At 40.9% G+C, this 144179-nt stretch overlaps 2 protein-coding genes and 1 long non-coding RNA gene across 6 annotated transcripts in view; 1 reads left to right on the top strand and 2 right to left on the bottom strand.

Moving 5' to 3' along the window:
- si:ch211-210g13.5 (inactive phospholipase C-like protein 2) overlaps positions 1-62266 on the bottom strand; it is a 78058-nt gene extending 15792 nt beyond the window's left edge. Inside the window, exons 1-5 of one of the 2 annotated variants that reach the window (XM_037791518.1) lie at positions 27927-27947; positions 22663-22668; positions 13927-16413; positions 5998-6201; positions 1853-1928 (exon numbers count right to left, since the gene is read on the bottom strand). In XM_037791518.1, coding sequence (XP_037647446.1) covers positions 1853-1928; positions 5998-6201; positions 13927-16413; positions 22663-22668 — 2773 coding nt within the window. In that variant the 5' untranslated portion in view covers positions 27927-27947. Of the gene's footprint in view, positions 1-1852; positions 1929-5997; positions 6202-13926; positions 16414-22662; positions 22669-27926; positions 27948-61512 lie in introns of those variants that run through there. The other variant, XM_037791517.1, reaches the window with a different exon arrangement.
- A 12321-nt stretch (positions 62267-74587) lies between these two features.
- Positions 74588-142398, bottom strand: stat5a (signal transducer and activator of transcription 5a). 3 transcript variants are annotated; one of them, XM_037792845.1, is made up of 20 exons: positions 142230-142382; positions 98837-98900; positions 94317-94454; positions 93929-94085; positions 92042-92131; positions 90979-91153; positions 88908-89038; positions 88663-88814; positions 88205-88360; positions 85418-85597; positions 84029-84116; positions 82396-82518; positions 82006-82098; positions 80673-80879; positions 79440-79534; positions 79006-79148; positions 77550-77705; positions 77340-77391; positions 76812-76922; positions 74588-76654 (listed from the first exon to the last, which is right to left on the bottom strand). In XM_037792845.1, the coding sequence occupies exons 3-20, from the start codon at positions 94442-94444 to the stop codon at positions 76531-76533; spliced, it is 2361 nt and encodes a 786-aa protein (XP_037648773.1). In that variant the 5' UTR covers positions 94445-94454; positions 98837-98900; positions 142230-142382; the 3' UTR covers positions 74588-76530. The 3 variants fall into 3 exon arrangements, with proteins under 3 accessions (XP_037648773.1, XP_037648774.1, XP_037648772.1); XM_037792846.1 differs by lacking the exon at positions 98837-98900 and having other exon boundaries at positions 74588-76697; positions 142230-142398; XM_037792844.1 differs by lacking the exon at positions 98837-98900 and having other exon boundaries at positions 142230-142397.
- LOC119502022 lies at positions 93271-94868 on the top strand. Its single transcript, XR_005209994.1, has 3 exons — positions 93271-93537; positions 94307-94460; positions 94721-94868. It is a non-coding gene; the product is annotated as an uncharacterized LOC119502022 (long non-coding RNA).
- Positions 142399-144179: the final 1781 nt, after the last annotated feature.

Below are 144179 nucleotides of genomic sequence, written 5' to 3'. Positions count from 1 at the left end.
TATGCATCTCTTCTCCCGCGCCCTGTTTCCAGGCATTCACCCTTGGCGTGGGCTATGATGTTGATGAACGTGACCCGCAAGCACGGCTGCTGGACGCTCATTTGAAGAGCACGAGAGATAGCTTTGAATGCACCAGTCAGCCCAGTTATTTATTTAATTAGTTTATGGCCTTAGCTGTTTTCATGCAGAATATGAACTGGCTTCCAGTCGTGCTGTCTTGTAATTTAATTTTGTCATAGCAGGCTAATACCTAAATTGTCAGACTGATGGAGTTATGGACACATACCCCCTTCCACACATAGCTACGTCAACTTGCTTAAAAAATAACAACAAAACAAAACAATGTGGGTAGATTTGTAGGTGTGTCAAAAAGCTGTTTAAATACATGTTTTGTAAACTTACTAGGGCTGTCAATCGACTAAAATATTGAATCGCAATTGATCGCATGATTGTCCATAGTTAATCACGATTAATCGCAAATTAATTGCACATTTTTTATCTGTTCAAAATGTACCTTAAAGGGAGATTTATCAAGTATTTATTACTCTTATCAACATGGGAGTGGGCAAATATGCTTGTTATTTAGCCTCCTTCTCAACAAGCTGGTATGACATGGTTGGTATCAATGGATTCCTTAGATTTTCTAGTTTCATATGATGCCATCTTCACTCTAGCTTTAAAAGCCCACTATAACCTAAAAATCGTATGTCGCATTAATGTGTTTAAGAAATTAGTGGCGTTAAAAAAAATTGCATTAACATTAACAGTCCTAAAACTTACACATTTACATCTGTTTGTTGTTGTGGTTAAGACTCGCGTACGATAAATTTCCTCAAAATATGAAAATGTTAAGCCTTTGCTGCGATTTAACATCTCCCATCTGGCAACGCTGTGTAGGTTTCACATTTGTCTCTTGGTTGCCTACAGCAGGAACGTGAGGTATAAACATGCAAAGTGAAGATGTCAGTATGTAAACTATGTGCTCCCATTTGAGGAGCTCTTCAGCAGAGGCACTGCTGCGTAGTAGGGAAGCTCAGCAAATGAGGAACAATTAGTGCTAAATGGAAAAGAGGCTGCAGGATTTCTTGATTTGAAGTCGTTTCTCTCTTAATGATCTTATTATGGTGAATTTTATCCTCACCCATAAAAGGCCAAACCTCTTATGGCATCCTTTTTAAAAACGCTTCTTTAATTCCATCCTTTTGCCGTCCCTCCCCCTCTCACCCCACTCTCTCCTCCTCTCAAAGGATGTTTATGTTCTCCTCCTCCTCCTGTAGCCCTTTTGTTTGTGTGGCTGGCTGATTGTTTTCACCTGCCCACTGACATGATAACTACTGGGTGCTGACTCACTGATGATGGCCTGTTCTATCGACAGCAGCCGATGCTGTAGCGGCGGATACACTACGCTCATTCTATTAGGCAGGAGGACACGACACATAATACGTTTGAAGGTTGCAGATGCGCGTTCTCACAGTGCTCGATTCAGCTGGACCGAAAGAGCAGAGCAGCTGAAACCATTCATCTTCTCAAATGAATTCATGTTGCTTTGCGTTGTATGATCTTATTTTTCTTAATAAAATTAAAGAAGTATACCGGTACGGTAATTTAATTTGTGTCTGATACAGTCATTTCCCTCACAGTAGCAGACTTATCATGCTTTGTTTAATGGGCCTGCTGCTGGATTTTTTAAATGACATGAATTAAGAGAATCTTCATTTTATCATCTCATCAAAAACTATTTTTGCAGGCAAACAAAATAAAAAAAGGATTTACGCATCCAGTTGTGATCAATATGCTCTGCAGTGTAGAAGATGTGGAGGATGGACTCTGCTCATCCCTTAATGCAGCGTACCTGCTCGTTGTGCTTGTGTGAGTTTGGAGTAGACGACGTCAGCCGACTCGATCAGCGTTCTGCTGGTTTGGATCATCTAGAAGACAAAGAAGACATGTAGTTAATTTACATCACATCATAGCAAGGTCATACCTGAAAACCCTTGAGCACAGGCCCAGCCTGGCATCGTACTGTAAATAAGAAGCAAAGAGAAATACCAAGAGGGAAAGACTTCCTATAAATTACTGAGACTTGTCTATATGGACACCTTGTTATGCAACAGATTTGATCCCCTCAACAGCAAGTATTTGGGCAATTAGCTGCCATGTTTACAGGCTACTGTACACTAACAATTCAGCTTTAACCCAATTAACGCAACGTAGCTGTCATGTAAATGTCTTTATTTGATTACTTTAATTGGGGTAAGATTGTAATCAGAGGAAGCAGATTCTTTCCAATTTAATTGGGCGTGGAAACAACATGGTTCAGATTTATTTCGCCTTGTGTGCAAGTACAACAGAAAGTTAGATAAAGTTCATGTGAAAAGTAAAATTAGAAGCAGTCTGTTTAGTATTACAGCTAGAGCTGTCAAAGTTAACACGAAAAGAGTATTAAATACTCAACAATTTCCCTTTAAGGAACATTTTTAACAGCTAAAAGATGTGTGATTAATTTGCGATTAGTCACGATTAACTATGGACAATCATGCGATTAATCTCGATTAAATATTTTAATCGATTGACAGCCCTATTCACAGCCTTGTTTAACTCTATAGGCTTGCAAAAAGAAAAGTAGGTCTTAAAGAGACAGTTCCCCCCAAAATAAAAAAATACATATTTTTCCACTTACTGTACCTGTAGTGGTATTTATCAATCTGGATTGTTTTGGTGTGAGTTGCCGAATATTCAAGATATCAGCGATAGAGATGTTTGCTTTCTCTCGAATATAATGGAACTAGATGGCACCCGACTTGTGATGCTCAAAGAGCCCAAAAAATACATTTGAAAAACTCGACAGCATTTTGGTGAGAACTGTCCCTTTCAGATTTACTTTCCAAACAACCAAAAACACATCGCAGAGAATGTATGCATGTAAAGTAACTTATTATTCATTAGAGCTGCTATGAATAATCGATTAATCCATCAAAAGAAAAGTACATTGATAGCTACTCAGATTCAAATTCCTTATCTGTCAACATACTTGGCACATATAGTTGATTCTGACTCTGAATATCTGTATTGAAATCACACATGTATTGGTACCACTGAAAGCAAGAGTGGCAGAGATGTAACTTCCTATTTTCACCTCTACTTATGCATCTTACCAACAACAACAACACTAAACATCGTCCCAGAGGCCGAGGAGGAGCAGCTGGATTGGCCCAGCAGCACCGAGGAGGAAGCTAATGAAGTTTCACACTCCTTGTTAACAGGGAGACAGGAAGTGGACTCGACTCATACTGTGTGTGTGCATGCCTTTTCTTGTTTGACTATCCTTTTGAGAACTGGTTTGAGTGCAAACAGTTTTGTAAAGTGAGATCATTTTGGACAATCCCTTCTTTAAAGCTCGGGTTGGGAATCTTCTAAATACATATATTTTTGTTATTTTTGTTGAAATTCTCTTTACATCCTGACATCCTGTTTTTCGGCTGGATCATTTTTAAAATCTAGCTAACTCTTGCTAGTTTCTCAAGATTACCAACCAGCTAACTAGCTTTAAGGGGATGGTTTAAGATAAGAATCTTTGATGGCTAATACATTAAGTATTCGATGAACCCACATTTCCAATCATTTCTTCACCAACCCAAAATGGATGCGAGTTGTATGCGTAGGTGAGAGTTGTAACAATAGTGAAAGTAAGACAGAGAGCCAATCTTTCCAACAGCGGCAAGGAAGAGTCTTGAATGCAACGTGTCTTGAAGCTGCACTGCATTGTGGTCTTGAAAGTAGCACCTCTGCCTCTACGGTAGTGGATTTCTTCCTGTGTGACCTGTGTTGGTGCACAAAACTCTGAATCTCAATAAACTGTCGTTAGCTTTTGAGTGAAACAATTTGTTTTTCCTCTGCCATTTTAGCTGCATGTAAATATATCAACACAATGTTACCCACATTGTCATTTGGCCAATTATCCATGAAAAATAATAATAAAAAAGCACACCATCAGTACGTACACAAATGAATGAATGAACTAATGAATGTATACAATGGCTGCTTTGTGTTCGAGAACCTTGGGTACTTTTTTTCTAAATGGTTCGGAGATGAATGGAAAGAATTGCGTCTGTGTGCATATAAATAAACGTACAGATATGGGTGTATATGAGCTGTAAACAGAGTTCCAGTGTGCTGACGCTTTGTTCAGCTCAGGGTCACAACGCTGGCTGGCTGCAGCCCACATGGGGGTGACCGAGGACATGCAGCGCACACTGATATCTTACAGTAAATGGCCATGAAGTCACATGCATTTACACACATGCCCACACACACGTACAGTACACACATTGGGTCCTCTGTTCTTGAGCGGGGAGTGTGCCAACAGGCCAATATCTGGGAGGTTAACACAGCTGACCAGGCCCAAGTCTCAGGACAAGACCATAGGTTAATGTATGTACATCATTTCATTAACTCAACTTTGAAAACTGTGAACCACGAAAACAGTTCATCAAACAGGAATATTTGTATGATCTGGGCATTTAACAGGTCAGGAAAAGTGATGGGACCTGTCATTATAGACCCCTTTTCTGTTAGCAAACATGATGACGTGTTTCTGTGGGTGGAGCGTAGGTGAAGGCAGAATAATTCTCTGGACACGTTAGTTAACGCTGGCCAGCAAGTTTTGTTGGCTTGTCTTTTTAACACTGGCTGTAGATTTTTGAATATGTACAGCCACTCATTCTCATGGACCGTGAGTGTCAGAAAGAGTCATACAATATCGGCGAAGCGTTTCAGAGATGGAGAGAACATGTTGCTAATAGTTTAGTTACTGTTAACTGCAGACAAAGGCTCATGGCTGCGGCTACGGTTAGTAGAAGGCTAAACTATTAGCAACGTTTTTTCTCAATCTCTGAAATGCTTCACCGATATTGTAGCTCGCTAGAGCCTTGAATCAGTTTGTTATCTCAAATGTATGCAATATCAATTCTGGCACAACAATACAGCAAGATGATATTTTCGATGTGTAACTTTAGCCTACTACTCTGAGGTGATTTTTGTTTGCCTCCAGCTAAAACTGTGACATAATCATGGCGTCGGCTGTAAAAGGGTCTACAGGGTGATGACAAACATTTTTGGAGTTAAAGGCCTGATAATGGATGTTCTAATCTCTAAAATATTCTTTTATTCTGGGTCTGCTTTTCAGCCTGTCCCCAGAAAGTTTTTTTTGTGGACTGGAGCGTGAGAGTTGCTCTGACAGTGCCAAACCCCCCGCCTGGCGCGAGGCCTCATAAAAGCCCAAGCAGATTCTATTTGGAGCCGCTCGCTGCGTCGCTCCTGATGTCAGAGCACTCCTGTAGGTGTCAGCAGCAAGGAGCGCCGACGACCTGAGCAGCGTGGCGGAGTGGACGCAAACAACCTTGTTCCTCGCTCGTGACCCACTTCGCCAGCTCCCACCAAGCCCTCGCAGGAGGGGAGAGGAAGCAGCGGGTGAGAACTAATTACAGACAGAGTCCTCCAACCCTCCCTTTGGGCCATGCCAATGTCAAGTGGTGGAAAATGCAGTGTTCTTGTAAGAGAGGAGGCAGGATGGAGAGGGACTTGTGAAATTATACAACGAGTAGCTGCAGCTTGACAATCTGAGTGGTCAAATAGGTGGTTTTAGCAAACTGGTTATAAGCAAACTAGCATTAAGGCAGGAAGCAAGCTAACACTATTCTTTGTTTATTTTTTTTGTAAACGCAGCACCTATAAAGATCTGCACAGAGCAGGAAGTGCCTCTGTTATCATACTAAAATGCCTGAGTGCTCTGACATTTCATCTTTACCTGAAGTAGATATTTAGTGGGATGTTACACACTTTAATAAGAATGTTATTGTCTCACATGATCACTGTATAAGATGCATATACAGTACATTTGCGCTTCAATATTGATTTTCTAAAAGGATTTCTGACAACAACACATTTGTTCAAAAGACAGCTGATATGTGTAAAAGCATATTCGTGCAGGTTATTTACCATGTCATAGGCGTTGAGCACTTTGCGCAGCAGCTCAGGCACAGGACCCTGAGCCTCCATGGTGGGGTAAGTCTCGCTCAGGTCCACTGTTACCCTCAGTGACCGCTCGCTGTTCATCAGCCAGGTAGACACCGTCAGGATGCACTGCTTCATGTTGGCCGCCGGTGTCAGGCCACAGAGCTCCTTGAAGGACACCAGGGCATTCTGGGGGGAAAAAAACATCCACAATGAAGGAAAAAATTGGGGTATGAACACATAAAGAAAGGCACAAATAAAAATAAACAACTCTGTATGCCTCATTTGTGTCGATTTTGTTTTTGTTTAATGGATGTTCACTCATTTTAAGTTGCTCTGGGAAGTAGCATGAATTAAAAGTAGGGGACGGCCGGTACAAAAGTAATGCGGGGATTTTCTCAGAGCCCATACGAGTCTGATACTCTTTACTACGTCAGCATGTACAGCACGCAACACATACCAGAACTGCAATGTCGCAATGCAGTGTCGTACTGTTGTAGTGTTTTACATGAAAAGACGTTTTGAATCACGGAAAGTAAATTCAATCAAGCGGTCATTTTGTTTTGTCTTTGAGAGTTTTTGTTTGTCCGTTCTGAGCTACTGTTGAAACATGGCGAACTCCGTGGAGAGGACCCGCTCCATATGTAGGTATAAACGGCTCATTCTAAGCTAATGATTCTTATTTTCAGGTGATTATACACTAAAGAAAGCATACTTATTAACATTATATTCAAATTCTGCCAATAGATCCCCCTAATAGTTACACACTGGTCTTTTAAAATGACGATTATCTGAAAAGTGTTACTTTCTTACCGGCTCTCCCGGGTGTTAAACATACCTGTATAATTAAATAAATAAAAACACACAAAGATTCTGCATGTCCTCGTGCTCTGAACCTCTTAACTGTCACTACTTAAGTAACCGGAGCAACCAAGGCAAGGCAAATTCCTGTAGAGTTATTGTGCTTGGCAAATGAAGTGCTTGTGGTCCTAATGGAATGGCAAATATTGCTACCACTTCTTGCATATGACCTTGAGTGAGGAGATTTAACGAGAGGGATTGCGATACTCCCCTCAGACCAGAAATGAGATAAGATAGCAGCGAGTGTTTGTCTTGGTGACAGTAAAACTATCGGGTTCCCATAACGTCAGTCTGCACATTCAACAGCCCAGAGGCTCCGGAGCCAAACTCTGACCGCAGCCTAATGGTGCTAAGTACAATCAGTCACTTGTTCCTCCCTTTCTCCTTCTCTTTTCTCACCCTTTTCTAAACTTATCTTTGTATTTACATTTCTTCTCACTGCAAATATCTATCTTAAAACTACAAAAAATTAAGTAATTCCTTATGTTCCTGTTTCTACACGGACCACTGACCATTCCAGCTCTCTGCTGCTAGACAAATAAAGACATCCATCTCAACATGTGCTGTTTATTTAATCTATAGCAAATCTTATTTTTCATCAGGGGCAGCTGTAGCTCAGTTAGAGCAGGTCTGCCATCAATCACAAAGTTAGTGGTTCGAACCTTGTGCTCCTCCCCTCCACATGTGTCCTTGAGCAAGACACTCAACCCCGAATTGCTCCCAATGTACGTGTCAAAAGCATCCAGCAAATGAATGTAATGTGTCGTCAAAGAAAGTGATAAAATCTGAAAGCACTGTGAGCTGATTTCACTTGCTTTCAGTCAAACCTGTCAGAAAAATTTGTTTCTTACACCTTCAGTGTCCAAACTAAAATCTAACTTGTCATGTTCTAAGATAAGATTTGGAACCAAAAAAGAACATCTTTTTTAATTTACTGTTGGTTAACAGTGTGTTTTCATTTCTTCTAACTGCACAACTCTCACAACAGAGCAGATGCAATGTTTTTGAGCAGCCAGTCGGCTTTCTAGTCCACCAACGTTTCTGCACGTCTGGTTTCAGGGGCTTTGCAGCCCCAGCAACTAGGCAACTGCCTCTCACAGCGTTTCATTCTTCTGCCAGCATGGGAATTCAAGCACCCAAACCAGGCCCACTGTTTTTCACACGGCACCACGTCAGTTAGCTTGGTTAAAAGACAGCCAAATAGGGGAGCGTGACAGAGTGAGGTGAGAGAAGAGAAAGGAACAGTGAAACGGAAGGAGTGCAAAAGAGCAGTCTAGGCCGAGGCATAAAGAACTGCAAAGAGAGAGGGTGATGAAAACTGAAGAACTTGTTCTTTCATGTGAGACGTGTTATGCTGCCGTCTTGGCCAAGAATCCCTCGAAAGACAGATTCAGAATCTCACTGGGAAATATTTCTGGTAAAATCAACAACAAGACTCAAAACAGAGTATATGTTACACAAATAGTCAGTGGTCTTGTCTATAATGTTAAATCCAGCAGTAAATGTCCACCAGGACATTAGGAGCAAAGAACGTATATTTCCAAGAAGTGAAAGTCAATTGTTTGTTCCATTGCAACATCAGCGCCCAGCAGTAAAGTTACGCTTCCGCCATTTTGGACTGAAAGCGACTACCAGACGCCTGTGAACGTCCGCCTACAAAGTGCCTTACAAAAGTAAAACAAAATAATATCTATTCCATCATATTCTACCGAAATGGCCTGTGTTGAACATTAAATAAATATAAATATAATAAGCATTTTCCGAAATCGTGGCAGCTGCTATTGTAAAAAAAAGTTTTGTCTCTTTGCTTCAATACTCTGCTAGGGGACGAACTAGATCGTCTAGTTTGACAGCTGGGTAAAAATTTCAGTCACTCTATGACAGACTTTTGCGTTTGCAGGGCTGGCCCTCTGCGGTCCAGCTAAAAAATGATGAGAAGCATTAGAAACACAAGGCAGGTAAGAGAGCGTGAGAGAGAATAGGAATGTCAGCGTTGGTACTTGAGAATCCGTCCACACACTCTGCAGTGTGGGAACCGGCCGTCTCCCTGGGCTAGACCTCCAGGCCTGCAGAAAAAACCCACCCCACCTCCCCCCACCCCAGAGGACGTGCTGTCACTGCGGGGCCCGACCTTCCCGTAGACGGAGAGGGTAGCCAGGGGACGCAGTCGGCATCTGTATGCTGAGCCTCGGCCACAGTTAACACCTCTCGGGGCGTTGCAGCACGGCCACGAGAAGAAACACAATGGTGGAAGCGGGACAGCGCCGGGGCTCTGGATTAAAACCTGGTGCGTGTGTGAGAACTATGAGTGTGTGACTGCATGTGTTTATGTCTCAGTGTGGTCTGAGCCGAAGCTATTAGCATTCATCATGCTTTGTATAATTCCACGGGACCACATGCGTGAATGTTTATTGATAATTGTTTTGCAGTAAAAGCCATACCGTCTCTACGCCATGGCGTTAAAAAACACCAATGGGAGGCTTGTGTTTTTAATTACTACCCTCCCCCACTTTACCCCCTAACATTCCCCAAATGAGAGCTACGTGTCTGGTTACAACACTGCTTTTGTTTCTGTTTGCTCCTCTCTCTCTCTCTCTCTCTCTCTCTCTCTGCTTCAATCTGTGCATCTCGCTTTTCTGTTCTCTCTGGCCCACAGTACTGAGTGCTGGTGAATGTGTAGCACACACTGTTCAGCAAATAAAAAGAAACTCCAGGCTGGCAGCTCTCCTCCACCTCCATCAACACTTAGGGTTCATGGGCAGCAGCACTCCGGAAAGGACTTCATTCAAGTCTCCCACAGAAATAATTGATTTGCTGCCTAGATCCACATATAAAACATGGCAACCCATCATATCTGCCCACTGGTCAACGTTCATAGAGCTCCTCAGTCTTTTTAATAGCCAAACACACTTTCTGTTATTATTCAAAGCAGGCCACCTGGACGCTTTGCTGTTTGAGGGTAAAAGGAGCCTTAAAAGAGCTTAGTGAGGTGACATAACACTTTTGACTGAGACATCTATAGTGTGTGTGTGTGTGTGTGTGTGCTGCTTCATGGTCAAGGTTGTATGCCATGATATCTGGGATTTTTGTGAGTACAAAAGGTATTTCTTTCTCGCGTTAACATCTAATCTTGGCTTAAAGTCAGGCGTGGCGAAGCTTCCAGCTTGCCTGGTTGTTGCCTTGTGGGTTGTTGGCCACAGGCCCCACGTCTGCTCTCCAGCTCCCTCCAGATTAAAGGCACCAGGCGCCACACAGCTGGTCTCTAGAGAGCTTTCATAAAGGCCTTATTCTTCATTTGTCCTCTTTAAAGCCTTCCTCTCAACCTCACCTCTTTCATTTATTCTATCAACTTTTATCTCTTCATTTCAAAAAGAAAAATTTACATTTCAAACCTGAGGTCATTGTGGTTTGGGGAGCGGCGGTGGTGCCAGTGTTGTTTGATCACATTAAAAGACACCAATTCACATCCAGTCGCATACTGCTATTTTTTATATAAGCCTATAGATCAGTTTCCGAAGCCATTAATTATGAGAGACGATTCAAAAGAACAGATGTGACACATGACATGCCTGTCATTATTTCATATGTAGCATAAATTAATTGATTTAAGTTTTACAACAGTAAGCACATGTTTGATAAGTCTGTGTCAGATTTACAGGGCTGACTTCAGTGAGCCATATTTCACGTCTTATTTGTGAAATGTTCCCATGCTGACTCACAGCCGAGCATAGCTTAGGACCTAATCATGTTGAGGTATCCGTTTGTCACAAATTTTGATTATTCAAACAAGCAACACTTTGATTGGGCCAAATATTATAATCTTTTGCCTCGTGAGAAACACTTTCTGATCAGGATTGTTCATTATTTGTTTGTAATCACACTTTTATTTCCACTGATTTTCCTGAAATGATCTTCCTACTGGGGGGCCGTACACATGCAAGTCGTGACGCTTTCATTTTTTTATCCAAGGTACTTACTTGGGATGTTGTGCTCCTGTCGCACCTGCCGTTACTAAGCAATCAAAACCTGCGTGCTGCCAAGTTGATGATGATGAAGTTGCAGTAATTTAGCAGGAAGCCTCACTTACTAAACTAAACTCAGTCAAAACAAAGAAATGGATTTCCAGCAACGTCAATCCCTCACAGTAGCTTTACTGCTTGATTTATCTGTATCAGTTTAGCAGACCTTTCAACCGGATGTTAACTGGATCATAAAGCTCTGGGTAGACCTGCACTAAAATGATTAATTTATCCTCCATATATTTACCATAGACTGATATTTATGTAAGAAAGAAAATATATCTGCGGGCTGTGATTGGTTGCTCCTCGTCTCATGACATGCAGTGCGTGCTGCAGCGTTCCAGAAGTTGAACGGCAACAGCGTCATGCTCGCTTTTGAACGCGCCTGCTGCGTGTCTACATTGACAACTATGGATTTGATGGCGCAAAAAAACGCGGCATGTGAACGGCCCTTTAGGTTGTAATGTTGCTATCTCTAAAATTACAGGATCAATTTCACCTTCTGAACACAAACCTATTTCTCTCTGTCTTACAGAGGAAAATAATGTCCTCTTTCAGATCATCGCCTATTTCCACAACTGAAAAATGCATGACAGCATGCCACAGGATCTCTAATCGTATCTCTGCTTATTTAGTTTGGTCTGGTCTTTTGTTTGCTGTGCTATTAGACTGAGGTTACTGCTCACTGAAGACAGATGGACAGACCTTGGTATTTATAACCTGGATACACTAAAGGGAGTGTGCTACATTAACTTCTGGAGGAACACACATGAGTCCACCTAATTGTATGTTTTCAACAAACAACATTATATATTTGATTTTTATAAAACTGGGATCCTTCCGGCATTGGCTACTGGCAGAAGACACCAGGTCACAGCAGGAAGTTACACAAGATAATCAGTAATCAGATTTATTAACAACCTACTACCATATATTTAAAGTGAGACAGGTATATTTATGTACATTATTAATATATGATGAAGAGCCAGACAACTTTTTTGCTATTTTTTGCCCCCTTCTTTTTTTCTTTTTTGGAAAATTTACACAGAAATAATCTTGTATCGTTACTTGATTGCCACCTTCACATACATTTTAAGAAGCACAGTAAAAATACATTGCATGTGTTTACTTGTCAGTTTTTACTACTTAACACAATTCTGTTAACACCTTTTTTCCTTGGTTAACAAAGCATTGTTGATGGAGTCGTGTCATCAACAGTTAAAAGGGTGCAGCAAGATTATTTTAATGTTGTTAGCTGTCAGAGAAGACAAGAGCCTGGCACTATAAACAACACACACCGTGGCATTTAAAAGACTCACCGGCTCTCCCTGTGTTGTAATTTGTGGACTGAGCAAATGAGACAAGCTTCGTATCACACCCTTCAGTCATCACAAACAAAATGATACATGCATTGAGAGGCTTCTGCTACTGGTCATCAGCCAAATATACACCATGGTTACTAATCTTCATTTGCTCATCTCGAGGAGTTTTAAAGTAGTGCACTAAGTGCCTAGCAACTTGTCCCTCATTAATGATTACACTATTCATAAACCTCATAATTGTACAGCAATGACACTTTATTACCGTTCTCTTATGCAACATTAATAGAGCACAATTAGCGACAAGCTTTTATCCACAACAGCAAGCGAAATGAGTCCAACCAGGAACTCTTACATCAGTTTGGACCTGCTGAATCAATAAAAAGCTATGCAGTTTCATTTGGTGGAAACTACTTGTCTGTCTTTTCATTTCTTAACTTAAAAAAACAATATTCAGATAACCATTAATGTTAGTGAATCTACTCTAACATAACATATAATGTTCAAAATATCATGTATCGTGCAATTCATGCATGAACATGAATGATTTTGATGATCCCGCTATCTTTATTCTATAGCCCCTTTTTCATACACATGTGCTGGCTTGGCTTAACTCGGCCGCATCAGCCCAGATTGGCAGGGATTTGATGGGGACTTCACAGGAAAAATCCCCCGTTATTTTTGCTGCTTGTACTCTTCCTCCCTGTATTATTAGTAGACTTGTTTTTATTGGAGAATAGCCACTAACAAAGCTAAAGCTGGTAATGGATACGCAAATCAGCATGGCATGGTTTGAATCGGCGCAGCCAAAAGTGCCAATGGAAAAGCCCCATAGCACTGCATTTAACACCAAAACATCTACTGCATGTGCAGAGAGTTGGAAATGTTAGATTTAGACCTGTAAGAGTCTCCAGCAAAGCCTCAGCAGTTGAAGATGTTATCCAGTTAAAAAAAAGTATTGTGACATTTCTTTTGTCATCGTCATGTTTTCTTAAGGACAGATCTGCAATATTGCCATACCTAAGTAGGGCTGCACAATTAATCGAAATATTATCAAAGTCGCAATATGGCCTGCTGCAATTTGTGGTGAAATGTGTCAAAACAGCATTTTAAATTAAATATTGTGGTGCTGTAGAGATGTCCTGGCATACATATCATATTCTACAGACTTAAGAAAAAGGTTTTTTTTGTTTTGTACAGATCCCAGCAACAATCACACCATCATCATTGGTCATTCCCTCTAATATCGCAATCGCAATATCAGTCAAAATAATTGCAATTAGATATCTTTTAAAAAATCGTTCAGCCCTATACCTAAACCCTTTACAGACTGAGTGCCCAATCTACCTGGATCAAGTGCTGAGTGCTAAAAAAAAGTGTCGCTGATTATAGATTGAAGTAACTGGTGGGGAACGAAATCATCAAACTGAAGGCAATTAGTGCAACCAAATGTTGCCATTGTTTACAAAATGAATGTCATTGCTCTATAGAATCAAAATTATTTCGTTGAACTTTGGACTACAAACGCACTAATCAAAGAGTGATCTATGACGTTAATGACTTTTTCTGCAAGATCAATATCATAAACACTCCACCAGAATGTAAAAAGACGTTCAAACAAAACCCCTCCTCTACACAGCCCAATGTGCCACTCGTATTATCGTGATGGTTTTGGGATTATGTTTCATAAATACTTTATGTATGTAGTTTCTTACCTGCACATTTTCTCTGAGGTCTGTGGCCTCCCTGAGGGGCTGGGTGGAAGCTCTGAAGAGCTCGTCCACTACTTTGATCCCTGTGGTCTTGGTGGTTGTGTACTCCCGGGCCTTCCTACCCTTCCTGACAGACAGACCCCTCTTATGTGCCTTTCCTCCACCCCGTCTGTTGGTGATGGCTACATGGACAAACAGGGTGGTGTTGGGTAGGAACTCTCCTGTCAGAGATTGGAGGGGGACATGTCTATAGCCTGGCTGTAGGCACTCAAACGGGATGGTGTACTGGCCAATGAACTCATCTCCAATGTAGTCGTCATCCAGCACCACAAAGCGGAGCACCGCAAGTTCTGGTAAATTGATCTGGAATTCGAAACTCTCATCAAAAATAGGGTTGTCGCCATTCTGGGACACGGTCTTGGTTCTTTGCTCAGCACAGTCAGCTGGGATGCCGTGGATCTCCACATATATGTAGGGCTCCACCACATCACCCTTAGCTGCAGAGCCACGGGGTTTTGGTAGATTCTGCCCACTGATGACCTTGATGTGAAGAAGCTGAGCCGAGACCCCTGGCAGCGAGTCCCGAGCATTGGCACTGAAGTAGGACACCTCCTCCCTCATGATGGCTGGCCGCAAAACATACCCACAGTTGCCATTCTGCCTGAACCAGCCTAGGTTGAGGTCCATCATCAGGCCTGGCGTCTGGTAGTTCATGGCCACAATCTGGCAGCCACACTTCCAGAAATCCTGGGGGTTCATGTTGCTGGCATCAATTCTCATAGGTGTGGGATACACCCGGGAGAGAAAGCGCTTGTTATAACAGACAAACTCCTCTGGGAACTCATTGGCAAACCTGTTTGCATCGACCTCATTGAAGGAGCAAATCTCCCAGTATTTTTGGTCTCTCTTAGAGATCTCAAAGTCCCTAAACTGGACTGACTTGCAAAGAGATACAATATCAGAGAGCTCCCTGCACAGTCTGAGTCTCTTGTAGCCTAAGCCATTTAGATGGTCCTTCTCATTAGCTCCCACTCTTCGAGACATTTCCAGACCCTCCTCCTCATCCGTCACATCACCCTCAGCGTCAGGGCAGTTTGGCGGTAGCCTCTTTCCCTTGATGAGGATTTTACCTTTGATTTTCTCAGGGGAGGGTAGGTAGATTTCTTCCTTGTTGGGGGGTTCAATGTACAGCTTGTCCCCAAGAATCTTCTTCGTATGCTGTGCCATGACCCTCTGCTGGGGAATGCAGCAGTGGGTCACTAAGCAGAGAATCAGGGGATACTCAGAGCTCTCAAAAGCATATTGGTTTATGATGTCCAGGACTTTAGAGAAAGCTAGATGTGAGGCTACAGAACTACCCACATACACCACTGGTTCATTATCAGGGCCATCCCATACAATGACCTCAATGCTGCGGCAGCCCATTCTTAGAGCTCGGATGTAGCTGCTGATGTCTGACGAACCCCAGCAGTGGTCTTCCAGAAGTGAGGCATTATGTGACGAGTTGATGTAGTAGTGGGAAAGAGGCTGGGTCATGTCCTGGCACACACGTTTGTGCTGGGGGTCAAAGATGTGGCATTCGGAGGAGAGGAGGTAGTGTGTAAAACCATCAATGGTGAGGTAAGCCCTCTCCCTACCTTCGGCGGATGGCTCAAATTTCTGAACGATATCCCTGCACATGTCCTCCGTTACACCTTCCACTCCCTGCTCCACATCCACAAACAGCATCAGATCTTTACTGTCCAGATACTCCTTGTTACTGGAGAACTGCACCAGTAGGAAGAAGATCTCTGGTCGCGTGCAGAGCTCACAGTAGGCCTCCACAAAGGTGTCCATGTTAATTGCCTCTCCATATTGGTCTTTAGCTTTCTGAAGTTCCTTGAACTTCAGCTCTATCCTTGACTCTTTCATTCCAGGGTTGAGCCCCTTGATTATCTGGGTGGCTCTGAACAGGTCTATGTGTCCATCCTTTTCCATATCTGCTAACTCAAACACTGAGCCAATCCAAGACGTTCGTAGACTCGGTTGGCTGGGTTCCATCATGTCCACGGTGTGACGGCCATAAGACACCAGATACCTCAGGCCCATCACCCAGGTGCTGACAACATCTGCTGTACTAGCTACCAAATCTAAGGATTCATAGTTATCCCCATAGATGATTGAGAAGGCGCATTCATCGGGGAACTGATCTGAGAGACCATTGCTGCGCAGAACTGGAGTTTTCTTTCCCAAACGGACCTCCTTAATGCCTTTGATCTCCAGTTTTGCCTTCTCTGAATCTTTCTTGGATGGTTCCCAACGGAGCCAGTGCATGTCTGGATCCAGCAGGAAGTAACGGTTGTACATGCGCGAGTTGGAGCGCACCTTCTTCATCTCACAACCCTCCATCATGAAGGCCATGCAGGCAGCTGTGCTGTTGATCTTGCGGTCATTTGGCATTGAACTGAAGGACACCGTTTTCTTCCTCGCCTGCCTCTGTTTGGAGCAATCCTGGAAACAGAACGGGGTTGGGGAGGATTGGGGTAGAGAAGGATTTCTTGGTTACACTTTGTATCTGAATTCAGTAAACAACAGTGAACACTGCAGTGAGATTATACTGTATAGAAGAGGAGGAAAAGACAAAAGGCTGAGTTAGCTTTTTCATCACAGATATTTACACCTAGATGGATATATGCACAAAAAATCCTAAATCTAAACACAAGCTGTTAAGATGCTAAAATGTAGATGAACATAATATACCATTCCCATCAGTAAACGGTGTTCAGCTGCTGAATGCATAAACATGACAGATTATATTAACGGGGTGCCAATAAAACACACAGTTATCAACTGCTTAATGGAAATCTTTTTTTATTCTCCCCAGCAGTGAGCCAACATGATGGAGCCCATCTTATGGAGATGGGACACAGTGGTGGATGGGCATGATGGGGGTCTTCTTTGACATTTGAATGTTAAAATGGCAAAAAAAAACAATCAGCACATTTTATAATATATTTATGACAGGCCAATAGCCTCAGAGATAATTATATGCTCATCTAAAATGCACATCTCCCTGTCTAATTATTCTGCTCTTGTTTTAATATGCAGAACCTTCATGTGAAAGCAGACTAACTTCTGGGGTTTTCCCTTGAGACAAATCGTAACATACTGTAATGCATGAGGTCTGTTTCTTTTTAAAACAGGACTGCTTGCTGTAATGATAGGGTACAAAACTGGAGATACGATTTTGGCTTGGCTCAAGTCAATGGTTTCATCTCTCAAACAAAGTTAAGGGCTCTCAAATCAGTTTCAAGTTACCTTATAACTGCAAACGAGATGTGGTTAATTATTCATCCTGTGGGCAACCTCTCATAAATACATTTCTTGCCAACCGATTCCAAAGACAAGGAAACTATCTCTCTGCAACCAAGGCAAAAGCCAAACTTGTAAAAGTAGATGCGCCACAAACCACCTGCCATGACATGGCTGAACTTTTGCAGCTTTTAGGTCGTGAGCCTAGCTGGCAGAAAGCAGACAGACAGCACTGCCCTATTTCCACACAAGGCTGTGGTTAGTTAGATAGCCTGAATGCAGATGGCCTGGTTAAGGGCTTGGAAAATAGGCTTGTTGAATAATGCATACCACATAGAACAGTACATCCAAAATCAAAACTAAATCAATCCACAAATTACTGTTACATATTAAATATGCTAGACTCAAAGCCTTTGAGACTGTCATTGTTGAAACTCAGACAGGAGGACAAATTATCTTTAAAAAGAATCGTTACCACAGTCACGTGTCAGTGGTGATGCTTGATTACTTCCAAGTAGGAAGTAATGATACCAGAAATGTAGTAGTCGAAACCAATACCAGTGAAATTCCATGATTCTCGATACCAAAATCATCATAACAAAAGTTAAAAAAATAAATCCCATGTACTTCAACATACAGACATCCCTTTATTACGGTTTAATACTGTTTTTTGTTAGGAAGTTAAACAAGTCATAATACCCTCTCTAATATCTATTTTATATTGCTGATTTCAACACAGATTTATTGTTCGCAATAGGGATGCACCGATACCAATACCAGATCGGATATCGGGCCGATACTAACTCAAATAGTTGGATCGGGTATCTGTGACAATGGGGCAGATCTATGCAATTTAGATCCATATTCATATACTATATACATTATACATTGTAATTTGTATTCCTGTTTAAGTTTTTTGACCAATTTGTTGCCGCAATAAAAAGGTTTACACTCGAATTGTAATTCCTGTTAATTGTAATTCCCATTTATTACCAAGTTGTTGGTGTACAATTTATTATTTTAATAATAGCAATTAAGTAAATTTATATCTATGTATTGTTTATTACAAAGTTAGGAAAGCAATGTTTAAGTCAAGGCTGATGGCCTTAGACATACATGAATGATCCCGGTCACTTCCACACAGCGAGGCATACAGCTTATTAATTAAACACTGGTATCGGATCGGTATCGAGACTGACAAAGTCGCACTGGTGCATCCCTAGTTTGCAATGCAGCATTATAAGGGACGAGTCGATAGTGAGATCCCAAACACATTTTCTATCGTCCCCGGGACGATGGGACTCCATGTGTCTCGTCATGAGTACCGTCACGTTTTCAGAATTTCTAAGTATGGGTTCTCGTGACATCCCTACTTGCAACACCTCCAATATGAAATAAATGTAACCAAAGCCACCTAATCTCAGTTTTCCTCCTTGTTCCATGTCTGTTGATCATTTTTAGTTTGAAGAAAGAACACTAGAAACGGGAGAGGACCTCAGGGCTACAGAGGAGTATGTCTGTCTCTCCCCCCCCCCCCCCCCAAGACAGTGACTGCCTGTACAGGCCTGATGGATCTCCACTGAGCATGGTTCAACTGCAGTCACAGTGAAATCCCTCAGGACCATCCATCTTCCACCTGACGGTCAGAGGCAGATGACAGCCGGCACCTCATCGCGATTAATGAGCACCACTTGATGCAAAGCTGGAGATATGACATGATCATCTCTCTTGTTTTACGACCTCTATCTCTTTACCCGACACTTAAATATAATCATTTACAAATCTGTAATCTGTAATAAAGATACAAATAATTCTTTAATGTGGATGAAAAAACCTTTTGGACATTCTAGTCAGTGGCTTCACTGGACTCACACCAGATGGTGTGCTGTGGCCTTATGATGATGGGACCACCCAGGTCAAAAGGGTTGCTCACTATGTGTTAAAATAGAGTTATTCAAGCATTTATTCCCCCCCTCGATAAAGTACTTGCATGCAACTGTTGTGAGAGGTAGTGCCAAGACCCACAGGCACATGGTAATGCATGTACCCTTGCCAAGACTGTGAGGGTAAAGAAGGGGGTTGTTGGTTCAGCTGGAGGATAATACAATTCCAGCTCTTTCACAGAGGGGTAACCTTGGAGTGAAAAGAACTTATCAACCAATTCTCATGAGAGGCGGACCAACCACAGCATTGATGCTAACTCTATCTTTGTCTCATTCTGTCACGCTCTCCAATCCTCCAACAAATCATCCGCCCCCCAACCCATCATAGTGCTTGTAGAGGGAGATAAATCTGGAGGCCGCAATCAAGAGATCACATTTCAACCTAAATGTCGTGCTCTTTATTTCACCAGCCTGCTCTTTTCGCCTCATGAGAGAGAAAACTAACAACTCTAGCCTATTTTTAAAACAGTGGGTCTCGCATCTGGTTTGCAAAAAGTCAACCAGATGGACGTCTACATTGAGGCGGTGTTGGGGATATTTGAAGAAAGCTCTGTGAGACAGAAAGCAGACTGTGCAAGTGGCAAGAGGGGGAGATCTGTTCATGTCTGATTGTTTCCAGGCCTCCTTTAGGGAAGTGCTGTAGCCACAGAGGGTCAAAGAGCACGAGGGTGATCCCGTGTCTCATTAACATGCTGTTACAATTAGCTGGACTGCCAGGTAGGACGACAGGCTGCTCAGCTCTAGCCTCTCAATCAAAACCACCAAAGAAAAATGTGTCTGTCGAGGGTCATTTCACACATGAATGAAACTGAATTATTGAATTTAAAAGCAAAATCATAAGCCTGGTCATTAGGGATGCATTTCTCAGCTGGACATCAGAATCTGCCAATATTTTCCTTGTTGACTGATGTTTATGTGTTGTGTTGCATCAACTCTCCACCGGCTAATGTTGTGTTGGGTATTTGTGGTCGATATCTGACAACAGTAACCAGCTACTGATTCGGAATAGAAGCTACTGGCTGGACATGTATGTACAGTGTATGCTTAAAAAACAAAGGTCAGGATCATAAAAGAGAAACAAAAACAAATTCAATTACCTTTTAACAATTATTTTTTAACCTTTATGTTTTCCTTTACTTTCCTACTTGGAGCCGTGTTCTTCCCTTGATCGGCCACACTTCTGCTGCACTCTCTCACCACTTTTTCACAGCCCCTGGGGTCTTTCCTGGTAGAGCTGTCAGTATTTCTGTTTATGTGTGTGTGCTGGAGTGCTTCTGGCTTGGCTGCCTGTTGCTGCAGTGATGTGGGGGTATTTCAGTAGTCCTCCACACCCCCCCCACATCCCCTTTCCTGTGGTGACGCCGGCCGCCCCGGGCTGGGTCAAACACTCCCTGATGGAAGGGTGAAGCTGCTGGGGACGGGGCAGGCTGTGAGACGAGTCCCTCAACATCATCTGAAGGGCAGTGGCATGTCACACTTGCTCTACCTCCCGTCACTGTTGTCACACCCTGACAATGGGCGCCATAAGCAGTACGACATGGGGAACTCCACTCCAGGGAGCCAATTAATGCAACACGATCTCTCAGGTTGCCTGTTACACGGCATTGCCCCGCTGAGTGAAGTATGCCAAAACAATAACTCTTTCAAATGGTACTGCAGGGCACAATGGACAAGCTATTTTCACAGACTTCCTATCTTTGTATAATTTTATAATCATCATATTTCAATTTTATGGTTATATCACCTCTAAAACTAATATACATTTGGTTGGCTTTCCTGCTCCCCCGGTCTGCTTTATGTCTCCTGGAATACAGCACTATCAGAAAAACTAATGCGTGCTTCATCTCCTGAGAGTGTTGTGTGTGGGTGCAACACAAGCACCCCAACAATAAAACCCCCAAGGGCTTCCTCTGCTGCCTGATCTCTTGTTATGTCAGAGAGCATCTCGCTCAGACTGAAAAACCCAATATCATACTGTAGCTCAACATTTGAAGGCTTAAAAGAGTACGAGTCTCAGCTGTACTGTCAAATGTCCATGTGAGTAGAGAGCTGAGCTACTCAACCTGTTTTTGAACACACGGAGGATGGATCTCTCCCCTAAAGGTCTTCCTGTGGGACATACTGCCTCTTTCACTACCCACTGGCCCATTTCCTCCCCATCCCACCAGACCTCAAACCATCCCACCTCCTCGTCACGGCTCGGCTGGCTAGCTGCCACTCGCTACTCCTCGCTCCCATCATATCTCAAGTCTAAAAAAGGGGTTCTGCACAGAGTAGTCAGGCACGGCTCAGTTCCTCTCGCCCACAGAGCTACTGTGTCATTTGTGTGCGTGCAATGTGAATCGGTGAATAAGGCAACAGGGGAGCATGGGTAATGGGGAATGCAGACAGAACAGAGCGGAGCAGAGCCCTCTTGATGACGTGCTCTCCAAGATTGAGTCACACAGTATGTGTGTTGTGTTTGCCTGCATGTGTGCTGGGGGATCATAGGATCAGTGTCTACACACATATAGAACACCCTGACAGTCACAGCTATGCCACATTACACATCAAATGCACATATTGACATGTCAAACACAGAGAAATCAAACACACACAGACGCCACAAAGACACATGCTTACTGCGTTTTGATGGTAAAGCGTAACATTAAAGCGCCCAGTGGTAATTTGTGTAACTAATTACTTTTTCAATCTCTGATAAACAGTCAAGGCAAAAATATCTTCCCCTCTAATTATCAGATTAATGATTTTCATCATAGTAACTGTTGTTCTTCTAAGTGTTGCCTGTCTGGATGAAAAGTGAAGCAATAATTCACTGTCTCCCAGTTGAAATATTTTCACTATTTAAATGTTTATACAAGTACAAATATTATGCATTTTTTTATTTAAAGGAGCTATGAGGTACTTATCCATAGTCAGTTTATTACCTACAGTAGATGGAGGTCGGCACGCCCCCAGTTTGGAGAAACAGACCACAGTTACCACACGGGAGCAAAGCAATGTACTGCTGTGGACGGGGCCGACAACAAAACGTATTTTAGCCACCTAAAAGAAAGGCTCACCTAAAAAACTCAGTATCAGTTTAAGTGTACGCTATATTTAGAATATTTTCGCCCGTTTACCTTCCTGAGAGATAGCTATACAGTCTATGTTTCTGACGGGGAACTGAAGCTGTTATGCTCTCGCAAAAGCACCCAGACTCCATTGAAAGAAAAAAGTAATTTGACATTGCAGAACACAGGGGTTGCTGGTCTACTGCTGCCTCCATCGGTTAGTTTGTTTGTGTTATTGTGTGACTTTGGTGAATCCAAACTAACCAACTCCCGTGTTCTGCGAAGTAAAATTACAGTTTTTTTCAATGGAGTCTGGCGGAAACTTTTTAAAGGTGGGCCTTTCTGTTAGATGGCTAAAATATGTTTTGCTGCTGCCTCTGTCCACAGCATTACATTGCTTTAGTTCCTTGCGGTAACGCTTGTCTGCTTCTCCGAACTGGAGGCGTCCCGACCGTCATCTACTGTAGGTAATACACTGACTATGGATAAGTACATCATACAACCCCATTTCAAAACACCCAAACTATTCCTTTAAATCTATTTTCCTTGAATCCTCTCAAAAATGTAGTTTTTCCCAAATTTTACATTCAACAAAAGAGACAAAAAGTGCAACAAGTGATTAATGAGGAATGAATTACTGCACAAACTAAATCAACAAATAGAGGTGATCTGATAATTATGTGTATTGTCTTTTTTTGGAGCAAGCCCAACGCCGTTCCCTGCACAAGCACTAGACACGAAGAGCCAAAGAGTTCTTGCCCTGAAGGATTACACAGCTCAGTAAGCCCCAGTGTGCTTGGATGAGGTAGGTGGGAGGTCATCATGAGAACAACCCCCCTCCCTTCCCCTCCTCAAGTCTGGGCTGCCCACCACTACCCCAAGGCACCACACTTCCAACATCCAAGATGGTTACACAAACTGACATCTGAATCTTGCCACACAGAGCTTAGAGGGCAGACATAATTCAGCCTCTAACAGACTCTACTGCCTAAATCTGGAAGGACAGAGGCATCCATAGAGAGAGAGAGGTAAAGATTTTGTATGCAAGAAAGAGAGATAGGAAGGAGAAGAAGCTATTGACACAAATTGAGAAAGAGAGCCAGTTTAATGAGCTTAATGTTAGCTTAATTTGTTTAGATGTTTTGGCGATGCTGTGCAACCTCAATGCCAATAAAGCAAATTAAATCAAATTGAAAAACTAAATTCTCATAGGGGGGAAAGAGAGAAGGAGAGGGATGGAGAGATAAATACAATGTCAGTAACGTTTTGCCTTGGCAACAAGGCATTGTTATCTGTGATGCCCATAAAGCGTCTTCGAATTGAATACAGATTTTGGAAATAGGAGAGGCGAGGGAGGGATGGAGAGAATAAAGAGAGACAGATGAGGGAAAGAGAGTCAGGGGGAAGAGAGAAGTCAGGCCTGTCACCGTTTGTCACTGTAATCTCTCATGTGGGCGACTGCTTTAATTCTCACAGCGGTACTCTCAGCCGCACATCATGCAACTCATCGCACCATCTTTGTGCAAGTCTTGCAGAACACGAACGTAATGTGTGAATAGGCGAGAAAATCGAAGGTCTGAGAGGAGACGTGAGACGCGTGAATCAAGCGCTCATCCAGGTGGCCTATTGTGCACGCTGTTACCTTGAATGTAAAGCCAAGGTTCTGCTGTTAACACTCTTTCCGTGCTCTGATAATAAGTAGAAATCCCCCAGAGAACTCTGAACAAGCTAAAGAGCACCAAACAGTCTCATAATTACTGGCCCACAGAGAGAGAGTGGAGGTCAATGCTATCGAGCTGTGGAACCACAGAAAAAAAGTGCTGCTGTACAGCTTAGATAATTCTGTCACAAAGCATGCATGTTTAAGAGTCCATTTGTTTCCACTATCAGTCATGAAACCACTCAATACATCCAGTATGGCACGTCTACGGGTTTGGTCATAAATCTTATCGCACCTTTCGGCGCTCAACGCACATTTGAATGCACACATGCAAGCCAATGTCAGGCTCTCCTGTGGCTTCTCCATCACACCGCCCTCGTTATCCCCAGCTGCTTTCCTCACGCTTTCCATCGCCTGCCATCACCAATGGGGCCAATTATTTTCTGCAGAACCTATTTCATGAGCTCAGTTCAGGTGAGTGTTCATGTGTGCATGCTTATTGCTAAGCATGAGGGAGAGAGACAGACAGGGAGAGACACAAAGAAAGAGTCTCTTTGCTTTTGCAGGGTCAAGTCACATCCAGTTCGAGATTTCCTCACGGTCAGCTTCCTGTCAGTCTGTGGTCGTCCTCTTCTGTAGGCAAGGTGTCCGCTGTCAATCTCAGCTCTCACTCACTCTAAGTGATTGTGTCTGTCAGGTCATGTTGGTAATTCTCTAGAAGCTGTGTTAAATAATAACAGAATAATCCTTGAGGGGGGGGGGGAGACACAGAAAGGGGTTGTTTCTCCCTGGATTCCCTCACAATCTCCTGCCAAATGTGCACTCCACTGTTTTCCCTGTTTAGCGGAGGATGTTTGAAGGTTGTTTTATCAGCTCATATTTATGATTTCTACCTCACACCGCCTCCCATTGACAATGCCAACTCTGTACAAGCTCTGTGCCCCCATTCAACTAATGTGTCTGAGTGTCCCAGAACAGAGTCTGCCAAGTTTACAGGGTTCAATTCTCACTGGGGCCACCCATACATCTAAAAATGCAACACTCCTGGCACTGTCAGGTACTTTGGATAAAACTATTCAGAAAATGGCACACTGTTGCTGTCAGATGAAAATCTATATCTCCTAAAGCACCCAAAGGTTTTTACTGCTTAAAGCTGCACTTGGGACCTTTGCACATTGGTGCTTTAATCTCCAAATGACTACGTTTATATGCACATGGTTTTTGACCCTTATTCTTACGAAACTGTTTACATGGCTAATGAAAATGAGTATTTACTCGTGATTAATTGCATGATTGCCGATAGTTAATCACGATTAATTGCAAATTAATCAAATTTTTTTATCTGTTCAAAATGTACCCTAAAGGGCGATGTGACAAGTATTTAATACTCTTATCAACATGGGAGTGGGCAAATAGGCTGCTTTATGCATATGTATGTATGTATTTATTACTGAAAATCAATTAACACAAAACAATTACAAATATTGTCCAGAAACCCTCACAGGTCAACCCACACAATCATAACATGGCAAACTGCAGCCCAACAGGCAACAACAGCTGTCAGTGTGTCAGTGTGCTGACTTGACTATGACTTGCCCAAAACTGCATGTGATTATCATAAAGTGGGCATGTCTGAAAAGGGGAGACTCGTGGGTACCCATAGGACCCATTTTCATTCACATATCTTGAGGTCAGACGTCAAGGGACCCCTTTGAAAATGGCCATGCTAGTTTTTCCTCACCAAAATTTTGCGTACATTTGGAGCGTTATTTAACCTCTTATGCAACGAGCTAGTATGACATGGTACCAATGGATTCCTTAAGTTTTCTAGTTTCATATGATACCAGTATATTCACTCTAGCTTTAAAAACCGAGCCCACTACAACCTCGCAAGTTGCATTAATGCGTTAAAGAAATTATTGGTGTTAAAATCCATTTACGTTAACGTTATTATTATCGCATTAACTTTGACAGCCCTAGTTTAAAAGTAGTATAATGTCAGCCAGTTGGTTTGTGTACAACGCACAGAGCTGGCCGTAACCAGGCAAGAGGCTGTGTGTCGCAAATTGCCAAAAAACACCAATTGAGACACATATTCTGAATGTGCTGTATACATGTCCAAAGAATGCTCCTAAAACCTGAATAATATCGGCATATACCACATGTCTTAATCTAAAAATGCTTAATTTGGAATAGGGCCTAATTCAGAATATCCAAATGGAACATGCTGTTTACATGACCCGTATCAAATTCAGAATATTGTCATATTCGGAATAATAGTGGATTATTAGTGTGCGTGTAAACATAGTCAATAATAATAAGAAGTGGTTTGAAAGTTTTGAAATAACGTTATTTATTTATTTATTTTTAGAATGTGCTCAGCTTCTGTGTAGGAATTAGTTTAATATTTTTTTTTTATGTGTGGATTAGTTACTTCCTGTGCACGAAAAATACTTTACCAGAATACTTTGTTTTTAGGCAAACAAACGGAGACCATGTCGTCTCAGTTAGGAATAGGATGTGCTGACCGGACTGTTTGCTGCATGTCGTTCCCCTTCTCTCTTTTCCTGCCACGGTCAAATAAAGCCACAAAACGCCCCAAAAACAATCATAAAAAACATCTCTTGCAGCACTTCTTTAGACGAGTGTGTCCAGTTGTTAATTTGAGCATCCTTTTTAATTTTGATTAATTAATTTTTCCATGAGCCAAAGCCTAATTGAATTTCACAGCACACGGAAAACTGCATCTCCTCCCAACTCCAATAAAATCATGAGAGTCAATAAAACTGGAGTTGCAGGGTTTTTATCTGACAACAGCGCTTGCCAAGTCCCTCACAGCTACTGGAGGCACTCATCGTCTCTGATCAGATATAACTATGTTTAATACTCCCTCGTGGTCTGCATTGCTTTAATTAAACAGTGTTGTCAGATCTCAAAGCATTCCTCTCATTACATTCATTACCAGCGTGTTTTCTCATTTCCCCACCGGATCTGTGGCTGTGTTTGCCAAAGATGTGGAGAGTGTGGAGTGCGACACAAAAGTGTGTTTGCCCGACACCCGATGATGACCAATGAAAGGATAATAGTTGACACTGGAGCGTTGACACCTGGGTCTCCTCACCAGTCCTCTCCTTTCTCTCTACTGCTTGTCATTTCACTGTTTGCTCTCCCACTTTGTCTTTCTCTCTGCCACTCAATCTTTGCGTCTCTTGGTTCCTAAATTCATTTCTTTTTTCCCCGTCTCACACTCTCTGTCTCTTTCTTTACATATATCCCTTTTTATATAGCTCCAGTAAAGAGTTGAGATTGATACTGGGAAACAATTAAGGTCAGACTAGCGGTGTGCTGAATGTTTCCACCCTGTGGAAAATGATCTATCACTTCCTCAATAACATCTGACAGAGGCAGCTGTTTTGAAAGCGCTCACAATGAAATCGTCTGCCTGAGCTTCGGGCGCAACAAAAAGGGAAGCCAGAGGAATTCTTATGGGTATATGCACACACACAAACACAGGATGTGGAAATGTGGCTGTTTCTTCTCTGTGTCTATCTATGTAAGACTACAGCTCACTTTGAACAGGAAGTGAGAATGTTACAGTGGCTCTTATGTGCAACGCTACCAGATGTTGCCTCTCTCTGATCCACGTCCAATGAAACTTTGCACAGGACCTCTCTGAAGTACTGGCCACATACAGTCTGCGGTCCTCAGAGTTGCAGCGTGACTGAGACTGGCATGTTTATCACAGCCAGACAGCGGAAGATGAGGATGAGCAGGAGGCTGATTAACAACAAATTTCACCCTGCCAGTCCATGTGCCACACATCTCCGCTGCATCTACCCTCCACCTCAGACACACAATGCTCGTATGAAATGACAGCCTGCCGAAAGATGACAGGCAACTCTGCAAGAAAATAAGAGAGATGTTGTCTGTGCAGAAGCAAAATGCGTTTTTTTAAAGCCCCGGAAACATCAAGTGCAATTGAAGGAGTCGATATGGGATTTGCAAGTCTGAGCATGAAGGTTTCTACGGCTATAAATAAAACCATTACAGGACAACGAGGCCACAAGTTTCCCGAAGCTCAATCGCTGTCTCTCGGACTGCGTGCCCCGGCATCCTCAATACTCCGGTCTGTCAATGCGGCCGCACAGGCATAACCTTGACTGCCGTCTGCAATGCAGCGAATGGCGGGGAGAGGAAAGTGCCCCCGCCTGCCACCAGAGAGCTGTACTGCTGCTGCAGTACAGGACACCTCTGCTACACTGTCCTCCCCTCCTCCACCCTCCCTACATCTCACCTCTCCTCTACTCCCTGAATGGGACCAAAGAGTGGGGGAGATAAAGGACGAGAAGCATCCTGCACTGTCCTCTGACAGATGTGCCTCGTGGTGTTAATAGACCATCACACAAACATACACACACATCGTCACCACCACCACCACCACAGCCTGTCCTGGATAGCGGTTCTGTTTGAGGTGCATTGAAGAGAAATTCACAAAGGGACAAACCACGGGATTCGTAATCGATGCCTCCATTTCTTGCGACACAATCCTAAAAGAGGTTCTGTTTTCCCTTCAACACCTCCTCATCTACACCTACACACACACACACACACACCTACACAGCCTCATTGTAAAACCCACACATTATTGTGGAGGTACACACCTGCCTCCAGGTGCAGCACACTCGCTCTCCAAACGCCCACCATGGATGTATTTTAAACATCCAGAGCTGTAGCGAGTAGAGAAAGAGGCTAAAATTGGCAAGTGTTCAGAGAAGTCCAGTCACCTGTGTAGGTGCAGAGGACTCCGTGTGGGTAGAGGAGCAGGCGAGATTACTATAGCGCAACACACATAGAGCCTTTGGTAAGGCTATTGTTTTCTCCCAAACCCCCGTCTCTGCTCAGCGTTTGGCAAAAATAAGACTACATCTCTTTGCAGGCTTTGATCAATGATGCATTTTCTCTCTGACACATTCCACGCCTGCGTCCGTGAAGCCCACTCAACTCTATAAATAATCCCCGTGAGCCTGATCCTTGGCTGAGCTCCTTCTGTCTCGTCAAGAAGCTGGCAAACCAACTCATGGACTGTTCCAGCGGAAAAAACAAACAAACTCTGGTTTGGTATTTGCACCCGCTTCTCTTTGATCTGCAGGATGATGAGCCGTCTTACGCAGCTCCCTCCTTCTCCTTTTCTATTAGATAATCATTCTCCATTGCACTTAATTGGTTAATAAGCATACTTGGACCATGCCTTGAATATTTTACATTGCCTCTAAAATGTTATCATACCAGTTAATGGAAGGCAACAGAGCACATTTGCTCTGCACTTAAGTACAATTCTGAGGTACATGTACTGTGGCGGACTCAAGCTGTCTGAGGAGCAACTGAGAAAAAATAAAAAGAGCACCAGCTACATGCTGTGGGGCACAAGCACACATTAAGTTTTGTAACATGTAGGATTAGGCCTATATGGCACTTCATCATGTTTTCTCTACTGGAAGGGCACCCTAGAGGGCACTTTATCACATGTTCTCCACTGTAAGGGCACCCTGAATGGCACTTCATCACGTTTTCTCCACTGGAATGACATCCTAGATGGCACTTTATCATGTTTTATCCACCATAGGAGCGTCAAAGAGGACTCTTTTGCTGTGGTTTGTTCAAACATGGTGACATGCACTTTTTACTCGATTGTATTTATTTTGATAACAATATTTATTCTACATACAAATTAAGATATAACAACCCAACCCACAATGAGCCTGTAAAATATGATACATATAGAAAATAGTTGCTCCACCTCAACCCACTACACTAAAATACTGCTTACAAATTAACAGATCAGTAACAATAATCCAATTATGTAATATGTAATAATACGGTTAACACTGCCAAGGGGACATTCTGCACAGTGAGTCATTTGAAGGCAGGATTTTAATAATGTATTTTTGTGATGTGTAATTACTACTTTTGCTTAAGTAGAGGATACTTGTTCCACCACTGGTTGGGGCAGACTAGTGATAACTGGTAAGAGCTGGGAGCTGCTGAGATGAATAACAGTTTCATTAGCTTTTTCTCCCAGTGGTGGAGACAAATGTAGGACATGGGAGGAAGAGGGTGTGTTTGTGTGAATGCACAGAGAAGGGAGGGTGGAGGACACGGGACCAGAGTGGTTCAATGTTCCCACTTTGCAGAAGAGCTCTGGGTGAAGGTCACCTTTGTGTTTGCCCGGAAACACAACTGACAGGAGTGCAGTGTGGAGGACTATCCTGCACTGACTGGGTTTGGCGGATTGATACTAGTGGTGGATCAGCAGAGGAAAGACATGGGTGCAAAACAGGGTGACTCTTCAGGAAGAAAGAAGGCGGTTGATGTGCAAGGGAAGAACAGGTAGAACAACGGTTCCTATTTTTAGGTCTGGCCTCACTCCTCTACTGCGAAGAGGGGGAGTTAGGATTCCCTGAACAGCAGGAGGGGAGGTGAATCTGATGACGATGCGTAAGAAAGCCACGCTGATATCCAGGCCTCGATACAAGCTGACCCAGTTTCCCTAAAAGCCCTAGTCGCCACATCAAACTGAACTCATCTCTCCTAGCAAGGACATGCTCTTGTTGCTAGAGGTCATGTGAAGATGACGGAGAGAAGGAGAATCAGTGCTAAATCTCCTACGGTATCTCATGCTGTCCCTTTTTCTTAGGCAAGATTGATACTTCAAAACAATCAACGCATTGTATGTAATCGTGTGCAACATGATCTTCAGGAGTTCTTTGGTATAAAAACTGCCGTTTGAGGGGAGGGGTGCTGCATTATTGTAAAAAGGAACAACTAGTGGAAAGATGAGTGCCTCTTAGCCGCAATCCTGGGCTTCATGGAGACCAGACCACCAAGAGTCAGAAAAAACTCTAGGTTTACTTTACTTAATCACAAAGTCTCTGTCTTTTGGAAGAGAAGTATCGACTTTCAGCCGCTCTCAAATGGAGTCAAATACACTTTGAGATTATGTGTAACCCCTTTGTGTTTGCATGAATTCTGGCTTGTAACGCAGCCTTAAAAAAGATAATCTTAGCACTACTACACTAACCTATGTAGATCTACTTGGATCCCAACTGCACACATATACACACTCCCACAAAGCTTCAAGGAGAAACCGTATCAAATGGAGGAAGCACCAAAATGAGTTTGATAAGCGAGTGAAGCACTGTTGCTGCTATTTTAGTCCTCTGTTGTGTTATCTCTTCATGTGGTTGACTTTACAGCTCCCTGTGGAGTACAAAAAAAAACCTTGTAAGCCTTCAACCAGCAGCTACAGAAGCAGTAGGTCTGCCAGCAGAACCACATCAGTGTTTAAGGGAGGACCTGGCAGGGCTGGGTCCACAGCCCCTGTCATTAAACCTCTCTGTGGGGAGCTATGAGGCCTGGTTCCTGGAAGACAACTTTGGTCCTAACCAGCATCACCTCGGCGAACACTTCCCAGCTTCACTGCACCCTTCTCCTATTCTCTAACCAACAAGGCTCTTTAGAGATGGAATATTAAAACCGAAATAGCACACATAGATGGGGGCCTCATTTCAATGGTAGAAACGATGCCCAAAGTCACATTATTACTCACATCTCTCCAAGGACAACAAAGGCTTTTGTTGGGCATTTGCTTAATTATGGAGAGAGAAAAGTGCAGAGCGTGGTACTCGATGTCCTTTAAAAAGGAAAAATACAAATCCCACTGCGGAGTGGCTGCTTTGACATACCAGGCTGGAGTGTGTGGGTGTTACAAGGGCATGTAGGGGGGGAACCAGGGTCAGAACAGCTGTTGGGGGCTTCAAGGGGGGGCGGTGGGCGCAACGGGAGAGAAAAACACAACAAAAGCTCCATTAATTCAAATAAACAATTTCCCCCTGCAGTGATAAATCCAGCTCTACCACAATAAAGTTTCTGCATTTAACAATAGAAGACCTAGTTATCTTTCTACCCTGAGAATATATATATAGTCTCTGGAAGAGAGTCTATAACATATATGCATATGTATAGTCTCTGGAAGAGAGTCTATATATATATGGGCTTTATGCTATCACATAGAGTGAAAGAAATTTCTATGTGAGCTTAAAAAATCAATACTCTTACAGCATAGATGGTTTTGGCGTTGACAGTCTCTCTGTGAAATGAAAGATCTTCTCCAGCTTAGTGAACTCAGCAGCATTTGAGGCCGGTACACCGGATGGTCAAATGCATTTGGGATCCTACAGGGCGCTCCTCTCCTCATCCATCTGCTGCTCCCCCCGACCCCTCCCTCACTTCCTTCCTCTCCTCCTATTGGCATCTCTTCTCCAGGTCTAAACAGACTCATCTGCAGGAAGCGCCATCCTCACCGGAGCTTAATATGACCATCATTTGTATAGCGTCTTTGTTATTTCCCTCCGCCTGTGCTGTTTACCAGAAGTTGTTCAATCACTGGGCTCTGCAAGTGGAAGCTCCTTTGTCACTTCCTGTACAAAGAGCTTATTGTGATTTAACATGCTGCATCTCTGAGCATCCTGGCTGATTTACTACACTCATTAAGGACAAGAGCAACGCCAGCTCTGCATCGCTCCACTGTACCAGCTTAGTGAGCGGGAGGGATTTAACAGTATTGCAACACTGCAGCAAGGTGATAATGATACCGCTGAAAGTTTTAGGTTGCAGTGGATGTTAGGAAGAAGTATGCGATGCCTTCCTCCACTGCTTTTATCTCTATGTTATGTTCTCTGCATACATGTTAATATCTTCCCTTTAGATCTGTTTGTATAGCAAGGGCACCTGAAGGACAAGAAATGTCACACGCACATGCACAGACAACATAATGCAAATTCGCAGCTGCTAATCTGATCAAACATAAAGGCGACAGAAAAACAACCCGGCGATGCATAATGCTATAAGATTGTCATCTGTGAATAAACCTGTTGTGTCCCTCGTCTCTTCTTCTAAGAAGAAGTTTCAAGAAAAACAGGAAGCAAAACACCACATACATACATATAATACACATACATTCATATTGTTTTTCCATCAGAGTAGCAGAGGGTTCCTACTCACAAAACACTTAATCATAGCTCTGCATTCTATTGATTTCACAAATGCCTCCTGAGCGGTGCCCACACCCTAACAGCTCCATCTGCATCCATCCTTCACACATAGAATTTTTTCCTCACGAGCTACGAGTGAGCAGCGTTGTCAATCAAAATGCAGTTGACTACGTTTTTGAACCGAGATTACGATCGACTGCCAATTTCTGGTGTACAACGAGTAATTGAAATTCATCAGCGGTGACCTTTCTTCAGGGGAACTAGGCAAAGCTGCATCCGGCATTTTTATTTTATTCACAAACCTGTCTGTGACAGATAACGGTGAAATTATGAGCAGGAAAAGGAAATGCAGAGAGTTCTCTCTCTTTTTTGCATATTGTCAACACATTAATTAAATGATAATCCATGGATAGATTCTGACATGATTTGTCAGGCTAATGGGAGTTCAGAAGAGGTTTAGCAGATAGCCGAACTCATCAGGTGATGAATGAAGCCTTGTTAAGACATGACAACGCAGGTATGTTGGCAGGCAGTGCGTTGAAATGATGAGTTTTCATTTACATCTAATTGCAAAGTGAAATGACAGATGAGAGCATCACACCGTATGGGTGCCTTTCCTCTGGCTGTAGCTGCTGCTGTACCAGTACTCCCCAGATTACAAGGTCATGCAAACAGATATGAACATTGATTTGGGGAATCCCTGCATGTTGCTCAACCCATCAAAGCCCATATTCAGGCATTTTCAAGATTAAATAAAGGGGTGAACAGAGCGCCAAAGTGGCCTGATCTGCTTTCCTCTGTCATAAGAGAGAAGCCCTCTGAGATAAAGCGTTTTGTTGTTTCTCTCTTGAAGAAGCTTAGCCTATTGGCATTTATACAACTAGTCAATGTAACAGCTTAAGAGCTTACATGTTTTTTGCAGACTAAGACGCCTGCATAGCCACCCCCATCCCTCCCCAATATCGTGAAACTGGACTAAAAACATTTTTTCCCCCCACCTAGAGTACATTATTTTTCTCTCAGGGAACACCTTTCTCACAGCAGATATTTTGACTTACCGGTGTAACTAATAACATTAATGAATAATAACATTAATATTGTCTCTGTTACGTTTAGGTACAGAGACATAAACTACAGCAGCAGATAGCATTAAGAAAATAATGTGCCTCAGCATTGGTTTTCCACGTTTTAGCCAGTATAGCAAAAGGAATGGCTAGTGAAAAACCAATTTGCTATATATTACATTCTGCATAGCAAGCAGTCTTGTATTAGATTGTCCCACAGAATTAATTAGACTGCTTATCAAGATAAGGAGAGTTGAGGCATGAAGTTGCTGAGCTGAAGTAGAGGACGGCAGAACCTGTAAAATATACTTTGCTGCTTTACAATCCTTAATCTAAAGAATCTGCTAAGAAGAACTAAAAACACTGATGTCACTCACAGCAAGGCCGAAGGTTTTAATTAGAAAGGCTTGTTGTTCAAACTGATGGCTTTTCTGCCGAGGGAAACATAAAAAACGATTGAGCAGTAATGTAGTGGTTGATGGTGTCCTCTCCTCAGGTAATAATTAAAAACAGATCTAATAAAAACTAGAGACCATCTTGTGATGGGATCACACCAGTAGCGACTCCAAATCGGGGGGGCCAAAGACCCATTCACTCCCCTTGCGCGGACCACGTCCATCTTCTAACTCGACCTTCATTTTGATCTCAATTACACACCTGGCATAATACCCAAGTATGGCCTGGTGATGATTTAGCCTCTGGGGGCAATGGCCAATATATTTGGGGTTCCGGTGTAGCCAGCGGATATCCAGATAACGGATCTGGGCCAAGACTTCCTCTTCTGTTCGCCGGAAATCGTCTAAAACGTCGTCAGACAATAGTGAATGGGTTCTGAGATTGAATTTCGGCCAAAGTGTTCTGCATTTTTTTTTTCTCCACACGGACTGTTTACCTGCATGCAACCAAAGCCTGCTCAAACGTGAATGGTCAATACCACTCAAAATACTAACGGACTACAAACGGAAACCAGAACGCTTCCAATACCAAAATCTTGTCCAGTTGCCCACCGATTCTGCATCCTTATGCAGATATCTGTTTATAGAGATTAGAAGAGCTGTAACAAGTTCCTCATCTAACTAACTATCTATCAAAAAACAAAATAAGTGTATTTAACAAAATGTCAAACTATTCCTTTAAGTGACGAGTAAATACAAATGTTGATCTTTCACTGATGATTCTTTGTTTCTTCCTGGCATGATGCACTTTATAACTAATCTGAAAGCTAGTCTATACTTTTGTGAAACCTTGTTACTGTACGAATTAATTTCAGTACTGTACCTTTGAGGTCTAACTGTCATGATATCTCTGTAATAACTATAATTGAGTTTGTTGTCCAATACTGTTGCTTCCAGTAAAAACTTCAAGCTCCATCTTTTAAACCTTAATTGGAAGTGTGTTCAGCTTACTGCATAGCTGTGCACCTAAATGCATAATGAGAGGAGAAGAGAGGTGCTGATTCAACTTCATGGTCACTTTGGAGATTCTGGTGCCGTTGAATTCTATTGCGTAATATACTGTACATACTCTAATCTGTATACTATACACAATATACAGTAATATGTTTGTGTTCATCCAGCATTCCTGCTATAATTCATTAATTTCAGATGTAGAGAAAAATGTACAAAGAGGTTAATAGAGTGGCCTGGTTGCGTAGCAACTCAGCGCTGCCTTTCATGTGTTAATTTACACTCAAAGAAGGTCAGAGACTCAAGGGCCAGCAGAAGAAGAGACGTCTGGAAACGATGAAACATATAGTCAGTTAGAAAGAAGCATTCGCTACCTCAGCCTGTTATGAACTCTTTATATGTGACCTTATAGTGCCTATAATCTATATTCAAATATATAATTCTTATGTAACCTTTATTTAACCAGGTTAAAGAGTAGGGGTGTGACGAAAAATATCAAGCCATGAAATATCGCGATATAAAAATGTGACGATATGCATTGTCGAGACAAAAAACTGAATCACGATATCAGGGCATAATACGTACATACGGGCTCTGGAGCTAAAGCTGCAGCCTCTTCCTGCTGCTCTGCAAGGCATATGGAAGGAGGCTGAGTACGTGTCATATCTGTGGGGTACAACACATGCGCAGTAAAATCTAGTCTGCCCTCGCCAAAATTAAACCAATCGCAACGCACGGCCACTGCTTCAGTTACACTGCGCATGTGTCATACACCCAAGAGCTATGTCCGCCCGTGACCCAGCCTCCTTTCCATGTCTGTGTCGGAGCTCCACACACATCAACACCCACAGGCGCAGTCAGTGAACAGCTGATCAGAGAGGCCGCGGTGGAGACGAGTTGACGCTGCGCTCGTTGCTGTAAGTCAGTGCAATAAAACTCTGCAAGCGTAAAGCCAAGATACGTTATTACACCTGTTCAGCAAGCATAAACATGATGAAACGGTAGGAAAACAACGTTTCAATCTGCTCTGTCCGCAGTCTCACATCCATCGCTGCTGTTTACACATAAACATATAAAATCGTATCGAGATCGTGAACCCAATATCGTGTATTGTATCGTATCATGAGCTGAGTGAATCGTCACACCCCTATAAAAGAGTCATTGAGATTAAAATCTCCTCAGGCAGCATAAAGAAACGTTACACCATAACAAGGCTGTGAAACTTATTATTGAATGGAATATTTGCTGCAGATTGCGTCATGTTTCCATGCATCATCTGATTCAACAGGGGACTAAAAATGATTCTGTGGGGACATATAGCTGTGGATGATGAGCATCAGCCAGGAAAAAAAGATGTGGGTGAGAAAGAAGCCCGGTGGGGGGAGAGAGCTGAAAGCTGCTGTGCACCACTCACTGAGCCTATAGTACATCCAGTTCCTGAGCTGTGCAGAGGTGGTCTGAAGGACACCAATCTAAGTGTATACCGCCGGTGCAGGAGGAAAACAATGGACATGGAGAAATGAGTCATCCTGTTTTAACTCTGTCCAAACAGTGTGAAAATGCAGAGGGGAATCAATACACAGGTTGATGGGAGTGTGAGAGAAGGTGAGTGAAGCTGTGGGTGTAATTCTAACAGTGTCAAAGGACGGATTACTGAAAAAGTAAAGGGCAGCGTAGATAGAGCTCTGTTTGGAAGCAAAAAAAAAATCGAAATGAAATCACACTTTATTTCCTCACTCTCTTGATGTTCTCATCAATCTGTCAAGATTAATTTCATTTTGCACGTTGTGTTACATCAGTGAGGATGCAGGGAGGAAGGGGTGATGGAAAGCTGTCTTTAGAAGGGCAGCAAGGACATTAGTGTGCTTATAGACTCTCTACTCTCTGTTTCTTTCTCTCTGAGTGCTGAGTCAGCATGATGCAAGCCTGCACAATATCCCATCAGTCGACCACTAGCCTCAGAGCATGCAAAAGTTTCACATTCTTTGCCTTTGGGTCACTGTTAGGGATGTCCCGATACCAGAAATTTAGTAGTCGATATGACTTGCCGTAGTAGTCGTGTTACTAGTGTTACGCGGTGTTCGGGCATACACCGATTACATTACTTGCCCACCGCTGTTTTGCTTTTTTTTATACTAATAAAACCATTTAGTTCATTTTTGCATCCCAGGGGTCAGATTTCACACGGGGCGAGAGATAGTTGACAGACAAGACGATGGCGGAGGATTTGGTGTCAAAGCGAAAAGCAAATAAAGTGCCTACTGTATTTGGCAATATTCCAGATTAATGCTATAAGGGAACCATAACGTTAATAGGGAATCACCGTTCGGAGGATGGAGCGGTCAACGCTGGCCAGTGCCAGGTGGAAACCTACTGTCGATACCAATACCAGTGAAATTCCACGATTCTTTTGTAAAAAAAACAAAAGAAAAACAATAAATCCCATGTACTTCAACATCCACTCCTTTATTACTGTTTGCATACTGGTTTTTGTTAGGAAGTTAAACAGGTCATAATTCCCTCTCTATTATCTATTTTATATCGCTGTGAAAACATCTTTCAAACAACTGGATTTATTCAAGTTCCTTACCAAAAACTACATTATATAAGATTACATTTGAACACATCATGGTAAAGTTGACCTTCATCCAATACTCATCTTTACTGAATAGAGCCTGAATGCATTATCATTGATGTAAATCAATGGCATCTCCCTAACGTTAACTAGCTCTCTTCCTGCTGATTTCAACACAGATTTGTTGTTAGCAATGTAGCATTATCAGGGGAAAAAAAATAGGTGAACAGGTCGATAGCGAGTTTACTGCGTCCCAAACACATTTTGTATCGTCCTGACAGGGCGTTGACTTGGTAACGAAGTATCGGTTCTCGTGACATCCTTAGTCACTGTTTGTCATTTCAATTCAGGTCCAGCTGTTTTGTGTGTCTCTTTCCCAGCAGACCCCCCCCCCCCCCCACAACGTCCCTCAAAAACAAAGCCAGACGTACATAGAAAACCCTATGAGGCATTACCTCACAGATGTCTCTGTCTCTCTCTCTCTCTCTCTCTCTCTCACAGCCACATACAGCCGACTCACCACTTTTTCCGGCTGATTGTTCAGCTTTCAGCTTCTGCTTTTTTAAAGTGAAGAGAAAACAATTCCAGTGGCACATCCTCTTTCACTTTCTGCCATGCTCTTAAACCAGACAAAGCTGTAACTAGACACACAAATAAACAGCCGAAAATAAGCCTGAACTGAAAACACAGAACTCACATCAAGATTCAATGTGATCAATGTTGTGTGAGAGTTTTAGCTCTTCTTTAACATTTAATAAAAACATATCACTATTACAAAACACGATAACCTTAGTTTGCCCTAGTTCCAATAGTGCCTTACAGCATAGAGATATTTTTAATCAAACGGCCTGCTTCCCGTCATAAAGAGCGTGTAGGAGTTGTACTGCTAACATGACTGGCTGAGGCCTGACGAGGCTTATGGGTATCGTTACAGGCTGGTTTTTCACCACATCATTGATGATACAATAGCTCACACCGTAGCCTGCTTGATACACATGAGCTTTAATCAACAGCAGAATGAATTCTGATGGATGACTAAAGTGGAAAATCACTGGTTGAGCCAGTCAGGTGGCACTGCCAGTCTTCCATCAAGGAATAAATCAAATTTTCGGGGGGAGTTGATGATGAACATTGACACACAATGGATGTTTGACTAGAGGCGTGAAATTATGCATCTCCTCCATCAAACATCTTGCAAACGTGAGGGAATTTAGGAGACATTTCTCATTGGTATGCAACCAGCACTCTCAGAGAGGTGACGAGGCTAGGACTTGAATGGTTTGGGAAGTTCACCTTTATTTGTCATTCAGAGGAGCGCATAGGCAATATATCCAGCTGCTTTCTCACCACTACTATACTCTACTTTTACAAGACGAGTCAGCTGGAAACGTTAAAAAAAAATCAGCCGGAGTCAGCAATCCAACTATTATCCAAGGAATCTGTCTGTCTGTCTGTATGTGTGCAAGATTGTATGTGTGTCCTTCGCATATCTCCAGAACCGTTCATCTGATCCACTTCACACTTGGTGGGTGTAATACTGGGGACCCATGGGAGTGCGGTGTAATTTGGACACGCGCCACATGAAAGAAACCCTTAAACTCTATTGGATTCGTCATATACTGTATATTAGGGCTGGGTGATATTGAGAAAAATCAATGAGCAGTTCTCCACAATGCTGCAAGCAGCACTTCTGGGGTCCGAACAATCGGCCCGTTCTGAACGGCTACGTCCCGAACAGGCACTGCAATAGTTTTAACCAAAGACTGCATATAAGAAGTGGACGTCGTCACCGTTACGTCACCAATTGGTTTGTGGACTGCCGTTTTGAAGCCTCAAGATCAGCATTTTGGCCGTCGCCATGTCGTTTTTTTGCAACCAGAAGTGACACAAGAGGGTGGAGCTAAGTACAAGCAAACAATGAATGAGATGTTTTTAGGCGACCAAAAAGGTTATAATTAACATTCATGAACTGAAAACACACTGAAAGGGTTAAAGTTGTAAGACGAAAAACACAACTCCCAGATCGAACAACGCCGTGGTAGCAACCTGTCAATCACAAGGTAGCCACGCCCTAAAGCATCCCCTGCTTTATGGTCTATCTGATTCTAAATGGGACCATAATTTACTAAATGAACATCATGCTGTATTGAAGAAGACTTGAAACTAGCGATTGAGACCATAAACTCATGTTTACAATGTTTACTGAGGTAATAAATCAAGAGAGAAGTAGGGTCATATTCTCATAGACTTCTATACAATCAGACTTCTTTTTGCAACCAGAGGAGTCGCCCCCTGCTGGCTATTAGAAATAATGCAAGTTTATGTCACTTCAGCATTGGCTTCACTTTTCAGACCCGGAGGTTGCCCACTGGTTTTAACAAACTCATGGTGCCAACGTTAGTGCAATTAGAGCTAATAAAATCTGCACCACAACAGTTCTGCCTGCAAAATCAACGGTTGTTGGCTAGAAATGACAAACCTACTTTTGTCTACCTCTGTCTGAAATCAAGGACCCATGTCTTCAAAACTTATAACAAAGTTTGTGGTATGTCTGCCACCATTATCATTGCAAAATGCATTATGAGTCATGTGAGAACAGGAAGCTGACAGATGTAGCATCCATAACCAAGGGGAGCAAACGGTACAGCTGTTGGAGAGCTGTGTGCGGATCTTTTTTTGTTTTTAAGATGTAAAGAGTAAGGACTCATTCTTAGCAGCAGGAACTGTGACTGAAACTGTCTGAAAGCTTCTGGATCACAACAAGACAACGCTGCACTGAGAACTTCACTGATCTAAACTAATTTTAGGTTCAGCTGTCAGTGGGCTATTAAGCTAATAGTTACCTGCTTTCTGTGATGGGCTGCAATTTTCACAGCTGACAGGGCGTGCGGTTCCAAACGCTGATGTTACTTTAGCAAGTTTGGCAGTAAATTCTGCTGTTTCTTGTGTCATTTCTGGATACCACTCTGGTATTTCCTTTTCATCTTGGTTGTCTCTATACTGTCATCAGTTGCCAACATACACAACATTACAAATTCTGCTGCCTGCTGTGTCACTGAAGAAATACATTTAAATATATTAAATATTATGAAGTGTGTACCCTATTTAATCTTAATAAAATTCATAAAGGGTCTGTGGCCCTCTTATTTTGAATTGCTGGCCTTGTAGGCGTGCGTGGCCCCTCAGCCTCATGGGGGCTGCAGGGATACACTTTACTTTACAGCCCAGGCTGCGTCAATAACACATTTCCACAGTGCAGACCTCTATTTCAATTTCCAGTCAAGAGCTCCATCAATACGGGACGTAGCAATTGACCTGATATGACAAGCACGCTAATGGCCTTACATACATGACAGCCATAACATACAGGCAGGGCAGGCAAACACGCCGCGACATCTACGCTGGCGATCACACATCCCGTCAGTCTGAAATCAATACTTCTGAGTGGGGGAGGAGATTGTGAAGGTGCTTGGCACGGGCCGGGCTGGAAGATTCTTATGACTGATAGCTGGCTGCCAGGTTCCTATATCACCTATGCAGCGTTGACTCTGGGAAATGTGATCCTCCTTCCTCTCCTCCTCTATCTCTCCCTCGTCTGGCAGTGAGTCGGGACATGGGAGGGAGGGAACGAGCGGGAGAGGAGGGAGGAGTAGCACATCCTCTTACAAGGACAAGCTCCTGCGCGGACAGGAAAGCATTTAACAACATTAGCAAACAGCGCACGTGTGTGTATGTGTGGTTGGATGTATGCTTGTGCTTGTAGTCTGGAGTCGCCCTGGGATGTGCAGTTTGGCCTTCACCTGTGTTCCACTCCAGCGCTCCTAACATCACTGTTTGATAATCGGATTGCTGCGCGGTTATCTGCTAATCTAATGCCGTCTGGCCGGCCTCAAGATTTAGCTGACCGTCAACCCCCCCCACTCCACCCCGAACTTCTTCTCCGCCTCCTTCCCATTTGTCTTCCTCTGCTATCCAACTGTTTAGTTCTCTTGTAAACACTCCCTCCAGCTTTCACCTTGACCTCTCCAGACTCATGCCAACTCGCTCTCTATCTTCGCCACGATACACCTGTCTCCCGATTCGATATTATCACAATACTTGGGTGCCGATTCGATATGTATTGTGATTTTTAAGTATTGCGATTCTACAAGTATTGCGATTCCATATTATCATTTATTAAGATTTTTTTTAACACTAGACCATGGGAAAAAGATGAATCATACATTTCTAGGGACTTTTAATTAGAAAAGAATATCTGAATTGAAACATTACAATGTTATGATACAGAACAGATATGACGTCACGTTACTCAGACTACAACAATAAAAGCGGTAACGTCCATATACCTAGGCAGAGACTCAAATGAAGCAAATATATCAATTCTGGCATTAAAAAAAATATTTCAAAATCGTAAAAAAAAAAAAAAAAACGTGAAACGTAGGTGAATTTTTCCCCCACACCTATTGTTTTCCATTCCCTCATTTGACGAATATGAAAATACACTCCTCCACCACCAAAACATTGCTGTTTATCTTTCTCCCTTGCTTTCCCTGCATCCTTAACCAGACCTTCGTTTCTCATCCTTTCATCTCCTCCCCTCCCCGCCCCTCTCCCTCGGCTCTGTGATAGCAGGCGGCTCCATTGTGTTGGTCGGTAGTGGTGTTTTGAAGCGACACAAACACACACACACACACACACACACACACATCATATGGGTCTATGGGTCTCTGGAGTCTGCAGTGTAAGTGGCAGGTAGGAGAGAGGCTGCACCACAGGGGCTGGCACTGTCGCCAGCACCATGGATGCTTCTTCCCCAGTATAAACAATAACAACACACACACACACACACACACACACACACACACACACACACACACACACACACACACACACACACACACACACACACACACACACACACACACACACACACACACACACACACACACACACACTGTACCCTCCTAACAGCCACAAGCAATGTAAACAAACGAGGAAATGCGCACCTGTTTCCAACACTTAAACACACACGCACATATGCAAGACCTGAGGGAGTTTTATCAATCTCAGCGTGAGGTGTCTGTGAATACAGTGTGAATACTAATTACCTGAGGTGATGGAGATGACTGACATGAATTGGATGCGTCTGCTCTGTTTTTTTTTTCATTCACTAGAGTTCCATATTTTCTATCTGCTCTCTTCCCTTGCCCGTATACTACCTCTCTTGTCATTTCACATCCTGCCACTCCCTCCTGACCTGCAGTTAGCCCCGTCACCTGACCTCCCACGCCCACCTGCACACTTGCTTCCACTTCTCCATTAGCGTTGCAGTGTACTGTATATACCGGCCCACTCCCATTCATTCTCAGCTAGATAGTCCTATTAGTCCAGCCTGCTTTTTGGACTTCTGCCTCTTTCTCTGAGCACTAACTGGATGAAGTTGCGAGTAAAACTGAACTTTTACGTTTATCTCCCTGGTCTCTGGGTTGTGCGTTTTGGTGCAAACCTGGCAAAACTGAGCCGTAACAGATTCAGCTATTTCCTACGTTTCTCAGAGGTCAAAGTTAGCTCATCTGCAGTCACACCCCTGAAAACACACACACTGGACCTGAGAAAAAGAAATGTTATCAGATAAAATTGAATTTAAGAAACTATTCTCTCATTCATTCTTAGTAAATGGCTGATTTAGAGAGACGAGGCTGCTCTATTTGGCTTCAGTAGGCAGGCACAGTCTACTTTGCTTGCTTTGTCCAGTTCTCTGCCTATGATGTCCTCAATGAGTCACTCATGATTCAAAGCTTTATTGTCATGTGGGGAACAAGTTGCACTGCACAATTCAATTCTTAATTTGCTGTCCACTTTCATTACCGTGCATTGAAAAAAATAAATGTAATTTAAAAAAGATAAAGTTATAAGATAAAACTGTACAATCACAGTTGATTATAAAAATGCAGAATATGTTTGCATGTGTATTTATACTCAGCTGAGAGAAGGGGGCTTCTGCTGATTTGGTTTCTAATTGGTTGTGGAGGATATTCACTCTGCATGTTGGGTAAACAATTAGGGTAAAGCGTGTGACTTGAATAAAACTGTGAAAACTAAATGAGGAAAAAAAGAGAAGTGATATTTGGCTGAGAAATAAGATTCCTAAAAGCACAAGCAGACAGTCAACCGCCATCCGGTTCCTTCATCAGCAAGTCCTTCAAATATGAAAGTAAGAAAAACAAAGAAGAAAAAGAAATAAAACTGCTATTGCTCTGTAGATTTGATGTCAAATAAATCTGATTTTGTTTCTATTTTTGCATATTTGTAAACAGATCATTGGTTTTCTGATTCAAACTCAACTACTTTGATAACATTGTTTTCAGTATTTTTTTTCAAGCAAAAATGTCAAATATTGTCCGCTTCCAGCTTTTCAAATGGGAATATCTTCTGTCTTTACTTGTAGTAAATGAAATGTCTTTGGGGTTTTTGACAGTTGGTAAACAAGAAGCAGTTTCTTGGAACTTGTGATGGGCAAATAATTGATTAATCAAGAAAATAATTGACAGATGAATTGGTAATAAAAAATAATGTTGGATGTAGCCTTAAACTAAATTCATTTGACTACACCCACGGTGTTAACTTATATATTGTGTGGTGGTTGTAACTCAGTCAAGAAAATAAAATTAGTCATCTCTCAGAACAGAGGGATAATAATCCAGGAATAAATCATCTATTAATTGTTTCAGCACTGGTTTATATATTGAATTGAGCACACATACATACACACACACGTATGGTTAGAAATGATCCCTGTGATTGAGAATCTCCGTCTGCTGGACACACACTTTGTTTTGTCTGACAAACCAGTTATTACACTTCAAAATGGCGCCTCACAACCGCCAAACAACACACACGTGTGAGAGTCTGTCGAGGCGAACAGAGTCCTCACACAAGCAGCATTTTTCTGTTTGAAATAACTGGTGAGAAAGCTGCCTTTGCCTTTTCAAACCTCTTGAGAGACAAGGCCTACACCAGACAGTAATGGTTACCATTAGTTGAGAAGTTGGCAACAAATTCTTGGCCTTACTTTTTAAAATATAAAAAAATAGGGACAGTCAACAGCTAAACATGCACCCAAAATAAATTTGTTGCATTAGTGATATTTAAATTGAGGCAGTGGCGTTACAGTGGGATCATCCTCCATGCTGTGCAGCCCGTGCAGCAGTCCATCCCCCATAACCAGGATCCAGTCCCGGGTGAGCAGAGTGCAGAAGCACATCGGACAACCAAAACAAACACCAACCAAATGCTGAAGCCTGATTGCCTTCTAAAAGTTAGTGCTGAGCCTTGTTGACACTATACTCAGCTTAAATGAGGACAGAAAGACAGGAGGAGCACCCTTGCGGCTTCACTGAAGGATACATGTAAAATGTATGGCTTGGTACCTTCACTCTCTCCCTTCATGTGTGTTTCACTTCCCTGTCTCTGTCTGCATCCTGCTGCTTCGTGACTGGGCTGCCGGGAGAAGACTGCAGCCCTCGCTGTTCAGGATAATTGCCAACTGAAGGTGCTAATGGCCTATAGCTGTAGAACAGACAGTGCCCTCTCAGTTCTTCCATTTCTTCATTTCCATCCCTCTGCCTTTTAATACTTCTCACCATCTCTGACTGACTCTCTTCCTCCCTGTTAATTTCTCTCCATTGGTGAGCATCATTCAACAGAGCAGTCTGGCCATAGATCTGTACGTTATTCCCTCACTGCTGAGCTAGCATTAACATCCAACAAAGTGTTACCTTTGCACAGAGCAGGCTGGTGGTTTCCCTGTGTTTAGTCTTTATGCTACGGTAAGCTTACCGACTGTAGGCGGTAGCTTCGTATATAGCTCTCAGACATGAGAGTGGTATCAATCTTCTCATCTAACTCGCTGCAAAAAAAGCGCATTTCGGATACCCTCCATACTTCATTTCTCTTATACTTTAAAGTGTTCCTATCCACTAAATGGTTTAACCTTCAGAATAATCAATGGAATGCTTGATTGTGAATATAATGTATGGTTGTTGCCCATTTTTACTGTAAATCGTGGTGAACAGCATCTTCTTGCAGCAGGAGACACAACAATGATCTTCTCCTTTTCAAAGATTTCCAACATTCACATCTTTCAAATCCAAAATGATGATCCTTACTCATAAACAAAAATATGCCAGCATGAAGTTGATTATTGTCATTCAAAGTTTCCATTCATGTACAACACTTTTATTTGAACACTATGCAACTATATAAATGTGCTTTAAGAACGGTTGTATCCCTTGTCAGGATCAATGCTGAGCTCTCAATGAATTAGATTGAGATTATTGTTTATTTTGGGCTCCCGCTGTGTGCCACCACCCACACCTCTCAGCACCGGCGCCAATCTGCTGACAATCACAGCTACACACTGACCTTAATTCTCTGTGATTACCAAACAGACTTCTCTGATGCATGAGTGTTTGACCTTTTCACACAATCATACAATCATGCACTCAAAGTTCTACTTGCTCATGTGCGTACAGTCTCTCTCCTCTTCGTCCTCCTCCTCTACACCTCTGCTTCCATCTAAAAAAAGGCCCATGACAACGAGGGCTCCTCTCACACACATTGTCAAGGCTGTTGACAAATGGGTCACCCTGTGCTCAGAATTTGTACCCACTTACTCTGACTGACCTGCTCTGTTCAGGCTAATTGGAATCTGACATTATGAGCGGTACCCACATAAAAAAAAGACGCCTTGGCACTAGGAACGTGTTAAAGGGCCATGCTGGTAATTTGACATGTTATGTTTTGTCGATTAACCACAAATTGCATTTCAGTTTTTAGATTAATTTGCTTCAAGGCAGGTACTAGTTTACTTGCATTGCACTACAATATTAATATCTAGATGAATAAGTGGTGATTTTTAAATGTAAAAGTCACATCATGGCAATTACCAGCATGGATGGTTTTAAAGGGGACATATCATGCTCATTTTCATGTCTTTCTTATATTTTGGGTTTCTACTAGAACATGTTTACATGTTTTAATGTTTTCAAACTGTCTCTCTCTTCTCGCAACAACGTTACCTCACAATGACAAGCGAACTATAAAACATGGAGTCGACATGTTCTTTGTGATGGATTCAAGTCTCTGGAAAACAAAATGCAACTAATGGCTGTCTGGAAGGTAGCAAATCCATCTTACAGTATGCGATCACAAATGGTCGGCAGTAAAGTGTAGTTAGGACTCAAATCTTAGTTGTTTTTTGGGGAGAAATATGAGGGGGGTGGCGGTAAACCACAGGGATTGTGCTGAAAGGCTTTTCAACACTTGCTTTGTCGCTGTTCTGTGACTTATCGACCCTTTCCTGACTCATTTTTCCTCATGCTGTGAAGGAAAAAAGGTGTCCTCGCTGGGAGGCTCAGCTGGAGCTGCAGCAGCCGTAGAAGCAGAAATAAACATGAGGTGGTGGAAATAATATTCATTCCGTTTTAGCTTTTAGCCAGCCTCAATTGTCACAATGTGTTGCAAAAGATGATGGCTGCAGCAGCATTGGCGGGTTGTGGTTGAGTCCTACAGTTTGTTTTTGGACTTGGATTTGATGCACAGTGCCTTTCTGCAAATCTTGCATTTGCATTTTTTTTTAAATCGAGATGAAATCGTTTATGAGCTTGAAGAACCTGGGTATTCTGTAAACAAATGGATCTAAACTGTTAATTTGAAACTTATTTTAATCATCAAGAAAACCAACATGAATGAACTCCCTCTCTGTCATCATGGCCTCTTACTTTTTTCTCCCTCTCTTATTTTCCCAGCTCCGGGGGAAGAGCTCACTGCGCCGTATCACATTTCACACTGTAAAGTATGGATCTCTCTCTGCTCCCCCTTCACACACAAACTGTATACTTTCAGAGAAAACATAAATATACAAACTGCTAAGCAGAACATTTAGGCCTGGAGGACCAGCAGCCCAGAGCAGACAGAAAGCTGGGATCGCACAAGACCCCCTGCACCTAAGCCTCCAATCCCCAAACTCATATCTTATATATTCTCAAGGACTTCCTCTGTCAGTATCTAACCACTACACACATACCGTACAGTACTACAAACATACATAAACCATCTAGACACGTGTACTGTACAGAGCCGATCAACACACACACAGAGCTTTACCTCACTGAGCTGAAAACACACTTGTAGACTGTGAAAAGAAGTGATTTAGTGAAGCCCTGAAGAGGAAATGGTAAATAATGTATTCTGCTTAAGCCACAGAAAAACAAACTGACGCTGCGAAGGAAATACTAGCAGCATCAGAGGAATGTGTGAGTGACATGCCCGTGCTTGCACTGTAACCTGCAGAAAGACACCCGGGGGGCAACACACACTAGGCCACGGGTGACATGAGTAACGACACGAAAGGCAGTTCAACATCTATAAAACAAACCAAGCAGATGGCCTCAGTGATGGGATGAACAGTAATTACTGGAAACATGAAAGCGACGTCTCCTGTGGAAGAGGAAAGTCTAATGCGAGAGATTTGAGGTTGCGTAGGTGTTGCAGTTTAAGAATGGCTCATCAATAAAAGGCACATGAGATTTCTTTTAATGTGTGGGCAGCCACTACAACTACTGGTAAATTATAAAAATATGAAACAAATGCATGAATGGAAGAGCTTAATGTAAATGATCTCTAGGCAAATTCTGACCAAATGGTGAGGTTGATTTATAACATAAAATGCCAATCAATCATTGAATCAAACAAGGCAATTAAATGATCACATCCCCTTCCAATCACATCACACTCTGCTCCCTTTACTTAAAGCCCAAAATGTCCTCATCTTGTGCCATCTGTGCCAGGGCAAAAAGAAAAATGACACCATCTGTGAATCCCTGGCAAAGTTTATCATCAACCACAGCGGTAAAGGGACATCAGAATACAACAAGCGTCTCAACACACACTTGCCCACGTTGTTCATGAGCATCACCGTTCACCATAAAGCCCAAAAGCTAGAACATGTTATTGAATTCAGACCGTGTCAGCTCAGTGCTGCAGAAAGAAACCTGATCACATGAGATTTTAGCAAGCGAAAGATTTCTAAAGTTGTTTTCAGTATGATGCATAATGCAGTGTGCACTTTGCATCGACTTTTTGCAATGCATTGAGTTCTACATACAAGACTGAGAGTCTACAGCCATTCACATCATTCCAGTATCCTTCCTCTAGCTTTAAAACCTGCCAGCTACAACCTCTTCCAATTCCAACGGGTATTCTGTTTTTCAGAGGTTGTAGCTGGCGGGTTTTAAAGCTAGAGAAGGATACTGGAATGATATGAAACTAAAAATCCTAAGGAATCTATTGGTCCCAACCATACCATGTTAGCTTTTCAGGAAGGAGGCTAAATAACACGTAATATAACAAGTTACGCTAAATTTTAGCGAGGAAAAACTGGCATAGCCATTTCCAAAGGGGTCCCTTGACCTCTGACCTCAAGATATGTGAATGAAAATGGGTTCTATGGGTACCCACGAGTCTCCCCTTTACAGACATACTGTATATGTCTCGGATGCAGAGACACAAAATGGATAATTGAAAAGTGATGTTGGAGACAACCCTGCATCAGTAAAAGCTCCAAAGCGTGTGGTGAGGAAATATGACCCTGAATAGTTTGGATTCATAATGGCAGGGAGTGATGGGTGAGGGTAAGCTGAGTATTTATGTGGGTCATTACACATGACAGTGGCATAACACATATTATAGCCCAGTTTATCATTTATTTGGGAAGATGGTCCTCGGAAAAAAATAATTCTACAGCTATATTATTGAGCTTAAAGAGAATAGTTCTCATGAGGCAAACTGCTCATACAATACCTGGATTTCAGAACCAAAGCTTAAACAATGAATAAAGTCTAAAGAATAATATTGTTTTTTTTAAATAATAAGAAAACAACACTACAATTCCAACGAGACCTTCAACGGAACAAACAGTATTTGACAGTTTTTGATGAGCCACAGACACATTTCAGTCAGTACCAGATCAGTATTGAGGTTTGACACCCAGCACTGCTAGCTACGTGACTGAAAGCTGCAAACTGATCACAGGATAATCTCACCAGGATGTCTATCAACAACACCCTGAAAACACAGCAGGATGCTCTGCTTCGTAGACCTCAAAACACAAAAAGCACTTTGTGTTGTTCAGCTGTAAGAATGGATGAATACAAGATCAAGCCCACGATTATGAAATCTATAAATAAGCTGAGGTCCGTGGTTGGCTGGGTCTTGACATGGTGCGAGGTTAGACAGAACGCAATGAAAAAAAAAAGAAAGAAATGAAAGCAAGCAAAGCGGAGCAGACAGAACCCAGGAACAACACTGGCATACACACTGACATGAGACACACAATATAGAAACCAGACAGCACAAGAGAGCCAGAGGGTTTTTTTCAGTAGCTCCACAAGAGAAGTCTCTGCTCAAATCTATGGAAGTTCAAACCTCCAGACACAACCTTGCACTCTTGCATAACCACTGTGTTTGACATGTGGTGAAACTACCGGAAAAGTGTAGCAGTATGTGCTTTCAGTCAAAGTAGAGATAACTGTGGCTAGCGATCAATACTTTGGATTTATTTTCCTGCAGTAGAACTTCTGTTGCCAGTGATGTTGGAGGTTTTTCTCGTCAGCATGTCGAGTCGGCAGCAGAGCTCATCGGTGAGAGCAATTACTCTGATTGGCTGTTCAGCTTAAACGAATCAGTGCTCGAGAAGAGAAACGGATGCGAGGAAAGCAAGTCAACGTGTTCCAGTGCAACTTGTCGGCGAAGACAAAGGCGACGTGAGGCGGCGCAATAGTCGGCCTTCATCACCGCTAATTCTTTGATGTCGGGTTGGTGTGTCTGGGCCTTTAATGCAGATCCACCCACAAGGTCATATGGTCAAGTTACATCACTTCCTTCCGCCTGCAATTCTTATCTTCCATTATTCTTTTTCCCTCCTCTTATTGTATTCTCTCAGGAAGCAAGACTGACAGGTTTAGAGTGGAATTTCCTTCTGTTTCAATGAGAAAAGCTGTGCAACAATGCTGCAACATTCACCATTAAGACTCACCACTGTCACTTCCCACATCGGCGTGACTGCGACTGAAAATGACCACACGCGTGTCGTGCACAAAGACACACATCACACACACACGTCCTGATTCATCCATCACACCGCTCCTTCTACTAATCGTCCTCTCCCTGTTCTCCTCTCAGGCATAGAGATAGCTGCACCAGACCACCCTGGGCAGCAGGAGGAGAAACAGAAGAATGAAATGGTGCGGACGTGAAGACAGCGCGCTCCCTCCGGCAGGCCAATCCTAACAGATTGACTGTCTGAGTAAATAAAGCGAGGCCGATGAGGAGGACTTGGGCGCTGGTCTTACCGGTTTCCTGTTTTCTGCTCTTTTTAATTAAGTTGCGTCATGAAAGACACTCGAAGAAACAGAGCCGCCTCCATCTCCTGTGTTTCCTTCCCATCAGTGGGATTACCTGGAGGAAACCTAGGATTCACACTTAAGTCTGTAATATAACAGGATGCGAAACCTGAGGCAGGGGTGCTATACGCCGTGACAGAAAAAATGAAAGAATGAGAGTAGCACAAAATGAAACTCTCCTGAATAGCCTTGAATTTTATATTATAAGATATTTCCCAATCCCACAATTGATAGTTGGGCTATTACACCGAATGCTTTCAAATGACAAATTCCCCTTTATTTTGGTGAACTCTTTTGATGATTGCAAACCGTTTCATCATCCTTAGTCATGCAGTACTCTTCTGAGTGTACTGTTACATTCCCTTCCTGTCTTACTGCACATTAACAAGAAGACAAAAATGTGATGGAGGGGATGTGCCGCATGTTCTACAGGCCGTAAAAAACATGTCAGAGCAAAGCCAGGTGCAGCATCTCTCTGAGACATATTATCCTATTCATCCATCAGACTACAGTTCCTTTAGCCCAGAGGAACCTGTGAAACATCCAGCCTGACAAATCTGAATATCACTCATCCTTACTCATGTCCTTGAAATGACAACAGCTACCCTTCTGGTTTCATCTCCTGATTTTTTCTCTGTCACGAGGACCTCACATATAAAATGCCTGCACCCTGCCCCCGATGTGGTGACATCACTGTCGCACACGTCCCGCAAGGATCGTCAAGATAAGGCCCCAAACAAGCCCTGGTAGTGACCAATCAAATTGCTTGTTCTTGTTTGAAAGAGCTGTCTTTGCCTGGGGCCCAATTTGACACATGGGTAATTGAGGTTCCAGCTCAAGTCATTATCCTCTAAGGGAATAAAGGAGGAGGAAGGATTAGGAGGCAACTTCGGACGACCCAACCCCCCTTGAAACAAGAGACGGATGCCCACAAGGAAAGAGAGTGTCGTCTCTCAACAAGGGAAGAGTGAGAGGAATGGCAAATACACCAAATTATTGTCAGAGCTGTAATATCAGTTAGTCTAGTGTTTGCTAATTAGCATGAGTGCTTTGAAATTGTAGCCACGGGTAAATAAAGGGTCCGGTAAAAAGTAAAAGTTGAAGAGGTGACACATTTCTCTAAGCCAGGGGTTTTCAAAGTCTAATTACTGTTGTAGAAAGTGTCTGAAACCAAGCTTCAAAACCTCAGATATAAACCCTCCATATCACATCTCCAATAGAGACTCTATTTGATTTTTCCCTCCTTCTAGATTCCTCGTCTTTTCTCTGCTCTGATCTGATAAAAGGACAGCGACGCAGCTTCAAGTGATAAGACATTTTGGAGAGACAAGAGAAACTCGCTTGGTCTATCAAATAACCTTGAAGTAACAAGCCAAACAAACATAAAGTACAGCTCCTCTTTGTTTAAATTTGCTCCGCTGAGATGTTAATCACTCTTGTTCTAGGAATGTATTTGGTATTTGGGGCTCTTGAGTGACCTTTATAAAACTGTTGATGCTCCCTGTTTGACGCCAAACTGTGGATTCAGATACAACGAGGCCTATTTGAAATGTTTGTATTTTGCAGATTGGTGCTTTGAGGGAGGCAGCCAAGAGAGCAAGCGATGATTCAGCAGCCCCAGACGTCTCGTCTGTAATCACCACTTCACATCTTCTGCTTCCTCCCTTGCAACGCAGTGCAGATCTCCTGAAATATCTGAGCGTTCAGTTTCGGGGTGCTGCTGCAGAAGACATGGGAATTACTTTAAAACCCTTTCAAAAAAGATACGTGCATTTTATTCTAACTTTCTGGATCTCTATCCATATTCCATTATTTTGAATGATTTTTGGAGGGAGCTCTTAATCTACGATTCTACGTAAAGCCTGTGATATGAGCAGTGAGGCGTGGATACGCTCTTATTCTCATCATCATCATCATCATCTCAGATGATCCCACTAAATGTAATCAGTGTTATAAGTTCAGGCTCGTACTGAGGTGTCCTCCAGAGGATCAGCCAAATCTCACATTAGCTAAACAATAGCCAGGAGCAGCGGCAGCCCGATAGTGGGATTCATCAGGGGACAGACATTTAAGACACTGTGCTCCTGTCTGACAGATCCTGCAGCTACGTTTCTGCACCGGTTTTAAAGGGACTCTATGTAAGTTTTTTACACATATAAATGTTTTTTAATCGTGTTTTATTGCCAATGTGTGAACAGGTTGTGACCTATCCTAAAAAATGAGACCATCCGTGACTTTCTGGGTTTCCTCTATCAGCCTGTAGACTGCTTTTAATGCAGGCCGTTTTTTCTGGGAAGATCCAACGGATGTAACGTCAAACACACTTGCGAGTGCTTTTACTCACAGCTACAGCTCTGCTACAGGGCCAACTGTGTGCAACCATAGCTAACGTTCAGTTAGAAATGGAGCCCGCTAACGCCAACAAACGACCAGCCACCACCACAACTCAGACTCCAACTCCAACGCAATTTCTGATTCTTACATCTAGCCCCTTTAAGTAAACTTTTTAAAAACATCACAAAGAAAGACAATTCACATCAAGCAATAATTTTGATACTAATCAATTTGTTGCTACAGAGAATACGGTGAATACAGGTATATTCAGACAGACAGCATGAGAAAAAGAATGTGTTTTTTGAACATTAAAGCATGTAGACATATTCTAGTAGAAACCCAAAATACAAGTATGAACCTGAAAATGAGCATGATATGTCCCCTTTAAACATACCAAACAACAACATGCAGGACAGTAGACTGAAATCAGCAGTCGCTCATTGCAACTACTGAACAATTTATCAAGCTGATCTTGCTTAGGAGACATCATTCAATGATTGACAAATACAGCATTATTGAAAAGTGTTTACTCAAGGGAGTTTCGACACCTTTGGGGATATTGAGGAAATAACATCCATCATTTGGTTACAAAAACAGTTTCTACAATCCAATGCAAACAACATGTTGTGCAGAAGAAGTTGACGCTTCCTTATTATTTGCATAAGTCTATATAATATGTCAGTATGTAAACAAATGTACGCAACGGCAGCTCTATTTCCACACTAGTTTTGCATGTGCAGCAATAACTGACAATTTGCTGCTAAGTGTGAAATGACAGAAAAAGCCGTATTCGTGGGCGCCTCAACTAATTTCACAGTTAATGTCACACTACAAATTTGGAGTAGGGGGGCCGATTCTTTTCACAAGGTCTATTACTACCTGTAGAATCAATGCCTTGATGCCAGAGACAAGTACACCTTCACATCATAACAACTTCCACTATTATGAACCCCCGAGGGGACAGATATTTTCAATACCCTCATAGTGAGGAAATCCTCCAGATTCTAGGAGCATTCAGGTAAAATGACCTATCGACCATCCCTGATATCAATCTCCCTGAACCCCTGCAGGATAAACTCAAATGCACCATGAAAAAGACCATCCACCCATCATCAACCTTGGGCAGTTATGAAAGGCACTCATGTCTGCATGGTCAGCTTTAACACTGGAACACCTCTGTTGAGTCACGATGCGTGGGAGCTGTTATCGGGGCCAGAGGAGGTCAAACACAGTACTGAACTGCTTTTTCTATTTTTAAGGTTGGTGAGTGGAGGAAGATGACTTTGAAATTGGAAGGAGCATTTCAGCGCCTGTGGTTATTTGAAATCACTTTTTATGCCCTAGAATGAATCACTTCAGCAGATGCAGGTTTGGAAATGCAAGTGGACCAAAATTACACCTTGAGTTTGCTGTTTTTATCCCAGGAATCTTCTGTCTTTTTAGAAACAAGATTGTGATTTTTTCAATCTCCCCTTTAAACTAAAGATGCCAAATTTAGTTGACCTAAATACAAAGGAGTTGAATCTCTGATTGAAATTAGAGATAGACGATAGGACGTTTTACAAACTATCGGCGTTATCGGCGGAACTGGGCTCTGATAGTGACCGATGGCTGCACAGCTTCCACCAGTCACACGGGGACGTACTGTACATCACCGCTTTTCATTTAGGCTTCATACACAAAGTCAAGGTAGAGGGGGAGAAAAAAAGTTCTCTCTCGAATATATAAGGCAACATTATCAGCTCTTCGTCTCCGATACAAGACGGGCAGCCAGGGAAGAAAATAAATCATTCATTACTTTAACTTACTTACAAATTTGGCGTTCTCTCTTCCAAATAATCCAGCCATGTAACCATCCATTCGTGAAATCAAGTCGCACACTTTAGGATCCTCCTTACCCCGGGAATATGCACAAACATTCATGGTTTGTAAGAGTAGCTTTTAACAATATACGCAATGCGCAACAGAAGTAACCCTGGCCAGTCATACTGTAAGCCAAAGAACAGCAAATAAATAGAACATATTCCAAGGATGTAATACACCAAATCACACTTCAGGATATTCTCTTACAAATTATTAAATTCTGAGTGACTGATTTATTAAGTCGATTAGGCTGCTGCAGAAGTAAAGAAGATATCGGCCGATTAATTGGCTATTGGCTTTTTCCTGCTCTAAACTATCATTATTATATAACGACCTTTAAAAATCCACTATCCGTCGACTCCTAATGCAAAATTGAAGAATCACCTCCTTCTCTAGGATGTTCTCTTTTTCACTCAATCAGAGAACCTTTCGCTCTCAGTCGACAGGATTGACCCAAGCCAATCATGCCTGTCCTTTATTACGCATCCCCTGTACACTCTTGAGCTGATGAGGAGCACACTGGGCCATATTGGCTCAAATCTATAATATGAGGTCATGCATGAAAAGGTGAATTGATATCATGACATCAAGACGGACTGATAACCGTGTCATCTTTATTGATTTTAATTTCCCGATGGACATTAACAGTGTTACATCATCAATGTCTATCCTTATTTTTGGATTACTTTAAACCACTTTTTTCTTCTTGTAGATGTCTGAAAATAAATGTTTGACCTTTAATCTGCTGCAAAGGTTAAGGACTCTACAGAGTGCAGGGAAGATAGAGTGAGAGATAGAGAGAGCAATAGAGTCAACCTTACATTCTTGATAAAATCCTGCTCCTCCTTCCCTAGTTAGTTGTGCTGGCTGTCAGTTCCCTCCACCCAGCAGCCAGGCTGGAGCCAGCCTTGCAGCTGTCCACAGTCCAGACTTACATAACAAGGCTGCATCACAAACCCCCCTCTAGCCACTCTGCAGCCTCTCCACCATGACACTGTCACCCCGCTGAGGAAATGGCAAGAGGACAAAGTTGCATGCCCGCTTAAGGGACACACACACACACACACACACACACACACACACACACACACAAACTCCTCTCTTCTAAGAGTTGCTTGTTGAGGGCCAACTTAATGAGGTAATGCAGTGCAGTAATTGCTCATTTGCTTCCCTATTCCCATGGACCCGTGGCCCCTTCACCTTTTAAACCTCCACACACACACACACACACAGAAGAGTGCTGCTCAAGTGTGGGTGGCTCTGCTGAAGCTATACATGAAGCAATTGTACAGAATGGCTGACCCAGTTTCCCACCATGCTCTGCTCTAACAGTGCGTATCATTTCGTGACTATAATGTGCAATGTATCTTTCTAGAGGTGCTCTCAGGCAAATCTAACCCTGCTTAGACACACCTGCTGAACATGACAAGATCAAATGGTACAAGACATATTTCAGGCTCTGTGACAGGAGTGTTTCACCTTGAATATATGCATGTTGAATGCTCAAACCTGTTCTACAAGGCCAGCATGTGATCAACAAAAGACTAAAGTAACTCCAAGGACATTTGCTAACAAGATGAAGGACTTTCCTTGAAACTGCCCCCAAGAAGGAGAAGATATTGGACTGGTGACGTGTTCGGAAACTGTAAATCTATTAAAATTCCATCAAAAAGCAGCAGTTTAATAATAGTTGAATATCTGAAGAAATGTTTGAAGCGTCTCAAGTGCAGCTGAAACACAAAAGAAGGGAATTCCACAAGCTGTGCACAATTTACTGGCCTTAAATTCAGCCTTTCACGTCAGAAGAAGAGCCTTGGAAATGTGAGGGCACTTCTCTGAGAGAGCATAATGGATCACTACTGCGGTCATTAAACGCAACTGTAGAGAGTCACGCTCAGGTGACAAGAGTCCACCAACATTTCATGTATATAAAACACTCAAATACCAAATTTCCTTCCAGTGTAGCGAGATCACGGTTATGGAAACTACACAATGACAGTTAATGGGTTTGTGCGTCGCCACTGTTGACGGTCAGCTGTCGGACAGTTTGGGGCCATCGGTGAGTGTCTGTCGGCCTAGTTCTTGTGGTGTGTCCCGCACCGTCAGCTCTATAGTCTGCCTGTGTCTGTGGGTTTTCGGCCGATTCAGCATGTTGAATCGGTGGCGACGCTCATCGATGAGAGAAATCACTCTGATTGGCTGTTCAGCTCAAACAAGTCAGCGCACGAGAAGAGAAACGGAAGTGAGGAAAGCAAGCGAACGCAAAAGTAAAGTCACACACAGAAGGCTCTCTTATTTTTCATCTTCATCTCATCTGATCATTCCAATACACGGATTTTTTCACAACGACATGGTCATCTGGAATGAAGCTAAGTGGTGAGTGAGTGGTGTGAAAATGGTTGGCATACGCCGCTTTGTTTGATGTACGTATTATAACAACGACTTGTATATCCGCAGTCCTCGGTCTTCCGGTTTCCCTTTTTGAATGACGAATACAGACTACCGCCACCTGCTGGTGTGGATAGTTATGTCCTCTTAAGCAGACATAGAACGTGCGTCCTAACAGGCCATCGGCTGCAGTGTTTGCAGTGTGTTCAAGACACAGGCGAAGTGAGGCGACACAACAGTCGACCCTCATCGCTGCTAGTTCTCTGATGTCGAGTTGGTATGTCTGGGTCTTTCGAGCCGTCTCTGGTTATTTTAGAACAATATATGAGAATTTGCTGTATTTCATCACACTGTGCTAGCGAAGCTCAGCAGGATCACTTCCTAACATCGTATGAACATGATATTCAAAGAATCAGTCTTTGAAGGTTTGTAATCAATCACATTTAGACGGCACAATCCCCTCAAGCTTTCCTGTTATGTTTTGCTCGTGAGCTTCACACACAGGTGGACTGGTTGTTGTGGACGGCGAGGAGGGATTTCGAAACAAGTTTTTTTTTTGTTTTTTTTATGAAAAACAAATATTTTCGTTGTAAATACCAAGGAAAAGGCTCAGGATGAAAAAGCAAAGAACTCCACCTTTATTTGCGTTGACAACACTCAACTAATGTCAGGGTCTGCGTCCATACAAACATGCATGTTGTCTGTGTGAGGGCGTTTGCCCACATCCAAAGGGAATCCAATAACGGGGGTAACAAATAATTAGAAAGTGTTTTGTGTCAGTTGCCAAGCAAATTAGGTCTGATATGACAGAATGCAACTCTCCAGTGTGTCCCGCCTACGCAATACTTGTATCTCCACCAAGGACCCCATGATGCAGTCTGACATGCTGACAGATTGTGTTGTAAAAACAATGCATTCTTGCGCACTAAAAAGCATAACATGTGGGTAATAATACATGAATCATATGAGGAAACTTGCCATCTTGCCTATGTCAGTGTGTGGACTCATATAGCTAGATGGGATATCAGTGACAATGGGGCCAATCTATTCAATTAAATTCTATGTTTATATTATATATACATTATACAGTATACGGTAATTTTAATTCCTGTTTAAGTTTTGATCAATTGCATTAAAAAGAGTTACACTTGAACTATAATTCCTATTCATTTTGAAGATTTTTGTTGTTGTTGTTTTTTGTTGTTGTTGGTGTATGATTTATTATTTTAATAATAAATATCAATATTTAGTAATTTATATCTATGTATTTATTTGTTACATTTCGTTTTACAAAGTTAAGAAAGCAATGTTTAAGTAAGGCCTGATGTTGCCTTACACATAAAAGAATGATCCCAGTCACTTCCACACAGTGAGGCATACAGCTTATTAACTGGTATCAAATCGGTACTCAGTATCGGCCGATACCCAAAGCCCAGGTATTAAATCGGTATCAGGACAGAAAAAGTCGGATCAGTGCATCCCTGGTGTGCGGAAGACCAGTTGATTAACCTCCAGTAATGGGAGCACTAATTATGGCTGGGCAACCATTAAAAATATCAACAACATCATCATTACCATCCATTGCTGAAAGAGCTATATGGTGAGAAATGGCCCACAACTCAGGTTTTCTGGTATATTGGGTATATTCTGTGCACCATCTGTTTCGCCAAAACCTGCAATTACTTCTGTATTGTTAAGTGTTAAAAAAATGTAACCCGGGGTGTACTGCTACTCTACTAAAAACTTTATCATTCTTGTAATACATTTTATTCGCAGATACCACAGCATAGTATATATATATATATATAGTACATATAGTAATATCTAAAGCTAAACTTAAAAATATCAGAAATACACAACAACTCTCTCTAATGACTGTATTGGTGTGTTACTGTACTGTACTATACTGCACTGGAGTGTAAGTGTACACAGTACTGGATAAAACTAGCACTGACCCAGTACTGGGTAAAGTTTACCAAGTACCAATGGGTATAAAAACTACTGGGTCAACAATAATCCCAAAACACTGGGTTATATTGACCCAGTTTTAGTGTTACATGTTATTATTAACATTGGGTTAATCAGCCATACCAATGTCGTTATTTTGACCCAGTAAAAATGCCATATTTACATTTTTGTTGGGTCAAAAATTCGCCCAAAAGGGGTGGTTACTTTTACCCAGTATAAAGTTGTTTTTAAAACGTTTTATTTGGGTCATAGATCAAACCAAAAAGGGTGGTTATACAGCATACAGTATATGCTGTATTATAGCAACAATAAGGTCACTGCAGCTGTAGCAGAAATAATGCAAATTCTCAGGCTCCTTTTGCTTCTGTTTGAACCGATATTAAAGATACACCCTGCATGTCTGAGGAGTTTAGGATGATTAGTTTATCTAGATGATTATAGCACAGCTGACTTCATGTCAAAGTGTCTGTTTATTCCACACACAACATGCAGGGACATCCACATGTGTACGACATAAAATACAGCAGATGTTCTGTGAAGATTTTGTTATTCTTGATGAGTGTATTGTATTTCTGTTCAGGGTAATAATCCCCTTATGCATTCTCTCCTTGTGCTAAACTTCTAGTTGCTATAGTATCTTTCTCATTTTTCTGGGCAGTGGAACTCAATGACCCCTGGAAGTGTCATACCAAACATTTGTATTCTTATTTTGTTACGCATTTTGTTACTTATTGTTGCTACAATACAGCATACAGTATATGCTGTATTGTAGCAACAATAAGGTCACTGCAGCTGTAGCAGAAATAATGCAAATTCTCAGGCTCCTTTTGCTTCTGTTTGAACAATATAATATATTTCTAATTTTTCTGGGCAGATGTTCTATGAAGAAGTGCTATAAGTGGGGGCATAAAGTATAATTGGGGGTAATAATCCCCTTATGCATTCTCTCCTTGTGCTAAACTTCTAATTGCTATAATATATTTCTCATTTTTCTGGGGTACCTATAGTGGAACTCAATGACCCCTGGAAGTGTCTCACCACACATTTGTATTGTTATTTTGTTATGCATTTTAGTAAATGCTGTATTGTAGCAACGATAAGGTCACTGCAGCTGTAGCAGAAAGATACAACCTGCATGTCTGAGGAGTTTAACATCTCTGTAAATATATTAGTTTATCAAGATGATTATAGCACAGCTGATTTCATGTCAAAGGGTCTGTTTATTTCACACACAACATGCAGGGACATCCACATGTGTATAGGACATCAAATACAGCAGATGTTGTTGCTATAAAGTCTAATTGGGGGTAATCCCCTTATGCATTCTCTCCTTGTACTCAACTTCTAGTTGCTATAATATATTTCTCATTTTTCTGGGGTACCTTTAGTGGAACTCAATGACCCCTGGAAGTGTCTCACCACACATTTGTATTCTCATTTTGTTACAGCACAGCCACTTAGCAAATCCCCCCTTGTGTCACCTTGACAATCATTGACAATGAGAATTTAAGTGTCTGTAAATCAAACCAACCTTCATGATGCCACAAGGTGTGTTTCCAGCTCCTACTTGACTTCTCTCGGATGAATTATCTCGGCTGCCACTCCCGATCCTCGGACTGCTGCTGTGGTGCTCCCTGCTGTACCGTCCATTGGTGTAAACTCCTTCGGCTCCGTAGCCCTGGGCAGCAGCGGCCGACACCTCCAGGTACGCCCGGGTGCCGGTGAAAGTCAGCGCGGCCGCATCGCCGGTGGTGATCCCGGCTGTATTGTTGTTGGTCGCGCCCTGCTGGGCTCCAGGATCCAGAAAATGTCCCGACACAACATCTGAAGCGTGTACCCCTGCCATTGATCCAACCCGGTGTTACAGCAATGCCCTCCGCTCCTCAGCAGTGGAAGAAAAACAGCCCATTATCTCTCAGAGCACGGTGGACTTCTGGTTGACGTCCTTGTCTTCTTCTCACCAGTGCTGGTCCATCACCGGAGCTCGTCCTGGTCAACCAACGAGCAGACACGGTGTGTACCCCACAAAGCGACCTCCTGTGTGCTCCAAAAAACACTACAAATACTGACTTATGTCGAGGCTTATTTGCTGCTGCCGTTTTTCTGTGTGTGCAGCTTTGCACTTTCGTCTCCTTGTCCTCAAAAAAATCTGTTTCTGCTCAGCACGTCCGCTTCTGCTCACTTTTGCAGAGCTTTGCTTTTGCAGAGCGGAGAGCTTCTTCTTCTTCTTCTCCTCCTCTCTCCTCCTCTCTCAAATTCACATGCATCCGCGGGACAAATTCAAGACTGCGAGAGCGCAATCGCAATAAGCACCCCCCCCCCCAAAAAAACCCCGCATGCACACATGAGCGCGTGCGTGTACAACGTGTGCGCGCACCATCTACCCCCCAATAACAAAACAAGACTACAACTGTATATATTGACTTGTCCAAACATTGGAACATTTCTTACACACTTTAAAGCTCTATAGTTTTATTATAGAAAATATAAACATTATTTTTATATTCCACAGACTACACTTTTTATATTCAACACTGTAAAAAAAAACATTTTTTTTAAATTTTTTTTCATGAAATTTGACATTTTTTGTCTGTATTTAAAAATGACAGAATTTTTTTTTTTAAATTACATGTTTCATTTGTGATTTATATATAAATGGTCTTAGATTTACAGTATTTTTGTAATCACACTCGTTATTATCTGTATTTAAAGATAATTATTCTGTTTTTTAGAGGTTTATGACTCTATTTTAACAATTCATTTATTTTAGAAGAAAAGGATTTCATGGAATTCTAAAAATATTTCTTGTAAAAATACAGACTTTTTATGCTAAACTTCTGAGTTAATGTAAATTTGGGCTTTTGCAACGTAAAATTACATGTTTAATTTGTTATTTATATGTAAATGGTCTTAGATTTACGGTGTATCACTCTATTCTAACAATAAATATATGTTAAAAGTAAAATATTTCTTGTAAAATTACAGTAATAAAGGTTAATTATATAAAGATAATTACTGTTTGTTTTTTTACAGTTTATTTATGTTAATTAACGGACAGTATTTTTCCGTTTTTTAACAGACATTTTCTGGTGCCCCTGCTGCCGGAAAGTTTTCGTTATTTTACACTTTTTTTTACAGTGTATATATTGAATTGTTTGTGAGTTCAAGACCCAAACATTGGAACATTTCTTACACACTTTAAGCTCTATAGTTTTATAATAGAAAATATAAACATTATTTTTTTATGTTAACTTATACTCACAAACTCACTCCATTTAGCAGGCTCACCATAAGAGGACGCTAGGGAGCCTCCAAATGAGTGAAAACTGGATTATTTTTTTTTTTCTGCTCATTTTATTTTAGTGGAAGCAGATGATTTACTAAAAATCTGTCCTCTTGGAAAAGGAAACAACCACTTCAGTGTGCATTGTGCAATAAAATATTGGTAAAAAATTTGGGCTGTCAATCGATTAAAATATTTAATTGTGATTAATCACATGATTGTCCATGATTAATCGCAAATTATTCACACATTTGTATCTGTTAAAAATGTACCTTAAAGGGAGCTTTGTCAAGTATTTAATACTCTTATCAACATGGGAGTGGGCAAATATGCTTGCTTTCTGCAAATGTATGTATATATTTATCATTGGAAATCAATTTACAACACAAAACAATGACAGATATTGTCCAGAAACCCTCACAGGTACTGCATTTAGCATAGAATAATATGCTCAAATCATAACATGGCAAACTGCAGCCCAACAGGCAACAACAGCTGTCAGAGTGTCAGTGTGCTGACTTGACTATGACTTGCCCCAAACTGCATGTTATTATCATAAAGTGGGCATGTATGTAAAGGGGAGACTCTTGGGTACCCAGAGAACCCATTTTCATGCACATATCTTGAGGTCAGAAGTCAAGGGACCCCTTTGAAAATGGCCGTGCCCGTTTTTCCTTTCCAAAATTTAGCTTAAGTTTGGAGCGTTATATAGCCTCCTTCGTGACAAGCTAGTATAATTTATATTTATATATATATATATATATATATATATACAAACATTAAAAAGCATTTTAGGTCAATTTGTGATATTGGGCTATATAAATAAAATAATATTAAAATAAAATAATACTTGATCCTGGCTTCAGGTGGGCTACATCAATGACAGTCCTTGTGAGTCCTTGTTTCCAAGGTAATGTGTTGCAATGCAGGACAGTACAGAGAAAAAGACTCACCAGATATGTTTCATTATTTAACTGCTACTGTAGCTTTAAAGGTGGGAATCCTGCTCACGATCCACCTCAAATACTGTTTTCACCTACCAAACGTGCTAAGGAGAGTAGTAACGGTTAGTACAGAACACGCGCGTTGACACTCCTCTGTAATTTCACAGTATCACTCTTCATCAAAGATGCAAGGATGCTCTTCCTCCGTCCCACCTCCCTTCTTCTTAGGCATCGATTTGAAGACAACCAGCAGTGGGAGACAACAACATCACTACACAAAGTATGACCTGGACACCCCATAAAACTGAGCATCTGCTCACGCCTCTGAGGCCAAAATAAACTACAACAATGGTGCAACATCCAACTTCAGGCCAGCTCACATCATCAGACGAGACGTGGCCAGTAAGCTGGGATAATGCAGCCCCATTTATAACCCACTGAGGAGGCAAATCAAATCACAGGCAATTTGTATAAAAGGAGTCATGTGCAGCAGAGAGCGTGAGCTCAGCGTCTGTTCATAATTGTCAAATATGGCCAGAAAAATCAGAGCCAAAGCAAAGTCTTTACATCACACACAGACTTGATTCTACTGGGATCTTTATCCTTCATGTAAACGTTGCAAACAATACGGGAAATTCTTTCTGGTAAGCAGCAACGCCCACATGACACACAGCGGATTACTGTACACGGTACGTAGTTCGGGTATGTTTTGTCAGAGGGCGAGACAGTCTGAAAAAGTCTTATTCAAGGGTGTTCCTACATGGATGTTTTCACAGACCTTGCTGGTGATAAGTGGCTTAATCTGCAGCCAAAACACAGCCTCTCTAATCGCATTCAGTCCTATGATTGATAATGACTTGCAAGAATGTGAGTACTGCTGGAGCCCGGCTACTTCTCAAGGACGGGCGGGACATTGAGAGGGAGAGGTGAATGAAATCTTTGAATGTATGATGTGACAGAGGGGAAGAGTGAAAAGGGGATGGAAGATGGGACTGGGAAAGATCTCAGGCTCCCTTCTTTTCCTCTCTCGCTACTCCCTCCTTTCCCTCGTGATCTCTCTGGGTCATGTATTATGCATTCTCAGAAATAATTCAGCAAAAGTTCTGCTTTTAAAAGCCTCTGTGCCTGGGCCAGCTGTCTGACTTTAATGTGAGAAGTCTGACGGTCAGTCTCCAAACTTACACATTGGCTCTCCACATGGATTTAAACCGAGAGGGGGGTAAGTCAGACCAGTTCACATGAGTCCACGAGATGTGACCACAGTCTGCCTTGTGAAAGGGGCCTCTCATTGATCCACCCACAAATAATATTCAGCAAAGCACTACATTACTCGGTGAAAATATCAGGAATGATGGAAAGAGCAAAACATACTTTTAGTTCGTCTGAGGCTAAAAAGAGCTCAGCAAGTGAGAGAGAACATGAAATACAGAGCAGGCTGTTACAGCACTCTTGAGCCCTGAAAAGGCAAAGTCACTCTAAATAACACCCTTGTTGTTTTCCATTGAGGTTTGCTGTAGTTTCCTGTGGCAGGATGTCAGCCATGGCTATGTACAGTCAGGCACCGCTCCCTCCTGCAGCAGCAGCAGCTGTCAGGTTCAGACCAATGGATCTCCATCGCCGCCATACCTTCAGGCCTCTAACGGCCCCCTCCTCCCACCGGGGCCCATCAACAGAAGCCAGGCCATCTTATTGATGACAGCTGGCTATTGATCAAGTCTCCTAATCCCCGCTGGCAACAGGGGAATAGAAGCGAGGGTCACCCGGTCAAACGTTCAGGATTTATTACCACGCAAGGTTTTGTAGAAAAGCCATGTGTTTGTCGATTTGTTCTCTCACACCTATATTTCTCATTTACAGTGTCTACCATTGATATATATCTTTGGTGTCTACAGCATCTGTTATAGTTTCCTTTTTCTAACTTAAAGGAACAGTATGTACTATTTAGGGGGATCTATTGGCAGAAATGGAATATAATATTAATAAGTATGTTTTCTTTAGTGTATAATCACCTGAAAATAAGAATCGTTGTGTTTTCGCTACCTTAGAATGAGCCGTTTATATCTACATATAGGAAGCGGGTCTTCTTCAAGGAGCTGGTCGTCATGTTTCTACAGTAGCGTAGAATGGACAAACCAAACACTGTTAACTTTTCCTGTTTGGGCCGGAGACGAAAACTTTACTCGCTCTGGAGTTAACCCCCGACACAACACTCAGCCGCCGGGAAACAACTATTATATTATTTCTGCACAAACTGCAACTTCCACTGTACATTCACTTGATACAGTAGAAACTGCTTATAGTGATCACAGTTACAGTGATCAACCATTTATATGGATCAAAAAGCTTGGGACAGAATCATTCCTATACAAATGCTGATTAAATAATTTGCTTATTATATGCTTATAGTAATCAAATAGTCCGCTTATAGTGTTAATATTGGGTCTTTTCATACATGACAACATATGGTAAAACATTTTAAAACTACATTAGACTAATAGTTGAATTTTTGTTTTGTTTTTTACTTTACTTCCTTGATACTTTGCCTCACGGACCGTCTGCTTTCCGGCTGGATAACTGTGCTACGTGCACATTGATATAGTGATGGGAAAAGGAAAGTCATTGTCTGTTTCATTACTTTGTATTCATGTAATAAATATACAAATGTCAATTAGATGGCAATCTGCATTAGAAATGATGCACAAAAAACAACAATTTGGTTATAATAATCATCCGCTTAAAGTGATCAATGTGACCTGGACAGACATGATCATTATAAGCGGTTTACACTGTATTCTCAAAGCTAAACTAACTCTTTCTTCTGCTCCGCTCGCTCACTTGTTCACTCACAGATATTCACCGCCGCTCTCTCGCTTCACCACTCACTTCCAATGTACACACACACTCTACGCACTGGCTCTGCTCCAAATGATCTACACTACTCTTACAACAGCTATCACTAGATAGGGCCATTCGCGTTTTCACGTCGACCACCATAGTTGTCTTATACACACTTGGAGAGGTTGCAATCTGCAGCCTCACTGCTAGATGTAGCCTGATCTTACACACTGGACCTTTAAAAGGAAGATAGTACCCTCTGTGGTAGAGGTAAATAAACGGCAAAATGTTACCAGCAGAAACACTTCTTCATTTTGAAAGAGCAACGACCAACGAGGAAACTCAAACACTCGACAACCAAAGGTGTAACTTCATCACTCAGCAACTTCATTGCTCACTCACCCGGCTTTGCTGCGGTCCAGCCAAAAATCAGCCAGAAATGTTGTGGTCCTGGTACTCTGTGCTTACAATCCCTTGGAGAGCAGGGAAAGCCTCTTCACACTAGAGAAGATGAAAAAGACGAAAAAGCAGAAATGGCTGATGAATGTTTTTTGTATCAGACTGAATTGTTTTGGAAGACATTAGAAAAGGGAGGAAAAAAAGGAAAAAACACTTTGAAAAAATCAGCCAGAGATTTTCATGGTCCTGGTACTCTGTGCTGACCCTTGAACATCATCCAGCAAGCTCCCCAAGCCCAGGCCCGGCCCTCAACCCCTCACCCTAACTCTGCTGCCCTTGGACATCCTCCAGCATGCTCCCCAGGCCCCCAAGCCCTCACCCAACGCCCCTAACACTGTCTCTCCAGCCCTGGACCAGCCTCCAGCAAGCTCCACAGGCCCAGGCCTGGCCCACAAGCCCTCAACCTAACACACAGGGGGCCCAGATGGGATTAGTGTTGGTTTGCCCACACTGCCCACAGTAAACCCACACCCACAGTGGCACGGGCATGTTTGCTGGTGTATTGGGACAAAAATAAAACCACATGAACGAGAATCCACATCCCACAAACACATTTATAGTGTGTGAATTGTACATCTGAATGATGATATCTATAGAGGAAGCTCCTGCTGCTCACAGCCGGCGAGCAGAGGGTGCGTCTTCCTGAGCTTTGCCATCGCACTTCCTGTGCCTGCCTGCCCATGTGATCATCTGTCCATCAAGAACCTTGCATGAAATCTTTCCCACAAAGGCTTTTTATCTTGTGTAGTTTTTAATTCTGCATTTATAGTCACTCTTTAAAGGCACAATCCATGATCTAAACAAAAAGATACCCCCAACACCATGAATGAAAACACAAAATATGAACGTTCTATTAAAGTGACCTGTAAGGCCTCCTATACAATACAGGGACGAAGATGTGGCAAATGTTTCATGATGTAAAAGATTTGTTCCCATTGCTTGGGCAGGAAAACAGGCCTGTATTGAATCATGTTTTTATAAAGACACAAATTACATATATAATTCAAACTTATAATAAATAAATCTGAGATTTCGAGAATAAAGTCATAATATTACAAAAATAAAGTCATAGGTTTACGAAAAAAAGTGGTAATATGAGAATTAAGTCAGAAGTTTACGAGAAAAAGTCGTAGTATTATGATAATAAAGTCATAAGTTTAAGAGAAATAAAGTCATAATATTATAAAGTAGTAATTTTACGTGTTATTTTAGCAGTTGAGCAGCGTGCTGCCTGTGTGAAAATGAGGAACGTGGAGCATCGTGTGACGTTATACTTCTTCTTCTTCATGGTTTATTTAATAGGGACCAATACAATGTACATAGACAACTTAAAAACAGCCATCTGATGCAAGTATCATAGTGCTTATAGCGGAGGCTAATTTGCAACACCTGTCCCTAGATACATATGCATACTTTAGTAAAGGTTTCACAAATAACTAAATACTTCATCTTTTGGCACATAAAGCACCTCATTATCATAAATATCAGGACCTTGAAAAGATTGTGCATGAAACTGCTTTTATTCTGAAAAAAGAGCCACACAGACCTGGGGGAAATTGACTCTTTTGTGGAGGAGGAAATTACTTTATTTATTGTAATATTAAGACTTTTTTCTCATAAAGTTATGACTTTATTCTTGAAATGTATGACTTCAATGTGGCCCTAATACTCCGTCGTAGACTAGACCCCAAGTGTGTAGATTTCAGGTGGAGAAGTGACAATAGCATATACAGTAGGACAGGGTTTACATGGGTTGCATGATAAGGTTAGACATTTAAGTGAATTATTAGAGCAGAAAGCCAAAATTTTGTTTACAAATATAAATAAATATAAAATAAATAAATCGGGTATTTCAGGGAGGATATGGTTGGCTGGTCACACCTGTCCGTATTGGCTGGATACCAGTAATGAGCAGTGAAAGGAGAAGACTTAACAAGCAGGATGCCAGACTACTCTGCCATCTTTACTGTACTTTGAGGAATTGCAATTAATTCACTTTATACCACATTATATTTTAACCTTAAACATGCGGTATATTTGAGCAGACAGCTTTTTGCTCTCAATCAATTACATACCTCTTTTTGAGTAAATCACTGTGATTTCACCCCACACCCAGTCAGTACAGTTCATAACTCCCTGTCTGATCCATTGGACTTTACTGACACCTGGTGGTGATACGGCTTAGATGAGCCAGAATAAAGAACCAAATACCCTTATCTACTGGAGAGATCATCTTTTTAGCTCGTTGACTTCACTTGAGAGTCTCTAAATTGTATGAATAGTGCAAACATGCTGGCCATATCTATGTCTGCTAGAGTTATTCTAGAGCTTGGTGGTAGATGTCCATGTCTCCCAAAAAGAATGCCAAAGGCTTCATTTTACCAGAAATACTTTTTAAGACCCTGAGACCCACAATCGAAGGAAGGAGAACAAGATGGAGACCTCTAACCTAGCTGGTAATGAGGTTATTGTCCTCTAAAACATAGCTGCTACCTCAGCAGAGCCTTCAGATATGACAGGGGTCAGCAACCTTTACTATCAAAAGAGCCATTTTAGGCAAAAAATAAAAATAAAAAAATCTGTCTGGAGCCGCAAAACATTTGAGCATTGTGATAGTAACACAGTTTATAGTCTAAGTATATAGTATATAAGTCTAATACAGTGAGGGCCAAAGTGCAAATGTACGACGAAGTATTAGGGCCACATTGAGGGAAAAAACATCTGAGATTTCCAGAATAAAGTCATAATATTACGAGAATAAAGTCATATCTTAACAAGAAAAAAAGTCATAATATTACGAGAATAAAGTCATAACTTTATGGCGAACCAAAATCGTGATAATACGATAATAAAGTCAAAATATTACGAGAATAAAGTCATATCTTAACAAGAAAAAAAGTCATAATATTACGAGAATAAAGTCATAATATTACGAGAATAAAGTCATATCTTAACAAGAAAAAAAGTCATAATATTACGAGAATAAAGTCATAATATTACGAGAATAAAGTCATATCTTAACAAGAAAAAAAGTCATAATATTACGAGAATAAAGTCATAACTTTACGAGCGAAAAAAAATAATAATATTACAAGAATAAAGTCAGAACTTTACGAGCGAAAAAAAGTCGTAATATAACGAGAATAAAGTCATAACTTTAGGAGAAAAAAGAAAATGACACGTAAAATTACTAATTCATAATATTATGAATTTATTCTCATAATGCTACGACTTTTTTCTCGTAAACCTACGACTTTATTCTCGTTATATTATGACTTTATTCTATTCTATATCTCAGATTTATTATTTTTTCCTCAATATGGCCCTAATACTCTGTCGTACCGTCGCACCACAGACCTACAACAATGACAAATAAAAATGAAAATGTAAACAAAAAACAGTTATTCATTTACATTTTTATAAATCCACAGGGATCCACTGGAGAGGAGCTAAAGAGCTGCAGGTTGTAGACCCCTGGGACAGGAGGACTTTATTAGCCTTGAACCTGAGCAGCTGAAGGTCACCAGTTAACACGGTCACTCATTAAACCGAAACACCGGCGGCATAGCAACGAACACTAGATAAGGACATACCGGTTAGCAACATTTTCATCTTGTTTACCCACATAACAGGAAGAATCTCGGCTAAAAGCTCATGATAAACATTTTTTTACCAAAAATGAAATACTAAACAATTTTCTAAATAAGCAAAACAACCAAAACGGCTAACGGTTCATGCTAACAGTTCCTGCTAACGGTAGAGGTGCTAACGTTAGCCAGTTAGCTACTTCATGCTAGCAGCACAAACTCCACAGATTCAAACGGTCTGTCTTGTCACTCTATGAACAAAACTCACTGAACCAGCAGCCAAAGAAAAATATAAACTTAATTTTATGCAGCCATAAACAATAAATTGTCTTACCTCTGCTGTTTTGTGATCAAAAAGTTGTTTCCGAGGACAAAATGAACCGGTAGCTGAATGCTCGCGATATCAGGAGATCATAATGTCTCCATCTAGACCAGGGGTCGCTAAGCAACCTGCGTCTCCAGAGCCACACGTGGCTCTTCAGGTCCTCTCCAGTGGCTCCCTGTGGATTGTTAAAAATGGAAATTAAAAACTGTTTGTTGTTTACATTTTCAATTTTATTTATCACTGTTGTAGGACGGAATATTAGGGCCACATTGCAGAATTTTTTTTTGAGAAGTTTTGAGAATAAAGTCTTAATATTACGAGAAAAAAGTAATAATATGAGAATAAAGTCAGTCTAAGAGAAAAAGGTCGTAGTATTATGAGAATAAAGTCATAATATTATAAAGTAATAATTTTGCGTGTTATTTTCTTTTTTTCTGGTAAAGTTATGACTTTATTCTCGTAATATTACGACTTTATTTTCGAAATCTAATAATAATAATAATAATACATTTAATTTAGTGGCGCCTTTCTGGACACCCAAGGATACCTTACAAGAATCAATTTGAACATAGACAGATAAAAACAAATAAAAACTGCAGGACATGACAGAGACATATTTGTACAGACACGTATGATTAACTGATGGGTACTAGAGAGTAGGCCAGTGAAATCTCAGATTTTTTTCCCTCAATGTTGCTTTAATACTCTGTAGTACATTTGCACTTTGGCCATCACTGCATTAGACTTATATACTATATACTTAGACTATAAACTGTGTTACCTTCATCACAATGCTCAAATGTTTTGCGGCTACAGACAGATTCTTTTTTTTATTTTATTTTTTGCCTAAAATGGCTATTTTGATAGTAAAGGTTGCTGACCCCTGCTCTAGTGGATAAATCGGGGTACTGCACTCATCCTGAGCTGGTCAAATAATGAACCACTGGGTTATGGTCTTCTTTGAATGGGAACATGTATAGAGATCTGATTGATTGATTTTTCAAAACAAACAACAACAAACAGTTTTATTTAGATGGAATCAAAATTTATAGTGACATTGAAAATGAAATTAAATGAGTTTTATAGTTACCTGAGAAAATCTAAAATGGAACAGATGGTACCCAAATGGTCAATTTGGAGATTCCGCCTTAACATGCCTCTACTAAACCCTCTCCAGCTTTGCTCTGTTTCAATTTATTAGCATCCGTCCGTGCTGAGGTAAATGTTCAGATGTTGTGATATGGTTTTGCTAGAGGTTTTGAGTCCATGCTCCGTACGGTGGTCTGTGCAGGACTTGCACTATCCAACCTCCGGTTCCCAAGCCTGCAGTCCTTATACAGACTGAGCAACTGTGGATCAACCAACTTACATCCAAAGAGAAAGAAATGTACATCAAACACTGCAATCTTTAACAAAATCAAAAGTAACCTTAGATTAACTGTACAATATGAAGGGTCTAGAAACTGAGAAAAAGATTATCTAACACTATCAAACACAAACTCCACACAGAAGGGCCACAAGCTGGGTTTGAAACTGTGGTAATGCAAATGAGCCATTTTTTTTTTTTAAATAATGTAATTTTGATATAAACATACACTGATAAATCCACTCTATAAAGTACATTATTTTAAGACCCACTGCAGCAGGAGAAGCTTCAGGTGCAAACCACAGTGCTCATGCTACACGTCTGTTAAAAAGCCCTTGTAATGGATGCAGGTTTAGTATCCAAGCAACAACCCACCACTGACCTCTAGAAGCCCTTCACACTGGATTACAATCACTGACCTGAAGCCTTTGACATAATAGCCTGCAGATCATGTATAAATAATGGAGAAACGACAGGCATGCAGTACATAATCAACCATAATAATTAGTTTTTCTCTTCAGGAAGCAGCCAATGAATTTCTGAAGGTATAATTACCTGATAATGAAAATCATTTAAGTGGTCACATTTTATTGAATTCCACGCAAATTAGATTTTCTTATCATCTTTCCAAGGCATTACACCAGGCAGGTGATTAACATTTAAGCTTCAAATACACTCATTAAAAAAAAAAATGTTGTTTTTTTATATCCACCAGATGGCAGAATTGAGCTTCTTCACAGGGCAGTGCATTTTAATAATGTGGTAAAACACAAGTATGCATATAATCAAACTATTATTATCTTTCCAGCAGGCTTCCTGTACTTACCCTCTCGTATGTCCAGATTTTAGGTTGCTCATGCACCATTTACTACATAACAAGTTTAACATCGCCTCCATTTACTAAGACCAAATATACCAAACTAGATTTCTTTTATCACATTAGTTTACATTCAGTTTAGTGCAGTGTGAAAACAAACTTGAATCCTCAATGCTCCAGTTTGTGAAAGATACATTGTGCAAAGTCTCAAATGTCAGAGGTTTCCGTCTGCCCATGAACATAATATGTCTTTGCAATACTTTAAATGAACAACTTTGCACAATGTTCATTTAGAAGGATCGATCCATAGATATATCTACCTTCATTGTCTACCTTTTATGAACTATCTGCAGTTGATATTCATATTGTACTGAAAGGATAGGAAACAAGTGACTGACAGAACTGGAGAACAACCTAAACAACAATGTAGAGCTACAAAGAAGAAAAGAAAAAAGGTTGAAATTCTCTGATTCCAGCTTCTTAAATGTGAATTATTTTCTGGTTTCTTTTCTCCTCTATGACAGTAAACTGAATATCTTTGACAATGAAAATAATTGTTAGTTGCAGCCCTACAACAATGGCATGCTTAAAATAGTCTGCAGTGATGAAAAGTCTGGGGAAATGTTCCTTTAAGGTAAAACTATCAACATGGTAATTTTATGTAATTGCGAAATGAGAGACTTTCTCGTGTGAAACGCCTGTAAAACACATTTCCTTCCACCCAAAGCCGCACGTTTTTACCATATTTTATCATACAGAAAACCTAAAACAGTGCATCGGTAAGAGCAATAGTTTGTTGTTATAAGTTTAAACACAAAATCCTTTTGTCCTCGACTGTAGAGAAACTAGTTTCACATGTTGCAGTGTATTAATAAAACAGCAGTGTACAGTAGCAATACTGACTCTGCACATTCCTGTTGAATCCACGTGAGCTTCTGGAGTGCCACTCATCTGCTTGGGGATTAAATCGATTGGTGTTGACTGCACATGTAACAAAAAATAGCATTTATTTTGTAGTGACATCAAAATCTTCTGTACTTCTACAGGTTCAGTTAAAATTATTTATAAAACTTTATTTTCCTCTTTTCAACTCAACAGCTGTTTCTCTTGGAAAACCTCCAAGTGATAAACCCAAACCACAAACATGGTACATACATCGAACAGCACACAGCGCCATCTACATCATCATCATCATCATCATCATCATCATCAAAAAATAAAAATACACAGTCTACAGTGGAACAAAGCTGTAAAAATGATGAGAATACTGGTAATAAAGGATAATATCACAAGACTGCTCGAGATGTCAAACAACAGGAAAGAAAGCAAGGTACAAAACAAATGTTTGAGGAAGAAATGAAAAGATAGACGAGGGAATATGTTTAATACTGTAAAGTCTGTCGGACAAACACAAAAGTACATCATAAATTCTTCTGATTTTCCAGTTGCTGTGTCCTTTTTTCAAACAGGTGCTTCCGGTGAAAGTTTCTGCTCAGGCTGAGGAGGTATTTGTATCCTCGACAGGGTCATGCAAAGGGGTTGTACATTCAACAGGGGGAGTGCCAGAGAAACAATAATAAAATAGAATTATGATAGAGAAAATAAATTCATATATTCTTGTATACATTGATGGTTTTCTATTTGGCTTTTGCATCAGCTAAGCTAAGCGATTCATTCCTGAGGTGCAAGGCTGTTGACACATTTTCTATTCAGCGTTGTGTGTGTCAGAGGAGGGAGTGGGGGTAATAGACTCAACATTTTCTAGTAGACTTATTTATCTTTTATAAACTAATATTGACCAAAAAACAAAAGCCAGACAAACATGACACTACATCCTTGAGTTCTATATGTGGCCCAGCGGCTGTGCAAGCATTCAAAGCCTGCATCTATTTATCTACTTGCAACTTCAGCTGCTGGCGCGGTCATGTTGTCTTGACACGGGGACAAGTGGACGGAAAAGTCCAAAGGGAGCCGGATATTCAGGACCAGACATGTGACACGTCACGCCTCTAGACTTCATCAGATGAGTTGGGGACGGCGAGGAGATCTTCTTCACACATATATAACACAAAATCACAACAACACAACCCAACGGCCGTACCTACTGGTGTGAACGTGGTGCAGAAACAACAACAGAACTGTCAGTAGAATGATGCGAGGTAGCATTGATGAGGGGAAACAGAGGGACCTGAGAGGACAAGCAGGCAGGCAGTGCTGGGTAAATGCTTAGATTTGCATGTCTGTGTACAAACAGAAGCTCTGTGAGAGCGAGGTGAGGTGCATGAAGCGCCCTCCTGGGTTGCAGCTGGTGAACAAATACATCGTACACTTGTGTACCGCGTGCTGATGTGTCAGTTGCAGAAAGCAAAGCGAGTCACTCTGCCTTTAGGTTAGTGTATGTGGATTCAAAAGAACTGACTTGTAACTGCAGAGAAAATGACTCTGGTTATGTTGTTAAAGCAAAAGCAAAACTCTTCAATAAGATTATTTTTTTGTCAAAGGGCAAGTTCAATGTCACTATCAAAATACTGATAACTCATTTACAAAGCAGAAAATATCAAAATAGAAACATTCAACTGTTAAAATGACTTCATACAGTAGCATTTTTTCTTTTAAATCTGTTCAAAATCAATTGGAAATGCATGCACAATGTGAATGAGCATCACCTTTTTTTTTCCACAATACTGTAACATTGTAGGTTTTGCTTTATACCTAAACACTTATGGACACAAATAAAACTAAGAGAAGTCACCGACATGCATGCTCTCATGCTGAACAGAAAAATCACAACCATTATTAACATTTCACATTATAGCTATCTGAAAATAAAAAGAGAAATGAATGGAATTAAACCATGAGAAATGTCAATGCGAGTGGGGCAAGTTGGGAGGCAGGGTTTGTTTGGTGTTGTCGCGGGTTAAAACGGTCAAGGGTCAGGACTGTTGGCCGCCCCACTGGCTCTCTACGGGCCGCCGGAGGAGCTCCTCTACGTGCCTCGCCACGTCCATGGTGTCGTCCAGGTCGAACTCCCCGTCCGCGTCCAACATAGAGTCACTCCTGCCACGGGACACAGAGTGGAGCCAAACCACACTCAGACAAGCTGGCAGCACATCACCAAAAAACAAAAACCCAGCAGGAGCAACAAAACACTCTTTACTCTCATAAAAAAGGCACTTTCAGACAGAGCATATGTTCAAAGGAGTTGTTGACTCACATAGGTGGGTATATGCCGTAGGTGTGAGGGTGATTGATGGGTGCTGGGGAGGCGCCGTGATCCATATAGGTTGGATTCCCACTTGCTGGGTCTGGATTGGTTGTAGTAAACCTGCACGCACACACACACACACACACAAACACACAAGATAAAAGCCTATGAGTCTATTCAGCAGTTGCCTAAGCAACTACCCTCAGCGTGTTTTCCAGGCCTCGCTGCATCATTATGGTCATTCTCTGTGCTGCGGGTGAACCAACCGTGGAGACAGGCGGGGAGCGGGGCTCGCTAACTAACAAGCCTAACTCTAATGATGAGAGGAAGACAAGCTCGCTCAGGAACCCTGGCCATCCTTAATTGGCCTCCTCCAACTGTAACAGCTAACTAATAGCTGATCTGAATTCAGGGTCCAATATTTGGTGATTAACTCTAAATGTTGCCACAGAGGAAAAACTGGTGGGTGGACGGCAGGGAAGGAAGGAAAGGAGAAGAGGAGAGCAGGTATGGAAGAAGAGGAAGCTCGGTACTTACTCGGGCACCACTTGTTTAATTTGCGGTTTCACGTAGCCGTCCACTGCTTTAGCTTTAAAACAAACAAGCACAGAGAGAGAGAGAGAGAGAGAATGAAGGCTCAGTGCAGTCGTCATACAGCAATCAATACATCCACAGTTCACTGGACATGATTTGAAGCTGTGATGTTCAATTTAGAAAGTGAAACAGTGCAAACAGGAGGTTGCTTACAGAGTGGAGGGGTGTAATATTTGGAGAAAACCTCATCCTTGGGTCTGTCGGGGTAGAGGAACAGGAGGTGATTGAGATCGCTGATGCGGTCAGCCAGAGAGCGAATGGAGAAGTCTTTGGTTGTGTAGGGCATGAGGTTCCACACCATTCTCTCACCTGGACAAACACAGAAAGCACCCACATCAGTCTTTCTCCACAACATTTTAATTTCAGTATTTTTACAGAGTCGTTTTTACTTGAATAATCTAAAAACTACATCACTATCAATCAGTCAATCAATCAATCAAACTATATCTGTATAGCATCTTTCATACAGGTTACAGCCGTTCAAAGTGCCTCACAGATGACTGACAAGCCAAAAATAAGACAGAACAAGTGTGGACCGTGAAAACAACGGAACATACAAAACAATTCAGCAATTTAAGAATTTGATCATTTGAGATCAATGCATGCGAAAAAATGAAATAATAAATGCAATAATAAATAAATAAATGTAATAAAATAGAATTAAATGCTATAATAACAGTAATAGTAGTAAAACAGTGTTAAGTAAAAACTAGATTCATAAAATAACAACAAAATAGAATTATACAACCTAAATACAATAAAATAAGTGATTAATAAAATAAAAAAATAGAATACAATTTTACAACTTAAATACAATAAAATAAGTGATTAATGAAATAATAATAAAATTGAATAAAATTATATATATGAAATACAATAAAATAAGTGGTTATTAAAAAATAAAATAAAATACAATATTACAATTTATATACAATAAAATAAGTGATTAATAAAATAATAAAATAGAATAAAGTTATACAACTTAAATACAATAAAATTAGTGATTAATAAAATAACAATAAAATAGGATAAAATTATACAAATGAAATACAATAAGCTGAGTGAATAAAATAATAACCATTCTTAATCAAAGGCCTGGCTGAATAGGTAGGTTTTAAGCTTACGTTTGAATCAGAAGTTGCAATTATGTTGACACATGACAGATGACTGGAGCCTTAAAATGTATCTGTCTTTCCTGACCTGGTTCATGCAAATTTTTGAAGGTTTGGATATGATGCAATCTCACATTTGGGGTTGTAACTGTCATCGTCACAGATGGCTGCCAAGCTTCAAGAAGGAAGGTCTTACCTTATATGAGCCTGTCTGAGGTTTGGTTTCATTTCAGCATGCCTCTACTGTCAGAGAACTGAAACCAACGGTGAGCTCAGTACACGATTAGCAACACAAGGACGCCGGGCGCGGCTCCAACCACCCAGTTGGATGAGTGATGATGCAGGGGCACGATCAAGGCCTTCAGCATTTGTTGTGGCTGGTTAGCAGCTGGTACATCCATAAGGGTTAGCTGTAATTAAATCCCCAAAACCTAATATCTAACCCTTTTACCAGTACTACCTGTGCTGTGACAGTAACACACATTTACATGTCATACCTGCTTTGTTAGGATTTTCTGCCACCCATGCGATTGTGATTCCTCCAATCTCAGAGTCACTAAAGCGCAGAAGGAAAGTACCGTTGGGTTTGGACATCAGCATGTCCTGAGCCTGCTGCTTGTTCACAAAGCCCAATATGGCTCTAAAAAAGAGAGAGAGATATATAAAGAAAAAGAAAGACACTAAATCTGTCATACACATCACCTTTTTCCAATATTTGAATCCTAGTTTATTGGCGAGAGCAGGTCCAGCTCCCCAGGTTGCCATGGAAAACATGAACCCCTGCCTAAGTTGTAAAGACTGACAAAATTTGGACAGGAAAACATTTATTTCTCAGAACATGCAGTCCAGCTGCAAAATTGAAAAAAGAGATTTATTTTTCTCTTCTGCCACATTTTGCAGCCAATGATTGAAAACTCAGCAATTTCCTTACCCGTCGTTCCAGTGTGGTTTGAGATGCTTTTTTGTGAGTTCCATCACGCCATCGAACCACTGCCAAAATGTGAAGTTCCTCCCCGGCAAGCTTTCCTGTAAGCAAAAGGTTTTGGGGAAAAAAGAGTTTTTAAAGAGGACCTATTATGCTTTTGTGCTTTTTCCCCTTCCTTTAGTGTAGTTTTTTGTGCATGTAAAAGGTCTGTAAAGTTACAAAGCCCAAAGTCCACGCCAAAGGGAGCTACTTTCCCTCGCAGAAACACTGCTCCTGAACTGCCTGAAACGCCTCGCTTGAAGTCCTTCCTTTTCTTCTGTAACGTGGGGATGTCACCAAGTAACACATTTGCATAATACCTGCCTAGCGGCTAGTTTGACACGCTCTCAAAGAAAAGTTAGTTATGGAGCGAAGCCCGAAGAGGGTGGTTCGGTTGACCAATCACTACAGAGTGGGACAGCTGACCAATCAGAGCAGACTGGGCTTTTCGGGAAGGGGGGACAGGAGCTCAAACAGAGCGTTTCAGACAGAGGGTGAAAAGACATGCTGCAGCACAACCAGTATGAGAAAAATATTTTTAAAAAATTAAAATTAAAGCCAAATACAAGTATGCACCTGAAAATGAGCATAATGGGTCCTCTTTTAAAAAAAAGCACACAGTATACTGTACATCTTTTAAAAAGGTTTTCACATTCCCTCATGTTTATCCAGTCCATAAATACAGAGAACAACATGTCCTCATCATCCCAGTTGTGTTTATGACTTAACCAAGTGTGCAGCTGTATGTGTACATGTGAAACTGTGTGTGCCTTTACACACCACACGTCTGCGAAGCGGCTAAAACGTGATGTTCCTGTAATCTAATGAGACTGATGGTGTGTGTGGTGATTGTGAGTGCGTTGTCTGCCATCGCCAGCTGTGTTGAGCCAGAAAATGAGGCCTCCAGCCTTTCACTGTGTGGACAAACAACAGGCCCATTAAGATGAAGACCTGGCCACCAACGAGGCGCTCTCACTCAAGTCCACTACAGAACAGGGCTGTAGGAGCTCTGCAAATGGAGCATGAAATATTTCTATGTATGAATAACCAATAGTAAATGGCTCCATGGAGAACAAGCATGCGGCTGAAACGGCTAACTGAAACTGTCCTGAGGGCATTTTAAACATGCAAACCCTCTGATAACAGATAATTAGTATGCTCTTTATATACGGTGCTGGAGAGGGAGAGACTGGCGCTGACCCTGTTAAACTGTGACCAGGTCATCGTCATGTTGCGGTAGTCGTCAGGGTTGTTGCTGGAGCTGCTGAAGGCCTTTTGAGCCAGGAAGACCAGGTTTTCCTCCGACAGGCCTCGGTTACTCTGCACCTCCGCCTTGTACTTCATGTTGATGGCGTCACACAGCTGAGGCCAAAGCACCTTGTCTGGCACGAGGAAAGGCACCCGTCCCTGTGGACGCAGCGGAGACAGCAGAGGATTTGCATGAGCTGTATCGACGCTTGCAAGGTGGCGGCAGAGTGCAAAACATGGTCATAGATGAAATGTGCAAATGTGAGCATTTAAACAAGAGCACAGCTATTTCCAGAGGGGTAGTGCTTTTATATTGCATCATTGTTTATGCAAGGATTATCATGAATGGATTCAAGTGGATATACAAAACATACAGTACACAGAAATGAACCTACTCGTTAACTTCACCTTGTACGAGGTTATTCATATGCATTCATATTTATATGACGGGCAGCAACAACTGATTATTTTTTATAACCGTTTAATCTACTAAATAGTTTTTTTTATTAATTAATTAATGGTTTAGTCCAGTGGTTCCCAACAGTGGAGGTGCACTTTGTCTGCTCTGATGTTGTCAAAATTAGATTTGCACATGTATAACTAAAATCATAATAACACACTTACTGGATTCTTTATACAAAAGAAGTCTGTATATAAAACTGTTTAAAAAGATGTGTTTTTTTGCTACTTAGTAGACTACATTCTGTTTAAACTCTTTATTTCTGCACATTTGCAGATAAAGTTCAGATAATATTTTTAGTATTATACTATTTGTAGATTTAGATTCCAGTGGTGGCTGCGTAGGATTGTTTCCGACTCCTGTGATCCAATAAACATTTCCAATAACTCCAGAGTGTTGTAAAGTCCAAAAGTCAAAATGTATTGAAAAAAGATAGATGTAATAACTAAAATAATGCTCAGCTTTTCTCAGATAGAAGCGGTTTGGTCTATAACATGTCAGACAACAAGAACAAATGCCCATCAAAGGGTCCCTTAACCTCCTTCCAATAGCTTAAATTGTCAAAATTGATTCAATAGAAAAAAGCTACAAATCTGAACACTGGAAGGATTACAATCTACAAGTGTTTGGCACTTTTGTTTGATAAATGAATTTCAGAATTGATCATTATTTTGTGTAGATGAACACAATTCCTATGTGTGCCTTTATTGACAGCGTCTCAGTATCTCTATGCTGAAAATGTGATGAATAAAGGTACATTTGATTCATAAAACTGTTGTAATCATCTCTAAATATAATTTTGAACACTCACAAACATTTACTCACCGGCTCTGCAAAAGCATTGTCCCACAAAACAGTTGCTGTGGCGTTATTGTCTTGGCTACCGTGAACTATCACCACTACAGGTAGTGATAACGTCTGTTCAGAGAAAAAGGGGAGATTATCAGAATGCTGTAACAATAAATACTGCTAAACCTTCACAGTATTTCTATGGTTTTAATGGCAAATAAGATCTTTTTAATAAACAGCATAAAACCACAGATGAGGAAAGGGAATGAGTAGGATTGGTCGGGGTGATGTGGTGCACTGGACTTCACAGTATGTGTAGAAGTGGATGTTCAAGGTTTTGTAACTTTTAATGTAAAAACAGGTTGCCCCTCCTGCAGGAGTAAGAATGGATGGTATCTTTGTGTCTGTCAGTCTGCGCCCTCTTACCTTCACTTGAAAGACGAGCTCGTTGCCTCCGACACTAAACTGGGACTCGAACAGAATGGTGAACTTCTCTTCTGTGACAGATTCGGCTCCTCGTCTGTCCGACCGCTTAATCCTCTTCAAAGACTACATGACAGACGACACTTGTAAGAATGAGCAATACTGGATGTACGGCTGACAATGCACACATCATACGTACAGCACATGCATGCATAATTCACTTTGACTAAAGGGCTGACATGTAAATAATCCATGGAAGTCTTTAAGGATTGTCACTAACAACATGAGTGATGTAGAGAGCAGCTCTACTGATCCTGCAAAGCATTGCTGAGTTGCCATGAGTTTGTACAGTACATACTGTACTTTTAATACCTCACTGCACATTCACTAGACACTCACACTAGCAAACAGCTCAACACTGATGCTTTTAAATCCTACAAGATTATATTTAAGGAGAGATACCCCAGACAAAAACTTTTCATGCACTGGTCAATTTTGAGATTTTGGGCTATTTTGCTTCCATAACACGTCTTCTTTCAGACTAGTGGAGAGAAGACATCCAAAACACACATTTAGGTGTTTATTTTATTACTTTGTCTATTTACATCTGTGGATTTCACCTAAATTGATCAAAAGTTAGCATTAGATTATGCCTAATTTGCATATTTAAACATAAATTATCAGAACACTTGTAATACAACAAATAGTTGTCTTAATGTAAGTAGTCAACTGAGAAAGTTTAATGGTGATATCTATTAGCTCATTTTTTTTTACTAGGGCTGTCAATCGACTTAGTACTCTTATCAACATGGGAGTGGGCAAATATGCTCGCTTTATGCAAATGTATGTATATATTTATTATTGGAAATCAATTAACAACACAAAACGATGACAAATATTGTCCAGAAACCCTCACAGGTACTGCATTTAGCATGAAAAATATGCTCAAATCATAACATGGCAAACTGCAGCCCAACAGGCAACAACAGCTGTCAGTGTGTCAGTGTGCTGAGTTGACTATGACTTGCCCCAAACTGCATGTGATTATCATAAAGTGGGCATGTCTGTAAAGGGGAGACTCGTGGGTACCCATAGAACCCATTTTCATTCACATATCTTGAGGTCAGAGGTCAAGGGACCCCTTTGAAAATGGCCATGCCAGTTTTTCCTCCCCAAAAATGTGCATAAGATTGAAGCGTTATTTAACCTCCTTATGATACCAGTATCTTCACTCTAGCTTTAAAACTGAGCCCGGTACAACCTAAAAATCGCAAGTTGCATTAATGCATTAAAGAAATTAGTGGCGTTAAAACAAATTTGCGTTATCGTTTTATTATCGAGTTAACTTTGACAGCCCTATTTTTTAGCCTTAAACGTTATTTCAATATAATTATTAATTTTCTAGAACTATTGGTACTACATTAATAACAAGTGATGCTATTTCACCCAAAGGAAATACTCTATATTTACAGTTATCATATTATTTCAAGCATAGCTAACATAGAGCCACTTTTGCCGTCGAGCTCCATACTTCTGATGGACACATCTTGCTGCAGGGTCAGTTTCACTCTAGTACCGACCCATGGACATTGAGACATTCAACTCAGTGTAGTTACTTCACTTCAGGAACACTCACCATGTTCCTGAAGTGGGCGCTGAGAGTGCCTGTAGTCTGGTGGTACTCCATCACACAGTTATTGTTGAGAATTTCTCCACTGCTGTCACTGAAAGAGAGAGACAATCAAGGAGTGAGTCAATTAGCTGTAATGTTGGCTGTGAATGACGCACTCAAGTGCTGACAATTATATTCTTCCCCGAACAAATTAAAATGAAATGATGCTCATTTGGACGGCAGGAGCTGAGTGAAACACACGCACGGTGTAGGAATGATGTTCGTACTCGTATAATTGGAAGGTTTAACCACCTTTCTACTCTTCTCTACATGAGAAAACACCGAGCAGATGTCTCTGGGCTGCAGATCGGTTGCCATACCAAGTGGTTTAGATGAGAAACAGCAGAAGATGGCTAAGCTGTTGAATTGCTCAGCCATATAACCGCTGGCTGCCTGGCTGACCTACAGTCTTGGAAGGTTTTTTATTTGTCAGGAGGAATGTAGAGCGAGGCCGTGGAACAGGCTAAATGTGGATTCTGCATCCACACCATAGATTCCTCTGAGGCATTGTTCAAGTTCCAGCCATGTCTCTGTGGTGAGGTCTGGAAACACACTGGGCCAGAGTTCATCCTGGGATCCAGTAATCCCTGTTGAAAACTAAGAATCCGTCATTAACGGTGCCATGGGAGATCACCGCGGTGTCGCCACTAAATAAAGTAGGGATACTAAAAAATGTGTCGGAAACATCAGGATACGTGTTAGTGCTACAGCGTGAAACGCTCTGGTGCGAAACACAGACTGCATAAAATATGGACGTAATCTTCGTGATTTCACCCAGAGGTTTCTGAAGCTCAAAGTGGGTGGCTCCGGCCGTCGTTCTCTTGGCAGTGACGACACAGCCTAACTCCAGCCTAATCCAAAAATGGGCAAATAGATGGATCGTTGGTGGAGCTGAGGTGAGCCTGGGTGATGCAGCAGAGCAGACTGCTAGCGACCTGAGACGGCACCCAGCTGTCACTCAAAGCAGCCACGACCCTCAATTATACTGAACTTTAAGCCTTAATATAAATGAAACAGGTGAGATGTATAAATATTCACACCCGTGCAGTTGTCATGAATGGGGAAATTAGCTATAGAGACTAAAAACGTTTTTTGTACCAGGCTGTAAACATGTTTATTTCTGCTTGGGCGTTTTAACATGGGGTTCTCTGGGGATTGACTTCCTTTTGGAGCCAGACTCAAGTGGCCATTTGAGGAACTGCAGTTTTTGGCACTTCCGCGTTGGCTTCATTTCTCAGCACCGGAGGATGACACTTGATGATTTTTATGTATTAATTCAAAATAAACCATGTCGCTTAAGTCTGAACCGCCACAGAAACCCAAATCCACACTGAGCTGAATGACTGGACTTACTTCCTTGTGTTCTCGTTCTTCAGCAGGGCCTTGGCTTGCTGTTCACTAATGATGGTGGCTTTCACCTGCGGAGGGTTCATGTGTACGTTCAACTTCCCGCCCACTAGGAGGCGTACTGTAGCGGCAAACTTGGTTTGGGTTTTTAGCACCTGTGGAGGCTGTTTCTCAATGATGAAGGTGCTGTGGAGACAAAAACGGAGTTGGACTGAATGAAGGATGACAACAAAACCCTGTTGATTAGATGGCTCAGTGCAATATGTCAACAAGCTTTGCTGAACATTATCTCCTCCCCCATTTTTCTTTTGAAGCATCTCATAAATTGTAGCAAAGAAATATGTTAAAACTAGAATTACCGCCTCGCGGTTGTACGCTTCCGCCAACAAATCAAGTTTACATCCATGTGTGGTCAAATTGTCATCACTTCATCATTTTATCCTGTTAGACATTTCTGTGAAATTTTCATAACTAGCAAACAGTATGAACTCTTGAGCGACGGCCAAAAATGTGTCTAGTTAGGTCACTGTGACCTTTGACCACTAAAATCTAATCAGTTCATCCTCGAGTCCAAGTAGTCTGTGCCAAATTTGAAGAAATTTCCTCGAGGCGTTCCTGAGATATTGCATTCATGAGAGTGGTACGTACGTATGGACAAACAGACAACCTGAAAACATAATAATAATAAATAAAAAATATGTTTTGTGGATCTTCAGAGCAAAGTTTTGTTTGCATGTATTCTACCAGCATTAGCATGAGCATGCAACACGTCAAATTGACTTGTTAACGGCCATAAAGGCTTCTTTGGATGCATTCTTACAGTTTATTGTAGCTAGTTAAGATATACAACACATTTCCAAACAAAACTGGGTCTAAATTAAGGCTGCAAAATGATGTGAACACAGAATGTAAACAATGCACGTTTAAAAAATACAAAAGACTGTATTCATGTTTTATGAGGTTTGCGTGCTTTCACCGTGTTCATTAGACTTTAGGTACACATGAAATGCTGAATGCTAACTGTTTACAATGAAAACTCAACAGGGCTCCGTTCAGCTCTACTGATCTGCAGGTTTGAGAACACTAGCCGCTGTAAATAACCATAGTACACTAATGGAAGGTATTGAAGGTAATGAAAGCAAGGTGTGATTCTCTGTCTAGCCATCTTCTGATTTCCACATTAACACAAATAGAAAGCAAGAAATGAAACAACACAGCCTAATGATTAAGCCTGCAGGCTCAGGGGCAGCTTTGGAAGCTAATACAGAAATGTTGTTATGAGACTTCAAGCTCTGGTCTGCAGCTGAACCAAGTGGTGATGAGAAGACAACGCTCTCCAATTGTCAGCCTGAAGCCTCCGGGGGCTTCAGGGGAATATAGGGAGGATGTTGTTGGAGAAACATAACCCGTGTTTGTACTGTGCGTGAAAGCAATGCATTACTGTGTGGGCGCAGGCATGTCTGTGGCCAATCAGTAATCGCAGTGACACAGACATGGTTTCTCAATGTACTACGGGTCCCTGTAGGGACAATCTTCAAGAAGAGACGTAGAGGATACTGTCAGGATTACTTCCTGTTGAGAAACGCTGAAGGGCTAAAAGACCCTGGCCTAAAAGTATTTATTGCAACAAGTTGCGTGTGCCCTCGCTTTCCTTTAATCTCTTGCACACTGCTTTCTCTTTGTCTCCGCAGATCTCTTTAGGTGCATTTAATGTCCATCCTTTGCCTCTGGGCACATTTGTATTCAGTCCTGACTCTCTCTCTTCTCCTTCTTCTTCTTCTCCCTGCTGTGAATATAGTCTTCTTCGACCACATCTCGCCTCCTCTGTCTGCATCTCATTCTGTACTGATGGGGTTGGAATCAGCGCTGGATGATGTAATGTGTTAAATGTGATCTTTAGTTGACAGGGCTCAGACTTTAACACGTGCAGACAGGACACACACTTCAACTTTATATAAAGGCCTATGACACACCGAGCCGACGGTCGGCCGTCAGACAGTTTGGGGCCGTCGCTGAGCATCTGTTGCCCTAGTTCATTCTAAAACAGTCACAGGATTTTAATTTTTTTTTGATAGTGCATCAAATATAAGTATTGACAACAAGACGAAGCGACTACAACAGTAGTTTGTTTGGCTGCATCATAAACAGATAAAACAGTTGCTCTTCTGTTGTATTTCTGTTAACTTGTTGTTGCAACGTATCGTCATTCAACGGTTCCTATGATATCATAGAAAAAGTTATTCCTCGTTTTTCTTGGGTTTTCCTATGAATGTCCAGTAACACACGATGCACGTGTCAATTTTTGTTGGTTACGTGCATATGAGAACAGCCTGGTTGTTACCACGGTAACCACAGGTCGACCAGGCCTGAAATCCTAAGGGCTGCAACTTCAACCTTACCTTTTAAAAGACTTAAACTCAAGTGAAATGTCCTTACTTACGGAAACAAGAAAATACAAACAAACAGTAAACAGTAGTGTCACACATGTGGATTAAATCATTATGCGGATAAACTGAATGCCTGTGTAATTCAATTTTAGTATAAAATGATTTCTCTCACTCTGTTGACCACAAAATGTTGTGTAAGTAGGACTTGCTTGCAAAAAGGCCCACACTGAGTGCAGGAAATGGCGATGATGCCTCAATGTACATAACACACACACCTGCACACACGCTGGGGCTGATATATTTGTATTGACACTATACTGACCTACATTCATGCCGTTAAATCAGCTTGTTTAGTCTAGATTCAGCCTTTAGAAGTTTAGATGAACCTCAACACACACACACGCACCTGGTGACCAATGCTGAGATGATATCTGTGATAGTACTGTTGAGTTCGTTGAGGAGCTCTTCAATGGGGCCGGGGATGGGCAGCTGCTGTCTGAGGTGCTCTGCCCTCCGAATCTGCTGCCTGTTTTGCCAGATAGTTTCTGCCAGCTTCTCACACCTAACACACACAAACAAGCACACAAGTAAGAATTTAGACTTCAGGATTGACATGGACAAAGGTATTATGTCTCTACATTGCTCAACATTTGTACTGACTCCAGCAGAACATTAGCAATTAAGATTGAAACAGGATAGTTCAAAACAACGATGAAATCCTCGACTGGATAGATTTTTTTATCTCTGTTATTAGGAGCCAATAAACCCAGCGGTAGTCAATTGAGAGCTTGTAAACCTGTGCCCCTTTGTTTTGAGAGGGAGTCTAGCGGCTGTGATCTTGGTGGGAGGTGGAAGAGAACTCACCAGGACTGCAGGATGTCCAGGCCTCCCTCCGGCGGGCCCCCGTTGCCTGCCAGCTGTTGCCGTCTCTTCCACTGGATCAGCTCGTCATCCAGAATGATGGTCTGCTGCTTCCTCAACAGCTGCAGTGTTTTCTGGTGCTTCTCTGCCAGGTCCTGCACATACACAGACAAGAGGAGCTTGCAAATCGCACATTCTTGCACATACATACAGCATGTTTTCTTTAAGTGTGCATCCCCATGTCTCACCAGTCTGTATTTCTGTAGTGTGTTGGCCTCTCTGGTCAGCCATGCCTCCACAGTGGCTCTCTTGCTGAGAAGGGCGGGCTCCCGTAGCTGTCGGTCAGCAGGGGGCAGCGTGGACAGGCTGGTCAGCTGAGCTGAGGACGGGTGGGGTTGTTGCCATCCAAATGGGGGAGGGGTGGAGACGAGTTAGAGAGGAAGAGAGGAAGAGAGAGAGGAGGTAAAATCTTTAACCTGTGCACATACAGTGTACATACATGTACAGCCGAGAGGAATAATGATTTACTCAGGGTAACCTCCTGTAGCAAAACACAGACGTCATAACAGCTAGGTGTTGTTTTCAGAATGGTGCAACATGTATGCAAAGGTTGCTGGTTATGGAAGCTCCAGGTGTTTGTTTTCCATTGCTGATCTACAGGATCCAGCATGTTTCAGACAGCTGGGAAATGTATGTAGACTCATGTGGCATGATCTTTTTGATGCAATTTCACACCTTTATATTTTAAAGCTATGACATACAGTATACTAGACCATACAAACCATTCTTTAAAACCTTTATATCACTAACTTCACAGTTGGGATCAATCGAGTTGCACACACCAAATCACACAGGGCTTCAAATAATGATTCATTTCTTTATTGTTTTTTTAATTAATCAATTAACTGAGTTTACCAAAATTTAAATGTTTTCCCTCGGGCTGTCAACTTTAACACGATAATAACACCTTAACGCAAAATTGTTTCAACGCCACTAATTTCTTTAACGCATTAATGCAATCGGTCTTTCGGAGATTGTAGCGGGCTCAATTTTAAAGCTAGAGTGAAGAAACTGGCATAATATGAAACTAGAAAACCTGAAAAATGGAGTCCATTGGTACCAACCATACTAGCTTGTCGGGAAGGATGTTAAATAATGCCACAAACTTGCACTAAATTTTGGCGAGGAAAAACTGGCATGGCCATTTTCAAAGGGGTCCCTTGACCTCTGACCTCAATATATGTGAATGAAAATGGGTTCAATGGGTACCCACGAGTCTCCCCTTTACAGACATGCCCACTTTATGATAATCACATGCAGTTTGGGGCAAGTCATAGTCAAGTCAGCACACTGACACACTGACAGCTGTTGTTGCCTGTTGGGCTTGAGTTTGTCATGTTATGATTTGAGCATATTTTTAATGCTAAATGCAGTACCTGTGAGGGTTTCTGGACAATATTTATAATTGTTTTGTGTTGTTAATTGATTTTCAATAATAACTATATACATACATTCGCAAAAGCAGCATATTTGCCCACTCCCATGTTGATAAGAGTATCAAATACTTGACAAATCTCCCTTTAAGGTACATTTTGAACAGATAAAAAATGTGCGATTAATTTGTGATTAATCCTGATTAACTATGGACAATCATGCAATTAATCCCGATTAAATATTTTAATCGATTGACAGCCTTAGTTTTCCCTTATCTTTAGTGTGTTATATAGTTTTTTTGTGCATGTAAAAAGTCTGCAAATAAACAAAGCCCAAAGTTCACGCCAAAGGGAGTTATTCTCCCCCACAGAAACACTGCTCCTGAACTAGTGAATCCTGCCTTTTCTTCCGTGACATGCTGATGTCACCAAGTAACACATTTGCAAAATACCTGCTTAGCGGCTAGTTTGGCACACCCTCAAACAGAACTAGTTAAAGCAGAGCTGGAGCAGAGTCCGAAGAGTTTGGTTCGGTTGACAAATCCCAAACGTTTTAGACAGAGGGAGAAAAGAGGTGCTGCAGCACAGACAGTATGAGAAAAATATTTTTTTTCTTGACATTAAAGCATGTAAACATAGTTTCTAGTAGAAACCCAAAACACAAGTATGCACCTGAAAATAAGCATAATAGGTCCTCTTTAAATAAAACAGGAAAGAAACAAATCCGCAATTGAAGCTTGAACCAGCAACTGTTTGGCCTCTGTGATGAATCACTCTGTCAAATAATCAAAACCAATTACTTTCCTGTCTCCTCACAGTCTAGCCAGTCACAACATTTGCATTACTGCTGAGCAGCGATAACGAGATGCAGTTCCTGTGGTCTCACCCTGGATGCGGAGGCTCTCCTGGTACTGGATGATGAAGTACTCCTGGTTGTGCTGGAGCTTACGCAGGTCGTTCTCAGTGTCCTGGGTCAGCAGGCGAAGCTCCTCAAAAGCTTGGTTGATCTGTTGGTATTTCTGAGACATGCTGTCCATCATCCCGCCTACCGGAGAGCTCGACTGTCAATTACAAAGCGTGTTTGAGAGACAGGCAAAGAGAGAGAGGAAATTGCGGGTTTGGGAACAGTAATTGGTAAGGTTGCATGGCCTGTATATAGTCTGTCATTGGGTTGTTTATGATAGTTGTTAGGGGAAATGGCTGGTGAGCTGAGAGCTGAGCTACTGGGGATATCTGTGGGGGATGGAGCCGAGCTGGACTTTTCATTGCCCCCTGCGTATAGCAGTTTGGCTGTTTGACTGTAAAATCCCCAGTGACCACAAGCCTGATGGGAACACTGCAAATAGAGACGGAAGAAATCCATTTGCTTATCATACTCAGGCAGACTGCACGGTCAGTTAAAGCTCCGAACAAGATGGTGCCTAAAGGTTCAGACTAAACACGGTGAAATTCAATCAGCCCAAATATGCATTCCACTAATAGAAAAGGCATGTTGTGACTGGAAATCAATTCACTGCAGGAGTCGCTGAGAGTCACATGTTTTACGCACTGCTGGCTTTATGGTTTTGTAAATCAGTGCTTTTTTATAAACCGTGAAATATTTGACGTCCCTCCATATTGCAGAGGAGGATTACAAACGGTTTACTTTTAAAAGTCCATTTCACGATATGTTTCACCTTGAGTTGTTATCATATCTATTATAATGCAAAGGAATCTGCACACCTTGGGGGGAGATAAATGGAGGAAACAGAGAGTAGTTACGCAGTTACCCAGCCTCTGAATCAGTCACCATTATGTAGTTGAGCTTCTGTTTGTGTTTGCAGGCTTTGCACAGGCTGTGGAATGAATAATGCATGGAGGAGCCACAGGTGTTTGTCCAAGCAAGTTTACATTTCAGTGTCTGTGTGTAGACAAAGTGTCAGCTTGTATTTTACATGCATCCTACTCACATTGGTGGCCTCTCTGACGAGCCGTTGCTCTGTGTAGAGGATGTGTTTGATGCATCGGACCAACTCCAGAGGACATCGGTCATACGTGCTCTGAAAGACAAGGAGCACATGTGCCCGTGTTAAGGTCTATTAGCCCCTGACGAGCGGAGCGGCCGCCGCACACAGGACTCACCAATTTAGTCGCATCAAGGAAGCTCGCTAAGTTCTGGAGCGGCAGACAAACTAAAACCCATTAGACAAGCCTAATGAGACCCATCTCTGAAGCACGGCGCACTTCATATATGATTCATTAGCATACACACATATTGTCACACACGCTCCGGAGTTAAGTGGTTTATGTGTTACAGTAATATTTTTTTCCCCTGATGGGTAGTGCAACAAATAGCGGTTTCACTTTCAGTTTAAAAGATGCTGTTGTGAGTCAGTTGTTGATCTTCTTGTTGTTTCCTGTTTTAAGTCGGGGAGTGACATTGCATTTACTGTAGGGCTGTCAATCGATTAAAATATTTAATCGCATTTTCTATCTGTTCAAAATGTACCTTAAAGGAAGATGTGTCAAGTATTTAATACTCTTAACAATATGGGAGTAGGCAACAACAGCTGTCAGTGTGTCAGTGTGCTGACTTGACTATGACTTGTTCCAAACTGCATGTGATTATCATAAAGTGGGCATGTCTGTAAAGGGGAGACTCATGGGTACCCATAGAACCCATTTTCATTCACATATCTTGAGGTCAGAGGTCAAGGGACCCCTTTGAAAATGGCCATGCCTGTTTTTCCTTGCCAAAATTTAGTGCAAGTTTGTAGCGTTATTTTACCTCCTTCGTGACAAGCTAGTATAACATGGTTGATACCAATAGATTCTTTAGGTTTTATAGTTTCATATGATGCCAGTATCTTCACTCTAGCTTTCAAACTGAGCCTGCTACAACTGAAAAATCGCAAGTTGCGTTAATGTGTTAAAGAAATTAATGGTGTTAAAACCAATTTGCGTTAACATGTTATTATCACGTTAACTTTGGCAGCCCTGATTGCATGAAGAGTTGAATTGCAGCTGAGTTTACGAGGACACACAGCACACTAAGGTGAGAAAAAAGAGCACAGGGCATCGACAGTATTTGATCTCCATACGTTTCATATATCCCGCATCATTATATCACAATCCCAGAAGGGAAAATGGAGTGGTAGGAATTCGGGATTGCAGATTGATGTTGCCAAGCCAGCCCCACTTCACCCTGTTTCTCTGCCTGGTTTCTGGGAGGGAAGAAGACAAACAGAAGAACGGATCTGGGAGCAGGGAGCTCGATCATAAATAGCAGAGCTGGCTGGATACCAAGGCCTCACTTGGGTTGTCCTCTTGTTTTCCTCCTGGTTGGATACAACCTGTTCTTAAAACATGTTGCACCACAGGGTACTCTTTCTAAGACCTACAGCAAAGTGAGCAAACAGTTGTTTCTTCCAACCACCTGCTTCTCATCTTCTCACATTGTTTAAAGGTGAGTGTTTTGCTGAAAACATGATCTCATTCTGTTGTTGTTGGCTTATTTGATTGCGTGAACAGCAGGCACTTCATGCTCCAGTATTTTTTGTTCTTCAGACTTTTTAGCTATAGATAAAGTTTCAAAGTCACTTCTAAGACAAAGAAAATGAAGGTTTCTTTTACTGATAAATCTGACAAATAACCCAAAGCCACAGTTGATATATACATACTGGCTTTGGTGTCTGTGTGTTCTCAAACTTTGGCCCTACTGACCCCCATGAAATTGCTCTCTCTTTGCAAACTAAAGCCTAAAAGTCTCTCAATCAGACGGCTGTATGAACAAGAATGTAAACCAGTAAGGTACTGTATATTCCTGGGTATGCAGGGTATATTTTCCAAAAACATACCTTGAGCTGGCTGGCGTAGTGTCCCAGTTTGATTTTGAGTAGGAAGCCATCCTCTCCCACCTGGTGCTCGGCCTTGTTCTGCAGCTCCTGGATCAGACTGTCCAGTAGCCGTTTGGCCTTGAACTCCTCTTGTGGGTTCTCCAGGTCTATGGTATCCCTAACAACACACACACAAACACACACATGCATTCACGCACGCAAGACGCATACAAAAGTAGACATGTGCATGAATATAAACATGGTTTATAAATTAACGCTAAGATGTTGAAAATAGCAAACAGAAAGCAACTGTCCTAATGTGCTCTCATAGACAAACACAAACACTTGTGCATGTGGGCATAACTGCACCCACGTTAATACATTATGTCTGTGCTGCAGAGCAACTCACCAGAGCTGGCCCTCTATCCACTGGGACAGATAATGTCGCACCTCGATGGGGAAGTGCTGACCGTACAGAGACTGCATCTGGTGCAGAGCATCTCCCTGGAGCTGCTGGGCCTGGATCCACACTGCCATCTTCAACACCCTGAAGGTGAAAGAGAGGTTGTTATCAATGTCCATCCAGACATCTATAACACTGCTCAATAAGAAAACAGGTGAATCCTTGTTTTTATAGTTCATAGGAAAGAGACACTATGGCTTTTACGATTCTCTCTTGTTTTTAAATGCCTATGTATCTATATATATTTTCTCAGGGAATGTGCAACATTTGACATGTTCTTCTACTGTGCCTTTGGTTTAATATTGTATATAAAGATCGACAACACGTCTCCACTTCCTCCCACTGTACAGAAGTGAAGCCAGTAGTGATCGGGTGGTGGAGCCGTGGTATCGAGGTCACCCACCCGAACCAATCGCGAACCGAGCACGGCCGCAGCTGGTCATCGAGAGAGACTCACAGCTGTCAATCCTGACGTCTCGCACCCTTTTTATAGCATCAAATAACTAATTAAAACCAAACTTATCAGAAAAATGAACAGTTGAACATACATCAGCGTGATAAGAACTACATAAAATGACAGAAACCATCTTTGGGAAAAATTGATTTGATGTGTACTTTGACTTTTTAGTTTGGCTCTTGTCCAATCCACTAACATGGAGGGGGCAGAGGGTTTATGACCTATACTGCAGCCAGCCATTGGAACAATAAAGTATATCTTATCTTATCTTATGGGAGTGTTGGGAACACAGCTTTAAGAAAAGAGCAAGGTAATGAGAAGCATTATAAGATCATTTAAGGTCACATTATGATGTGTATGTAGTAAGAGTGATGCTTGGTATCTGAAGAGCTTGGAGGGTAATGTCTTCAAAAGAAAACTGCAAGAGCAAAAGTATGAGGAATGGTTTAAGCAGTGTGTTTATCTGGCCCAGCGTAAGCAGCAACCGTTAGCATTTTTGGTTAATTAGCTCGTTACCTACTGTTAGTCTTTGTCAGTTAGTCCACACCTCACCCTTCTCTTATAAAGTTAAAAAGCAAGGGGCAACCTCCTTCTGAAAAGTGAAGCCAAAGCAGAAGTGCCTTAAACTTGCATTCTTTCTAACAGCCAGCAGGGGGCGACTCCTCTGGTTGCAAAAAGAAGTTTGATTGTATAGAAGTCTATGAGAAAATGAGCCTACTTCTCACTTGATTTATTACCTCAGTAAACATTGTAAACATGAGTTTATGGTCTCAATCGCTAGTTTCAAGTCTTCTTCAATACAGCATGATGTTCATTTAGTCAATTATGGTCCCATTTAGAGTCAAATAGACCATAAAGCAGGGGATGCTTTAGGGCGTGGCTACTTTGTGATTGACGGGTCGCTACCACGGCGTTGTACGGTCTGGGAGTTGTCTGTGTTTTCCTCTTACGACTTTAACCCTTTCACAGTGTGTTTTCAGTTCATCAAGGTTAATTATAAACCTTCTGGTCGCCTAAAACTTCTCAACCCTCTCGTGTCACTTCTGGTTCCAAAAAAACAAGATGGCAACGGCCAAAATGCTGAACTTGAGGCTTCAAAACAGCAGTCCACAAATAAATGGGTGACATCACATCACAGTGACTACGTCCACTTCTTATAGACAGTCTGGTTAAAAGTGAACTTAAAGTTTGAAAACACAGAGGACAAGCTAAGCAACCAAACAGGGTTATGTTACAACGAAATAAGTGGGATCTTGTGTTTTTCTTTATCACAGTAGGACTAACTGGTTCTGCCTGTGAAGCTTTACTCTCTTTTAGTATTACATCATGCATATAGCCATGATGAGTAATTTTATGACCCCTTTAAAAAATAAAAAATCAGTTCTAAAATGAACTCGAAAAAGTCAGCCAAGGACAACATTTAAAAATAAATTATGGAGCAAGGTTATGCTGAATTAGCTAGCTGGCTACAGCTGATATAATTTGCCAACGGCTGTTTTCATTTCGGCCGGCAACATCGACTGTTTTTTATCTCCCTCTGTGTGAAAAACAAGGATCCATTGTTTGTAAAATTACTAATTACAAACGGTAAATTTGCCACCTTTATCATTGTGAACTGAATGCAGTGTGCAATAATGGAAAGCTTGACAGTCAATTATCTTTAGTTGCAGAAATGTCATACAACATTTTTTAGAGGAAATGTATTAAATCCACCACGATTTCAACTGAACTCCCTGACATATAACTACAAAACGAAACCTACAGCATACAAATGTTTCTGGTTTCCCTCTAAGGCTCCCTGCCTTGGTGGTTGAGCTGGTGGTGTGTCTTTACAGCCAACAGCTCCACGTTGAGTGTTAGTTTCTTGGTTTAGAGGACAGAGGGTGTCGTATCCTGTACAGATTGTAAAGCTCCCTGAGGCAAATTTGTGATTTGTGATAATAGGCTATACAAATTGACTTGACTTGACTTTGTGTTGGGTCACTGCTACTTGTTTCCAGTCAACACACCCACTCACTCTTCTCAAAAGTGGCACAGTCACTGTCAGTAAAAGACTGACGGTATGAGTACGCGGGAAGTTTGTGGTGCATGCATGTGTGTGTGTGTGTGTGTGTGTGTGTGTGTGTGTATTTGTAGGTGCTTGTGGTGTCAGTGGTTCTGCTTGACAGTGAGTGCATCTTTTGTGTATCAATGTATATGTAATTGACACAAACAGACCTCCACATAGCATCTTAACATATATTTCCTTTAGTTTACAATGTCCACAATACATGACCCGAGACATTCTCCATGCTGTTGCTGCTAAACTTGGGAGAGGTTTTTCTTCTCTATTCCCGTTATAAACTTTTATTTCCTTTTCAAGAGCAGAAAACTAGCCAGTAATTGAAGTTTACAGTAATTTTGCACACTGCATAAAAGAAACATTTTTCCTTACACAACAAGAAACCGCTTCAAATTTAAAAGGATCCCATGACTTGCACAAGTGACCTTCAGTCATCCATCTAATGACGCCATGGGACGGACTGGATAATAAATCGATTTAATAAAAAATTCAAAAACCTCGTCACAAACATCTACTCTCATCTGATCACCAGACAAAGCACGTGCAAGTGTGCGTGTCGTGGCACAAATCATAGCTGCGCTCGGGTGCGTGCATGTTCATCTACTATATGCGTGTCTAGGTGAGATGAGCTCAGTAAGATAATTCCACCTTATGGTATTTGCGCCTGTAGACACTAATCCTGTCAGCCTGTGATTATGCTCCTGCTCTCATATCGCACTGGATGTGTCATGAACTTTAACCTTTGACCTTCCAGCTTGTTCTTACTCGCTGGAGACTACAGACTTTAGATATCAGGCACATTCATGCTGCTAAAATGGTAAAATGTTAGTAGATCTATGAGCTGTGGAGCAAATCCATAAATCCTGACAGATGGCTTCAGTAAACTGTGAGCTGAAATCAAAACAACCACAATTGGCGGATGATTTTATGAGACTTGAAACTGTCACAGTTAAAGAAACTTTGCCTGTACTGATTAAATAAAACACTTGACCTTGGTTCAAAATATTAGACAAAAGGTTTGCATAATAACGTCAGAACATCGAAGCTTTAAAGCTGAAATTTGTGATGCTTTGATTTAAATAATTCAAATCTGTATGGTTAAATAGGGACAGAGGTTGAAGAAGGTCTTTATTCTCTTACTAAATGTTGATCAGGTGTATTGTGTTGCATCTATCCTGATTTACAAAGCCAGTAATGTTTAAATGAATCAAATACCTCGCTGGTTGATGACACGTTTTCTACCTGAAACAACGAGGTGTAAATTCACAAACACGACACTAAATGCTCCGTTATCTTCGCCTATAATTTGAACGTGCAGATTGTTTTAAGATTGTGTGCGTATGAGGGCGAATAAAAGGCATTTCACGGCACACTTTCACAAGACAATAAAGTCCTTGTCAAATGAGTAACATGCACATGCTTTATCTGCAGCGAGCATCAGCGCTCGTACTATCAGCTGATTGGAGGAGGAGCTGAACAGGAAGAGCGCGGAACTTTTTCTACCAACCTCTTTCTGTGACACCCATTGTGGGTGCAGGACTGTCTTTCTGTACCATCCTGTGTTACACAGACACGCAAATAGGCACAACAGAGCATGCTGGGGGCTGAAGCTTTAAACAGTGTTTGTTGTGCTGCCAAAAGACAGTGAGACAAACTGGTGTTCACTACATCTGTCTGTCAGCTCTTTATAGGTGGAGGCTCCAGGAGCTGTTTACCCACCATTATCGCCGCTATTCTCACCTCCAACAGGAGAATGAGATGCTTCCCAGCAGCTGTTTCCCTCTGACTACACCACAACATCCAAATGCCCTGGCATGAACCACCGGGGATATGCAATGAGAACTGAAAAGACTCTTTCTTTGTCACTGTCCTCTCTTTACAAGAAACTCTCCACGCTGTAACATGTTGCCCATTCACGCATTTTACCCAAAAGAAAATACACCTTACCTCTTTCCTTCAGGTCTGTGTTACCATATAACAGCAGGAAACTCTAAAGAGGAGCACCACAAACCTGAGACAGACACAGAGAGAGAGAGACAGAGAGTCAGAGAGAGAGAAAGCAAAAGGAGGAAGTGAGTCAACCTTGGGTGCTTCTGAGGAAGCTATCTTTTTTTCACAAGGACCGGAGCTTTAACAAAAAGCATGAGAGGTTGAGAGAGAGAGAGCTGAAAGGGTGAAAGGGAAAGTCCACTGAACAGATTTCTCTTTCTTCCAGTTGTGTTGGACACGTCAACATAATATCATCAGTTATTAAACTTCCAAAGGCTGAAAGGTACACAAACAAATAGAGCTGCAACGATTAGTCGACTAATCGATTAGACGATTGACAGAAAAGTAATCGCCAACTATTTTAATTTAATTGTTAGAGTCATTTTTCATGTAAAAATGGCAGAAATTGCTGTTTTCAGCCTCTCAAATATGGAGATTTCATGCTTTTCTGTGTTATATATTGTATTAAAGGGAATGTATGTACGTTTTTAACACATATACACGTTTTTTAATCATTTTTTAATCTCCAATTTGTGAACAGGTTGTAACCTAATCTAAAAAATTAGACCTTCCACGACTTTCTGGGTTTCCTCTATCAGCCTGTAGACTGCCTTTAATGTGAAGAATGCGGGCCGTTTTTCCAAAAACAGATGTGACATCATGCGCACTCGCGGGTGCCTTTATTTTCAGCTCCGCTACAGGGCTAACAGTGTGCAACGATAGCTAACGGTCGATTAGAAATGGAGTCAGCTAACGCCAACAAACGACCAGCCCTCACCACAACTCCAAGTTATATCTAGTGAAGCCCATCTTGCAAAACAGGAATTTGAAAACCAGTGTTGTGAGAGCAGCATAGGTCATTTTGGAGAATATAGCAGAGCCAGTGTGAAGAGCGTGTGTGCACAACTACAGCAAGTACAGATTACACATTAGGCTTGTTCAATTTAAAATCACAATATTTTCACTGTCCTCACTAAACCAGAAACTGAGCTTTTCCAAAACACGAGTGGATACATTTGTGTCACCACTTTGTGAGATATCACCAATGAACTTGGTAAGTAGTAGTGTTGTCACAACCAAGAAAACCACTTGCCAGATAAACAAAATTAAACCCAAGTTAAAGCCTTGTTTTTGTCTCTTTCTCATGAATTCCTCTCAGAAATAAACTAGAGAGTTTGGCCCGATCAGGTGGCTAGAAAGTGTCATGGCAGGCAGCTGCGTTAAGCTATGAACTACAGCCTGACAGACGGCCATGGCTCTGTCATCGTGAGGCACACAGAGCCAGAGACTATGAAGTTGGGTTTATCGTGATCGAGACGGCTCTCATTTCTGGCTGGACACCGAAGAGGAAGAACAGCAGGAGCCCACATGCTGGCTCAAGTCTCCAGACAAATATGTGAGTATCTTTATTTTTTCTCTCTGGATCTGTCTTCCTTGGCTCGATCCTTCAAAGCTCCTCTGCCATCTCGCTTGTTTGTTCTATTTAACCCAATAAATTATCTTCCAGATGAGCAATTTAATGACCTGACATATGACCTCTACAGCAGGTCTGCATGCTCCACTCACACTGAGACATTCCTTTTTGATATCCTTCCTTGAACAGTGATCAAGATCTATGAATTATCCGACACACAGTCGAATACCATTTAACAGCCAAAAGTGCAGATTCATAGCTACTCACTGGTTTAATGAAGCAATTATAACAGTATTGTAGGGCCTCATATTAATGCTCACTAATGTGTTTCACTTCCCAGAACAGACACTATGAAACACTGTTGGCTCCGTTAGCTGGAAACAGAGTGATGCTACTTGAGAAGAGAAGCCTTCTGACTTGTCTACACAGGAGGCTATTATGTCAGCTGGACAACTCACACATCTTCACTTTGTCTCCGGAGACAAGGATGGGCAAATAAACAGTACAACGTGCAATGGAATACAATAGCCCTGCAATAAACGCTGCATTTGAGCAGTTTCTAGAGAGCTGGTAATTCAACCTGTGGTCATTTTTCAGACCTTAGTTTGTGCTGTTATATTTGGATTACAACACATTGTAAGATGTTTCTTGTATTTTGTCCACTCCCTGTATTTATGAGCTTAAACACACACACACGCAAACAAATACTTGATTTTTACATTGGCTCATCGTTGATGCTCTCTTTTATCTTTATTGCCATACTTCTTCTCAGCAGAGGGAGAAAGACCTTGGCTCCATCTCCAAAGATGTTCTCGAACCCACACATACTTTTTGTTGAATTTACTGCGTATAGATTTTTCCTCTCTTCGTCTCTCTATCAATTCAGTTCAATTCAAAGGAGCTTTACTGGCAGGAAAGTTTCAAGACAATGTTACCAAAGCATGTTGACACATCGAGAGGGTCGTGTCTAGAAGGTAACCCACGAGTTGGCTAAGGTTAGGCACTGACCTTGAATAGATAGTTAGGATAGATTAGGATAGGTTTTTTCAAGTTTTTGCCAGATTTTGCAATTTGTGGGTTACTTTCCAGACACGACCTATAGACTGCTGCAGGGATTACGTATTTTTGTGGGCCAACCCGGAACTTAAATAAGCTCTGTCGCAAACAAACATTTGTGATACTTACACGATTTGTTCAGCAAAATAATCTTCACAAATGAACACCACTTTTATGATTTTTTGAAGCATAAACGGCAGAAGTAAAATGCTTACGTTGGGCTATAAACGAACTACACCGCGGTCGCACGATTACACCACTAAGCTAACGGCGTACTAGTGTTCAGCGTGATGACATTTAGTAGTCTTATTTAGACACCTTTTTTAAGACGCGCAAAAGCTTCAAAATTCACAAGTGGGGTATTTACTGGTGTATTTTACCGCTTTGCAAAACCGTTCTGTGCAACTGAAACATGGCAAACTCCGTGAAGAAGAGGACCCGCTCCCTATGTAGATATGAAGGGCAACCGTTCTTAGTTTCATATGATTATACAATAAACATAGTTATGAATATTATATTCCAGTTCTGCTAATAGATCCCCCTAAATGCTACACACTGTACCTTTAAGCTTGTGTTAACCACAGACCTTATTTCTGGCATCTAACCAAAAACCCAGCAGATATGTCTTGTCTCCTTCTCCTAGGAGTATTTATAATGTTGCGAGGTCATTAAGACCTTTGAAATCTGAAATAACAGAGTTGAACTTGCATTTGGTTCTCAGCCTCACCTGTCGAACAGTGACGACCACATGATTTTTTGGTTCTGCTTCCCATCTCTCACAGTAGAGAGATATTCCAGATATTCCAATTCATAATCTTTTTTTAGGGCCACATAACAATCTAATCTACTTTGGCTTTTTAGTTTCTTCTTTCCAAATAGGTTTCTTTACATTCAGTTACAATTCGGTTTACCCTGATTGCTGTTTTGAGAGCAGTGTTGTTGTGAGACTGGAGGGGGCAGTTAGCCTCAGTACTAACTGTGATATGGGACTCTTTTCAGTGTGTGTAGCATTTCTATTGGCAGAAATGGAATATAATATTAATGAATATGTTTTCTTTAGTGTAGAATCACCTGAAAATAAGAATCGTTGTGTTTTCGTTACCATAGACTGAGCGCATCGAGTGCATTCACTGCCATGTTGAAACTCCCTGATGTTGTTATGGTTATACCAAAGTAGGCACAACTCATACTGTTCAATGATATGATTATTCATGGTAAACTGGTATTTATTTTCATGATATCTGGGGTGTTTTTGAAAAATCATGCTATTAGTTTCCTTCATGTTTACTGCAGGGGCCAGTTCTGACAGTACTTCTCTACTATATGTCCAGCTGTTACTGTCATCCTTGTTCAGTCGGAGACAGTAGAACGAGGTCATCAGTATAAAACACATATACATTTACAAGGTCTGGAGCAGCACATTGATCCAACTGAACAGCAAGTTCATTTACATTAGATAAAGTCGGACTTACTTTATTATTATTATTGAATGCACTACATTGATTTAATCAGATCATACATTTTTCCCCCTATACCGCATCGTAAAGGTCTGTAATAGAGCTCTTCATGACAAATAGAGTAGAAAGCTTTCTTGAAATCAATAAAACACTCTCTCTCGGAGACGCACACAAATGCTGCAGCTAAACCAATTCAACACCATGGTAACACAAGACATTCATGGCCCTCGACGGATGAATTACCAGTTAAATGAATGAATCCACGTTGGCTCCCGGTGTTTGATTCCTGTCTCTCAACACACACAGTTCAACATCAAGTCCTCTCCCTCAGTCCCTTCACGCAACGTTGGCGAGGACGCGAGGAACGACTACAGCGGTTTTCTTTTTTTCATCCGCCGTGCAGAATCGTGGCATATTTATGAGCTATGGTTGGATAAGGAATCAGGAGAATGGGTTCCAGCTAGCATTACGCAACTGCGAAAAACAAACAAATCAAAACCTGTCCTCACCCGGCTGTACAGAGTTCTCCATAAAGTCAGAGAGGACTGCTGCATTATCACTTATTCTGATTATCTATCTCAGGTAAAACCTTGCAATACTGAACAAAACTACGCCAAGAGGAGCTAAAGTGCATGTGCTTGCTATTTCATTCAACTCTTATGTTCAGCCATTCAAAGTTCACACAGTAATAGTCCCTCCAGAAAGTTGCAATGTTGCGATCGCAACGATTCACGCAAATTCAACCTATCCCTAATGATTTTTGCACGACCTTGCAAGTTTGTCCAATCACCGCACCTTTTCCACAAATTTGACCAAGCACAGCAAGCAGTCCCCCCCACCCACGTCACTTCCTTCTTTCTGTCTGTCGGACAACGTCTCACATTTATCAACAAAACATGATTGCTAAAGAATGAGCATGGGAGTTCCTCGATGTTCTGCACGAAAGCGAAGGTAAAATGTTCTGCACTGCCTGCAATATTGTGATGGAACACAAAAAAGATATGTGGCTTGTGAAAAAAAAGAGTCCAATATTTACTTCGGTGACTGTGGGGCAAAAGAATCAGTCATAATCTGTGTTCACGTTCACTTCTCACATTAGACCGAATAGACTCAGGACCTGCCGCTAGTCTCCTACTGTACTGGGAGTGGTCAAACCCACGTGACACAGAAAGAGGAAACTGACTCTAAAGTGGGGCCTCTCTCTTCTAAACCGTAAAGCAAAATACAGTGGTACTTGATTTGTTCTATTAAAGTCTGAACTCTTGAATTTCAGATTTTTTTTTTTTTATTCAGGCACTGTGGGTACTCAGAAGAAAACAGGGTTTTGTTTTATACTTGTATTTACTGCGAGGTAAGCTTTTGAACAGGCTCAATGTTTTAGGTCTGTTATTGTTGTTGACAAATATAAATGTTCTGTGCACTTTAGTATTTTATTTTATGCTGTTTTGAGCTTTGTAGAATACCCCCAGGTGTACAAATAAAGCATATTTTGTTAGAATTTTTGTAATATTGAGCCTTAGGTAGGGTTATTAAAAACACTCAAAACAGTGTGATTTTATTCTTATTGGTACAATTTGCAATTATTTTTGCAATTTTCACTTGCTCCCGTAATGTTATTGCAAAAAACACCTAAAAACATCGCAACATGCATTGCAATCTGTTACAAAAGCTGCAGTGAAATCAGGCATTTTAGGCCGCAAAAATCCCCCAAAAAAAGCCAGCGAAATCCTGGAGGGACTGACCAAACTATAAACTATATACCAACATACAGCCTCAAAAACGCAGCATATTGATAACATTTTGTGCATGTGGGGGGGTGATGTGATGAGCCTCTCTCTCTCTCTCTTAGGATGTGGAACCACAATAAGCAACTCAACTTCTACCTTGAGTAGTTAACTCGCTGATGTTGTCCTTGAAAACCTGAAAAATTAATATTTTACAATTGTTTGAGAATCGTTTTAAATAACTGGAGGAGGCTCTACATTGTTATTCCACACTTGTTGCCTCAAAAGGTGAGTTATCCTGCAAAGAGGGATTCTGTCACACGTTTCAAAACAGTGCGTATGTCATGTTATCAATGCCAAACACAGCATCTGGTCACACTCATCAGTTCCTGCAGCAAATGGAATATAAAACAGGAGAAAGCTTCAAAGCTTCACTATGAGTCAATCAATGGAAAATAAAGAAAGATCCCACTCACTCTGCATGAGGAGAAGTCAACAAAAAGAAATTAGTTTTTTCAGCCAAGCCCTCACTGGTTTGTTCTGCCAAAGAGTATTCAGTACACCATGAGCACCAGAACAGGGAGAGGTTCTGGGTGAGGAGAGACCAAACAATCTAAGTAGCAGACATCCTCCTCTGCTGACTGATATATATTACAACTTGAGCCATCCAAGCAGTAGCAACAACACTACAATCCCTCTCGAATCATCATCAAAGTCTCTGTTGTCTTAGTTACGACAATCACAGCACAGTATTAGCAGTAGTGTGACGAGTGTGTTTTAAAGCCCAGCTGAGATGTTGTTTTTTTGATTCCCCAGGGTGTCAGAATCAGCCTGCGTGTTCGTTTAGCTGCTCTGACGTGAACAAAGTTAACTTAAACACAAACTTATGTCACCCACTCTTTCCTCTGAGGAAAAACTGCCATTCATCAACGTAAGCACTTCCTGTTAGGAAACTGAAGTGCCACCCACCATTCAAAGCAATCTTACCGCTCTCCTTTACACCAAAGCCGCGTGAACACAGGAATCGAAAGGGCACACACAAACAACACGCCATATGATGCTGCAGCTAGTTTTGTGGGTTTTTAAAAGGACCAGGTGTGTTTGCACGTTTTATTTCAAATCATGCATATACATACATGCATTGCCAAAGCAGCCTTTTGGACTGATGGATGCAGTTTCACTCATATCTGCAAGTAGTTAATAGTTTCATTTCATGTCAGTGCAGTATGAAAATTAAACTCCACATGGCTCTCAACACTGCGATGACTGAGCCGGCGGCTAGCAGCTACTGGTGCAAACAGTGCAAACAACGGCAACAGTGCTGACAGAGCTAACAGTGTTAACCTGAGTGGGAACCAGAGGATGGGTGCTACGCTTCCACACTGATGCCGTGAGTTGAGACGCTATTATCAAACCGCCACAGTGCAGAGCGGCTGCGATTAGCTAGCCAGTGGGGCACACACTGGGACTCACATGCACTAACATGCACGTGCGGTCAGACCAGCTACATAAACAAAGCACAGAAATACTCTGATTACAACACAAACAGAGGGAGAGTGACTTTCTCTGCTCAGGTAGACATTACTCCTCTATATCTTTACATAGCAAATAGTTGTTTGCTGCTATATTCATGCTCTGGATATCAAATTTAGCACCTTTAAATTATATTAATGCTCTCTCTCTGTCATAGTAATATAGGGCTGCATTTGAAAGTCATCTGGACGGATGCATTTAATTAAGTTCTTGTGGAAGCTCCAATCAAGATTTGAATCAGCTGCCTCACAGAAACATGTTTGATGCAGGAATCTACCCAATTCACATGATCCTTTTTCACACTGTCCATGTTTACTTATTGTGTCTGGGTCTGATTTCACATGAACATTTCATACAGTTGCTTGCAAATGTTCAGAAGCTGACTCTCAAATCTTACTTGTTGGAACTTCCCACAAACATATGGTGGTCCATCTGGAAGAATCAGTGCCAAAGACAAACATAGATCTCAAGTTGATTTTCATACTGTACTGACATGAAGTCAAACCAATGGGTGCTTGGACGACACAAAATCAAAATATGCACATGTCTTTACCTAAAGGGTGCAGGGCACACTGAGATTATTTGGTCCAGTATCAATTATTTAGTAGTTTAAATCAGTTGTTATTGAGACACTACAGCTTATTGGACCTAGTTGGAGTCTATTCTAGTCTGGGCCAGTTGCTGTTGACAGTCAAGAGATAAAATTATACAGTGTTTAGTGTTTCAAAATGTATCTTCTGATTCAGTTGCTTCCTGTCGTTCTCACTAAAATTGTATGACAGCAAATAAACGGCAATCGGACGAAAAAATAATACAGTGTGCCATGATTTAAAGAGTATTACTTCATAATTCAGTTTACTCCGGTTTCATCAGCAAAAGTTCACTAACCTCCAGCTCTCTGCAGAGTTTACTGTCCTTGCCCACATCTCTCCATTCACCATTTCACCCAAATCTCTCTTTTTCCCCTCTTTTCCATGAATTGCAGGATACATGACGAAGGCAAACTGTTTTTTGATGGCTTAACTATTTCTGTTTTAGTACAGAGGTTGGCTGGCCACAAGATCTTAATCATAGAATAAATTTGCAATTTAGTCCATTGTATTTACTCACTCATTCAATATGTGCATGTTGGTTGTAATAGAGTGCTCCGGGGATGACATATTTTTGTAGGCCAACCAGGAAGTTAACATCGCCCAGGTTCCCTCGACAAAAAGCCAATGAGATTTTTAACTTTAGACTTTAGACTTAGACTTTAGGTTTAGACTTCACATGTGCCCTTTTGGCAGAAGAAAGAGCATATCAAGAGCTTTCATTTTATATATATATATAATTCATTTGAACCCAAAATGTCCCTTACGCCGCTCTGGTTCTCACCCTTCGTAATATTTGACAATGTTGGCATGAGCAAGTCGTATTGTTCCTGGTGTGAACAGACTTACTGACTCTCTTGAGCCTTTGATTTACCTCGTCATGGCCGCGAGCGATACAATCGAACATCTTTTCTTTCTTTTTTATAACAGCAGTTACAGCTGCAAGATCTGGTTGGACAATAAATCTGTGTAAAGATAAATTATGTATAAATAGTGACTTAATTATGTTGCTGACACTTGTTTGTTTAATTGGATGCCAAATAAAACTTGTTGCCCGAAGCTTGAAAGTATTCTGATCTCAACCTCGGCAGATTTGTTTTTATTGTTTGAACAATTCTTTTTAAAAAGTAGAAAAAGAAGATTGAACAAAACAAACACAAGACTCTAGATGCAGGAGAGTTGGACTGCAGTGGGGATTATCACAGACCTTTTTTCTAGGTAAATAAATGAGTCCTAAAATAAACAACTGGCTCCACTGTCTGCCGTCTGCTGCTACACTTCCATGCTCCTCTATTCTCCTCCCTCCATCTCTCCCACAGTCCAGCTGCTCCATGACAGAGGCTATGCATTATCACACCCACCCTGGGCCAGCTTTATAAATAACATCAGCGTAAAACTGCCAAGTGTAAATTAAGCTCATAACTTACTTCCGGTGTTGCGTCCAGCACACGTGGTTGCATCTATTTCCACAGCAACTGTGGCCCCATTCAGGGATATTTTTAAAAAGAGAAACTTTAAAGTGTGGTCAGACACATCATCTGTACACTAACCTCCAGAGCAGCAAGAACGTGAAGAAGGACAATGTGTGTGAATAGTTTAAACAGAAGGATTGTTTATGAAAAGATGGAGGAGGGTGGAGGGGTCAAGGGGCAGATAGAAAAAAACAAACTTTGAAAGAGTGCAGAGCAGCAGTCAGGACGCAACATGTTATCCCAGCCAGGCCAAACATCCAACACAACGCAGATCTGGCTCACTACTCTCCTGCATGCAAACACTACAAGATGGCCCATTCACATCTTGTCAACTCAGCAACTCTTTCAGCAGACAGATAGCACAAACTCAATCATTGTTATGACTCATCTCGACACTGAAATACAAGGCCATTTGAATTCCACATTTATGTTAAAGCTACTACGAGGAACTTTCATTTTGTGTGGATTTTGGCGGTCCCTGTGTATAAAAGCGGTAGTGTTTCCGAGCACCAGATTCCCTTTAGAAAACCTCTCATTTTACTGCAACAGGGTCTGACAGTCTTTCCCGCTTTGTCCTGGTTCTGGTTCTCCCGTGCCTCCCTTCCCTCCAGCAGGCCCAGCAATACGGCCTGGGCCTCCAGCAGCGTGGTGTATGTGTTGGCTCCCAGCGGGGACCAGCAGAGCAGCGAGGCAAAGCTTTGCTCCGGGCTGCAGGAGGAGCCCTCCACCTCCCACCTCCAGCTCCAACTGCAGATCGAATGCGGCAGCGAAGACGGATCTGTGGCGGGCTGATCGCTGCCAGAGGCCCAGAAGGACCAGAAGAATAACTACATAGAAATAGTCAATATCGCTGATGGTCTCGTTTACTTATGCAGGTCATACAGTATGGCGGTATCAGTATTAAATTGAGACTGTATCATAACCAGTTAAACATTCCTTTAAGTATCTTCTTTCACGAGATTTAATTCAAAATTAGATGCCTGAAATGTGACTCCACTTCAGTCTGACGATGTCAGTCTGACCGCACATGAAGGCTGGAGCCTTTATTGACCTGCACATCCTCCTGATCTGTGGATACTGCCAACACGCTGGTGCAGATGAGACGGTGAAGCGGAAAATGCATCAAGCGTATGTAAAACTGGCGACAATCATTGACTGAGGGTCAAACAAATGTGACTGTTGATTCACGTTGAACACAGAATCAAAGAATGATAGAAGAAGAAGACACGGGAGACTTGTTGACGACTACAGGAGGGCCTTTGTGCCGTCCAACCTGCCCTGAGGTCCTGTTGCTATGCTCCAACCCACATCCCATCACGCTGTCAACATGAGGAAGATCACTCATTAGTTCAGTAATGCGCTTGAGTGTGTGCGCGAACATGCACGTGTTGGGAGTGCGCAGGTGGTGACACATGGCTCGCGTATTGTCTCACATTTAAATGGGGAGAAACTTTAATTAAATATGGCGAGACTAAATTAACACTAAAAAAAGGAACACATTTGATGGGTAAATCAAATTGTGAGCCGAACATTTCTGCCCCGCAGGCCTTTCCTATCAGCTCCTGCTGTTATGTCTGCATGCAACAGGCTAAACGAGGACCAGAGTGGAATATGGCCGTCACTGTCACATCCTCACATTAGCAAGATGAGGTCATTTTTTTTTAGTGACGTGAAGGCCAAACTGGACTGGATCAAAAGACTGTGCTGCTGACAAGACAACCACCAATAATCAGTCAAAATGAGCATCAGACAGAAGCAGTTAGAGATAAATTGCATGTTTCTGTGTGTCTGTTTGTGTTTATGTGGACATATTAGTTACAGCTTCTATGCTCTTAAAAGAAGCTACATGACAAACATGTGACACAGTTTAAGAGTGAGACTGAGGGATTGTTTAAAGAAAAAATCCACCCTATCACATATTAACAATTGACATTGTTCCATGCAGTACTTGATCTGTTAATTTGTTTGTGTTATTGTGTGACTTTGGTGAATACAAACTAATCAAAGTCAAAAAAATAACGCAAAGAAATTAAACGATCGAGGCAGCAGGAGACCAGCAACTCTAAAATTACTGTTTTTTTCAATGGAGTCTGGTTGTTTTTGCGAGAGCATAGATAACTGCTTCAGTTCCCATACATACTGTAGCTGTCTGACGGCAAGGTAAACCTGTGAAAATACTCTACATATAGCGTACACCTAAACTAATATTGTTTTTTTTTTTAGGTGTGCCTTTCTCTTTTTTTCTTTTTCGTCTAAAAATATGTTTTGCTGCCGGCCCCGTCCACAGCAGTACATTTCTTTGCTACCATGCGGTAACTCCTGTCTGTTTCTCCAAACTGGTGGCGTGCCGACCGTCATCTACTGTAGGTGATACACTGACTATGGATACCTCATACAACCCCCACTTCAAAACACCCAAACTATCCCTTTAAGAACTGGACACAGCTGGAAGGAAATCTCTACAAACACCAGCTAGAAAAATTGTGTGTTTATGCAGACAAACCCTCACTCACACACCAACTAAACTGGAAATAACCATGGGGAATAAAATGCCAGAGGTGTGGATAAACGAAACTGAACCACATAAAAGGCACATTTAAAGCAACAGAACATCTGCCTGCAGCCACAGTATAATTTGTTGGAGCGTATTGTCTTATTGTTAATGAAGTCTGAATACCAAACAGAGAGACGTGTTAAAAATTCATGGTAGAGGGCCAGAAGGGTGTGAGGGTAAAAGGACAGAAAATGTTGCGTGTCAGTATGATGCTCCTTGTACTATTGTCCTGCTGCAGTATTTAGTGCAAGGGCCATTGTGAACCTGAGATGTGTCGCTCTCCTTACATTTAAATATCATAACTCTAGTGCAAAATATGCAAAAGGATATCTACATGAAAAAACATTTATAGCAGTCCTAATCATAAGCAACTGGAATAAACACAAATTCGAATTTACGTTGATCGTGTTAAACACATCGTCAACATCATCAACAATTTTTGAGAAGAACTCAACAATCAACGTAAAGATAATCACTGGTTGCTTCATGAATCAAACCGAACGGCGTACGCTGACGCAACAGATGGCAGAGTGGCTTGCTGTTATCATCATCATCACACATTCGGCCTTTTGTGTTGTGCTCTTAGACTCACAGACACACTTCATTCAGACTGACAGACAGACCAACTGTAATTGTGTAAAGAGGAAAGAGAAGCCTACACATGCCCCCAGGTAGCCAGTTATACCCGCAGTGCTGCAGCGGAGGCCTGAGGATGCTCTGGCTGTGATGATGAGCCACTACAAATAAAAGGAGAAGATAGTCTGATGTCAATGGCCTGTGGGTGGGGGTTATTGTGTATATTGTCAACACGGTGACAGACATCAACTAATCATCTGTAAGTCTCAACACAACTCTATTTCACAAAAGTACAATGTGTACGATCTGGCCAAATTTTTAGTTTAAAAAATTCCAAAAAATGAGCTAAAATTATCAACAGAAAGTGAAAAGAGTCTATATATTGTGTTGCTGAGATGTCTACTGAAATGAACCTGCTAACCGACTAGCCCTGGCCCGTCCTGTCTGAGGCGATAGTGAGTCACTGTAGCGTCCAGTCTGCCCTCAGTCCAACATGAAAGGACGAGGAAGTCGAGCTGCACCAAGGGCTTGTGGTCTGTGTGTGTTTTGATCATTTCTTTATTGGATTAAATCCAAAGTGACAGAAACAAGAAAACGACTTGCTCCCTCGCCATTTCCTCCTCGTCGCCAGGAGACTACTTTGCCGGGAGTAGAGCGTGTGGCAGCTCCGGGAGACGGGCGGACCTTCCAATAGCAGTTAACTTGAATTCAGGCAGCGGTGCAAACCCCTGCTACAGCTGTCTGATCCCAGCCTGTGGGGAGTCCCGGTGCTTGGGTTTCTGCCAACCAAATCCAAGCCGCCACGGCCGGCAACTGAAGCTCCGTAATTTTACGTCTTCTTGCCCTGCTGTTAGTTAGTTAGTTAAAATAACTGTATGATGACTATAAATGTAGATTGTATGGACCCAGTAGTAGAGGTGAAATGCTGCCCCCTCTTTCTTTGGAGCATGTAGCTACACAGTGCACCTTTAAATGACACTCGCTGAACACAAACATGCTGTGTGTAGTGAGTTTAACAGGGTAGTTTGGATTGTTTTGTTGAGGTTATGAGTGATACGGATGCATGGATGCATGCACCCCAACCGCCAACATCCCTTTTTGGAGGATGTAAACAGGAAGCATAATGTTGCCATGGATTCAGTCAGTTAACTGTGGGCTTTTAGCCAATATTTGTTTACATTTTGGCAAAATTGGCACCATTAAAAGTAAGCTGAATTAACTATTAGCAGTTCCTGTTTGCAATGTACCTGTGGATGTACATACAACGATCACTGGATTACTTTGATAACTAGGAAAACTTAAAAATGTGATGATTCTCAGGCATTTCTTGAGTTACAAGAAGCATCTTTTGTCTATGATTTCTAAGCAGATTTATGGAAGTTTATTTGCGATATACACCACAGATAAGGATATCCTAGAGAGGTGTAAGTTACACTGAATCTGAAAATCTGTGTATCATGCCTGTGTGGTTGTGTACGCGTCACAGTTTGAAACCCTCTGCTCTAAAGTAACCAGACACTGACAAAGAGTAAACACATGTGTACACACATGTAAGCAGATTCTCACCGACTGTAAAAATAATCTTTGCAAAGTTAGTAGCCCATTCCTGAGAGAAAATAAAGTTATTACTCACAAGCTTACAGTAGCTTCCCCTGGGGTTGAAGGACTTTATTATGATGTAATTGCTAAAACTCTTCGAGGGGGCAGATCAGATCAGATCAGAGGGGAGATGAAAATCCTGCTTCAATATATTTTCTTGTGAACAACAATAAATGGAAAAAATGAAAAAAAGGGAATGAACATCTGCATGTCACTGTAAGCTACACAATGCCAGGAAAACAGTAACAGGAAATCATATTTCTGATATTCATACGTTTCACATGAGCATCTGCATCCATGCTTAACAGAAAGTGACTGAGGAGCCAAGAGTAAATGAATTATAATGAATATCATGGCACTGTGTTATGTTTTTATTATTCCTGGATTATCTTTTTGAGTGTGTAGCCCAGTATTGGTTTGACACCGCCTTCCACTTTAAGAGGAATGTTCTTCCCACTGAGAGAAAACCACAGACTCTCATTACCTGGCTCATTAACTCTCTAAACTCTGGCTGTTAGAAGATAGTCAAGAGGCCTTTGCTAATGGGGTGTATTTGAATGCTGTTATATGATTGATAATGCTTTTGATAAATTATTATGGTGTCGTGTGCAAGTTGGAACAATTTATGTTCTTTGCACTTCAGTATGTTTTAGGGCTGTCAATCGATTAAAATATTTAATCGCAATTAATTGCATGATTGTCCATCATTAACCGCAAATTAATAACACATTTTTTTATCTGTTCAAAATGTACCTTAAAGGGAGTTCTGTCAAGTATTTAATACTCTTGCCAATATGAGATTGGGCAAATATGCTTTCTTTATGCAAATGTATGTATATATTTATCATTGGAAATCAATTAATAACACAAAACGATGACAAATATTGTCCAGAAACCCTCACAGGTACTGCCTTTAGCATGAAACATATGCTCAAATCATAACATCCTGCTGTCAGTGTGTCAGTGTGCTGACTTGACTATGACTTGCCCCCAAACTGCATGTGATTATCATAAAGTGGGCATGTCTGTAAAGGGGAGACTCGTGGGTACCCAGAGAACCCATTTTCATTCACATATCTTGATGTCAGATGTCAAGGGACCTCTTTGAAAATGGTCATGACAGTTTTTCCTCGCCAAAATTTAGTTTGGAGCGTTATTTAGCCTCCTTCGACAAGTATGACACGGTTGCTCCTTAGGTTCTCTAGTTTCATATGATACCAGTATCTTCACTCTAGTTTTAAAACTGAGCCCGCTATAACCTCCGGAATATCGATTGCGTTAATGCATAAAAAAAATGTAGTGCCGTTAAAACAAATTTAGGTTAATGTGTTGTTATCGTTTGTATCTTTACCTCGATAGATCCGTCACAATTAGCACAAAGTGACATTTATGTATGAACAATTTAGCACCAGGCAAGCATGGTGATGTCAACTGTACACAGAAGGGGCAGGGAAACGAAAGAAGTTGAACTGAAGATCCTCAACATAGAAACATCACCAGCTGTCACTGCAGCAACGCCTGCACCTCCCCTGCTTCCCTGATGAAACACCAGCAATCTGTTATTTCTGTGTGACTGGCTGGAGCTGTGACCGAGCACAGTGATGGAGCAGCGGTCAGTATTAAGTCGGATCAATTAGGGAGTCATAATATACTGCAGGTGACAGCCGTGCCGGACTCCAGCCTGGAAAATAACGCTGTGTGTCACCGACAAGCAGATCGGTACATGGCTGCCTGGCTGGGATATGACTCTACTACATTTAGCAAGTGAAGCATTTTAGCACGCAGCCATTACTTTGTGCAACTTTATGCAGAAGTACATTGGCCGAGCCTTTTATTGGTAACAGAGAAGCCTTACTTCAGTAGCGATGACATGTTGCAATGGTGGCCTTATGCAACCTTATGAGAGCGGCAGACTATTTAAAGGAGTTGGCCTGGTAGAGAGAGGCTGCAATATCTTTTCATTCTATTGTGATCATCAGTTTAAGATCCAAAAGTGACTTTTTCAAGTTTACAGTGAAACACAAGATGTCCCAATTAATTTATGAATACTAACTGCAAATGTTCAGGACATATCTATAACAGTGTTGGTGTGTTAGGGCCTTTACAGATCTGTATTGCAGTACTCTCGACTCGCTGAGTCCCCGTTAGTGTGACCTCATTGTGATCAGCTGGCCTGCTAGCCTCAGAAACCCCCGCCCTAAATCCCTTCCACTCCAGCCACAGCTCGACCAGCCAATTATCTGCTTTGTTCCCCCCGGCTCACGCTCCCCAACCATCTGGACAGACGCCTGAGAGCAAGTCGGGGTATTTGAGGTGAGGAAGTCTGCAGCCTATATGTGAAAAGGAAACTGTGCAGCTTTGAAATACTTCCACGTGTGAGACTGATGTTTGTTCAAGTGCAGCACAACCTTCATATTGTACAGTAGGTGAAAAGTAGAACAGTAATAAACTGCCACGAAGCGCAACAATATTTAATATCTGAATATCAGAACGTTTTGACCAAACTGCAACAGTTCAATATCACCTCCATGTCTAGTATATAAAGTATACACTTTGTTACAGTGCATGATTTTACATGCTGTGATATTACAGATTAGAGATGTTATGATATCATTTTTTTTTACGATACCAGCATGATAAAAAATATATAGTTAATATTATTATTATTAGTATTATAATTATAATTTAACAGCTGTTTATTGCACTACTACATGTTCCTCGTCCTGACTACCGATACCGTTACACTCTCCACTAGCACCGCACTGTTGTTTGATATCGTCACGTGACAAACTACCTACAATCAGTTCTTCTTTGCCGATGATATTATGTGAAAATCAACTTGAGTCGTAAAGCTTGCTTGATTTTGTGGATTTTTCCATTAAAAAAGGCCAATATAGAGCGTCCTTGAATGCACCACAAAGAGAGTTTTAAAAAAGAGTCAGCTTACAAATGCATTACCTAATGAAGATGGTTTAATTAAGCACAAAAAAAGCAAATTGTCTAGGTCATAGATTACCAACAGTATCTCCAGCATGTAGATTTTCATTTTGTATTGGCGTGAATGAAAAACCAATAGCTGCCAACCAATGGTTTGCTTTGAAAAGTATTTGCCAATAATATAAAGTTCACACGATCCATCCCCTCAGCAGTTCTACTTTCTTTTTCCTTTTTGGCGGGAGCGCAGAGAGCCAGCCGCAAAAGTCTTTCCTTGAGTGAGTGACTGACTGAGTGATGAAGTTATTGGAATATTGGAGTCACCTCGTTGGCTGTTGCTCTTTCAAAATGAAAAGGCAGGGAACAGTCCAAATGAGTCTGTCCAGTGTGATGCCTCCGGCTCACGAAACTTGGACCAAACTGTTAAACTAGTCAATCTAGTTCTAAAGTAATACGAGATTCAGCAGGGGCATAGCCTATTTCTCGCTTAAAAATGTTTTCAGAAGTAGATTTTGGTGGATTGTTTAGACGGAATAACAGAAAGTTAGAGCAGGCCGACATGGTGTTTCCTGTTTGAAACGGCAAGCAGAAAACCAGGGACCAATCAGGTGCATTCAACGAGAGGGTACGTCACCGCTTGAACGGCCAGTTGAGTGGAGCAGCGCGTCCTCTAGTGTCCCCGCCGGACCTGGTGGACATGTACCGCTGGATTTAACATTATAGACATGACCACTGACTATATGTGTAACAATTTAGTCACAAATTCACAGACTGACCATACACGATCCAGACATAAACTCCGTTTTCACCAAGTCTTGTTTTCCAATTGGAGCTACAGAAATGAACAGCTCACACCTTTGACCTGTTACAGAAACTGTAAGACCAGAATAATACATGCTATAGAGTAGTTATCATGCTTTCCTTATTTAAAGCAGTTCCTTCTATATTTATCTTATCTGTCTCTACCTTGTCTGCAACATTAACAACCCACTGAGCTTCGCTTACATTTCTGCATTTGTGCATGCACTTAGGACTTACAGTATACGTCTCTGTGTGTATGTATTTGTCTCCACATGAGTGCATCCAGCGTGTCGACTACACACAACCAGTGGGTGACATTATATAATGTGAACTCCAGAGGGAGTGTTAAATGTGGACCTGGCCTGAAGCTCAAGTCCATGGCAGCAGGAATGCCAGCTTGCTGTAGTGGAGCCACTTTTAGAGCCAGAAAACCACTGAGCAGAGACGGACAGCAGCGACAACCAGCTAGCACAGTTGTCACTGTGCAGCAGTCTGCTGTAATGACAGATCAGCGCAGGATAGTGTTAGTCCACTTATAAAAACAGACATTAGATCTAAGCCTGAACAGCAACCCTTTGAGCTGCCACTATGCTTCAGGAGTGCTTGTCAGATGGTCGAGTTGTATCGGAAACCCCCTCACTGCACACTTCTCTGATGCTGGAATTAGTATTTTTGTTGTTAAAATGATTTAACAATTAACCGATGCAGCTCTACTAACTTCCTATCGTTTTTTTACATCTTCTTTTGATTACAAAAGCAGAGACAATAAAAACTGCATTACTCTTAGGCTGTGAATGTTCACATCTTGGCTGCACATTTTCAAAAAACTGCCAAGATCCTCTTAAGAAGGACAATACTCATCAACACACGGACATCTGTACGCCAGCCACAAGCCACATTATCATGGAGCCATCTGACACCTGAATCAGTAATCGCATCACTCGTTTGGTTTGCCTTGTTTCCAATTTAGAAAACTGGAAAAACAAGAAACAAGCTTTAACTTTTCATAGTAAATTCAGTTTAAATTTAGTTTTCGAGGAAATCAAGAGGCAACTAATCACATCATCATCTTTCATCTGGCTTCCTACAGCATGTTTCAAATTCATCTCCTACAATTGTCAGCTCACAGCCTTCAATTAAAAAAACGGGCTGGTGACAAAAATATTTCGTTATATAATAAATAACCAACAGAGAAGCGTTTCCATCTGAATAACACACTTTGGGATGACAACTGAGCAGACGGCTTTAGGCTGATAAGAAAGAAAAAACGCTTTCCAAAATAATCACCCAACAAGAAGCTTAACCTACATACGGCAGGAATTGGAAACAAAGAACATGCAACAGATCCAGACGAATAAGATCGCTGGTCCATGTGTTGTCATAACGTCCCGTCCCCTTCTCTTCTTAACCAAACACATGCGGTGGGAGCTCTAATCTGCTAACACAGACCTTTGGTAACATCGTGGTTTTAAAACCCAACTGCAGAGTCATTTCCACATGCATGCTGCATGACTGGATGCTTTCGCCTGCTTTCTGTCTCAAAGGCATGTGAAAACAATGGTTAGACAATCTATTCATTTGCTGACATAATACCCAATATTACCCTTTCATTCATCAGATCAGCACCTCAGCGCTGTTCTCAGTGTAATGGATGATAACTAACAGCCGCTACATGTAAACAGTCTGCAAATGAACTTATAATCATCTGTGGGAAACGCTTGTTATTTTCTTGGCTTGATATTCGTTGAATCTATACAGAAGAACGCAACCATTTGAATGATTTTCCTGAGCTGGTGGAGCAGAGCGAAGAATTAGCGCTGATGCTTTTGTTCAGAGTCAGGAGCTGACACAGGGGCCCCCTGCCACCAGTCGTTTATCCAGGCCTGGTAAGAGGGGCCCCTGAAGAGAAGACTGAGCCAAATTAGTACCTGGCACAAACACAAAGAGAGACTCTTACATTTCAGTTCAGTTCAGCTCACAGCACGTGGCCCCACAGGAGCAAAGTTAATAGTGTAAAAGAACGCTTTTGTTCCTTATTCGCCATAAAATATCAGATATTCTCTGATTCATGCTGACAGATTACTGATTTTGCATTAATCATTTACATGAAAGCCCATCTATAAAAGACTCCATGTCTAATAATTCCTACAATAACACGGCTCTGAGAGGTTTGCCTGATATTTTTATCTGAGTAAAGCTGCATGTTACAAAAGGTATTGTCTACAATGCTCGTTACGCATAATGTACAGATGTACGACTGTATATAAGAAGTGGACGTTGCCATCTTGGTTATGTGCAACCAGAAGTGACACGAGAGGATGGAGCTAAGTACAACTGAACGCTGAATAAGACATTTATAGGTAACCAAAAGGTTATAATTAACTATCATGAACTGAAAACACACTGTGAAAGGGTTAAAGTTGTAAGACGAAAACACAAACAAGAACGGATAATGCCGTGGTAGCGACCTGTCAAAGGTAGCCATGCCCTGAGCATACCCTGCTTTATGGTCTATTCGAATCTAAATGTGACCTTGAAACTAGTGATTGAGACCATAAACTCATATCATACAATGTTTACTGAGGTAATAAATCAAATGAGAAGTAGGGTCATTTTCCCATAGACTTCTATACAATCAGACTTCTTTTTGCAACCAGAAGAGTCGCCCCCTGCTGGTTATTAGAAAGAATGCAAGTTTAAGGCACTTCAGCATTGGCTTCACTTTTCAGACCCGGAGGTTACCCACTGGTACAGATCCACTCTTTAAAGACCAGAGCACAAGATGTAAACTGCATGTAATAAACTCATTCATACATCCCCATAAATTGTAACATCCATTACAGCAGATTCTTTAAGTTATTATTGAATCTAAAATCTTGCCTCAAACACAGATTTCAAAAACTGAAAAGCTAGAAAAGGTTGAAATAGTTTGAGAAAAGTTTTAAAACATTACAGCTTGAGTTGCAACGATTAATGACCGACAGAAAATAATCAACAACTATTTTGATTTAGATTGTTAAAGTAATTTTTTCATGCAAAAATGGCAGAACATTTTCAGCCTGTCAAATATGGAGATTTCCTGTTGTTCCTCTGTTTTATATCATATTAAACTGAATATCTTTGGGACTTGGACAAAACAAGACATTTATAGACATCACCTTGGACTCTGAGAAACTGGGATGTTTATTTTTCACTATTTTCTGACATTTTATAGACCAAATGATTAATGGATTAATCTAGAAAATAAGCAGCAGATTAATAGACAATGAAAATAACCGTTAGTTGCAGCCCTAATTACAGCAATCAATTGTGTTTTTGACCATAATTTTGCATCACATTGACCCTTATTAATTTAAAATAGGATATAATAAATCAGTTGAACTAACATGGAGACTTGACACCTGACATGGACGCTGCAGAATTGTTTCACATTGCTTTATAACAGTTAACCTTTATCGACACTGGTTGGACCTTGCCCTAGTGTCCATCTCTGGTAAATCACTTAATGACCAGAAAAACATGTTTGTCATTAGCAGCACCTTCCTGTGCAGCACCTCTGCCACATAAATGACCAGCTCAGGTCTGCTGTTCATCTATCTGCCAGCTCATGCATTGTTTAGTCTTGTAGACAAGAGGATTCATTTAATCTGACAAAGCAAATGCGGTTAAAAAACAGCTAAATGAAAATGCATGAAGCACTGCAGAATTATACTTTCTTATGAATTACATGACAAAGTACAAGGTTATGTTGAAAACAGCCTTCCTCCCCATCAGACCTCCCTGCTACTATCTGTCAGTCCTCTGACACCGGCTTTGTTGTCTTCCCAAACAGCGTGTTAAATGCCATCTGACAAGTGAATAAATAGGGGCCCTCCATGTGTGACTGGGCACAGGGAGTCGGGGATGTCCCAGACGGGATAGTCAATAAGGAGTTGTGATGAGGCCCCGGATGAGGGTGTTGTTTACATATTTCTGTGGTAGGGCACATGAAGAGGCCTTAGCGTAAACCCCCCGGAGTTACAGAATGCTGAGAGTGGATTTTCAGAAGCTACTGTCTGATCGTAAAACACAGAGGAAATGAAACTTTGAGGTAAATCTCACAAAATGGATTTTATCATTACTGGCCCAGGATTGCAAGTAAGCAGGCAGTGATGTGCATTCAGGGATGGGACTGGGGTTTCCACACAGCATGCATGTTCATTACATTTACATTTTTTATTTTGGAATATCATGAGAAACTCTGATAACTTGGGGAACGTCTAAAAGCTAAAACCTGGAGTCAGAAATCCCCTTTCCAAAACAAGATGCTCCTGTGGGATTAAATCAACAGCATTGTGTGAACTTCTTGCTATCGCAGCTGCTCCAAATGTTGCTGCGTATATCACCGGGGCGGCTCAATGAACTCTGACTCAATAACAATGACTCACAGATTGCTGAATCCTCTCATAGTGTATCTCCACGGACACCTCGCTTATCAAGAGCTGACTGCCTATAATTATCTCCAATACTTATCTTATCTTTACCTTTTATCTCCTCTCTGCTCTGTTGAAAAAACACTCCCATATAACAGTCAGAGAGCTCAACCTGACTCACTGTGAGATGTATAGTAAGAGGATCTCGCTGTATATACCCCTGGCTGGTGCGGACTCAGCCGCCCTGCTGCGTGAGGAGTTGGGAGGAGACGGCCTTGCACTGTGTGAGCTCACATCCATACGGCGGATTCAGGCAGCCAAATCAATGCTCTTCATCAGCTGGAATAAAGGGTGTGCTGCTAAATTAGCTTACCAGAGCCAATAACTTGACATTTACATGTGATTGGATAAAACTCGATTAACTCTATTAACAATTATCTCAAAGGCTCCTGTTCTTGTCCATTCCCTCTTCCAGACATGCAGACTCCATCGTTGTGACCTCTCCGCTCGCACTGAGAGGCACATCATGCTGTAAGAATCAAGGAGGCGGTGTGCATATATGCAGAGTGTTTGTGTGTGGGATGGTCAGGCAAATATGGGTTATGTATTGTTTCAACACCTTCAAACTGGTCTAACGGCAACAGTGACAGGCAGAGTTATACTGTTATAAAATGGGAAGAACTCAACCGTCAAAAAGGTTTTTATTAGAGCTGTCAAAGTTAACGCGATAACGTGTTAACGCAAATTAGTTTTAACGCCACTAATTTCTTTAACGCATTAACCCAACTTGTGTTTTTTTAGGTTGCATCAGGCTCAGTTTTAAAGCCAGAGTGAAAATACTGTTATCATATGAAACTAGAAAACCTAAGGAATCCACTGATACCATGCCTTGTCACGAAGGAGGCTAAATAATGCTCCAAACTAACACTAAATTTACGCTAAAACTTGACCTCTGACCTCAAGATATGTGAACGAAAATGGGTTCTATGGGTACCCACGAGTCTCCCCTTTACAGACATGCCCACTTTATGATAATCACATGCAGTTTGGGGGAAGTCATAGTCAAGTCAGCACACTGACACACTGACAGCTGTTGTTGCCTGTTGGGCTGCAGTTTGCCATGTTATGATTTGAGCATATTTTTCATGCTAAATGCAGTACCTGTGAGGGTTTCTTGTATTGTTAATTGATTTCCAATAAGACACATATGCATACATTTGCATAAATCCAGCATTAGTATTAAATACTTGACAAATCTCCCTTTAAGTTGCATTTTGAACGGATAAAAAATGTGCGATTAATTGTGATTACCTATAGGCAATCATGCGATTAGTTGCGATTAAATATTTTAGTCAATTGACAGCCCTAGTTTTTTATTGAAAATCTTATTTTAGTTTTGTTCTCCACTGTTGCTTAAAGCTAGGATTGGTAATCGTATCTCTCTAATCTTATATTTGCTGAAATTCTCAGTACATCATTGACAGCAATCAATAAATCAAATGCTCTGACAAAAAACAAATCTGGTATCTGTAGTTGTCGCAGGACTGTAATAAGCCCGTCTAATCATCTCATTCAGCCCGAATATATAGATTTGGATGACCTACCTACCTGTCTACATGCACACACTCTGTCTGTGCACTCATTACGCGTCACCGTCTTCCACAAGCTGCCAGCTTGACAGCTGTGTGTACTAACAATAGCCATGTTCATAGTTTACATTCATTATGATATTTTTACGTTCATAATGATAATTTTGGGGGAGTGGCTTTAGAGGGAGGCCTGAAGAGACGGACTGTCAGTGTTGCTGACTTGGCGACTTTTGGAACTGGTGCTGCTAGCTACTTTCATTGGAAAAGAGTTGGCGACACTGGGCTGGGTTTTCGTTTGGATACTTTTTTAAATTTAGCATACTATTGCAGTTTCTCAAGATTACCAACCCTAGCTTTAATACTATCTTGCTGCTTCTTTAAGTGTATATCTCCCCTTTCACTGTGGTATTCTTCTTCTCTCTACAGCAGTCCTGTAAACACCAATGCAGGCAGCTTTGGAGAGCTGTGCCCTTTGATCTTCCCAGCTTGTCATGTGTCAGAGGTCGGATAGCTGCATTTTCTCACACACAGTCACCAGAGCTCTGGACCCATCCCCCCCTCTCTGCGCTGTTGCTCCCCTTACCATGTCTCCCCTCCCTTCATGGCAAGCTCAGTGCTTTCAGTAAAGGTCAACCCCACCTTTACTCCACAGAGGTGGCCCACAGCGACGACAGCACCAGCACCAATTCACGTTCAGATAGGACCCCAAACAGGTTCCAGAGCTGAGATCCAGAGCACAACCAATACTTAAAAGCAAGTAGCATAGCTGTAAATTGCAACAACTTCTCATTTTATTTGCTTATAGTAGGGAATTATACTTAAACTCAATGAATTCTTCAAGTTAAACATATAAAATCATCCCTTTAATAGTGATATATTTGCAATTCTGGTGGCTTAAAGAGCTGAAATGAGACCATGGGCACTTCACCTATGTTGTTCCAGATCAGTGAAAATGCAGACGTGCATGCTACGTAGCCTATAGATAGGGAGGATGTGCTTATAATTGTATAATCAGCCTGTATTGGCAGACTTTTAACCTTTGGCCTTCAGGCAGCCAAAGGAGCTGCATATCTCTGCGTCTATGCGAGAAGGTACGGCCGTGACACAGCAAAATGTTATTAATACCGAGTGGTGGGATTCAACCTTCTACTCTCGGTTCCCAGTAAACATAGACAGTAAACACAGACAGCCTGAACAAAGGTCCGAATGGGCAGATGAAATACTGTGTGTTTGTTCAGACACACCTGCTGAGTGTGAGAACGCCTGCCTGTACAAGTACTGGGTTCTGTTTGCTATCTCTCGCTCTGCAGCCCGGCGAGGTGGGAGATCCGCATTTACAAATGTGAACCTCATTTATTGTATTCTAAAAGGGCCACTCGCTCTTTGTGAGTTCATCTTTAAACTGCCACCACACAGGCTGATCAATACACTCCCGTGACAGCGCCGCCTGTTTACACTGGGCCCGCTCACGGAAATCAAATGCCAGCTGCCACGGATTTATATCTTCAGTCGGGTGTTCGTTTTCTTTACAGGCATTTCACAAACACACAGACAACCAGCTACAAGATATGTCATGACCACGATGAGTATATAACGATTGCCTCAGAGTAAAAAATGATTCTACGACAAAGACAAACAAGGCCTGAAGAACCTGCCTACGACTAGCACATCACTCGAGTAGTTACTTCCTCTTCAATCAAAACACCACACAAGATAGCTAGTTGTAACCACATGATTGAACTACAGTGGCCAAAGCGAAAACGTGAAAAGGCGAATGGCCCTCTCTAGAGCCAGTTGTTGTAAGAGGAGCGTAGGCCATTTGGAGAATAGAAGAGTCAGTGCGTAGAGTGTGTGTGTGTACATGGGAAGTGAGTGGTGAAGCAAGAGAGAGAGAGCGGCGGCGAATGTGTGTGAGCAAACAAGTGAGCTAGTGGAGCTTAAGACAGAGTTAGTTTAGCTCTGAGAAGATCAAGTGAATGTGCAGTGGAAGTTGCAGTTTGTGCAGAAATAAATGCTGCAGCTCCTCCAGACCAACAGAGGTTTCACATGTCGGCTGAGTGGAGTGACGGGGGTTCACTCCGGGGCGAATAATGTTATTGACTCCGGCCCAAGCAGTTAGCACAGTGGTTTATCTGTTCTGGGTCACTGTAGAGTGTGGGCAGCCAACTCTGTAAAGAGTTGTATGTAGATATAAACGGCTCTTTCTAAGCTAACGAAAACACAATTCTTATTTTCAGGTGATTATAAAGAAAACATACTTATTGATATTATATTCCATTTCTGCCAATAGATCTCCCTAAATTTTACACACTCGTCCTTTAAAGTTTGACAGTGATGTGTCAAGTCTCTGAAGCACAGCCAATGACTTGACCTGGGACAGAACTCTGACCAATGAAAGAGCAGGAGGGCACACAAAAATTTGGAAACCAACGCAGGCACTGCTTGTACTCTGACATGTTTATTATGTATGAGGATTATAGTAACATACGCAATGTGGGCTCTGAAGGGAACCATGCCACATTAACATACCGGAGAGTATGCAGTATCCAGACCCCTCAGCATTTCAAACCATTACTGAATATCTTCTCTGCCATCAACAGATCATTGCTGAAGTCCACAGAGCATCTCCCTCCACATCCCAAGGATTCAAAAAGCCTGTGTCGACAAGCCTGTGGTTGTCCTTGAATTGCCGGAGCAATCTCCTCTTGATGAAGATATGTTTCAACACACCTGCTGCCTTGGTGACAGTCAGAAGCAGCTATCAGTCATCCGTAAAGGGCGTGATAGTGCTCAGACGTGAACCGCCTATCACCTCAGTCAGTCCTGTTCAGCTTTAAGGGACCCATCGCAGGTGAAAGTGCGAGATGCTAATCCTGCAGCCTAGCTATGAGTCCATCACTTACCATCACATAACCTAACATAGCCATGTGGCCTTTCAATAGCTTCGCTCCAGATAACGACACAAAGATAAATAATAGACAAAGAGCATGGTCCTCTGTGTTCTGTTTCTTGCACAGTGGCCCACACATAGTGTCCTCATCAAACCAATAATCCAAATGTCACACTGTCTATGTTGCCATAGTGCTGGGTGTGGTGGAGTTGCTTATGACAGGAGGACAAACAGAAAAACAAGACAGGGCTCTCATCGCTGCCACATTAAAGAAGGAAAACAATGGCATCAACCTTATGGTGCTTTATGCACGGTAGCGTCTGGGTGATTATGGTAGTGGCACAGGGATAATCTGGATAAGCTGAGCATGGACACTGAGGTAACACAGAGTGCCACAGCCACCACCCCCCTTCTTTCACCCTCATTCCCCTGCTTTCCCTGCATGAGATGATTTCCCAATTCACTGCGTATTCATGTGAAATCTATGCCGGTTTGAGGTCGTGTAATCATGAAAATGCTCCTAAACTTGCGTGCCTCCTCAATGCATCCTTCCTGAATACATATACTGGATAGCTTTTTCATTCATCCGTTTTTTTTAATATTTATATGTATCGTATACTGTGTATACTGCACTATTTTGAACTATTCTAAGTACTTTACTAGTATTATTACTATATTAGTGTCAGTATTTTTAACTTTCAAGATGTTTAAAATGTTCCTGTATTGTGTTGTTAATGGTACTACTCTACGAGCCTCTACAATTACCCCTCGGGGACAAATAAAGTGATTTGATTTGAATTGAATTGAATAGTTACCAATAATCAGCCTAAAAGAGTTGCACACCCTTAATTGAAAATCTGTGACTGCAGGTAATATAATCTCCAAGTAGAAGAACAGAATATAAAAGAAGCTTGAAGTGGAAAAAAATAAGTGTCAGTACTCCCTTATTAACATGTTGGTGTGTGTATCAGCAATCTCTAGCGACTTATTCCAATTTATTCATTATTTCTTTAAGCATGTTATCCTGTCAGACAAAGTCAGTTGTGATTTATTGCTATATTATTATACTCCATCTTATATAGTAGGCCTATAATACTCCAATAATATTCCAACTGGAACATTATAGGGTCTCGGGGGTGTTTTTTATAGAGTGTTAATACTTAAAGTGCTTTCCTGTGTTATTTGTAGTATCGCTCTATAATATAGGCCTATTTTAGGATGTCTATAAATTGAAATCAACACCGGCCAGCCAGGCAGGCAAGTATGCATGCAGAGCTGAGGTGTGTGAGCTATTCATTCAGGTTATGGAGCAGTGTCCCAGTCAGGATGCTGCTAAACATTATACAGAGACACAGATTGAATTTCTACAGTGAATAAAAGATACTAGGAGATATTAGGTTTTGGGGGCCTCCCTCAAGAAAATTTAAAGGTTTTTGACTTGAAACTGTGCAATTTTTTCATCATTTTGGAACGTTATTATTCTAATTAAATGATTATTTTGTATTATTTATCACAGCCTTCGTCTGAACATTCAATTCTTCTAGAAATGTTTGCCCTATAAAATCATATTCTAAAAGAAGAGATTCAGAAATCTTTTAAATTATGTTTCATTATTTATATTTGTTCACAAATTTTAAAAAAGTTATGACCAACAGTTCACTAATTATTTCAAAAAAGGAAATTAACATTGTACCGATATATTACAGCACCCTCGTTCTCACTCCCCTCCCCCGTGCCGTGCGTCGGCTCGTCCAGATTCTCTCCACATGTGTATTTATGTTCATACGGCTTATGAGGCGAGGCACAAATATGCTGCACTGTTATGAATCGTCATTATGAATCTCACAGAGAACACCAAGGAGTAAAATGTAGAAGTGCCGGTATTGCATCCCAGTAAGTACCGGCCCACTTTAAGCACTGTAAAGGAGGGAATTAAGTCATTTGTAGCCAGAGGATAGTCATCCGATTTACTGTTGTGTTCTTTTATTCCTTCTATCAGTGATAGCCCATGTGAATCAATGATAAAACCCACAAGTATGAGGCTAATAACCACTGATAACACCGTTTTAATGACCTGATAACAGTCTAACCAGCTGAGATAAAAAAAAAATGATTTAAAGAAAAACATATATTGAGGGGAATAAAGACGCCTTGCATAGCAAATAAAGCTTCATTCTCCTGTTATTGTGCTATACGTCTATTCAGTGAAGGCCATTTCTGTGCTTCCCTCATCTAAACAGGTAAACTCTCTTGTTAACTTTCTCATTTGCATTAGTGAGAGGAGTTTCGCATATCCACAAGTGTGATTAAAAATAGATGCGCCACAGTTCAAAGTCTTTTCTGTAGGTAAAAAGAGAACAATACAAACACTCCAGTGCTAGGCTCTTCCATTTATAATCCACTATTCTATACACATGCTGCCTCATGGCTCCGCTGGGTGCAAAACAAAGAGCAGGGATAGGAGATCATGAGAGAATGTAAAATGTGTTTAATGAGGTTTGATGGTAATAATGCCACACACTATGATGAGCCACAGTGATTGATGATAAACAATGTATTTGACCAACATGCACCCCCATCTCTCTCTTAGCACATATATACAACAGATAGGATCTAAAGATGTCGGGCAGGTTGGAGTCCCTGATGTTTCTTTCAATGTATAGGTAAAGATTAAACTCATGTTAGTCTTTATCATGTAACATCTTTATGAATAGTTACACTTTGACTTCATTGTAGACCACTCTTTGACCTATATGCTATTGAAGAAACTGAAACTACACAAACTAAACAAACACATGTACACATTTGCACTAAGACATACTGCATGCATGCACAAGTGCAAAAAAGGGGGAAGTAAATCTTTATCAAATAAACATCTGGAATCAGCAAGACCGCGCATACCAATCTATAATACACCGAATTTGGATTATTTACAAGTCCTTATTTCATTTTACAGAGAGCATATAAAATTTGTTTTGCTGTGGGAGCGGCAGGGTGGCTGGAGATGTTGTGCACAGCTCATCTGAGAGCCTGGTTGGCCAGACGCTGCCGCGGGCACAGATGAGCTCACAGAATCAATAGGGGATAACAGCTCCACAAATCCAAACACTGACTTTGCATTATATTGCGCCAGCGCCTCTACAAGCACGGAAGGGACAGATAGAGAGCATCTACTACCCTACGCGATGTTGGTTTATAAAAGATCATGAGGTCTACATGTGCAAAACAAAAAGGTTCAGAAAATGCACTTGTAAAATAACAATACAGAGAGGAATAAAGGAACTGCTTGTGTTCAATCATTCAGCTCTATTTCTACTCTAATCCAGCACATTTTAATCCAAAGTACAACCACATATAAATGAGACATAAGCATCAATAATTCAGAAATCTCTTTTTCCCCTCGTATGTCATCAAAATCATTTTTAATCAAATGCTCCTTACAGTAATCTTACACAGATGTTAGCTCTCTCCCCGAGACACAAGGGAGCATCCATGACCTAAATCTAGTCGACATGTCTCACACACACACACACACATTCATTCTACAAGGGTCATGAATAATGGCAGCACAAACATCGAGCTAAATTGTTTATGTCCCTCCCGTGTGCATACATGTGCTACTTGTGCGCTGCCACCGTAGATACATTTGGTGACATGATATTTCATTTCCCGACAGCATGCTTTCTTTTTTTAGAGTGTCAACCTGTTTTTATCCGTGACCTTTCCCTGCAAACATGGTGTTTATTTGTCTATGAGCTGTCCATTGGTTTCCCAATCTGTCTCATTTGCTGTAAACCTGTAATAGGCTTGAACATAGCAGTGGCAGCAGCAGCTCCCTCTCATCCTGCTCAATTAAGACACAAGTGTTTCTATGCAGACCGACCCGACAGCAACAAAAACTGTTTATAGCTGCATTGTTTATGCAAAAAAACAGCACAGCACAAGCTATCACTAAACTTCTATTTGCATCCAGTAAGTTAAAGCTTCAATACGTCTTTCTCATGTTAAAATAATAATAAATAAGGCCTATTAACCATGATTAGTTTGTGACCCTGTATGACCCTGTTGTCGCCATCTCTGTCTTCTTCCTCTTTAGCCTCACACTCAAACAATCCCACAAACGCTGCAGAGAAATTCTCCAGAAAACACTGGAGGGAAATTGCAACCTGACCGCTACGTCAGCACAGCCGATAGTACTGGCCCGATTTAGCTGATCACTAATATATCAATCTTGATGTATATACCAGCCAATAATCAACAAGAAGCTGCACTACTGACATTTTAGATGTCCATTTAATTTAATTCAAGAAATGAAATGAAATAAAAAATCCTATGATTTATAATTCAATTTACTTTAAGAAACATCCCTATTGTAACCTCACAACCAGAAAGAACTAACAAGGTTACCTTTGAACTGTAAAATGGCCTGTATAGGACATATTGTGGTCACAATTATTTGCTAACAAACTTTAAGTTATCCTGATCAGAAGTGTTTGTGTGTATTATGTGTGATGTTGACTGATTTATCGTCATCAGACTTTTTAAGAACTTTCAAAAATCAATATCGGTATCTGCATCTGAAGTCCAGAGATTGTTGAGCTCTTGAGGAAATATCATACAGCTATTCAGTTTTCCACTTTATTTGCCAAGTTGTTTATACTATCCATGCTGCCAAGGCATTAAAACCATTCCTGTTGGCCGCCGGTCTGTTTTATGAATTATACTACAAGGCTAGCTTAGTGATTGAGTCTGACTTCAGCTCTGAGTAAAACTTGGAACAGCTCTTTTTACTTTAGTCCGTGTTGCAGATTTGAAGAGGTTCCTGGTTTGGTTTCACTAAGTGATGAAGTCAGACTTAATCAGTAAGCCAGCTTTATGGTATAACCCACTGGTCTGATTCTACCTGTCTGTCTGTTGAAGACTCTAAGTCTGGACACTGACGTAGTGAACTGCGTTAACCCCACCTGCTGAGTCTTGGATGCTACATTTTGGCTCCCTTTCCTGTAGCAAGTTACTGTTCAAGAAACTGGCCAGTGATAGGCTGAGTTGTAGTTCTCAAGCAAGCAATTCAACACAAAATTGTGTCAAGAATGAAAAAATCTGTTTCTTTTGAGTTCTTTCCTGTCTGCTTCATTTAAGGCCCTGACACACCAGACTGCCAATGTTGGGCCGTCCGTGAGTCTTACAGTTTGCGGTGTGTCTCATACCATCGGCACTAGTATGCCCTTGTCGGCCCATTCAGCATGTTGAATCGGCGACGGAGCCCGTCGGTGAGAGAAATCCCTCTGCTTGGCTGTTCAGCTCAAACCAATCAGTGCACGAGAAGAAAAACAAAAGTGAGTAAAGCAAGCCAACGAGTAAAGTCAAGAGGGCACACACAGAAGGCTCTTCTCATTTTTCTAGGGCTGTCCTCGACCAAAGAAATTTGATTTTGTTGACTAATCGACAGATCTGTAAAACTGAATTTCTCCACAAAGAATCATACAAAAGCACCACTTTAAATCTTGTGTTTACCAGAGATGTGCTCATAAGCTTCTTGGAAATAAGTCATTCAGCAGGAAAAAGCATAAAAAAAGCCTTATTGACTCTTAGTCAACTAAGACCACAGCGACCGATTAACTGACTCATCTTCATCTCATCTGATCCTTCCAATATATGGATATTTTCACAACGACATGGACATCTGGAATGAAGCCAAGTGGTGAGTGAGAGTGGTGTGAAAATGGTCGTCAAACGCTGCTTTGTTTCATGTACGTATCATAACAATGTCTTGTATATTCGCAGTGGTCTTTCGGTTCCTCTTTTTGAATGACGAATACAGGCTACCACCACCCTGTTGGTGTGGAGAGTTATTTCCTCTTGCACAGAACGTACATGCTACAAAGAAGGTATATTGCCAAGAAGTGAAAGTTAATTGTTCATTCCATTGCAGCATCAGCGCCCAGCGGCAAAGTGACTACCAGACGCCATGAAAATCGTCCGCCTTAAAAGTCCCGTACAAAAGTAAAACTAAATTATTTCTATTCTATTGTCATATTCTACTGAAATGGCCTGTGTTGAATAATACAATGATCTTAATATAATATGTGTTCTCAGTCCAAAATGGCGGCAGCAGCTGTTGTAAAAAAATCACCAGAGTTTCGTCTCTGCTTCTGTATTCTTTGCGTCCTAGTTGGCTGTAGTTTTTGCGATGTGTCCAAGTGCAACTTTTTGGCCAAGACACAGGCGACGTGAGGCGACGCAACAGTCGGCCTTGGTCGCCGCTCGTTCTTTGATGTCAATTTGGTGTTTCTGGGCCTTTACACCTGTGGTGGCGGATGCAGTTACCTCAGCCTCCATCAGGATTGGCCGCCTCATTAAGGGACAAGTGTTGGGGTTGTGAGCATGACCCAAATGAGGCTGAGGAGGGCAGGATGAGGTTACTATTTACTGCCTCAAAGTGAGGTAATTTATTATTCCACCAAGTTCTAATGACCTGACATAATCTGCACAAGATCTGAACGGTGGACCATCATGGCAGAGTTTGAGAGAACTGAAAAATCACAATATTAAGTATGTGTAACTTCATAATAGACAGTACTGTTTGCTTATAAAAGCAGCAGTCCAAACATCTGGAAATGTACAGTAAAGGAGTCTGCAGTGGTGGTATACCAAGAAATATTGGCATTAACAGTATCACATTCCATAATCCATTTCAAGAGCTTATAGTTTAGAGGAGGCATTTGAGGATAACTTAAATTGGGTTTTTCTTTTCCTGTCACTAAGACTTTACTGCACTGAGAAACTCACAGTATGGTCCTATAAGACACTAAACGTTGTTAATTTAATAGTGTTAATGTTACTGTAGATGCCCCTCTCTGACTTGACACATACAGTCAGAGGGCAGCACGCTTAATACAGCTTCCTGGTCACTTCATGGCTGATAAAAACAGACTGCTCTTCAGAAGTAGGCCAGCAGGTCAGGTTAGATAAGGTCGCGACCCACTGCGTGCATAGTGTCGGTGTGAAAAGAGAAAATAAACTACTAACACTCTGCAAACGTTGGTGCCACACAGAGAGGTAACACTACACCTGAAGTGTAAATATGAAAAGGATTTGTGCATAATCCTGTCTACAGGCACGTTTTTATGTTTTTAACCTTGTTGCATATTTATACCTTCAATGTAAATCTCACTGGAGTACAACTTCAACTATCCTGATAGTCAAAGTACTTTACTCACCAACAATATGTCTCCCACATGTTCTGAACTAAACAGTGGTCTTTCCCCCTTTTTCAGATTCAAGACTTCACATGATATAATTTCCTTTAGGGCACAGATGAAGCCATTCATTCACATAATTCATGCATGAGAGAGATAAAGCATGACTCAGGGCCTGAAGGCATTCATAAAACATAAAGAGGTTGTGCTGTGCAACTTTCCAAAACCACTATGAAACCAGTCATAGATCAATAACTCACCAAATGACAAATCCAACATTCAACAGTAAACCATCATTTTTGTATTAAACTCTTATTTAATGGCCCAATTTAACTCAGGCACATGTGCAAGCAAAAGTCTGAAAAGATTTAGCCTTTTAATGACATACATATTTCAGAGCTTCAAGGCACAGCCACAGTTGTGTGCTGTTGGTCACTGAGCTGCTCTTGGAATAATTCTGCTCTGGTCGATTCCAAAGTAAAAAGGGAAACTTGCCAGTCGCTCAAAAGCTGGCTTTCGCTAACCTTCGAGCTACCGACCCTCAGCTGGGCGTTTGTCCCCTGCTGAAGCGTAACAACATGGATCAAGCCAAAGGATGAGAGAGATTGTGTGAGACTTATAACATAATTTGCTAGAGTCTAACTAACAAAGTGAGCGTCTGAATACAGTTTTTGAGTCAACAAGATATATGCAGATTATTCATGTCACTGAACCTTCTGCTGCGTTCCAGACAACTCAGAGGATGGAGTTTTCACAGTTGAAATTTCCAACTTCCTTGCCACATTTTTCTGGCATTTTTGACGTTTTACCGAAAAACTGTTGTGCAGAGAATAGTAAGATAGTTCACACATCAATTTCCATGCAGAACAGGTTTTACTATATGATATATGATGATGACTGATGTATTATTTTAACTAAATATAGGCAAATATACTTTACGTTGCTTTTCAGTTGATGGTTTACAATGGAGATGTGTGTTGGCAAGAATCAGGCGATACGATAAGTACCATGATACAGGGCTTACCATCCAATATGTTGTGATATATTGCGATTTTTTAAAATCTAATTTTATATATATAGTATAAAGAACACATCGCCATATGCATAAAATCTGAGTAAAAAAAGTGAACTTTTTTAGGAGATCAGAACGGTGGAACCTGAATTTGCATTTATCACAGTCCCTATAACATCCGGCATAATAGCACTGCTTTTTGTGCAATCTGAGCCACTGTTGAAAAAATCGAAATATAACATCGCGATACTCAAGTGTATCGATATTTTCTTACACCCCTATCTACAATGTACGCTTCCATTGTTGAGTGATGTCAGACAACTGCTTCTTGGTGAAGTTGGGGCAGATGGATTTGCCCCGACTTCACAACTCCGCCTTCGAGTGGCGTTCCATTGTAATTTTTCTAGTAGGAGGTTGTACATTTTCGAGTTGTCTGGAACGCAGCATTAGTCATCATGTATGCTTAATGCAAAGTAGCTTCTACACATGAAAGAAAGTGTGGTATTGAGATCTTAAGGGCAAGGCCAGTAAGTTGCAACAGCATTTTTCTCCTGTGTATTTAGGCAACCCGATATCACGCCAAAGCGTGTAATAGAGCCACTTGTCCACCCAGAGGATAGTGTCTCAGTGTCACGTTTTGCCTCGCTGAGGCGTGAATATTACACACGTGTATGAAAGTGCAGTACTAGCAGGGGGCAACAAAAACACTCACTTAGGTTTATGAAAAATGTCATGGCTGGCCTTAAAATATATACGGAAACAACGTAACATAAGTACGGAAAATATGTCACACACGTCACTAAAAAAACACGTCACAAACGAAACAAAACACCGGTCTCCTAGTTGAAAGTCGTGTGTTTGTTGGACCCATCCACCTCCCCTCCTACACACCGACCAGGCTGGTTTAGGCTTAGGCGTTGTGTAAAGATGAGAAAAAGATTAATCCAAACCACGTATATCCATTCCAAGTCTATTCTGGGCTGACCTCCGTCTGACGTCTCCTACACAACTCGTGGGAATTCAAGCGTATACTTTCTTTTCCTGATTTGTGGCTTCCTTCATATGGCTTAGTGCAAACTCGCCTTTGAGTGTTGTGTCAGTGAGATAATAACCCAAAGCCTTATCATGCGTCTCAGTGTCTGGAAGGGTTGACTGTCATCCTCCTCCCACTTACTCACTGCACTGAAAAGAGGAATTCAATGAAGGTTAGACAAAGAGAGATATAGATGGAGAATAAAGGATAATGGGAAAGAGACAGTGAGAGGAACTGCTGATCAAACCCTGCAGACTAGCTGATGGAAATCAAATTTGAGTCTTGTGTGGAGCAGACAGTGATCATGGGACAGGCGGGCGTACGCGCTGTGGATGCCAACAATCAGCAACGCTATTCGACAGATGGATCAGAGCGCTCCTGGCCCAGACCGGGCTAAGAGCTCATGGTCACGTGACCAGTGGATTAGCGTTAGCCCAACTGAAAGGGGGAGGAGGGTAGGGCGCATGTCACCACATGCTTCCTGATCACTTCCCTTTGAATGTTTCCCTTTCTCTTTCACCCAGAATGTCCCCTCATGCCCCCGTTTGTCTTTCATACAGTAGTTTACGCTGCATTATTCACGTGATCATTTTCACCACAAAGAAATTGGATCACAAGCAAAAGAGATTCTTTCCGTTATCTTTCATCTGTCAATCCTCTCCTCCTCCGTTCAGACCAAGGAGAGGCCCTATGCTAAGCACATTCATTAGGGCATAAGTGATTCTGACGCCTTTGACTCGTGGCTCAGTCAGATCAAAACCGCTGCTCTAATCGGCTCACTTCCAGCCACTCATGATGTCAGTGCTGAAGAACATGTCTCCTGTGCTGTCCCTTCCAAACTAACTCCCCCCTACAGCACTCATCACAGCCTTCCCAAGCTTGCTGAACCCTACACTTGTCTGGCAGCGGGGAGAGAAAAAGTGAGAAGCCCAGGCCATGCTGTGAGCACATGGTACAGATGGCTTATGGGATAAAACATTGGGTTCCCCTGTCTACCCTTGCTGCTGCTGCTACTCCTCCAGCATCTGGGTCTTTCTGTCAGGGACACAGTGTGCCAGCCAATTCATGCCTGACCAGCGTGCCATGTTCCCACGGTGACCCAAATCACAGAAACCTGGGAAAACCCTGCTTTGGTGACCCGTGACAGAGGGGGCATACAGGGTAACGTGGCCAACGGGGTTAAATGCTAAAAGTCATTGACCGTTATATCCTGTAGAGTACAGCTTGACTGAAATGTTTTAATTGATTGAGAGTGCAAACATGCAGAAAAGTGCAAAAGAAGAGATAGAATGAGAACTGACAGGGAAGATGAGTCATGAATTTTTCACACAATAATTGATAAAGGTAAAATTGAAATACCGTTTTAAATTAGATATTGTCGTACTGCAGAGATGTCCTGGCCTACACATCATATTCTACAGACTTAAAGGTGCTAATGCGAGATTGGGAACATTTCTTTTGCATCTTTACGGCTCTCAACCTGGCGACAGCTCAACCGGCGGCTCGCAGCTAGTGGTGCTAACAGCGCTGACAGTGAAAATAAAGGCAACACTGCTGACAGAGGTTCTACGCTTCTGCAACAGCGTTATTAGCTGTTACCGCCATATGAGAGCGGTACAGTGCGGCGGCCGTGAGCTAGCCAGTGGGGCACACTCTGATGTTTGAACATGCACTAAAAGCATGCGAGGCCGGCCCGGCTATGTCAACAAAGCACGGAGAAGCTTGGACTACAACACACACAGAGGGAGAGCGACTTCATTCTCTGCTCTGGTAGACATTACTCCTCTATATCTTTACATAGTAAATAGTTGTTTGATGCTACACTAATGCTCTGAAAACATCTTTGTTTTGTACAGATTCCCACAAAATTAACACCATAATCAATTTAATATGTTTTTCAATGTAAATGATATATCACAACTGACTGCAATATCAGTCAAAATAATAACAAATAGATATTTTTTTCTAAATTGTTTTCTAAAGTGCTTTGTCCAAAAAGCAAAATGTAATAAATTTCCAAAGAAAAATCCAGTTATTTTAAATGACAAAATGACGAATCAACTAAAACCACATCCCGAAGCCAAAAAGGAAAGTGTCAGCAAACCAAGCATTCCTATTGCTGTGCTAAGAGGGAAGGACTCAGAGAGACGTCATAGAGCTCATCATTTTCACACAGCAACCTCAAGGGGGGACATTATCACAGTGGGCAGAGGGCTTTATTATCACAACACGTAACTCTCAATTAGTAGCCACGGGGGACAAAGTCAATGCCAGCTCGACTGTAGGTTTCTAGAAAACATTTTGCTGGCTTGTTCGAAAGGAAAACAACTCAGCATTCAGCCAGCAACGAAATGTCAAAGGATGCACATTATCAGGAAGGTGCAGGTAAGTTCATCTGCATGCAAATACACAAGGACACACACACACCACACACACACACAGATATCAAAGCGTCAGTGACATTTCAGTTTTGTTTGTAAGCAAGCAGCACAAACATCTTGATTCAGGAGTCGTGCATTACAGCTTTGCCTGTCAGCATGGGGTTGAACTTTATGAACCATTTCATGCTTTTTCAGACCACATGTCAACAACAGGCCAATGCAAAGCAACAATGCATCCTCTGTTTTACAGTAACGCTCAGTGAGGACAGCTAAAATGAATGGCACAGGCCTGATTAACTCCACTCCTTTCACATTTAGGATTCAGCTTTCGTGACAATGAGCAGATGAACACAGCTGGCATTTATAGCTTCTAAGTTTCTCCAGAGAAAGTCATTTGTTCTTCTTCTTCTCAAGCCATATTCTTAGAGTTTAAAATGACTACAGTATCAAGTCTTATTGTGTGTCTGTGTGGAGCTCTACTAGTGAGATAATAGCGACCTTTTTATTTTGAAAATCCTCCCTATTACCATACTGCAACTGCATTTATGGTATTCAATACTGAGTGACTTTATTGTACTTTATGGTTGTTTTATTTGTATATATTGTTATATTTGCAAAAATACATATTTTACTTGAATAAAACAAAACTGGTGTAAGATGAAGAAGTGTCAACAGTGCAAAGTACTTGTTAATGGTGGACTCATAAGCAGCCGCTGATTTTATGTTACAGCTGGTCAAAGTGGCAAAACTAATAAACTGCTGTTGTGTCGTTTAATAATGCATTCGTTTTGTGAATTTGTGCAATCTGCATGTTATCCCTTAACAGCAGTCAGACATCATGGAGTACAAAGTGCAAGATTTCTCTCTGAAATATGAAGCAAAAGCGGTTCCATAAAAATGTAAATCCTCGATTAAAAGAAGCTCTAAACTTGCACTTGAATACAGCAAGATATAAGCACCAAGAGTGACTGAACAAAAGCTCTCAAGTTGGGCTGTCAAACTTCTGCAGCATGCCCATTACACCATTATTAGACTCACTGGCGCTGTATAACGCTCATTACAGTCAAAGCCTGTCAAAACCTGTGTGGTTATCTTTATGGTCCTATTTCACCTCATCTCGTGTAGTTATACATTTGAGTCCTGCCAGGCTGAACTGAGGGAGGCTTGGAAAAACGTCATTTTTAAACAGATACCACTATGACAGTGAGCCTTGTAGTGCTATTTACAGCTAGCGTCAACGCAATATTTATTTTTATTTTTATTTAACCAGGTTAGTGCCATTGAGATTAAGAACCTCTTTTCCAAGGGAGACTTGGCCAAGACGGTCAGCAGCAAGAACACAAAGTTGCAGACAGAAATAGAGATAAAATACAATTCACAAAAGCACTAACATTTGCATTAAAAGAGAACTAGCTAAAGACAAATGAGGGGACAAAAAGGAACTTTTCTGGGAGTCAGCTGTACAACAAGGGAATCTAAAAAACATTGGCATGCCATAGAGTCTGCTTCTAAAGCCTTCATTTTTAGATTTAAACATATTTAATGATACCAGCTCCTTGAGTTTTAGGTCCTTTTGGAGCAGATTCCAGGCTGTGGGTGCAGAATATGCAAAAAAACCTTTCCCCAATTTTTGTCCGAGCTTTTGGGACAGAGAGCACAAAGAGGTCCTATGAACGCAGTATATACTGTCCACAATAAGGTGACAGTAAACTCATTGCTGTCATAACTTCCTATAGAGATACGATCATCTAACTCTGTATCCACTTTTAAAAAACTTTTGAAAACACTTTTTTTTAGGATAGCATTCCTATATGTAGAAGGGTATAAATATATGTATGTATACATGCGTTTCTGGACGCATGTGTCCATTTATACACATTTATGTATATATACTATTTGTTTTATCAACTTGTCCTACCATTTTACCACTTCTATTATTATTGATATGTTCTGTGATGTTCTGTTTTAACAGTTACCATATCTTTTACTTTATTTATCTGCTTTTTTGTCTTGTGAAACACTTTGTAACATCTGTTTTGAGAAGTGCTATATAAATAAATGTATTATTATTATTATTATTATTATTATTATTATTGATATGTTCTGGGATGTCCTGTTTTAGCAGTTACTATATTTGTTTTACTCTATCTGCTTTTATTGTCTGATGTTCTGTTTTAACAGTTACCATATCTTTTATTTTATTTATCTGCTTTTATTGTCTTGTGAAACACTTGGTAACATCTGTTTTGAGAAGTGCTATATAAATACATTTATTATTATTATTATTATTATTATTATTATTGATATGTTCTGTGATGTTCTGTTTTAACAGTTACCATATCTTTTACTTTATTTATCTGCTTTTATTGTCTTGTGAAACACTTTGTAACATCTGTTTTGAGAAGTGCTATATAAATAAATGTATTATTATTATTATTATTATTATTGATATGTTCTGTGATGTTCTGTTTTAGCAGTTACTATATTTGTTTTACTCTATCTGCTTTTATTGTCTGATGTTCTGTTTTAGCAGTTACCATATATTTTACTTTATTTATCTGCTTTTATTGTCTTGTGAAACACTTGGTAACATCTGTTTTGAGAAGTGCTATATAAACACATTTATTATTATTATTATTATTATTATTATTATTATTGATATGTTCTGTGATGTTCTGTTTTAACAGTTACCATATCTTTTACTTTATTTATCTGCTTTTATTGTCTTGTGAAACACTTTGTAACATCTGTTTTGAGAAGTGCTATATAAATACATTTATTATTATTATTATTATTATTATTATTATTATTGATATGTTCTGTGATGTTCTGTTTTAACAGTTACCATATATTTTACTTTATTTATCTGCTTTTATTGTCTTGTGAAACACTTGGTAACATCTGTTTTGAGAAGTGCTATATAAATACATTTATTATTATTATTATTATTATTATTATTGATATGTTCTGTGATGTTCTGTTTTAACAGTTACCATATATTTTACTTTATTTATCTGCTTTTATTGTCTTGTGAAACACTTTGTAACATCTGTTTTGAGAAGTGCTATATAAATAAATGTATTATTATTATTATTATTATTATTATTGATATGTTCTGTGATATTCTGTTTTAGCAGTTACTATATTTGTTTTACTCTATCTGCTTTTATTGTCTGATGTTCTGTTTTAGCAGTTACCATATCTTTTTTACTTTATTTATCTGCTTTTTTTGTCTTGTAAAACACTTTGTAACATCTGTTTTGAGAAGTGCTATATAAATACATTTATTATTATTATTATTATTATTATTATTGATATGTTCTGTGATATTCTGTTTTAGCAGTTACTATATTTGTTTTACTCTATCTGCTTTTATTGTCTGATGTTCTGTTTTAACAGTTACCATATCTTTTACTTTATTTATCTGCTTTTATTGTCTTGTGAAACACTTTGTAACATCTGTTTTGAGAAGTGCTATATAAATAAATGTATTATTATTATTATTATTATTATTATTGATATGTTCTGTGATATTCTGTTTTAGCAGTTACTATATTTGTTTTACTCTATCTGCTTTTATTGTCTGATGTTCTGTTTTAGCAGTTACCATATCTTTTTTTACTTTATTTATCTGCTTTTATTGTCTTGTAAAACACTTTGTAACATCTGTTTTGAGAAGTGCTATATAAATACATTTATTATTATTATTATTATTATTATTATTATTGATATGTTCTGTGATGTTCTGTTTTAACAGTTACCATATATTTTACTTTATTTATCTGCTTTTATTGTCTTGTGAAACACTTTGTAACATCTGTTTTAACAGTTACCATATATTTTTACTTTATTTATCTGCTTTTATTGTCTTGTGAAACACTTTGTAACATCTGTTTTGAGAAGTGCTATATAAATACATTTATTATTATTATTATTATTATTATTATTGATATGTTCTGTGATGTTCTGTTTTAGCAGTTACTATATTTGTTTTACTCTATCTGCTTTTATTGTCTGATGTTCTGTTTTAGCAGTTACCATATATTTTACTTTATTTATCTGCTTTTATTGTCTTGTGAAACACTTGGTAACATCTGTTTTGAGAAGTGCTATATAAATACATTTATTATTATTATTATTATTATTATTATTATTGATATGTTCTGTGATGTTCTGTTTTAACAGTTACCATATATTTTACTTTATTTATCTGCTTTTATTGTCTTGTGAAACACTTTGTAACATCTGTTTTGAGAAGTGCTATATAAATAAATGTATTATTATTATTATTATTATTATTGATATGTTCTGTGATGTTCTGTTTTAGAAGTTACTATATTTGTTTTACTCTATCTGCTTTTATTGTCTGATGTTCTGTTTTAACAGTTACCATATCTTTTATTTTATTTATCTGCTTTTATTGTCTTGTGAAACACTTGGTAACATCTGTTTTGAGAAGTGCTATATAAATACATTTATTATTATTATTATTATTATTATTATTATTATTATTATTATTATTGATATATTCTGTGATGTTCTGTTTTAACAGTTACCATATATTTTACTTTATTTATCTGCTTTTATTGTCTTGTGAAACACTTTGTAACATCTGTTTTGAGAAGTGCTATATAAATAAATGTATTATTATTATTATTATTATTATTATTGATATGTTCTGTGATATTCTGTTTTAGCAGTTACTATATTTGTTTTACTCTATCTGCTTTTATTGTCTGATGTTCTGTTTTAGCAGTTACCATATCTTTTTTACTTTATTTATCTGCTTTTTTTGTCTTGTAAAACACTTTGTAACATCTGTTTTGAGAAGTGCTATATAAATACATTTATTATTATTATTATTATTATTATTATAACAGGGACCAGCCTGTTGATTCAACATAAAACCACAAAGACAAAAAACAAAGTGAGTGAAACAGAAGTGCTCCTATGTGCATTGAGAGTGTGCAACCCACAGCAGCTCTGCCTGTCTGTCTGGTCGCAGCTCTCAGTTTGTTTACAAAGCAGCGCTGTCAGAAGACTGTTTCGCAACGATGGACAGTCAGTGGACATTTCACCTCTTCACACTGGACACATTTCAGAGACATTAAAGTGTCACACTCACCTCTGTGGAGCGACTGAAGACTCGCTGTCCGTTTTCATACAATGCGAGGAAGAAGAGGCTGCAGCGACGTGGAGAACAGACAACAGTCAGTCAGTCAGCCTGTCAGACAGTCAGTCGAGTAGTTTCCAACAGTTCACTGCTCTCTCTCTCTCTCTCTCTCTCTCTCTCTCTCTCTCTCTCTCTCCCTCTCTCTCTCTCTCTCTCTCCCTCTCGCTCTCTCCGCCCACTTCCGGTGGTTCTTGAGCGTCTGTGTGAGTGGTTGAAACAAGTTTCTGTTCATTTCTGTGTCCTGCTGCTGATGGTGATTGATTTCAGACTGAAGGATGAGGAGGTAATAATAACAATAGACACAATGCATGTATCTATCATCATTTGTTGTTTTTCTGCTCACACCTCATGTATGTATACCTCATACATTCATGTTTGTGTGACTTTATTTTGTGCAGAACAATACAAATTACCAACTACTAACACTCACAAATAAATTCATTAAAAATAAATAAATAAAAGAAAAATCACTAACAAAATAAAAGAATATTTTTTTTATTATTACTATTATTATTTTAGTAATAATAATAATAACAGTGATGCTAATAACCACATCACTACTACTACTAATAATAATAATAATAATAATAATAACAGTGACGCTAATAACCACTACTACTAATAATAATAATAATAATAATAATAATAATAATAATAATAATAATAACAGTGACGCTAATAACTATTACTACTAATAATAATAATAATGATAATAATAACAGTGACGCTAATGACTACTAATAATAAGAATAAGAATAAGAATAACAGTGATGCTAATAACCACTACTACTACAACTAATAATAATAATAATAATAATAATAATAATAACAGTGACGCTAATAACTATTACTACTACTACTACTACTATTATTATTTTTATTTCTGTGCACATTGTCTGATATGCACAATGTAATCTGCACAATGTTTTGATTTTTAAGGACTTTATTTTGTGCAGAACAATACAAAATTACCAACTACTAACACTCACAAATAAATTCATAAAAAAATATAGAATCACTATAAAACAAAATAAAAGAATAATTTATTATTATTATTATTAACAATACTAATAATAATAATAACAGTGATGCTAATAACCACTACTACTACTACTAATAATAATAATAAGAAGAAGAAGAAGAAGAAGAAGAAGAAGAAGAACAAGAAGAAGAAGAAGAAGAGTCATATATGTAATCATATATCTAGAACTGAGAGAGTGAGTTGCTCCCTCATTGCTGCAGGTCATTAAGCCTGGACTTTTCTGTGACTCGCTGTGATCAAAGCTGCACACAGTTACAGTATGAGCAGACCGGTAGATTAGATTAAGTCTAATCTACTGAACAGTACATCTTCTATCCAACTCAATGTGCATCGCTCCCAAATCTGTCACCCTCAATCTGGAGAATAGTGACATCTTCTGGTGCAAAACTGATCTGAATTCAACTATTGGATTTAGGTTTTTCTAAAAACTCCCACAGGATCAGGAATGGACAGAGGAAACATTTTAGTTTGTTTCATAGTTGGGTTTATCCACTATGTGTAGCTGCACATAAACTTGTTTTAGATCAATTAATTCTCACACTCACACAGAGAGAAAGAGAGAATGATGAAGTGGCAGGGACCAAAGATTAACCTTAACACCAATTTAATATGTTTTCAATGTAAATTATATATCACACCTGACTGCCATATCAGTCAAAATAATCACAATTAGATTTTTTTTTTCTAAATTGTTTTCTAAATTGTTTTCTAAATTGCTTTGGCCAAAAGCAAAATGTAATAAATTAAAAAAAAATGCAGTTATTTTAAATGACAAAATGACGAATCAACTAAAAACACATCCCGAAGCCAAAAAGGAAATTAATTAAAAATGAATTAGAGAACAATGTGTGCCTGAGGCA

This window comes from Sebastes umbrosus, chromosome 14, assembly GCF_015220745.1.
Source record: "Sebastes umbrosus isolate fSebUmb1 chromosome 14, fSebUmb1.pri, whole genome shotgun sequence".
Lineage (NCBI taxonomy): Eukaryota > Metazoa > Chordata > Actinopteri > Perciformes > Sebastidae > Sebastes > Sebastes umbrosus.
Note: the sequence above shows the minus strand (reverse complement) of the source record. Positions and strands in the feature narration are given on the sequence as shown.

Coding starts and splice junctions, on each gene's coding strand:
- stat5a (XM_037792844.1), bottom strand. CDS start 142,267: ATGAAAACGGACAGCGAGTCTTCAGTCGCTCCACAGAG. Junction 84,117..85,417: donor AAGAACGAGAACACAAGGAA/GTAAGTCCAGTC, acceptor TCTCTCTTTCAG/TGACAGCAGTGGAGAAATTC. Junction 79,149..79,439: donor AAACCACACTGGAACGACGG/GTAAGGAAATTG, acceptor TCTCTTTTTTAG/AGCCATATTGGGCTTTGTGA.